Source organism: Mus caroli, unplaced genomic scaffold (genome assembly GCF_978045245.1).
Source record: "Mus caroli unplaced genomic scaffold, Mus_caroli_1 scaffold_20, whole genome shotgun sequence".
Taxonomy (NCBI): Eukaryota; Metazoa; Chordata; class Mammalia; order Rodentia; family Muridae; genus Mus; species Mus caroli.
Window position 1 is genome coordinate 13,589,835 of NW_028227275.1, and position 139,740 is coordinate 13,729,574.

Consider the following 139,740-nt stretch of genomic DNA (forward strand, 5'->3'; position numbering starts at 1 on the left):
CAAGAGACTTTTCCTTTCACAGTGGAGTAAGAGTTTGGCTGTTGTGCCTGTGTCTGCTTGTAAATCTCCGGGACTAGTCCATTATGAGGAATACACTTCATACTTTGTAAACTGTAACGATCTAGGCAAGTGTGCCTGTGATTTTTTTTTTAAAAGAGCAAACACTCTTCTCAAACTCTAGCACAGCTTGGAGGTCATAGACTCACAGAGTTCCACCTAGAACACAGGATGCTCAAACGTGTGTGTGTGTGTGTGTGTGTGTGTGTGTGTGTGTGTGTGTGTAAGCCTAAAGTTGACAACAGGTGTTGTTCTCCACAACTCTCCACTGTATTTATGCAGGCAGGGTCCCTTGCTGAACTTGGGCTTTCTAACGAGCCGTCTTGTCCTGGGGAGCCTCTGTCCTCTGTCGGTACCTCTCAAGTGCTGGAATTACAAGCAGCTGCCACACCCGCCTGGGTTTTAGGAGGCTTCTGGGTGATCCATGTTTGTCTCACATGCATTTAATCCACAGAGCAGTCTCCCAGCACTAGAACGTAGAACGGTGCGAAGCACACAAAAACACACTCGGCAAAACCCCCATTCCCTCACAACACACCCTCCAGTCATTCATCATCCTGGCAAAGGCATAGACATTACAGGTAGACAGAGGGCACAGTATCTGGGCTGCTGAAGCCTTTGGATGCTCAGTGGAGGGCAGGCTTGTCCCACTCAATTCTAAAAGGGGTAGACTCTAGAAGGGAACTATTAGGCGTTATCTATTGCAATCAATGGGCAGAGTAGGGGCTGGTGCCTGTACAAGATTATATGCGTACGACTTAGCCTCTGAATGCTAGGAAACAGGTTTTTTATTAGCTTGGCTGTGTGTGTGTGTGTGTGTGTGTGTGTGTGTGTGTGTGTGTGTGTGAGAGAGAGAGAGAGAGAGAGAGAGAGAGAGAGAGAGGTGGGGGCTAGACTTACTAAAAGCAACGGCTTCTGTCCCTGCAGGTGGCTATGGGATGGATGTGACCAAGAAAAGCAAGCGAGATGGCGCTGAAGTCACGGAGAGAAGTAAGAGTGTCCGAATTTCTTTTACTCGAAACAGTGTCCCTCATCCTAAACCCACCACCAGCATCACCGCTGTGTCTCCGCGTAGCGTCACAGAGAGACTCCACGCCCTCTCCTCAAAAGCACTCCCTTCAGTCTTTACTTCCACGCGCTTATAATCAAATAGGTTCTACATTTTGTTCTGGGATGAAAATTGCCATTTCTGGGCCCAGGGGTGTGGCTCAGAGGACAACCTGCCTAGCACACTCCTGCCTAGGCTCAGGGCACTATCCTTAGGACCACAGAAAATGAACGAGAAATAAATACAGGAAAGGAGGGAGGGAGGGGGGAGGAGGGGAGGAGAGAAGAGGAGAGAGAGAAAAGGATTGTTTTTTCCTGTGCAGGGCTACTATGAGCAGAATTTTTATACATGCCTAATCTTCTGTAGTTTAATGACTGCCTAATTCTCTGTGGTTTATTTAGCTCTTTCTCTCCCTAGGGATATAGGACAATAGAAATCTAAAAGTATAAGATCTTACTTATGTTGGGGACTGGGACGGACATAACTCTGGTCTCACCGTCCAAACGTACACTAAACCTGGAAAACGGACACACTTGCTTTGTGGAACTGTCCACGTGATAAACTGAGAGGAGTTTAAACTTTCTCTCCAGCAACTCTAAATTAGGAAACTTTTTCACTTATTGTGTGACTCCCATTTATTTCCAATAGCAACAAAAAAATTCTGGCTCCACAGACTTGGAAAATAAGTTTTGTTTTGTTTGGGGTTTTTTTGGGGGGGTTGTTTTTGGGTTTTTTTTTTTTTTTGAGACAGGGTTTCTCTGTATAGCCCTGGCTGTCCTAGAACTCACTTTGTAGACCAGGCTGGCCTTGAACTCAGAAATCCGCCTGCCTCTGCTTCCCAAGTGCTGGAATTAAAGGCGTGCGCCACCACCACTCGGCTAATAAGTTATTTTTATGTGTCAAAATAAAAAAATCCCAAAGGCCTGTACAATGAGAGGCTACTGGGAGCTCAAGGGCCATTATTCAAATGGAGCTGCCACCTTCCAGTGAAGAGCCACCTCCTTATATCCCTTGACTGCCATTTCCACTGTGTTCATAATCCTGTGTTGCCGGGACAAGAGAGAACTGACTGGAAACACGTCATGTGGAGGACAGGGATAGATGGACAGTGTGGCCAGAGCAGGTGCCAACACGTGGCACACAGTGGCCTGAACCATCTCCTTCCGTCCCTTCTTCCACACACATGTGTGCATGCACGCCACACAAACACATCTGGACACATGTTCTACACGGGGGAAAAAAATCTCCTCCAAAAACCAGTGAGGGTCAGTGAGATGGCTCAGCGTGTAAAGGCGCTAACCTGCTGGCTACATTTGATATCCAGGCCCAGGAGGTAGAAGGAAAGACCTGACTCTTACCAATAGTTCTTTGATTTGCCCATGCATGCTGTGGTACACGCATGCCCACACACACAGTAGCCGCAGCCAGGTGAGGCCCCAAGTGTGAGAGAGGTAGTATTGATGGCCACAGTCAGACCAAAGTTGGCCCTGGTATGGCTTTGGGAATCCACCCCAACCTCATGTTACTTCAGAGGAATTGGGTCCTGCTTCTGAGTGGTGTTTCCTCGGACACCTGAAGCTGTCAGCATTTCTGTATAGTTGCCACCACTTGACACTAGGGAAATGTCCTGAAAAGTCTGCCTCTGGGATACATGCATGGCTCATTTCACTGACCTCAAAAGTGATCTACTGAGGCTGCTCTTCCTGTCCATCCTCATGGATGCCCTTGAGGGTTGCAGAATGAATCATGGCACCCTAGAGATACCTCCAACTTTATCGGGACACACAGAGTGAGATCAGCCAGGTCTTGGCTCCAGCTGGCCTAGGCATCTTTGGGAAGGAAGAGAGCAGAGATAGTGTGTGTGGCTTTAAGAAAAGGAAGGCTTGCGCTCTTCCAGACTCAAAGCTAGGCCTGGACTGGTGTGATCAGTGGGAGGCCTTGATGCCAAGACAACTCATTCTTCCAGTCAACGGATAACTTCCTTTGGCACCAAGAAGAAATTTTATATTCTACATACATTGAGCTTCGTTGTTGTTGTTGCTGCTGCTGCTGCTGCTGTTCATATATGCAGATTCCTCGTCATAAGACACAGCTTTCCAAAACCTTTGTTGAGCCTAATGCTTAATCTATGGCAGAGACCAGGCCCTGCCAGAGCCCAGCAATGCCAACCACAGCATCTCCTCTTCCCTTTTTCTTTTCCAGTTGTCACGGAAACAGTAACGACAAGACTCACATCCCTACCACCAAGTAAGTGGCTCCCATTCATAGGTCCCGTGTGAAGGCCCCAATCTGTGACCTTAAACATGAGAGTTTACTTTCCCTCTGAGAAAATCTAAACTCTCTGAAATTTGTCCTTTTGCTAGCATCTGTACTCATGTTGACTTATACACAACAGCTAGCGAGCAGCTGGCGCTGTGTGGTTCACGGTTGGAGTGTACCGCAACTGCTTGCCAGTCCCGTTTATGGACACTCCCATCATTCCCTCTAGTGAGCCCTCTTGCTTATTCACAGCCATGCCCATTCTAAGAGCAGAGATCCAGGCCCAACACTACCCCTGGCCCTGATGGGCCTTGGAATAGGGAGGAATCACCCATTTGTGGCCAGAGCAGGGTGGAAGAAACAAGTCAAGAGGAGCCCAGAGTCACCTCCGGTCCTTCCAGAACTTCTAGTGGCTGTTGTGTCTAGGTCCTGATTGGACATTTGCAAGAGGCAAAGCCCAAACTTCATCTGAGATGGAGGAGCTGTCTTGGCTAATTTTCCTACCGGATAACTTTCTATGCTCCACCAGAAAGCTCTCATTCACACCAAGCCGGACATTCATTTTAGATATCTGTACTGAAAGTAAATGGGGAGGGAGGGCAGCGTAGAAGTATGAAGTATGGTAAAAGAGAGACCCCAGCCAGCAGGGTTCTGGTGAGGAGGAGGGAAGAGAAGAACAGAGGGTGAGAAGCCCCTGTGACCCTGCTCCACCCTGAGACTGTCACCTACTTTTGCAGAAGGGAGCACCAGCAATGGATATGCTAAGACAGGCTCTCTGGGTGGAGGAAGTCGGTTGGAGAAGCAGAGCTTGACCCATGGCAGCAGCGGCTACATCAACTCAAGTAGGTGCCTACTGGTCTGTGGGGCAGGGCGGCAGACAGAGGTGAGAAACAGTGAAAACTCGCTGTCTGCAGTCAGCGCATGAGTGGGACCGTTACCTTGACTGCCACACACCCCTAAGAGTTACCCAAAGGACAAGGGAAGATGGGGCTGCCTCTGGAATCAGCAGCATTAGACACCTGCATAAAATGGGCTCCGTTTTCATTAAGATTCCAGGACAGGTAGCATTCAAGAAGCAGAGTCCCTCTACTTAGGCCACACCTTTTAGGAAGGGCTGTGCGTGTTTAAGGTTTACAGGCAGATTACCAGCAACGAAGGGTGAAGGCTGAGTTGCTCTGCTGAGAGACTCTAATGATGCTGCGTAGTCCTCCTGTGCTACCGTATTCCGCTGGGCAAGCACCCAACGTGAGCCTATTGTTCCCCGAGAGTTGAGCTCACGTGAAAGCAAAAGAAAGAAGTATGACAAAAAACACGCACGCACACAGCAGCAGCCCTGGAAGCCACTAAGATGTTGGAGAGAAAATAAAAAGGAAATGCAACATTCCGAAGGGCCCGCCCAGCGGGTTAGAGTCCAGTCCCTCTGAGCAGGGGTCAGTGGTCCAGCATTAAGTCACCCCTATGGCATCCTTACCACATCCATGAAACCTGTGTGCGTGTGAGGACACCCTACCACTCAGTGTCTGCCCCAAAAGGCAGTAGCAGTCATCCTTCCTTCCATTTCTTTCACAGTGTCCCCGCAGTCCCCTACTTCTCTCCCAGGGCCCTCCCTTAGCACCCAGGGGGTTGTGTGGTTAATAATACCACTGTGTCTCTGTGTAGTGGGATCATCTCTGGTGAGGTGGTGCCATGAGGATTTACACTCTTTCCCACTTGCAGGTGGAAGCATCCGAGGCAATGCTTCCACCTCCAGTTACAGGAGAGCGCACTCACCCGCCTCTACCCTGCCCAACTCTCCCGGCTCCACCTTTGAAAGGAAAGCTCACATGACCCGCCATGGAACTTATGAAGGTACCTGATCGCTTCGTGGTGTAACTTTGCTTGTCCTGCGCATGTTGACTTCTTAGCTTCTCGTGTGCATCCTGCCCAATCTTGCGTCCACACTATTGGAAGATTCATTCATTCATTCATTCATTCATCTCTCTCATTCATTTTTTTATCCACTTACTCACTTCTCAAATAACATGTTATCATGTTTTCCACTGTACTAAATGCCTTCAAGGCATTTAGTCTTGTCTTCAAGGACCCTATGGTCTATAGACAGCTGAAGACCACGGAAAGAGCAGTAAGGCCAAGTTGATGGAGGTTTCTGTTTTCCACTAAGGAAATCAAAGATGGCTATGGAGGTGGTGCTACTTAAGCCTTGGTCTCCTAGTGACAGTCACAGACGAAAGGACAGGACAGTTCAGGGTGGGGAAGCCGTGGCATACAGGACAGTCCAGTGCTAAAACCGGGATAGGAGACCTAGACTCTGTGCTAGGTTTAGACTTTAGTCTCCACATAAGAAGACACAGAGGGGGGCTGGTGAGATGGCTCAGTGGGTAAGGGCACCCGATTGCTCTTCCAAAGGTCCAGAGTTCAAATCCCAGCAACCACATGGTGGCTCACAACCATCTGTAACGAGATCTGGCACCCTCTTCTGGAGTGTCTGAAGACAGCTACAGTGTACTTACATATAATAAATAAATAAATAAATAAATAAATAAATAAATAAAAAAGAAGACACAGAGGTTTCTGAGCCAAACCGTGGGTCATATTTGAGCCCCAGAGAGCTTGACTTTATGGATAGGTGACAAGTTAAAAAGAAGTCCTCAAGAGTGGAGAAGGAAGAAATCTGGGCTGGGACCCAGCGGCGGCGGAGGACTGGGAGGGGTAAGATAAAAGAAACCCAGTTGGCAGGCTTTGCCATGGATGAAATGGGAGGAAAATCTGGAAATAGCCATCCTTAGGGTTTCAAAGGCAGAGTGGGCTCATGGTGGTGTCCACAGTTGAAACAGGAAAGTCAGGAGGAAGGCCCCGCTTGGGTGAATTCTGCTAAGAGAATTCTCCTGAAACACTTGCAGCTCCAGGGTTCACACTGCTGTAGCTGGGACCCCTACCCGCTAGGAAGCTATATGGATAAGTAGCCATTTGTAATAAATGGTCTGTCTCCTCTCCAGGGAGCTCCAGCGGCAACTCCTCCCCTGAGTACCCACGAAAGGAACTTGGTAAGTCCTCTCCTTATTTTCCAGCGGAATGCTTTAATGATGCGCGCACGTGCACACACACGCACATGCACACTGAGATATCACGAGCCAATTGGCTTCTTCTAAGGAGTTTGGCTCCTGCTGTCTTGCCTTCCCCTTCACTCTGAAGCATCATAAGAGTGGCTGCCAGTCACATTAGCTTGCTGTCACCAGCCTTTGCTCGTGACACCATTAAAATGATAAGCCATTTGCACAAGGTTCATGCTAGGACACACAAGCCCCTAAGGCCAAGCAGTAACTGTAGGATCCTTCCTTCTGTGGCCTTCACAGAGGCCTGGCACCAAGGAGGAGCAGCAGTCTCAGAGCTCAAGTGAAGACACCCCAGCTCCTCCTCCATAACTCCCTTTCAGAGGCCAAGTCATTCGCCTGGGCCACCCTCAGCTGTGCCTTCATTTGACCATTTGTACCATATGTCTTTGATCATGTTCTTAGAATCTCAATGTATAGTTGAACTGGGGTTACCTAAGGATTATAATTTTCTCTATTTGCTTGCCTTTGGAAAACCAAGGCAGGCTTTAATAAACAAATTAAAGATTTAGCAGTCTTTGGGTCCATTTGACAATGTTTTCAGCTGGTCCTAATGTATCACACACGCACTCGCGCGTGCACACACACACACACACACACACACATGCACGCACACACACATGCACACACGCACTCTCACACACACATGCACGCGCGCGCACGCGCGCGCACACACACCTATCTCGCAGACACCGTGCTCTAAGCTAACTCAACATTTGCTCAACTAAATTGCATTGAGTGTTGCAAAAATCATTATTTACCCTTCAACATCTGGGAAACATTTCTTCAGCATCTGCTATACAGAACCCCCCTACACCCACACCCACCCCGTCTAGATTTTAGACACTTTGAAAATATCTCCCAGTGTCAAAAATATTCAGCATGCCAGAAATACGCCTAAGACCATATTTCTCTCTTTCTCAGCCTCTTCTTCAACCAGAGGACGAAGCCAAACACGAGGTGAGTACCACCATTGAATTCATTCCAACTCACTCTGAGCAGCTAGTACGTGCCAGCCCAGAGCCAGGAAGCCACGTGTAGGAGAAAAAGTAACAAATAGCATCCTCCCTGAGGAGCCTTGAGAACTGACAGAGCCTTGGTCAACTCCAAGAGCCTGGGAAGGGGGTATCTGATAACGGCCTAATGGGTTCCAGTGACAGTGATACAGATGTCACATCTGTCTTCATAGCTACCCTTCCAGATGTGTGTTGATCGCCCTTATACAGCAAGATAAGCAAAAGTCCCTCTTTTTCAAATGACTGCAAGGGATAATTTTGTAAAGTCATCATCTAGAGATGATAGAAGAGAGAAAAAGTCTCTAGGAGAAGCCACCCCAGCAGAGCCCAGAGTGACCACAGGAGCCTGTGTCAGGCTGTGCTGACGGCAGAGTCCTTTGCGGGCTCCGCGTGTTCGCCATGTCCAGGTTCTGCTCTCACAGTGTCTCACTCTCATCGGGAGCTTAAGTCCTGCCTACCCCAGCCACCCACGGCTCTAGAATGATTGTTAAAAGACGCCCACTCTCGCCGAAGCTAATCCTGTAAAGCTGGCTGCTGCTTCCTGTTCTGATGACTAACTGAATGTTGGAGAGTTTAGATTCTTTTGCCTGTACCTTAAGTGAGCTGGGAGGCAGAAAGATGCTGGATGCTGACAACTGTGAAGAGGGTGGTGATAAAGTGTCTCGGGGTCTCCTTGCTCAACCTAGGCTCTCGTTAAGTCTCAGGTGCCTAGGGGTGTGCAGTTGGCAAGTGGAGTGGGGAAGGGACACCCCCTTTGTAGTGACACCCAGGTCTCCTGGTGAAGAACTGAAAGATCACAAAGTAGCCCAGTGAATCATCCTGTGCTGACCTTAGGGTCTAGGGCAGTGATGCAGACAGACTCCCTCATCCACAACATCCCTGTCTCTTCTCTCCCCTCATACAGAGAGCGAAATTCGAGTTCGGTTGCAGAGCGCGTCGCCATCCACCAGATGTAAGTGGTCACGGTCCTACCACCATGAGAGTGTCTGGGAAACAGAGTAAATCAGATGCAGGCGCAGCACAGTGCTGAGGGGTTAGGGACTATTGTGTGCGTTCACTCTCCCCACCCCACCGCCCCTACCACCACCATGCACGCATGCACAGGTGCATGTGTGCGCATGTGTGCACGCGCGCGAGAGTGCCCATTTATACTCAGTCATCAAACATCCTTGATGGCTTCCTGGATGTGGACCCCTAGTCTAAGGTCTGGAGCCAGGTTGCTGAGTAAGCCATGGTCCCTGGCTAGTAATTCAGAGTCTAATGGGGAAATGGAAAAACACTCAACCAACACCCATAGCTCAGAATGAGGGAGCACAGCATAGGGAGATGGAGACAGAGACAGAGAAGCCTTCTACGCTAGGGGTTGGCTAAGGAGAAACTGAACAGCAGGTCAGGGTTAGGGCCGGAAGATATAGGTAGCTAGAGACCTCCCAAAGGCAGTTCTCTATGGAGTCCCAAAGGGAGGGTTCAGGTGAGAGAAGCGTTGGGAGTTGAAAATGGGGTTTTTAACTTCATCTCAAAAGTCAGAGATCCAGCATCCTCAGCACACTGGATCCCTCTTGCCCTTGTTAGAGGCTCCATTTTGATATGATCCCGACTTTTAGGGTGGGATTCAGGGGCAGGGCATAAAAGAAGGAAGAGAGCTGGTATGTGACCTGGACCCCGAGCGAGGCTGGCCCCAGAGCTTGACACCTGGTCATAGGATCTGACCCCGTGTCTAACCCTTTCTCACCAGAGTCCTTCCAGGCTTAGAAATGTCGATCCCAATGGATGGAGCTTTTGGGGGAGAGAGAGGCAGGGCAGTTCCCAGCACCTGCTGTCTGTCCATTTACTTGTTCCCTGCTCACTGTCCTTGCCTGATACTCCCCCTTCCTTCCTGTGGGTCACTCCGAAGGGACACAAGGACCTGGTTCTCCTCGCTCACCTTGTTACACTAGAACCATCCAGATGGGTCTGAAACTAAAGCAGATATGAATGCAGAGGCAGTGAGATGTCTAGGAGCTGTAAACCTCATGTCCCTTTGACCCTGGCAGGCACACACCAGGGCGTCCAAGGCACCACATTCAGGAAAAAGACAACTAACTGTTAAGCTAGTGTCTTAAAGAGCCTAGCTCTCTAACAGTCCAAACCCGGACAGCAGTGTCTTCCAGGCCGGCAGTCACCTCTGCAGTGCCTAATGAGGTCGAATCAGGAAATATCTTCCAAGGACTCGGAGCTCCCGTATTCATGACTCTGCTAAGGTTACAAACTGTCAGGTTTATAACAGTTATAAATTGGCAAAATTTAAGATTATAAAGCTAATGGAGCGTGTCCCCCTATATGAGGCGGATGGTAGCCTCTCTGATATAAGAGGGCCATCAATATCCATTCTCTGATCTTTGGACTTAGGAAAGGGTCCCTCCCGGGGCCTGATGGGAAAATCTGGGGTTCTCTGCAGGGACAGAGCTGGATGAGGTGAAGCGTTTGCTTAAGGGGAGCCGATCTGCAAGTGCAAGTCCCACCAGGAACACCTCCAACACACTCCCCATCCCCAAGAAAGGCACCGTAGAGACCAAAACAGTGACAGCGAGCTCCCACTCAGGTAAGCTTGGCGGCTCCAGTCAGCCATGGGGTCATGGGGACAATGTGGCAGGTGTGCCCTCAAGACCTTTTAGCTCTACCAGAATTGTAAAAGTACAGAGCATCTGCTCTTCCACGCTGTGAAGGTCTGGGTGGGGCTTTCTCATCCACATGGTTGGCTGTCCTCTGAGGATGTGGTACTCGACTCTAAATCCTTAAGATCCCCACCCCAATCAGGTTCTGAGAGTGTAGATGTGTTGGTCAGGTCTCCCAAAAGAAGACTGAGAGGAAATTTGTAGTGTTTTCATCATCAGGAGTGAAGTATTTATCCTGTGCCTACTGTGTGTCAAGCCTTGAGAGAAGGCTCTGAACAAAAGAGGCACAGTCGATGTCATGGAGGAGAGGAGGGTCGCTGGGAAGTTGGACAAGATCCTAAGAGGCTAGGGTCACCCGGGTTAGGAGTTCTCAGCACCCTTATGGAGCATTGTGTCTTCTATGAGAGACGTACTTCTTCAGAGGACAGAAAGAGAAGTTAGCAGAGCCATGGACAGAGATGAGGAAAGAGTTGTCATCTTCTGTCCATGATGATGTCCTTCTGTTCCTGGGGAAGTCTTGATACCATGACCTCCCTTGTATGACTTCCCTATAAAGCCAAGTCTCCAAGCATATTAGCAACAGTCTGGCCAGCTCCCTCTCCCATGTAATAGGCAGAAATGGCATATTTGAAGATCTGTGAAAAGCCCTGTCAGGGACAGAGTGCCTTTAGGTCTGGTTGATGCACAGAGATGCTTTAATTAATAAGTGTCTAAGCAAGAAGGTTACTATGATCAAGGAGTTATTATACCTGGACACTCCTTGGTTTGGTACACACCCCATATTTGCTAAGGATGACTAAATGTAGCTCCTGAGTGAACAACCCCATGACATCTTTGAAGATGGCAGTAAGGGAGTTGTCCCCATTGGAGGAGGCAGGTCACCAAGATGTAGGAAAAGAAATCTTACAAGACATAATGAGTAGATTCTAAAGAAAACTAATATCAAATTTCACCAAGAATGGGCAAGAATTTTGTAATCTAAGAGATCAAATCTTGACTTCAGTCAAAAGTAGAATGGCTCGGTGCCTCAGGCTGTCCTGAACTGAGGGAGATCCCGAGATATGGGACCTTCAGTGCTGAAGTGCTGGGAAGGCCCAGCAGGAAAGAGTTCAAATCTCCCCCAGTGACAAATGTTTGTGCTTTGTTCCTAGTGTCCGGGACCTATGATTCAGCAATACTGGACACCAACTTTCCACCCCACATGTGGTCCTCCACCTTGCCTGCAGGGTCCTCCCTCGGGACCTATCACAACAACGTAACAGCCCAGAGCACATCCCTCCTCAACACCAATGCCTACTCAACGGGATCGGGTAGGTGTGACTGCACACGGTGTGTCACTCCTAAGTAGGGACAGCCACAGCTCCTCTCTGTCATTGAAGATATCCCTTGTACTGTGCCATCCCCAGGACCTCCTAGGAGGGGTTTTTCCTGGCCTAATGGCCAAAGCCTATTCATTTCAACTTAATCAACTAGGTTCTAGCAGGTACTTTTTATAGAATGAACATTCCAGATGGGGTATCAGGAGAAATATAATCAGAAAAGGATCAGAAAAACCATGTATCAAGGAGTGTGAACTGATTGTGGGAATCTTGAACAACTCAATTTTCTGAGACACCCCCCCCACTCTATAAAATGCAGCCGCTAACAAGAGAGCCATTAACTGGATCCACTTGTCTACTCCAGGTCTGGACTTCCAAAGTCATCTTTGGCTAGGACCTAAGGTACCACAGGCTCATGTCTGGTTCTCTGCATCTAAGGGAGAGAACTGAATATTAAGGTTTTTTTTTTTCTTCTTCTAACAACAAAAGTGCAACAGGACAGATGAGCCAGATCCCAGCTTTTCTTCTGAGACTCCCACAGAGTCTGAGCTTGTGGCTTGCCCTGAGCCTTACCGTTGCCTGCTTTCTCTTTCCTACTGTAGTCTTTGGAGTGCCAAATAACATGGCGTCCTGCTCTCCCACCCTGCACCCTGGACTCAGCAGCTGCTCCTCAGGTCAGAGCCTGCCACCTTGTCACCTTGGTTGTCCCCTTATGCTATGTTGAAAAGAATATATTCGTGTTTATTTCATGTGGACGAATGTTTTGCCTGTATGTATATTTGCTCTCCGTTACCGTGAAGTGCCTGCGGGGGGCAGTAGAGAGCACTGGATCACCAGGAACTGGAGCCTCCATGTAGAGGCACTGAGAGCCACACCAGTTAGGACAATGGAGACAATCCCCTCAGCTATGTCCACAGGTCGACTCAAACAGACAGTCCCTCACTGAGAATCCCAGTGATTCCCACTGAGAATTCCTAGGCTAGGTCAAGTAGTTAAGTGGACAACCACAAGCCAGGGAGTCGCAACTGGGGCAAGGATTTAGCAGGGTGTGGTGATGCCCGCTTTTAATCCCAGAACTCCAGAGGAGAGGCAGGTAAATACTTGAGTTCAAGACCACACTGATGTGCACAGTGAGTTCCAGGGCTATATAGAGCTATGCTGTCTCAAGAGGGGATCCTCTTTAAATAAAGCTCAGTGGTTGTTTTTACAGTGTGTCACCTGGGCCATTGCCCCTGTGCAGACCTGGGGTTAGGACAGGGGAAGGGACGCGGTGGCATTCAGCACCTACATTGAACTTAGCTACTCCTTAGTTGGAGTAGAAAATACATAACCTGCGGGAAACAATAAGAGAATCCTGTAAAGCAACAGGGGTTAAGTGAGTTCGTAAAGAGTAAGGTCTAAGAGGACTTCCTGGTGGAAGTGGGCTTGAGAACTAGGAAAAGAAACAGGAAACTAAGCCCCACACTGCTGAAGAGAGCTGGTTTCATGTTTCCTCTGGGCGGATCAGACGGCCCCTGAGCCACCTTCTCAGGCTGGCCAGCTCATTGGTGCTATCTCTCAGCTCATGGTGTGAAGAAGATATGCTGTCTCCAAAGTGGGTGGGGGTGGGGGTTTGGGTGCTTGAGTCAGAAGAGTTGAAAGGAGAGGTAGAGACCCGCCATGTTAGTGCTTCTCCGTCTGTATGTCTGCACTCAGTTCCCACGCTGTGTACCAACCAGCCATAGGGAGCTACAGGGATGGAATATTTTAGGGTTTTGAGGGAGGCTAATATTTGGCAGGCCCTATGTGAACCGCTGCTATGAAGACACATGGCTCTTTCTCTGGGACAGTCATTAATAATGTTTACTATGAGAGAGAGCTGACCACGTTGCTCAGAGCAATGAAAACCAGGAAAGGTTTACAGTCTGCCACTGGCAAAAAGAGTTTTCATGAAAATGATCTGGGGGTCTCCAGGGGGGCTCACAGCATCCAGAGAGCATCCTTACCTACTCTCCGTCTCTCTCACAGTGTTTGGCATGCAGAACAATCTGGCCCCCAGCTCTTCTGTCCTCTCCCATGGCACAACCACCACTTCCACAGGTTGGTAGGGCAAGTTTGGAGCTCAGAAGTGGGAATTGACAGCCCTTAGATCCTACAACCTACAACATACCTTTTTACAAACAGTTAAAAGGACCAAGCGGCCTTTTCCCATCAATTAGACAGCCCTCTCTCCGAGCCTAGAGAGGCCAACCTTTATCCCTCACCATCTCCAATGTGAGTTAAACACACAGGGAGCTTGTAAACCCAGCGCCTCTACCCTGTGACTTCTACCCAGCTGATCAGGGCAGTGGTCTCCTGAGCTCACAATGCACTTTTCTGCAGACCACTTCCACTCAAATAAATCTTAGTGGTTGTTTCTACGGTGGGCCACCAGGGCCATTGGCTCTGTGCAGACCTGGTGTTAGAGCAGAAGGGGCGTGGTGGTGTTTAGCTCCTGCATCCAACTTGTCTGCTCCTTAGTTGGAAGAGAAAACACTTAACCCAATAAGAAGCAATAAGAGAATCCTGTAAAGCAACAGGGGTTAAGTGAGTTTGTAAAGAGCAAAGTCTAAAAGGACTTCCTGGTGGAAGTGGGCTTGAGAACTAGGAAAAGAAACAGGAAATTAAGCCCCACACTGCTGGAGAGTTGATTTCATTTACTTCCTCTGGGCTGATCAGACGGCTGCTGAGCCACCTTCCCAGGCTGGCCAGCTCAGGGTGCTTTCTCTCTCGCAGCATACGGAGCGAAGAAAAATGTGCCCCAGCCTCCCACTGTCACCAGCACCGGCGTGTCCACCTCTGCCAGTGAGTACTAGTGCCAGCTTCTAGGGCCCAGGTTGGCACACAGAAAGAAGTACTTGAAATAACACGTGGTATCCTGGAAGACAGGCGAGAACCCTTGGGTGGCCTGGGACCCACAAACACAACTCAGCCCAAAGGCCTCATGGGTGTTTCCAAAGAAATGAGCATCCTCTTGGTGCTCCTCCCAGGAGCAGGAATCACACACACATACACACACACACACCTACTGTCTGTTACACTCCAGCCACCACACTCATCTGGGAACTGCTGCTGGCCTTCTCCTGTTATGTGTAACCTATCAGAGGCAGGGAGCCCAGAGAAGCTGTCAACACCTCACTGCTTTCTATAGAATCTTTATCAACTTGAGTTCACCCCATGCAGTGAGCTATTTCTCCCAGTGTTTAGATCCTGGTGGGTCTCCTCCTAATCAGAAATTCATTCATTCAACATAAAAGTATCCTGAGCACCCATGGTTTAGTATCAGACAGTTTGGGTTTCCAGGTGTCACCGTGGCACATGGACCAGACTCGTGGGGAGAACAAAACAATGCCAGGGGGACAAGCAGATGAGAAATACACAGTCCTCCAGACAATTCCAGAGAATAATGTGATTGATTCCTAAGCAAGCAAGTGATGGGGTCGACATGTGGTCCGTGTACGAGTGAGCAGAGCTTTAGCAAAAGTTTGCCCAGGATGGTAACAAGTCTATCAGGTTAGTTTAAGAAGGGCCTGGCTGGTGAAGGGAACCTGTACAAAATCAAGGACGATCCTGTGTCTACATGTAGGGAGACAGCCCCATAGACCAGTCATACAGCACTGACCTAACCTCATGATGGCCAGACATAGCCGGCAAGATGCTTCATAGCATCACTGTCTAAGAGACCAAGAGCACCCCCATACACACTGGTGAACCTCCTTTCCTCCCCTCCCCCCCATCCACTTCTGTCCTCTCCAGCCTGTACCACCAGTGTCCAGAGTGACGACCTCTTGCATAAAGACTGCAAGTTCCTGATTCTGGAGAAAGACAACACACCAGCTAAGAAAGAGATGGAGCTCTTGATCATGACCAAGGACAGTGGGAAGGTCTTCACCGCCTCCCCCGCCACCATCTCTTCAAGTAAGCACAGGTGGAGCGGGTAGCATGGGCTTCAGATGAAGGGCTTCATAAGTACAGGAGGCCCAAGGCTTCTCCAAGGTGTGGTTTGAACCGATTTAGTCATCAAATCATGGGGATCCCTCTTCGATGGAAAAATATCTGCCTGGACCTGCCTTGAGTACAGAGAAGCCAGGAAAATGTGGGAGCACCCACGGGGAGTCTGCGGGCAAACAGGAGCCTAACCACAGCCCCCCAGTGAGGGAGATTAGCTCAGGAAAATTGGACTAACTTCCAACCAGGCTAACCTTGGTCTTCCCAGGGAGTGGGGATATGAGCAGGCAGGGTGAGTGGGGAGAGAATAGAGCAGATAGATGATCACTGGCTCTGTGCACAGCTTCTTTTTCAGAAGACACCTTGAAAAAGGAGAAGCAGGCTGCATATGCCGCTGACACCTGCCTGAAGGCAGACGTGAATGGTAAGGCACAACTGACCCTGCCCACCCAACTTCAACCAAGCCGCATCTCATTTGTCTTCTGGGGCGATGACACTCAACATGGGGTCCACTGGTGACACCCAAGAGTGTTAGGAACATAGAATCCAGTCTTCCTCAGACCTGCTGGGTGGGAAGCTGCAGTTTTAATGTGGGAATGGGTATGTGTATGTGTTCATGTGTTACATGTTCGTGTGTGTGTGTGTGTGTGTGTGTGTGTGTGTTCGCATGTGTGCACGCATGCATGAGGCATGTGGAGGTGCACTGTGTGGGGTGTATGTGTGTAGGGGTGCATGTGTGGGTGTACAGATAGGAGGTCCCATGTGGGGATTCATTACATAGGGTTTCATATGTGTAGGATACACATACATGTGCTTATGTGATCTTCCTCTACTCATGTTCAGCTCCAAACTTATGTATGTGCTTTTAGGAGACCTAAATACCGTGTCCACAAAGAGCAAGATGACCTCGGCAGGTGAGTAAGAATGGGGGTAGGGGTGGGGCTGCCGTGAAAGGATCTGGCCATGGTTAGTGGGACAGATGATGTCACACATGAGCTGTTCAGATCTGGCCTCCTAAAGGCCTGAAAGGAAGAAGGATAGAAGATGGGAGTGGACAGCTGAGGCAGTGGGTAACCACTGAGTCACAAAGATGACGTTTCACGGGTTCCACAACTCCTACCCGTCAGCCTGTATGATCCCTGAGGCTGAGTCTTCCACTAGGGAAGGCATAGCAGGACAGGCCCAAGATGGCACTGTCCCACGCTTGTTCCAGTCCCCTGCAGTTTCTTTGCCTCCTCCCTTGCCTTGGGAGAGAAATACAGTTCATGAAGTTCCCGCCTCCCTAAGAGAACTGCCAGCCTTACCTTTTTAAACGCGTTTTTTAAGTTCATGGTACTAAATGTAACTCCAGGGTGCTGTGGGAACCACAAAGGCGGAGGCATAGTGACCAGGGAGTGTAGGTTTAGACTTAATCAGATGAAGGAGTTGTGACAGATCCATATGACACTCTTAACAATGAAGATGTTTTAAATCCTGTGCTGTGGGCTGCATCCTCCGATGATTTCATAACATAATCGTTTTTATGAAGCAGGTCATCTGCGAACCTCATTTTATAAAGTGTCAGGGTCACACAGCCTGGGGATTTCAGACTTACTCTCCAGCTGTAACCCTGTGTTCAGGAAAAGTCCCATGTAAATTCAAATCCTCTCCCTCTTCCTCCTCCTCCTCTCCACATGATGACACTAATTTTAAAGGGAGATGTGCAAGAGCCTCCTGGATTCAATTCACCCTTCCTGTTTCTTCCACAGAAAACCATGGCTACGACCGAGGTGTCGGTGGTGGCAGAGGCAAAGGCGGAGGCGCCGGTGGTGGCGGTGGTGGCGGTGGTGCCAGTGGTGGTGGAGGAGCATGGGGCGCTGCACCAGCCTGGTGCCCCTGCGGCTCCTGCTGCAGCTGGTGGAAGTGGCTTCTGGGCCTGCTGCTCACCTGGCTGCTGCTGCTGGGTCTGCTCTTCGGCCTCATTGCTCTGGGTAGGTATCAAGGCCACAAAGCCTAAAGTCCCGCCCCTCCAGACCTTCCTAGGGATGGGAGTGCGCACTTGTGGTCCTGAGGGTTGGAGCCATGTAAACCCAATAAGATAGGAAACAGCTGGTGGAGGCACCTGGCTCAAGCATTGAGATCACTACGCAGAACACCGGAAGTCTAAGGTCCTAGCTGCACCCCAGGCTCCTGCACTGATGGCCTTAATAAGGCCACACTGCCCCCGCGGTCTTTCTCCCTGAGCATTTAATCTCTTTCCTTGCTACCACCCTCTCCACCTCCCAGAGGAAGGAGAACAATTTTGTTTGTATTCGGCTCCGGTGGTGGCAGAGCCGGCGTTCCTTGAGGTTCGGGACGATGTTGGCTGTTACTGCCCATAAGGGTTGTCTCTGCATACATACTGCTGAAATAAGTACCCAGGGGTGTGAAGAAGTCCCCCTGCCCCCAGACCCAGAGCCCCAGGGCAAGTGCCAGACTCAGTCCTCACTGACTGTCCACATTTGTCCCTCACAGCGGAGGAGGTAAGAAAGCTGAAGGCCCGCGTGGAGGAGCTGGAAAAGACCAAGGTGCTATATCATGACGTCCAGATGGACAAAAGCAACAGGGACCGCCTCCAGGCCGAGGCACCCAGCCTGGGACCTGGATTAGGCAAGGCTGCGCTGGATGGCTACAGCCAGGAGGCCATCTGGCTGTTTGTAAGGAACAAGCTGATGACCGAGCAGGAGAACGGTGAGAGTGGGCTAGGAGCAAGGCCAGTGAGCCCAGAACACTGGGCCTGGGTGGCCTTATGCCTGTCCTGGGGACATTACTCACTCAGCCTCTCTCTCCCTCCCATCCTATCCCTCCATTACTCTACGAGACAAGAGGGAGCTGGGCTGGGATCCCATTTCACTGGTGGGAAACTGAGTCTAGGAGAGAATTGCTCAAGATCATTGGAACAACAAGGGGCTTATTTTTAATGGCTAGCTCTTGCCTCTTCCCAACACCCATCATATGTGTGTGTGTGTGTGAGAGAGAGAGAGAGAGAGAGAGAGAGAGAGAGAGAGACTCACAATTCGCTCTTTCTTGTAGGAAATCTCAGAGGAAGTCCTGGTCCAAAAGGTATTGGAGTGGCCCCACCTTTCCCCTGTTCTCATTTCTGGAAGGGAGGCATGGTCCCCTGGGATTGGACTCTTTTTTCCTTTGTGCAAATGGGAGAGTGTGGATAGCACCTAACTGTCTGTCTGTCGGAAGGCTGGGAGTTGACTCTGCAGTCCATCAGACCTCACAGCAGGGTCAGAAGCCTGGGCTCAACACAGGAGAAGCGTAGTGCTCTATGCCTAGGTGTCTCTGGCAGGGCTGCAGGGACCCGGCCCCCTCACCTTGACATGTGGCTCACGTGTGGCCAAACAGCTGTGAAACACGGGTGTGAACATGGTTCTTGGTTATTGCACAATCTCACAGTGTCATCTTTCCTGTTTTAGGTGACACGGGGAGTCAAGGACCTAAAGGCAAGTATCCCAAAGATACCTTAAACTCTGGGGAGGTGGGCAGGGGGGGTTAAAGCAAGCAGAAAACCCCTCAGGCTGAGAAAAGCGATTTAACCAACTATTATCCTTGCATGGTGAAAGAGGAGGTTCCCAATCCCATCATCCTTTGCTGACACAAAGTAGCTTCTCTTGGCTAATTTCACTGGGAGTCTTATCTACTCTGATGTTGGAAGGAACTACCCAGAGGTTCTGGGCCCTTCGCAGAGTCTCTGATGAAGTGAAGGTGAATGGGCCCAGGAACCTTCTGTCTGCATCACCCCAAGGGATTCTGCACCCAGGGGTGCCTTCCCTAGGAAGCACCATTCCAGGAGGAAGGTCCGCCTCCGTCCTTGACTCTTGTAACTCTCACTTCCCGAGAGACCCCAGGCAAGAACTGCATTCCTCCTTTGTCAGCCTTCCCTCCTGTTTGTCTCCTTCATGGCTCCCACACACCTCCAACTTCAGCACACACCCTGGCTCCCTACCCAAGTCTGCCTCCCAAGACCTATAAGCCTACACTCCTCCTGACCCTGCTTAGGATGGGAGCTTGGTGGTCCTGGAGTCCCTAGCCTGATGTGTCAGGTGACGTACAGGACTCCTGAAAGCATTTGAACTTCAGAAAACCATCCAATTTTCACTATAATTATGTCCCAGACAACTTACAGGGCCTAATGATGCAAAAAGGTATTTGTGGTTTTAGCATTTTTCTTTTTTAGTTTTTTTGAGACACGGTTTCTCTGTGTAGCCCTGGCTGTCCTGGAACTCACTCTGTAGACCAGGCTGGTCTCGAACTCAGAAATTAGCCTGCCTCTGCCTCCCAAGTGCTGGGATTAAAGGCGTGCGCCACCATGCCCAGTTGGTTTTAGCAATTTGAATGGAACTGGGGGTAACCACTCTTGAGAACTTCATATAAATCCTGCTAGTGGTTTCTCACGGGACCAGACCAGGTTCTCCATCTGACATCTCCTTTTGTTTTCTCCCCACAGGAGACCGAGGCCTTCCTGGGACCCCAGGTATGTAACCTGCAGTGATCTCTGGTGCTGTTGGCTTAGGGATGCTCAGTCCTAGCTGCCAGCCTCAGGAGGAAGCACAGGCTAAGATCTTCTTTTACACCCTCAGGTATCCCTGGGCCCCTGGGCCACCCTGGCCCTGAAGGACCAAAGGGACAAAAAGGCAGCATTGGTAAGAACCCCTCTTTTTCTAGTTGTTCATTTCCTCCTCCATTTCCTCCTACGCATTTATTCAGTATTTCCTGTTTTAGAAGACAGCAGTAACTACAACAGAGAAAGACGGAGCGTTAAATAGGGGATTTGAAAAAAGGAGAGGGTGTGGTAGGCACATTCAGAGTAGAGGGGGCCGCCGAAGCCAAAGCCCCAAAAGGTGGATAAAGAGGGGCGGGAAACTTGAAGAGGCAGACGGAGTGGCCAAGGGCAGCAAGCCACCTGTGGCATCAAGGCAAACCCAGCACGAAAATGGTGAACTGAGAAGGAACTCACAGATTTGGGGCAGAGGCAGGATGCCAGGTACCCACAGGGTCACTCAGGTCCTGGGTTGAGCAAGGCTGCAGAGAAAGAGAAACAACAGAGACCTAGAAGAGGCTCTGGGCCATCCATCATTCTGCTGAGGAGAAGCTGTCTGTGGTATGGCACGGGACCCTAACTTTGTGGTTGCCCATTCCTACCTTTAGGAGATCCTGGCATGGAAGGACCCGTAGGCCAGAGAGGACTAGCAGGCCCCATGGGACTTCGTGGTGAACCGGGGCCTCCTGGGTCTGGAGAGAAAGGAGACAGAGGTAAGAGGTGACACCTACACCAAGAGGATTACCTGCATCCATCCATCCATCCTCCCTTCTCTGGCAGCACTGGCTGAGCACTTACAGAGATAGATACCAGGGGAGGTTTGTGCTACACCCTGTAAGGCCAGTTACTAGTGATGAAGTGTGGCCAGGCTGCCAGGATCTGATCCAGTGCTGAGAAACAGGCTGTGATTTGGGGGCTCACCCAGAGAGAGAGGTCTCAGGGAAGTGATCTTCCCAGAGCAGGTGAGGGGCAGAGCCAGGTCAAGGTAGAGAGCAAAGAGCCACAGAGTGGGGAGCACAGCCAGGTGTGGGCGGGGAGCACAGCCAGGTGTGGGCGGGGAGCACAGCCAGGTGTGGGCGGGGAGCACAGCCAGGTGTGGGCGGGGAGCACAGCCAGGTGTGAGGTGAAACTGGGGCCTTGCAGCCTCTGGCTCTGGGACTCAGTAGAGTAAAAGGCAGAATGCCTGAGTCCCTGAAGCTGGGGAGGTTTGAACTCAGCTCCTTAGCCATAAGACTGATGCTATGAGAAACTAAGAAGTACAGTAGGAATCTCTCAGTGCTCCCCACCCCCAACCCAGAGGGTTGCTCAGGAAAAGTTACTGAGGACTGTGGATCCTCTCACATATTTGTTGAGCTCCGTCTGGGTGCCCGAGTTCATGGAGGGTGTTGCGCGTGGGTGGCCTCACCGTGAGAGGCACCAAGTGGTCACTGGAACCCTGGCAGGGTGGGAAGCCTCCCTTCCAAACATGACTGCCAGGGCAGGAGTTCCTCAGCATGTTTCTTCCGTTTCTCCTCAGGGATTGCCGGTGAACAAGGTCCTCAGGGCCTTCCTGGTGTCCCAGGTTCTCCAGGTCTCAGAGGTATGTCACGAAGACCAACCCAGGTCTTCAGGGAGGGGCCACATTCAGAGAAGCAGCTCCTGGACTCCCCAGGAGTGCGGGTTGGTAGCCCCACATCTGTACAAGATGGTCACAAGTATCCCTCCACAAAGGAGTTCAGGTTGACAAGACTGGGCTACAATTTTGGCCTTATAGCCGGGCGTGAGACAGATGGCTATTTCTGTTTAGCGACACACTGTGTGGTGTCTAACAAGAAAGCAGGTGATTTCTGCCTCAACTCAGACCCAAATACACACACAGTGTCCTTGGATGCTCAGTGGCAGACTCTCCTCTCTGCCTCTGATCTAGACACAATGTCTTAAGAAGAAGCAAAGGTCTGTGGACCCTGCCAAGTTGTGGCTCCCCACAAGGGTCACGCCTGGACCCTCTGGTGTACTGTCCTAGCGAGGACCCATACGGCCCTTAGAATGAGTGCCTTGAACGTCACCTGCCCTTCACTCTGGGGTCAGTTGTCCCGACCTGTACCTGGCCTTCTGATGATTGTCTCCTATTCCTCAGGTCACAGCGGCTCTCCTGGTCCCCAAGGCCCCCCAGGTCAGTGTGCTGCTGCTTGTAAATACATGCTGCCTCCATGGTAAAGGAAGGGATGTTAAAGGGAAAATGAAACATTTTGAAAGCCAAAGAAGTGATTGTATGAAAACTTCCTGGACATACAAAATGGAAGTCAACAATGTAGCCTGTGGCTCAGTTTATGCGTCTTAGTGGGTCCTGTCCAAATCACTGCGGGACTCGGGTCAGGTCCAAGACCTCCCAACAGCTTCACCAACAGGGAGCTCCCATCCTGCCTCTGTCTTGTCCCATACGGGCCAAGAGCCTGTTACCCTGAGAGCTTGAGCTATAGCCAATGTCTCTGTCAGCATCCTTTGGGGTATTCTAATGCCTGAGCCTGGTGACAGGCAGGGACCAGTGTGGGCCAGCAGGAGCCTGTGGAGATGAGGGAGTGATTAGGGGGAGCAATCCCTGACTTCCGCTTCAAGGTGTATGTGCATCTATGTGTACATGTGCTGCCTGGTTCCAATGATGGGACACTCACCTAAATATGTCTTCTTTTGTTGGTCAGGTGCTGTGGGTCCCCAAGGGCTCCGAGGTGAAGTGGGACTTCCTGGTGTCAAAGGTAAGCAAGGGGAGGTGTAGGAAATAGAAGGCATTCTGTGGAGACCTCTCATTCAAGAAGGATCAAGGACTCAGGGTTCAGAGAGGGTCCGACGGACAAGACCACAAGCCACCAAGTGCAAGGCAGGGAAGTGAAACCAGTATGGGGTGGGAAGTTGTCTTCAGAGACAGACACTGGCTCTTCTTGGCCATCCCCTACAGGGCTTTCTGCACTACGGTGCCTGTCTCTCTTTCAGGTGACAAAGGACTCATGGGACCACCAGGACCCAAAGGTATACAGTTCCCATGGCTGCTTAGCCTTCGTTATGGTCTGTTCTGCTGCTAGGTGCCCAAACACAACCTGTGTGCAGGGTCCAAGAACACATATGGCTGGCTCCTGTGCCCTGGGGCTGAGAGGGGGCTGAGGGTTCACTCTTCCACAGCTTCTCAGAGAGGGAAACTGAGGCACTAAGAAGGGAAACAAAGTACCCAGCTCACATATGCATTGCTGAGTGGTCCTCACAGTGCTGAGAGGCACATTCTGAGATGTCTGCCCTCTGGTCTGCCTCACCACAGCAGAGGTTGTAGGGGAATCAGGTTGTGGGCGGATCATGATGGCTCCTCCGGCATTATCAATGAACTAACACTCCAGCATCCTGTTGCAGCGAAGCTGTCATGAAGGGATGACTCTCTTCAGCACCCTGTTGCATGGCTCTGTGTCATGAAGGGAGATTGCTTTCCTTACCCATAATTGATGGTTTTTTTCCTGCACCCCATACCCCATGTTTCTTTTAGGTGACCAGGGTGAGAAGGGACCCAGAGGCCTCACAGGTCAGTGCTACCCAGGAATTTAACCCATTCATGACCTTCTAGGACTTAGCAATCACCAGAAGTGGGACTGATACCAAAGGATGAGGTGGAATTTCTGTCTCAGAACCCTCAAAGTACTTCCAATCTAAGAAAACCTCCGACAAAATTAAATATATCAGGGATGGAGGTTAAGCACGCATCTAAATGCACACTTAGCTGCAGACCGTGTCTGTTTGGTGCAGAGGCTAGAGTGTCTTTGATCCTTTGGGGGAATCTGGCTGGGAAAACTTAGAGTCCATTCCCAAAGCAGCATAAAGTACATACCACCCACCCGGCCTCTCTGCTGCTCACACCCTGCCGACTGCATGGGTTAAAGGGGGTTGGAAGTAATGGTGCTTTGAGTAGCATGCTGCTTCCAAAGAAACCAGACTCATACATGCCACCCTCAGATCAGCTGTGGCTGCTGGGGCAGTCTGAACCTGCTGCCTATGGGGCCCGAGCTGATAGGTGTTTCTGACCTTGGTGGCAAAGCAGAGGGAAGTTGTCCCTCTCAGCTCCTCTGGGGGAAGAGGAAGCAGGAGGAAGTAGGCACATTCACACTACCAGTGTGGAGGCACACTTACCTTGTTAGCCTCCGGCAACAGGTCCTTTGTTCTTTGCAGGGGAGCCTGGCATTCGAGGTTTGCCTGGAGCTGTGGGTGAACCGGGAGCCAAAGGTGCAATGGGTAAGTGTCCCACAGTCTGAGCTGAGTATCCCCCCCCCCCCCCTCCAGAGGCTCTCTAGCTGCAGGTTTCTGGGAATGTCTCATTGTTCTGGAGCAGGCATTGTCCTTCTTCCCTGGCTACTTCCTGCTCACAGAGAACTTGCAAGGTTTGAGGTTCCATGGAATCCCCAGTAGTCCACCTCAGGGACAGCTTCAAAGCCAGATTTAGGCCACCACCCTTGACTAGCCATCACTGAGGTGCCTATATCCAGACAGGGAAGCTCCAGGGAACCTGGCCTCAGTTTAGAGTCCCATAGACGCTCAAGCCACCACCATGGGGATGTGACTCTTCCACTACTACTCACTGACTAAGCATTAGTGAGCGCATACTGTATGCAGGACCGTAAGCTACTAGGTTGTGCGTTGCTTCATCCCTGCAAGTTACAACAAAGCTTGTGAGTGGTGACAGGGGCCACGGGAGTCACAGAGAGTAAGGATACAACCTAAGAAGAGATTGTTTTCAGCCTGGAAGACAGAAAAAAGAAAGGGCATTTCAGGTGTTCCTTAAAACTCAGAAAGTGCTGGGCATGGTGGCTCATGCCTTTAATTCCAGCACTCGGGAGGCAGAGGCAGGCGGATTTCTGAGTTCAATTCGAGGCCAGCCTGGTCTACAGAGTGAGTTCCAGGACAGCCAAAGCTATACAGAGAAACCCTGTCTTGAAAAAAACCAAAACAAACAAACAAAAAAAACCTCAGAAAGTGTTTAATCATGCAGAGGTACCACTGGTGTGGCTAATGAAGCAAGACCTAGGGGGTCCCAAGTTGGAAGGAGGTTAGGAATATGCTTAGGGGAGAGGTGACAGGGACCTGAAGGACCTTCACCTCCAGGTCCTCAGGCGAATGAGGCAGACACTGTTCTCATAGTGCATTGGGGACAGGGTGTCCTGGACCATTCCCAGGAGGGAAATGCATGCGCCTTAGGAGAAGCTGCGAGGAGCCTGTGTTGAGGCATATCACAAAGGCAAGGCTCCTGAGGTTGGCGGCCATGGGGATTGCTGCAGAGCTCCTGCCTGGGAGACCACGTGCTCCAAGCCTACTGGGGCAGGAGGGGGCACTGAACAGACTTCATTTGTCTTCTTTCCCAGGTCCTGCTGGCGCTGATGGACAGCAAGGTTCCAGAGGTTAGTCACCACGCTGTGGTCTTCATGGTCACCGGCTGCCCTTGCCTGCCCCTCTCTGGCCTTCCTCTGCCCCCACATGCATGCCTGGGCCCTCCATCCTAATGATAAAGGGGCATGCAGCAATCTTGGTCACAGTGCTTCCTCCTGCCTGCCTATCTGCCAGCAAGCCGCTGAGAAAAACCCAGGGGTTCAGCAGCACTTTCCCAGGGGAGAGCCATTCCCATATTTCATGCTCTCCGCAGGTGAGCAAGGCCTGACAGGGATGCCTGGAACCCGGGGCCCCCCAGGACCCGCTGGAGACCCAGGAAAGCCAGGTAATGAGACAGGAAAGGGACGCCACTGTCCTCTGTGTGCGTGCAACTCTGGGATGTTCCCGTGTGTATGCACACTGGGGGTGTGGTGGGTAGGTGCTCGGATGCTGCAATGTGTGTGTATGAGCCTTATCCTGTTACCCTCAGCAAGCAGCTCAAGGCAGAACTCTAACCACAAGTTGACATTTTGAAAAGAAGGATTAGCAGATGAAAGTGAGCAAGGAGTTGAAGAGCATGAGTGCTCTTAATACTGTAGACTTGAACTCAAGTTCAGTGTCTTGCCTGTCTCCTCTCCCGGGGCTGTACCCAGGCCTTCACCAGTACCTACCGACCAGAGAGGAGAGGCCTTGCTAGCATCTCCACCGAGGGCCAAACAAGAGCAGGATTCTTAGGTCTGTGGGAAGAGTAAGTCAAAACCAGATACGGTGTCCGTTAACCCAGGAATCCTGACTCCTCAGCTAGAGCTAAGTGCAGTGTAATGGAGGGGCGATGGCAGCATTTGGCATCATGTGTGTATATGGGTGTGCATGTGCAATGGAACATCTGTTCATTTCACAACAAAGCTCACAGAATGGCTCTCTGCCCAGAGATGGAGGACTCTGGGCCCTAGCCTCTGAGCCCTTCACTGCCACGCCCACCGGCTCTGCGGGCAAGGTTGTGTTGTGTTGTGTTATGTTGTGTTGTGGGTCCTTGGAGCAGTCCTTAACCCTTCAACTCTTGGTCCTATGTCTTCTTTTCTGCAGGTCTCACAGGACCCCAGGGACCTCAGGGTAAGTCATGCAGTCCCCGGCTGCCATCTCCTGCCAGGACAGGATAGGCGCTATAGCCAGTGTCTCTTTAGTTACATGAGCCTGTCCTTCCCTTTCCCATCTCCAGTAAAACAGACTCGGGTTCTGTCACAGTGAGTGCTAATAAGCACCATAAGGGTGGTGGGGGGTGAACCCTGCACAGAACCATGTAGGTGACATTCTGATATCAGTGATGTCAGATCCGGTTTGCACCGTGCTCGGTCTCTGGTGCAGGAACACTCAGGAAGGACGCTGCTGGCTAGGAAATCTCTTAAGAAATCTCTACCATGCACGCACGTCCAGCCCCTCACTCTCTCTAGTCAGACAAAGAGAGTCATACCAAGCTCTACAAAGGCCAACATGTGCTGCTAACTCTGGACACAGCAGTCAACAGGGAGAGGGACAGTGACAGCCTTGTAACCCAGAGTGACAGGGATCCTCCAGAACCTCTGTCTGCCTCAACCCAACCCTGTTGGACTTCCATGTCTCACAGCCAGCCAGACAGCCAGACAGGCAGGCAGGCTTCTAGGGGAGAGCTCTGTGCCCACTCCAGGTGACTTCAGGCAGGGCCTGAGTGGATCCTGCTGCTTCTGTCAGGCAGCCCATGTGGCCACACTGAGTGGCAGAGTGCTGGCTGGTTACTGCCAGAGGGGAGAGAGGGAGGGCAGACATCCAGAGCTGCGGGGCCTTAATCATCCTGACTGACTTGTGTTTAATCCCATCAGGACTTCCTGGTAGCCCTGGCCGACCAGGGACTAAAGGTATGTGATTTCTCCCAAGGAGCTTTTTTTCTTTTTTCTTTTTCTTCTCACCAGCCATTTTTACAGCCGGGAGGGGTTGACAGGCAGGAGGTCTGCTCTGACCAGAGCCTGGACCAACAGTGGCATCTAGTGGTTCCAAAGGAAGGCTGAGAGGAGGGAGTGCTGAGGCCTGAGTCCTCAGGCCCACTTGTTCCAGGCTCAACCCTGAGGCTTATTTTCATGTCCCCAGGTCCTTGTGGCAGGAAGATAAGAAAGGAAGCTTGCTTGCTCCCAAGCTTTCCAAGCCTATTTGACTTTAAAATGCCTCTATAATACTCCTGATGCCAAGGCCTACTGAGACCAGAGCCACCCTTGGCCTGATTCCCCGACCCTGTCCTAGGTGTGACTGAGGACAGCAGAGATGCAGAAAAAGCTGTCTATAGGAAGGGAGGGGTGCTTTAACCCCACTAGGGGACAAGTCAAAGGACTACAGGGTGTCTGGCTGGGGCAATGCAATGTCACACAGGCTCAGAGTAACACTCTAGTTCAGTCCTGCCCATCAGACCCCAGCCCTGAGCAAACCTAGGAGTGCAGGGCGCTCAGGGTCACACACACTCTTTTCCTTCCCGTGCCCTCACTTTCCTGAGCCTTGGCACTCTGTCCATCACAAACATCCCCAAGTCGGACCCTAGAAAGGAAAGGTTTGAAAAACTATTATTTCTAATGAGTGGCTGAGCCACAAAGATCTTTGAGGATAAATGAGCACAGCTGTAAAATACGGCAGCCGAGTTCCTACTTCCCAGGCCAGTGGACTTCTGGTGGCTTCCGTAAGGCCTCATAGGGTTAGGGGAGACCACAGAGTATTTCTTGGGGGCTTCAGGCTCTCCTGAAGGAGCTGCACTACAGAGGCAGGTTATCCATTGTTAGAGTGTACTCTCTCTGAGCCGTCTCCTGCCTTGGCCTTGAGCCCTGGCTGGGGGAACGTGAGCAAAGCGCACCCTTCCCCTCTGGGGCTTACCATCATTGTTCACATACCTTAGAGTCCAGGGAAGGACTTTGGTCAATGGAACTTCTCTGGTTAGTTCTGGGAGTAAAGCTGAAGTGTGCCAGCCAGGCTCTCTCAGCGAGCCTGGCTCCCAGCTCCAGAATTCATGCCCTCTACTCCTTTGCCGGCCCCAATCCCATCCAGCCATGGATTGAGTCAAGAGGTGCTGGAGTGGTGGATATGTGCAGAGACCCATGAGTCCTGCATCCTCTTGCTGGAAGCCCTCCACTCACACATCCTTTTTTGTCCCTCAAGACCAACGGTACACAGGGAATTCACCCATGGGATAGTGACTTTTATTTATCCTTTGATCTTCAGATAATTTCTTCGACTATGGCCATTACAGGAAGAAAAGATGGGGCGGGGCTGAGAATGAGACTCAGGTTGGCCCCCATTCTAGCCTGGTGGAAGGGTAAATTCCTCCACAGCTTCCCAGGAGACCCCTTCTCTGAGAGATGACCAATGCTCTGGCCCTGGGTCTAAATTGAGAGATAAACGCTCAGTGTAGCTCAGTGTAGCGTAGGCTCCCTTCATTGCTACAATCCCATTAGCTTGAGGGCAAGAGGACCACAGGTGGCCCTCGGTGCAACCAGAAGCTCTGAAAATGATTCATCAAGCCACTGGTTAATCCTCTTGCCCACTCCCTTTGTCCTCCCCAGGCGAACCCGGCGCTCCCGGCAGAGTCATGACTTCAGGTAGGCAGCCCAGGAGGGTGCGTCCCTGAGTTCTATTTGCCTGTCCCATATGGGCCATCTGCCTCAATGTCAGCGGGTGGCGGGTGCTTAGGGAGGGACGCAGGTGAGCACAGACCACCATGTTGTGGCTCCTTGGCCTGTAGTCAGCCCAGGGAAGTTAGGATGTTGGAGAGATGAGAAGCAGAGGTTCCTGTCTTGCTGACCTACAGCCTACCGGGGTCCTGGCATGGCCTGCAGCCTACTGGGGTCCTGGCACCTCTGAAGGTGACATGTGTCCCATGTTTCTTCTGTTTCCAGAGGGATCATCAGCAATCACTGTGCCCGGACCTCCCGGACCTCCTGGTGCCATGGGTCCCCCAGGACCTCCAGGGACCCCAGGTTAGTCTGTTCTCTTGCTCTGCCCCCAATCAGCAGCAGCAGGCTGTGGAGACAATGGATTCTAGGCACATCTGTTCAAATCCTGACACTGAGGGCAGGGACTATGGAGAGGAAGCAAAGGGAGGAGTCTGATGCTACGCTCAGCATTTGCTGAGACACCGAGACCCAGAGTGGGTAAATTACTCCCCTAAGGTCACACAGTCAACAAAGGGCAGGGGAGGGTTTCCATCCAGACCGTTCTGCCTCCAGAACCAGAGCAGTTGATGAAGGTTCCTGAGCTCTTTGTTTCTTAAAGAAACAGTACGGCAGATTTATCTGAGGCAACCCGAATGCCAGTGCTCAGTGAGGCAGATGTACCGCCATGGTTGCAGAACTGTGTAGCAAAGCTCTGGAGAGGCTAGAGCGCCACCATCAGGGGTGTGTGTGTGTGAGTTCTGTGGGTAAAGCTGCCTTCTCACAAATGTAAGCAAACCCCCAAAACACTGCTGAACTAAAATAAAGCAAAATGTTAAAGAATTGTGATTCCCACCCCTCACTCCCGTTTTTCTAAGATGCCTGTTATCTTGCTTTATGTTTTAATTATTTAAAATATTTGTATTCAAGTTAAGAACATGACTTATACCCAAGGCAAGTGTGCCCTGTCCCTACGCAGGCAGGCTCCAGTGAGTAGTGGATATTTAAGTGACCTAGATGTCCCCAAGCAGTAAAGATGTGCCCACCTCAGGCTCCCCTTCCTGTCAGCTTTACAGGACTGGCCTCTGGTTGCTAATCTGCTCTGGGAGAATTCCTGTGTCACCCAGGTACCTGCCCTTTTCTCAGTTTTGGGGGAGGGGCTGTGATTTAAGCTTTTTCTATAACTGTTTGCAGGTCCAGCTGGCCCTGCTGGTCTCCCAGGACAACAAGGTATGTCTCACCCTGTATAACCACCGGCTGTGGGCTGGGGGAGGCTGGGGTGGGATGGGGGTGCAGTGGGAGTGGGGTTTAAGTCCCTGAATTACAGATAAAGGGGGTGGGGTGGGACAGCAGGGCCTCTTGGTCTCTCCACAACAGGCCTCTCTTCACCACAGGCCCTGTAGAGCCTTTACCTTTTCTCTTCTCTCCCATATTTCTGAGAGGGTCAGGGCTCCTCAGGACAGGAAGACTGAGGCTCTGTAGTGTTCTGGTTAAGGTTAAGCAGACCATTTTCATAGATCTCGGGCTTCAGATGACCAGACTCTGATAATAACATTACTGTCCAGTGATTTGTCCAAGTATCAAGATAACAGTGGAAGGCAGTAGAAGCCATTGTTGCCCTGACTTTCTTCCCCCTTATTTGTCTGTCTTTCCTCCTTCAGCTGGAATGCAGCCTCTCTCCTCTAGGTCTCTTCCCTTCCTTGCCACACCCTCCCTCAATTGGGCCCCGCCCTGAATCTGATCCTGCCCCACAGAACTCCCCTGAAGCAGTGTCCATGCTAACCCTGTGTCCTCCCCACAGGCCCACGAGGGGAGCCAGGACTTGCTGGTGACTCATTCCTAAGCAGTGGCAGCTCCATCTCCGAGGTCCTCTCTGCCCGTGAGTGCAGGCACAGTCCAGGGCAGGTGTCACTGGGGAGGGAATGGCAGGTGTTGCTGGGGATGACACTGTTGGCAGGGCCCCAGGCAGCTGTACTAGTGAGTCATTGCAAAGTGTCATGTCAGAATGGCCATGTTCTCTGCTCTGCAATGGGAGCTGGTAAGAACAGCAGAGAATGTCTGGTTTGAGAGGCACAGTCACATGAATATGACAGCTGACAGGCTGTGGCCTTCCAGTAGGACCTGGGTCAGATCAGGTCTGGGAGTGAGTGTGACTGGCAGGAGTCAAACAAACCTAACTGGGGAAGCAAGGATGGGTGTCCTTGGACTCTCCGTCACAGGAAGTCTGACTCTTGTGACCTCCTGTCTACCAAGGGTCCAAGGGGGACCACAGCTGGGCCTCCCACCTGGGCTGTCAAGCAGCAAAGATGCAGCGAACCCCAGTGGTTTGAAGCCAGCACATTAGGGGTTCATCATTTGGTGGCATCTTGCTGGGTCTGAGCCATCTCAGCATCCCTAGGGTGTGGGTCTCAGTGACCCTGGTGTATGGTGGAAGAAACAGATTGAGAGAGGGTGAAAAAGTTGCTTAAAGTTGCCGCTATATATACAGAAGTAGGGATTGAACTCTGGCCTACTGGCACAGAAGTCTAAATTCTTACCTATCACTCCACACACCCAGCCCTTGTCAGCCCTTCTGTGCTTCAGAATGGGGGCAGATGGGGAGATCAGCAGATGGGGACCTACAGGGTGTTGTGCAAACGGGACGTGGGCTGCAGCCCAGAGACTAGCCATCCTGGTCAAAGGCTCGAAACATGGTGAAGAGCGTGGCCTCAGCCTTCTCTGTTTCTATTTGCTTCTCTCTACAGAAGGTGTTGACTTACGAGGTCCCCCTGGCCCACCTGGCCCACGAGGGCCACCAGGTAAGAACTCACTGATCTTTGGAAGTTGGGGAGACACGAGGTATGCCATGAGGAAGCTCAGCCCTCGGGTGTCAATCAGCCCCTTAAGGCCGGCATTTCCTCTTCCTTCTGCAGGGCCTTCCATCCCAGGCCCACCAGGACCCAGAGGCCCACCAGGTGAGGGCCAAACTCCTTGCCCATAGAAGGGGATAAGGACAGGGGAGGTGGGAGGCAAGGATGCCCAGAGCCCAGGGTCTTCTGGGCTGGCTCTCAGGAAGAGCATTCCTGACTCGTCCCCTGGTGAGGCTCTTGTCTCACCTGCTGGCATGACTGAATCCTGGCTTCTTTTCCCTAGGGGAAGGCGTACCAGGCCCACCCGGGCCACCAGGATCCTTCCTGACTGACTCAGGTAACATTGGGGGCATCCAATTCCTACTTCAACCTGACCAACCTGGCTGGAAGAAAGAGAGCCAGCTCTGCCCTCTGGAAGTAACCTCTGGAAGAGCAAGCACCTCGGGGGCCAGAGCTGGTCCCCTGTGGAAGATCCATCCACCCATTCACACACCCACCCATCCATCATCTGCATAGTCACCTACCTTTCCATTCATTTACACACCCAGCCCTCTGACCATGCAGACACCTGCTCACACATCCTTACAGATCCATGCATAGCGGATATCCGGCTGAGCATCTGCCATGTGCCAGGTTCTGTGCTAGCTGCCGTTTCCTCAGAAACAGCCCGTCATCCACACCCCCACCATTTCCTTCCTTGCAGAAACCTTCTTCACTGGCCCTCCAGGTCCACCCGGCCCCCCAGGTCCCAAGGGAGACCAAGGTAAGAGCAGTGACTTGGGGTGCCCAAAGCCAGTGTGTTGTGTCCTCTGCTCATCTGCCTAGTAGCCAAAGAATGTGGAGGAGGCAGGTCAGGCAGGAGCACTTCTTGATCCTCCTACCATGGCCCACAAGCAGCTCAGCATGGGGTAGGAGCAGGAGAGAGGCAAGGTGGTCAGGGACTGTCAACAGTATCCACCTGATTGACTGTGTGGAATGAGAGGCCCTGGGTTCTGGAGCCCCCATGTCCTCTCTCAGTGGCCAGTGGAAATCACAGTACCTCCTGGCGCCGAGGACATCAGGATACATCAAACATAACCTGGGGTAGGGGGTGAGGTAGCGAGAGCTGATCCCCCCCACCCCCCCACCCCCCGCCGCAAGAACCCTGAGCTCATACATTTGGTTCACACAAGTAGACTATGGATAGCTAAGTACATGTAAGCCTCAGTGCAGTGTGTGTGTGTGTGTGTGTGTGTGTGTGCTCAAAGAGGGATGCAGGCCCAGCAATTCTGGATCTTAAGAAGCCTCCCCAAAGAAAGATAGGTATCTTTGCAAGCAAGACTGTGTAGGCATGGAATGACTGCACCCACTAAGGGTGCTGAACTTCACTAGGGAGCTGCCCGGAGAAGGAAGCACCCACAACACAGGGTTTCTCAATTTGGATTGCAGGTGATCCTGGTGTCCCAGGTACTCCTGGCATCTCTGGTGGTCTTTCTCATGGTAAGAATTGAGGAAGAACAAAGTTCCTCTCCCATCCTCGGAGGGAGCTTGATGGCAAATCCAATGTCAGCGGATTGTGCTTGGGGACCAAAGAAGGGAATGGAGCAGGCCTGGGAGCTCCCGGGACCCTGAGAGGAGGGCGGCTGAGGTGGGGAGCAGAGTGCTGAAGGAAAGGAGGGGCAGGAAGACAGCTGGCCTGGGCCAGCACCCAGCTCCGCCCCCTTGCAGATCCTTCTGCTAGACACTGAGGTGGGGAGCAAAGTGCTGAAGGAAAGGAGGGGCAGGAAGACAGCTGGCCTGGGCCAGCACCCAGCTCCGCCCCCTTGCAGATCCTTCTGCTAGCCACTGTCCTAGTTCCTCTGAGCAGGCGGGGACACAAAGCCCTGGGCTTCACTCTTCTGAAGAGTGAAGGAGCCGAGTCAGGATACCTTCTCTTCCCTCAGGGGCATCATCAAGCACTCTGTACATGCAGGGGCCCCCTGGCCCTCCAGGGCCCCCTGGGCCTCCAGGCTCCCTCAGCAGCTCCGGCCAGGATATCCAGCACTACATCGCCGAATACATGCAAAGTGAGTGCTTCACCACCCCACACCATGGACAGGAGCTGGAAAAGGAGGGTTGGTGTGGTCATCTATGTGAAGGCTTCCACCCATGAAGCCTGGCCTGCAGTCCTCATGGACAGCACAGGCCTTAGGCTCAGGTGCTGTGGGGATCAGAGCAGGCGCTCTCTCCTCCTGCTGTGGTCATAGGGAAGTCAGATGTTCTCGGCAGCAGGCTTGACCGTGTCATCCCTTCTTGGCAGGTGACAACATCAGGACTTATCTCTCAGGGGTTCAGGGTCCCCCAGGCCCACCAGGTCCCCCAGGGCCTGTCATCACCATCACAGGAGAGACTTTCGACTACTCCCAGCTGGCAAGCCAGGTCGTAAGCTACTTGCGGTGTAAGTCTGTGACACTCCTTGTGCTGTTACCCTCAACGAGTCCCCCTTGCTCCCCAAAGCTCAACTCTTTATTCACTGGTTGTTCCACCTTTCTCCTGAATTGATTCTACACTCATCGTGGCTGGGCCACAGTGCCCAGCCTCACCAAACCTTAGGTCGGACTGGGAACAGAGGCATGATAGGGGCAGGCATGCAAAGCATTTGGCCACCATGTGCCCAAGGGTGGACCCATCTCTGTTCACAAAAAGGGACCCTCAGCTTGGCAGTGTCTAGTAGGAGTCAGGCTAAAACTCATTCTAGAACACGGCTCTCCCTATGAAAAGCCAACATCTATTTCTGGCCTCTTCTGACCTTCTGACTAGCCTGAAATGCTCCATTAGTTCATTTCGCCCAAAGACAGTGACTAGCTGACTTGACCTTTCAGAGTCTGGATGCAGAGGGTCTGCTCCAAGACCAAGGAGGTCAGCCAAGGTCTTCTTCCCACAGCATCAGGCTACGGTGCTGGCTTGTCCTCTGCGTCCTCCTCAGAAGATATCTTGGCCATGCTGCGACGTAAGTCTCCCACAGTGGGCAAAGAGTAGGGCCTCTTAGCTCCTTCCTGTCATCACTTGGAGGGCATGTGTCCCTGGGTGAGCTTTGTTAGGGTGGCAAGCAAGAGGACGTCCTCTGCGACCAGGAGTTGCTCACTCGCTGTTCTGCCTTGTGTGCTGAGTCACAAATGCATCGAAAGTGGGAGAGGGAATCCCCCAGCCTCCTCCACTACAGATCCCCTAGAGGCAGGCTGACTTCCCCTGACCGGTGCATGCACACCAAGAACCAGGAACTCCCAGCAGTTACTGGGAACCAGTCTGGGCAGGTAGACACAACTGGGCTTCTAGGTTGATTCAGAAGGCATCTTCTCCTTTCCAGGGAACGATGTGTGGCAGTACCTACGTCAGAATCTGGTGGGTCCTCCCGGTCCCCCAGGGCCACCAGGCGTCAGTGGAGATGGGTCCCTCCTGTCTTTGGACTATGGAGAGCTGAGCAGACACATTCTCAACTATATGTCAAGTGAGTGATCAGGAGTAAAGACCAGGGCATCCAACCCTGCTGAGATGGTCCCAGTGGCCACCCCCACCCCTGCCCACCAGCTGCCCTGACCCCTGCAGAGGCAGCAAGAGCAAGCCTCAAAGCACAGCAAAAGAAGCCCAGAGGAGCACACGGGTATACACACAAATGGGCACTCTGCACCCAGCAGCTGGCTGTGGACCTGTGCTCTGCTCAGTGCCCTCCATTGGGCGCCACTCCCCACACTGTGTCTATATCGCACTCCTTTCTATCTTCCTCCCTACCACCATTCTTTCCCTTTTCCCTCAGACCCCACTTTTTTCCATTTGTATCCATCCTCCCCATCCCACTTGAGTCTCCAACTACTTGGGACCTTGTTCCCCAGGTTCTGGGATCAGCTTTGGGCATCCTGGCCCACCGGGTCCCCCTGGCCTGCCAGGAACATCCTACGAGGAGCTACTGACCATGCTCCGAGGTAAGGCCAAGCAGGAATATCCGAAAAATAGTTTGGGATGGAAACTGAAACCTTGGCTCAGGCTGTGACTGACAACTTACTGCCCACTGATGTCACAGGGTCTGACTACAGAGACATCATTGGACCTCCAGGGCCCCCAGGGCCACCCGGGATGCCAGGCAATGCATGGTCCAGCATCAGTGTGGAGGACCTCTCATCATACTTGCACAGTAGGACACTAGAGAGCATTAAGAGACAGGCTGAGGGCTGCAGCCTGACTTTGAGGGCATCCCCAGTCCTCTCTAGGGCTGCCATGGAGAACTGAATCAATGTGCCGTTCCCCAGTGGAGCATGCACCAGGAGGGCCCTGGGGCCCTGGACAGGGTCACACGGCTGTGAGGAGCCATGAGCCTTGGTAGGGGAAGAAATGGGAAGAAACTAAGCTCCTAACTGTAGCCTTGGCAGAGCTCATGAGCCATGTGATCAGTCACTTAACAAAGACATAATGTAATACCTTGTATTACATTCTAATGCCTGGTGATGAAGGTCTAGAAGGACATAGGATATGTATGGGGTGAGGGGGAGAAGGGTCCCTTGGAAGCAGCCATTCCCAGATATCACCTGAAAGGGACCACCTAGGCCTTGCCCACTCTCCTCTACTCCACACACACACACATACCCATCTCTTGCACCCAATCCATGGGGGGGTGAGGGGGCCCACAGTAGATCAAGGCCAGGCTGAGAATCTAGCCTTTTCTGTCCAGGATTCTGACCTTCCTCTTTCCCTCCCCTCTCACACAGCCGCTGGTTTGTCCTCCATCCCAGGCCCTCCAGGCCCACCAGGGCCCCCAGGTCCTCGAGGGCCCCCAGGTGTCTCAGCAGCTCTGTCCACCTATGCAGCTGAAAACAGTGACAACTTCCGCAGCGAGCTGATTAGCTACCTCACAAGTAGGTTCCTTGATGTTGGTCTCCTGTGCCCTCCCCTCCCCCTAGACCTTCACAACTCCTCTGCAGGAGGCACAGGATGGTCAGCAGTCTAGATAAAGCACTCTCTGCTCACCAGCATCCTGTACAAGGGCCTCAAAGGTCACTCTAAGGGGTGTTAAAACTCCAGAGACCCCCTAGCTCCCAACTCTTGTCCACCACAGTCTGCGGTAACGCACCTTCCTACCCTACAGGTCCTGATGTTCGCAGCTTCATCGTTGGCCCTCCAGGCCCTCCGGGGCCACAGGGACCACCTGGAGATGGTCACTTAAGGGAGAACTACAACTGGGGCAGCAGCTCCTCAGCCAGAAGGGGCACTTCCTACAGCTCTTCCATGGGCATAGGGGGAACCAACGGAGGCTCCCTGGGTGAAGGTGGAGCCTTTGGTGCAGGAGATGGGGGCCCCTATGGTACTGACATTGGCCCAGGCGGAGGCTATGGGGCAGCTGCAGGTGGTGGTATATATGGCACCAATGGTGACTCGTTCCGGGATGGCTTCACTGGAGACCTAGATTACAACAAGCTGGCAGTGCGGGTGTCGGAGAGCATGCAGCGTAAGTTGGAACCTGTGGACCTCAGAGGGGGAAGGCACATGTGTGGACCTCAGCATTTAGGCTTTGCAGGCCTAAAACTGGTCCATGTTTTTTTTTTTTTTTTTTTTTTTTATGTACTTGTACTGTGTAGATAGCAGCTCTGGAATCAGATGGGTGGGGATTGAAAGAGAGAAGACCCCACTCTCTCAGTGCAAGGGACCCCAGTGCTGACAACTGAGCTGTACAGAACAGGGCACACAGCAAACGGCTTGGTACTCTGCTCAGAACAAGTCTGACAGGGGCGGCTTTCTGACAGGGCTTCGTGGCAGTTGTTAGCCAGGAGGTCCTTTCTCACTTTAGCTACCAGCACATCCTGTAGTCCTAATGTCCCCGAGGACTGTCACAACAGGTCAGCCCAGTCTGACGGACAGCAAAGGAAGCTGCAGGGCTTTTCCCTCAGGCTGGTTTCGTCTAGTTTAGCTGCTCTGAGTGAGGCAGTCTGAGGATACTGCAGCAGTGAAGTGGGATGCTGCTTCCTACACCAGCACCCTGGTATTCTGCAGGTCAGGGTCTGCTACAAGGGATGGCCTATACTGTCCAGGGCCCACCAGGGCCCCAAGGCCCTCCTGGCATCAGCAGGGTCTTCTCAGCCTACAGCAACGTGACACAAGACCTCATGGACTTCTTCCGAAGTAAGCATATCTCCATGGCTTGCCCAGCACTGGTCTGCTGCTTAGTCTTTCGTGGGGCCTGGCATACAAATACCAACGTGATAATCTCCTCCCCGTAGCTGAGATGCCAAAACTCAAGCCTAATTCTGGTTCCTTGTATAAGTCCAGATGCCACCACTCTCCGTATGGCTTTGAGCAAACGCTTGACCTCCCAAGCCTCAGGCAAGCTCTAGTCTAAGGCTAGACTCTTTCCTTCCTTGCAGCCTACGGCACTATCCCAGGACCACCTGGGCAGAAGGGAGATGTGGGAACCCCAGGCCCCAAAGGTAAGTGACAGCAGGGACCCCAGGGTCAGCTGTTTATGCCTTAGTGCCACACCATGCCACGCCTTTGGCCCTGTACTCATGTGCTGGTGTCAATACCCTCTCTGTCCTTCTAGGTGACAGGGGCCCTGCTGGACCACGAGGTCCTCCAGGGCCACCCGGCCCCAGAGGGAACAAAGGAGAGAAAGGAGACAAAGGTAAGCACTGGTGTGTGACTGCTGAGGTTCTGGGATTCAGCAGAGAAGAGGGCATTTGATTCTGGGCTAGCCTGAGAAAAATCGAGCAAAAACCAATGCAGAAAATGGTGTTGCACAGCTGGGGAAAAGGGAAGACCAGAGCTGCCGCAGGGTAAGGAAGAACCTGGTAAAAAAAAAAGTAGGGCGATAACTTGAAAGGGAAAAAATAGCTTTACAAAGGATTAATCTTCCAGGCCATCTTTTAGCACTCACTGTTGGTATTGCTGGTCCTCCCTAAGGTCATAGGCCACAAGGCATTTAACCCCTGCTCATCTTTGGACTTTCAGGTGACCAAGTCTATACTGGGAGAAGGAAGAGAAGTATTGCCACCAAGCCGTAAGCTGCACTTGGCAGAGCCACCAAGTATCTGGACCGGTTCTTGGGCGCCTATGTCCAAGGGTCCCCGTCCTCCTGAGACCGAATCACCCAGCGGCACTTGTTTTAGTCTGAACCAAATATACACATACAGAAAACTCAAAGACACACAATCTGAAACAGCTCCATTGGTTGGGTGGGCCTTTCGGAATAGCTGCAATGTTTAATATGAGACTTGACCTCTCTGCTACATAGATCTGAGCTCCCCGGCTTCTTTAGCATTTAGCCCAGGCCTCTGCCAGGCCTCAGAAGCCAGTTACATAACTTGTTGGCTGGGGATCTTGGAGCTTTGCTTAAAAAGTGAGCCCAGAAAATGGAAAATGGGAACAGGGGCCTTTGTAGATGACGTGTGATGGGTTATGTTACGAAGGCTGCTGTCAGCCCCTTCCTCCTCTCTTCACTCTGCATTCTCCAGTCACAGAGGCGACTCTTGCAACTGAACACACTCAGAAGCTCACCTCCTCAGAGGGGGTGGCATTTCAGTTACCATGGTGACATTTCAGTTACCATGGTGCAGATGCCAATCACCTTCCCACTGGCTTACAAAGCTTGACTGGCCGTAGTTATCTATGGCCTGGGTCCACAGGTACAGGCCAGAAGTAACAATCATGACACCACACTAGACCCAGACAGGACAAGAGGGGCAGTGGGCAAGGAAGGGAAGAAAGAGAGGTCACAGAACTCCTGAAGCTGAGGAAGCATGGCTTCCACGCTCCATCCTGCACTTAGGAAATGGCATAAAAGACTGGGCACAGTTGGTTTTTATTTAAGCACTTTCCACTGTCTAAAAAAACATTTGTATGTAACCTGTAAGATGAAAAAATCATTTCAACTGTAAAATTTTCAATTAAAGGTTTTTTTTTTCTTTTTTAATGTGTGTTTAATCATGTGAGAAAGTTAGTTTTAAAAAGGCTCCGGGTTACACAGGTCTGATTGTGACACTGTTTGTCACAAATGGAAGAGGTGACTGGTGGTAGTTTAGACCCGGCCTTCAGCATTGGATCACCGAGATCTCTAAAGGCAGACTTTTAAAAGCTACCACCTCAATCTGGACACACCAGACAAAGCACTTTGTTTTCTCTAAGTTCCCTGAAAGCTAAACACATAGACAACAAATTAGAAGCTTCTTTGCAATTAATTTATGACTGGAAGCCAAGTATAGAGATGAAGATGTCTTATCTTGATTATTATTAATGATTAGTCAGGCCTAGGAAATGTTCCCTCGTTACTAGACTTTACGAAGACATCATCTAAAAGTCTTCATAGAGTCGTACACCCAGAAGAAATGGGAGGAAAGTCTAACTGTGCTACCTTCTCCAGGAAAAAAAAACACACACACACACACACACACAAAAAGAAGGATAGCAGCCATGAGCCATGTCTCCGGCTGGAGACCAGTGGATGTGAGCTGCTTTGTTTCACTCGGAGAGCGAAAGAGATCAGGATGAGCTCAACAGCACACAATGCTCTGAGATTAGAAAATGACATCAGCAGCTCCCTCCAACCAAGCTGCACCCAGGCCGAGCAAGGCAGCCGCCAGCACCTACTGAGTGGAGGGGGTTTTATCATATGATTTTTCATCAATTTGAAACAAATAATCTATCCCAGGGAGAAAAGAAGGAAATAAAAGTACACACACCCAACATGGCCACATAGACACTTTAAACATCTCCAAAGGAGGAAGGTACATATTGGAAGGTACTTACCTGCCAGGTAAAAGTTACATTTGTCAGTAATGAGAGGGAGCGGGGAGGGGCTGGAGGAGGGGGAGGGGAAGGAGAGGGAGGGAGGGAGGGAGGGAGGGAGGGAGGGAGGGAGGGAGGGAGGGGGAGGGGGGGGAAATCAATGATAAACATAGAAGGTCAGAAGACTGGGAAGATGAAAAGTTTAAAATATAACTAGAACCAAAAGCTACAAAGTGTCTCAGGCAGGATAACCTCATTTTTAAGATTTTAAATTAAAAAGAAAATTCCCCAAAATAGATTAAGAAATAGCTTTATTGTTTGACAATCCCATGATTGAAAAGGCATGTTTCTGATCCCAAATAGACAAGAAGCGTAATGTGAAACAAAATTCTCCTTGAAAACTTAGCTGGTGAACTTATTACACTGCAAACAATCACGTTTTTAAGCTGCAGCCAACATTTGAAGAAACTGGTAACACTCTACTCCAAGCTCTGTAGCAGAAATTTTAAAGCGTTATTAAAACCATGTCAGCCAAAGAAGGGTACGGCAGAGACATCAACTGTTGCCTCTGACTGAAGAGAAACATCAAAATCACCACCCCGCATCCTACACAATCACCGCGCAGAGAGGACCAGAAGGCTCTCAGAGAGCTGATGCTCTCGTCTTCCACTGCAGTTCTAGGTGTTTCATTCTGCAATGTTTCTAGCTATTAATTTGGCCGAATTTGGCTTCTTAGAAGAGTCTTTGTCATTTAATAAGCACAGTGTAGAATGGGGGAAAGTATGAGGGTAGGAGGGACCTGGAAGAGTACAAAAGACAATCGCTTCTGAGACTTGCTGATGCTCGAGAGATCAGAGAGCCCCCATGGGCCTCGTGTGCCTGAGAAAACACTGTGGAGAGGTAGCTCTGGTTCTGCTCCCTGCTTAGGTACAACTTGCCATGTCCTGTCAGGTGAGACGCTTCCAAGATTCTCAGCAACCTAAAAACACTCCAAATGTCCTCCTCACACACAGGAAAGGTAAGAAAGAGCTTAATATGACTCCACCCAAAACAGCTAATTCAGCGACCCACAGCCTGAGCCTCAACAGGGTTAGGGAGGAAGCCCTGTTACTAGGGCTCTAGGAGCTGGACCTGCAGAGGCGAGGAGGAGGAGACATGTCCACAGCATGCAGGGAATGGGGAGGTGACTGCTGACAAATTCCTTTATGCGCTGCATGGCACATTCTGCCACAGCAACTGAGCGACCTAATCAGGAATGGGCTGACTGTATGAATGGATGCCTTTGCCCCTCAGCCCCTCCCCACCTATACTTCATGCAGGGAAGAACAGTCACTATCATCTACCTGGTTTAAGGCCTGAGGAGTAGAAACAGCGCGTTCTGTTACAAAACACTTCCTATCATAACCTGAAGTGCTGAGATGGGTGTGCTCCCGTGACAGTCCCTGCACACACAGGAAGGCAGCCATGCTCGGAAGAAAACTCCAAGCAGGAGCAGGGAATCTAGAGGGCAGGCTTCAGGGAGACACCCTTTTCCTCCCTCCCAGACACAATGCTCTAAATGTCAAGGAACAGGAAGGGCAGATATTCAGATCAAATCATGTCTAAATTACCTGAATGAAACTGAAAAGAAAACCCACTGACTGAAGAATTAATTTGTAAAAATTCAAAGGAGAAAGTGGTATGAGAGCCTTCCTCCCCTCTCCCTCTTCAAATAAATCATTAAATACACTAGGTAACATAATACCATCTTTTATCATAACAATATAAACGATTTCCATCATCATCCTGAATATTACTTTATAAAGATATATATTTAAAGGCTTTCAAACAGTTTTCAACCCAGCATCTGAAAATAAAGCATTATGAATTCTGTATATAGTAACACATTCATGTGCTAAGTGTATGAATTTACAACCATACATTATATATGTATATATTTATATATTTATATAAAAAACAAAGTTGGCTAAAAGTTAAGGCTACCTACAAGGTTGTCCAGAAAAATTATGCTTGTCAAAATAATTATAAAATTAAAATTACACATGCATTTTTAAACCATCTAACCAGCTAGAGCTCAGCATGTGAAGTTTCAAACGAACGGCCAGAAAGCTCTACAGACATCTACGGTTCTTACATGAACTGCTGCTCCCACATTACACTGAGACTTCTACTTTTCACCAACCTCAAAATGTAACTAAATACTGGTAACAATTTGGTACCCAGCACTCTTAGGAGAGAACAGGTTGCCAATGGCAGGCAGTGAGCATCGTTTACAAATGTGCTGTTTATAACACTGTTGACCTGACATGTGGCTGAGATTCTGAACTTCAAAAGGAATTAAGAGTGAACATTTCATCAACAATCACATGTACCAGCAACCACATAATAGAGATTTCAGGCTTTTCCTACCCAAAATAATTAATTTAAACATGGAATAAAATCAAACCAAAATGCACTTGAATAACCTCATTGGAAACAACCCAGTGTCACTTTGGGTGTGTGCCTGATATGAAAGAAAATCCGTTGTGGACAAACACTGCTGAGACTAGCTTCAGAACTGTAGCTGTGACTGCAGCTCAGGCTGAGCTCTTGGTGATGGCAGAACTCCCTGAGCTGTGGTATCTCTCAGAGAGTAAAGAGGCTCAACAACTCACATGTTAAAGCCAGTTCTCCCATCTTCCCAGGCTTTGTACACCATCTGTTTTAGGATGTAATTTTCTACGGAATGGTAATATAAGCAAGTTTTTAAAACAGTGATGTCAGTGAGAAGGGGACTTTGTTCCTCTTGACCAAATGGAAAGCCCCATTTTACATATGTTTAAAATTTAGTGTTTTAGGCACTATCTTAATAAAATTAGCACCTTAATAATTAGGTCCTACCCACACAGGCTAATGTTTGCAACAAATTATTGAAATAACTTTTCTCTTTTAAAAGATTTTGATCCTGTTTAGTGATAAAAATATATCTATGTACTGAATCAATAATGTATTCTCTAACTCATGGCTTTTTAAAAATAAGAGTTGGTTTACCAAAAGAAAATTATTCCAATTCTATAGCAGAGTCCTTTCTATAGAATTTAGCATCATTGAGAAATCAGGTAAAACAATATTTATTAATACTTAGTGATGTAACAGATATATTTTCCAAATAACTTTAAACATTATGTCTCTGGCAGTTTTCAATAACAGTGTCTAAAGAATACAATATTTAAGGTCAATATACAAAATCACCTTAGGGAATTACCGCGAGATGCTACGTCGCCAACATGGCCGAGCATCTGTCTTAGTTCGTCTGCCCTTCATCTTTGTTTAACAATAAAATTCAAGAAAGAAATTTTAAAAACCACCAAGAAGATGAAGCAGGTGATTGTCTTTGTAGTCATACATACTGTGGAAGATGAAGAGAATAAATGATGTACTTAGAAGCCAAATCCAGATGAGGACACTTGCTGTTGCTATGACCCAGTGGAATGTAAGGTGGGAATAGGGTAGAATTTAGAGATCCGGCTCTGTGCTGATGGATTAAGACATTCGGACTCCCCAGTCATTTTAAAGAACACTTCCTGTTCCTGCAGTTTCCTGGCAAACTCTTCTTCCAGTGTCTTAAGAGGGGAAGAGAGACAATTATGCACCGTTTTACATCGTACATAGAATTTATTCTGACAACCGAGAGATGGACCAGTTCAGTTCCTAGTACCTATACTGGGTGGCTCACAACTGCCTGTAACTCCAGCTCCCGAGATCTGATAGTCTCCACAGGCATCTGCACTCACACCCAGATGCAAATGCATATGCATAACTTTTTAATCTTAAAATAACCAAAAATAAAAACAAAGAATTTCTAGCCCCAAACATTTTATTCAATACTTAAGACCACATACTTTGCAATAGCCCCAGGTTCAAGATTAAGATCAGTTCTTTCCAACAGAAGAGGGTCCCTACCTAACTTATCTTGTTGGCAAGGCATGTGAGCATCACATGTAAGCATGCAGACTGTGACACCTTTTAGTAGGTGCTATCTGCTTTTTGTGTCAGCTACTGACATGCATGTCTTTCTTCCACACTGAACGACAAGCTGCATAAACCTAAGATCTAAACTATATCCCCCCCCCCCCCAGAGTTTTGAGTGGGATTAGGTCACAAGAGCAGAGCCCTCCAAACAGGATTACTATTCTTTTAAGGGGCAAGCAGAGAGTTCTTCTCACCAAAACATGGCCATGCAGAATTCCAGACATGGACTTCTGAAGCCTTCATCTTATAATATTTTGTTATAGTGAACTGAATGGATGGTATCAGGGACTGGAATAAGTCATTTAAAGAAAAGTGCTCTTATTCAGGTTGAAACAAAGCACAAGAAGGTTCCCCTGAAGAGGCAGAGCATGAGCGTGGCCATGAAGCAACGGTTAACTCACAGGCAGGACAGAGAATGTATGCCAGACAAGACAAGCCGGAACAGTGACACTGGCACAGAAGTTGTAGGAAGAACACAGTCTATGCACACTGCAGCATACTAAGTGAGAAAGCTTACAGCGCACTGTGTCACTGTGAACACTTCAAAGTCACACCGATGGAACTCACGATTTATCAACATCTCTTCAGATGTTCAGGATAAATACTCTGGTGAGAGCAGGCAAATGAGAATAAGGAGAGGAACTAAAGACAGAACCCATGAGGACATGGTGAGCAAGTGCAGCAACAGGAGAGAGAGTGGAAAGGAGTCACAGTTAACACCTTGCTGAATGCTAAGTGCTGCAGATTTCTAACCTGTGTGAGACAGGATGTCACTTAGGAGAGAGGCTGTGGAAAGCACATTTCCTGTTGGTAAGGTCACAGGAGGGAGGGAAGGGGAGATGACCACTGAACTCAATCTGATGGCGGCTGAGTTGACATTCTTCTATCAGCTTCAACAGGGGTACATTAATCACTTAGACTGTGCCAAGAATTCTAATAGCAAGCGTCAGATCAGTGAACAGAGATAAACTCCCTGTTTCAATGGGGCTTATATTCTCATGGAATACAACAGAAGAGAAACAGATCTGGTGGCAAAGAATGGGAAAGAATATAACACAGAAAACCAAATAAATAAGCCAGGACACAGAAAGCTGAGGTGGGAATCAAAGATAAGGACCTCACACACAGGGGGAATTAGACAGGGAAGTCAGGGCACCCAGAAGACAATGAATTAAATGAGAGGGCAAAGTTCACACTGGTAACAAAAACCAGTGGGCTGGGTGCAGTGGGCACGCCTGCATCTCAGTACTGCTAAGCCCAAGGCAGGAGAATTGAAAGTTTGAGGCCAGCATGAGACACAAGCAAACCCTGGCTCAAAACAGTAATAATAATAGCTCCAGTGAACAGTCCTAGCAATATAAGCACCTGTGGCCTCAAGCCCTGAGACACTGCTACACACTCACTCACTCCTTCAACTGGTTTCCCATCTTCTTTTTGAGACTGGGTTTCATGAAGCACAGGCTAACCTTGAATTCATCGTGTAACCTTGAACTTCTGATCCTCTTGCCTCTATCTACCAAGTGGTACACACCTGAACACTGAACACCATGACAAGCAAGCCCCCAACTGAGTCATATCCCCAGCCCTTAACTTTCTTAATAACCTTGATTAGAAGACAGTATCAGGGAAAATTGAGCCTACAAATAAATATTAAATGTCAAAATTATTCAGAACAAGCAGCGAGAAGCCTTACCTTTATGGCCTTTGTGACTTTATGCCCTCAATCAATACACACTAGCTTTTAAAAGTTTAAATTGTCTGCTATACAACCTATGTCAGTTTTGAACTGTGGTTAAAACAAAGCCTGACACCTCTAGAAAACCTCTGGCACATAGTAAAAGCTAAGTACACATTTGCATGGGTGAAGAGTCACTGAGATGTACTCCAGGCTGGAAACCCATGAAAAGCAAGGCTGATGTCACAGAGATGTGAACTGTAGAGTGACAGCCAGACACAATGGTTAGCCAGTGCAATCAGGCCAGCAGGGGAGGCCGTTACAAACAAGGGAAATGGAGGGAAAGCGGAACCAAGCCATTCTTCTGTCTCATATCTTAAATGTAGTTCACCTGTTACTGTGGCTCCAGCTGACGCCTGCAGACTGGTCTCCCCCCTAATGCCCTAGTCCCTGCACTGCCTGTGAGGAGAACTATTTGTAATTTTCCACATGTAATAACTCGTCCCATTCCTTTCCAGCCTACCCACCTGCCTCACAAGTTCTATCTTGTGCTCCATACCGCAGCCAGCTTCTACCTCTTCAGCCTCCTCACAGACTCACAAGCTCTGCCGCCTGCATCCTGTTCTAGCCTACCCCTCAACAATGATCCCAACCTGCACTCACTGCTCCTGAGATCCTCAACTTTGGGAGCAGTGATGCTGTCCTTTCATCTCTGCATCCATCCGTGCCACTGTGCCTGATACAAAGCAGTGAAGGACCAGTAAGAAGCAGGAGAGGCATGGCCCGCACACAGCAGTGCAGTGCAGCTTTAACGTTACCTTCTTCCTGGGCCTCAGCTTCTCTCTCCACTCCTTCAGCTCTTGGCTGTGCTCCTCATCCAACTCCTTCAGCTTCTGAGTCTCATGCTCAACCAACAGGTGGCATTTTTCATTCTGAAAATAAAGTTGGGATTACATTTTTTTCACATCAATGAAGCAATTTTTTTCTCCCTGAGAAAGGGTTTCTCTGTGTAGCCTGCCTCTGCCTCCCAAGTGCTGGGAGCATTTTTTAACAGATACAATTTCTTTCAAAGTAGCAAATTACTTGCTAAACATCATGCTGTTATGGAAATGGCTCAGTGGGTAAGAGCGCTGACTGCTCTTCCGAAGGTCCTGAGTTCAAATTCCAGCAACCACATGGTGGCTCACAACCATCCGTAACGAGATCTGGCGCCCTCTTCTGGAGTGTCTGAAGACAGCTACAGTGTACTTACATATAATCAATAAATAAATCTAAAAAAAAAAAAAAAAAAACCAACTAAGTGCCAAAAGTTGTAAAATAGTCTGTTTTATAAGTGTATAAATACCTTCATTTTCTTGAAAGTTTATTATCTTCTTGCAAAAATACTAACTATCATATAAAGGGCTAACATAACATATAAAAAGGACTTAAGGAGAAATACTTTAGGCCTTGGCAGTTCTAGTTGGCAAGATCTGGAACTGGTAAGCATTCTTCCCAGTAAAGTAACCAACACCCAGAGCATCAAAACAGCCTCTTTCTCTCTAGGAGTGCGAGCGAGCGAGCATTCCAGGCACTCTGCACGCAGCATCAACTCCAAACTGTCCTCTCTAAGTCTAAATCAGCATGGTACTACTGAACAAAATTTTCCAAAGGTTTACTTTTTCAAGAAACAAAAACAAACCAAAAAAAAAAAAAAAAAAAAACCCAGCCACATCCTTTTAAATGGAAAAAAAATAAATTCAGCATCTTAAAATTAACATGCTGTCGTCACTTAATACTAGAAGGCATATTCAACACTTTCAAAGACTAGTTCTCAGGTTGTAATTTAGCTACGTTGTTTACATTCATCTTGGTTACATGAAGTAACAACAAGGGACTATGGCACTACACAGCTCTTCTTGTGGGTCTACACGGTCAGCACAAGCTAACAATTCTAGCCTTTTCTCCTCATCAGCCATCAGCAGCAAATGTTGCCCTGCCCCTGCACATCCTTATTGCCAGCTCCTGAGCCTAACCTGCAGCTGGTGCAGTTCCCGAACATTGGCTTCACACTGCAACTGAAGATCCCGCATTTGGCTCTCATGTTTTTGATGCTGAGCCATTCTCTCATTTTTCTGTCTCTTTTCTTCTTGTGCAGCAAACTATAAATAAGAAAAACAAAGCAATAATTTAGTTAGTCTGACTGCAAAAGCTGTCCAACTTATCTCACCCCATGCTCTAAGCTCTGTCATGAGAGAACACGCTTTGCCCTCTATGGTCTCAAATAAGGACGACTAGTTGGTCTATAGCATGTACCCTGCCCCATCCCAGAAAGTTCAAGTAAATACTTTTAAAAGGTCATTCAAAAGTGTTAAACCCTGAAAAGGAAACTCATGTTTAAATACCTGTTTAATTTTTTCACGGTCCTGGTCTGGTGTGGCTGTTGAGTTGATTCTCAAACTTTTTTTAAACATGGCCATTCGTGTCTTGGCTTCACTTCTTTGAATCTTGGGCAGTCTCGCTCGTTCCTGAGTCTGTCTGTTTTTCAATTCTTCAATAAGTCGTTGATTGTAGCGCTGCATTTGCTCTGTTTCCTGAGAGGGATTGACACAGATGTAAACAGTGCAGTGATAACTTAACTCTCAGAACCCACAGCATGTTCTAAGACAGCATTCATTACTGTCATCCTCCCCCACTGCATGATGAGCAACAACATACTAGGCAAAAATAATTTATAAGAAAAGTTATTAGATGACAGCAGTGTTACAGCAAAAACTTTTTCCCAATTTCAGGACGACATGTATGGTGGTTTGAATATGCTTGGCCCGGGGAATGGCATTATTAGGAGGTTGCTGGAGTGGGTATGGCCTTGTTGGAGGAAGTGTGTCACTGTGGGCATGGGCCTCATCCGAGCTGCCTGGAAGTGTCTTCTCCTAGCTGCCTTTGGAACAGGAGGTGGAATGGAACTCTAACCTCTGACCTGCAAACCAGCCCCAATTAAAGTTGTTCTTTATAAGAGTTGCCTTGGTCATGGTGTCTGTTCACAGCAGTAAAACCCTAACTAAGACAACATGTTATTAAAATATTTGAATCACAACTGTAATCAGGGAGGAAGATAGGCAAGAAGATTATAATTTATAAGGTCTTTAAACCACTATATAATGAACAAAAATGTTATCAAAATAAAGCATAATCAATTTCTCAAAACTCAATGAAATTTAGGGTAAAAGATAGAAATAAAGCCAAGAATCCATCTCTAAGAAATTAAACTTCACAATGAAATAACTTTTGAAGTACAATGCACAAAGCAGCAAAGGACGTTCCCTTTCATTCACCTTCTCATGGCGTTTTAGCAGCTGATGTCTCTGCATGAAATACTGATCTTTAAGCTGCTGTTTAAGCAGCTGGTGCTTCTCTTGTAAATGTCGCTCTTCAAGCTCCCAAATTGCGGCTTCTCGAGCTACAAGGAAGTAGTTTTCAAAATGTCACTCAGTTCTTTTAACTAATGTCCAACGCTCTTCATTTTTAAATAAAGTATATATAAACTACTTTATATATACTAACTTATACACACAAATTGATATTCTAAGGTATAAAGAAAATATTACTGATATAAAATAGCACTTATCATCACATTTTATTTTGTTTTAATGTCCTAAACTAAGAATGTCCTACCAAGAATGCCAAAATCCTACATTAAAAAGAAAGAAAAAAACAAAACTAATCTGTTAGGAGGAATAAGGACTTAAAATTCCATCCTACCATCTCCTCATTTTATATGTGTGTGTGTATACACACACACACACACACACACACACACACACACACACACACACATATATATATATATAAAATCACATCAGTAATTATAAGGCATAGTGAGTATATAAAATTATTCAAATAGATTTCTAGCATTACCCACAAGGAAATATTTTTTGTTGGGTTGTTTGCCTTTTGTTGGCTGGCTGGTTGGTTGGTTTGGAGGGGGTTATTTTTGAAGTGCTAAGATAAGACAGGCTCTTAAATCCAGGGCACCATCTATACACAAGTCCATACACTACCACTGAGCTACATCCCAGTTCATGTTATAAGAATACCTTTATAGACACTTCTACTATATTTCATGAGAACGTCTTACGTATAACTTTATCTTTCCCTCTGCCACCCAAGCAAAGGCAAAGCATCCAAGCCTTTGCAGTATTTCTGAGGCACTGACTTGTGTGCACACACTGTGGGCTCCCACATACCTCTCATGAGCTGCTGCTTGTTATTCAGGCATTCTCTCTCAATATTGGCCAACTCTGCCTTCTGCTGCTGGATAATCTTTTTCAGAGAACCATCTAACTCTTGTTGTTGCTTCTGAACAAATTCTTGTTCCTAACAGACATGGTCAACCATCTGTTAATACAGAGCTACTGAATTAAACATCAATTATCAATATAATAGTTATGTATTCGGTTATCTATGTATTAGTGGTTAGTGGCGTTTCTTTCTTCTTCTCTTTTGAGGAATGGTAATAGAGACTGATTCAGGCCTTGTGCATGTCAGGCAAGTATTCTGGCAGTGAATATACATATATATCTCCTTACAAGATTTCTAAGTGAAGTTTATAAATCTGGTGAGATTTAAAAAAAAAAATCACTAAAATTATATTGTACAGATACAACACAAATGTATTAGTTAAACAACACTAATTTATAAAGCACTAGAACGTACAACATTCTAAATTCACTATTAAAAACGATAAACATAGCCGGGTGTGGTGGCGCACACCTTTAATCCCAGCACTTGGGAGGCAGAGGCAGGCGAATTTCTGAGTTCGAGGCCAGCCTGGTCTTCAAGTGAGCTCCAGGACAGCGAGGGCTATACAGAGAAACCCTGGCTCGAAAAACCAAAACCAAAACCAAACAACAACAAAAAAAAGATAAACATAAAAAGTATACATCCCGTTCATAATTAAAATGCTCTGTTTCACTAACAGCTTTGGGAAAATATGAAAATTCCAGCTTCTGAAGCTGAATGTCTCCTGCACTGTAGTATAACTGAGTGTCTGCTGCACTGTAGTATAACTGAGTGTCTGCTGCACTGTAGCATAACTGAATGACTGCTGCACTGTAGTATAACTGAGTGTCTCCTGCACTGTAGTATAACTGAGTGTCTGCTGCACTGTAGTATAACTGAGTGTCTGCTGCACTGTAGCATAACTGAGTGTCTGCTGCACTGTAGTATAACTGAGTGTCTGCTGCACTGTAGCATAACTGAGTGTCTGCTGCACTGTAGTATAACTGAGTGTCTGCTGCACTGTAGCATAACTGAGTGTCTGCTGCACTGTAGCATAACTGAGTGTCTGCTGCACTGTAGCATAACTGAGTGTCTGCTGCACTGTAGTATAACTGAGTGACTGCTGCACTGTAGCATAACTGAATGACTGCTGCACTGTAGCATAACTGAGTGTCTGCTGCACTGTAGCATAACTGAGTGTCTTCTGCACTGTAGCATAACTGAATGACTGCTGCACTGTAGTATAACTGCGTGTCTGCTGCACTGTAGTATAACTGAGTGTCTGCTGCACTGTAGCATAACTGAGTGTCTGCTGCACTGTAGTATAACTGAGTGTCTGCTGCACTGTAGCATAACTGAGTGTCTGCTGCACTGTAGCATAACTGAGTGCCTGCTGCACTGTAGTATAACTGAGTGTCTGCTGCACTGTAGCATAACTGAGTGTCTGCTGCACTGTAGCATAACTGAGTGTCTGCTGCACTGTAGTATAACTGAGTGTCTGCTGCACTGTAGCATAACTGAGTGTCTGCTGCACTGTAGTATAACTGAGTGTCTGCTGCACTGTAGCATAACTGAGTGTCTGCTGCACTGTAGCATAACTGAGTGTCTGCTGCACTGTAGCATAACTGAGTGTCTGCTGCACTGTAGTATAACTGAGTGACTGCTGCACTGTAGCATAACTGAATGACTGCTGCACTGTAGCATAACTGAGTGTCTGCTGCACTGTAGCATAACTGAGTGTCTTCTGCACTGTAGCATAACTGAATGACTGCTGCACTGTAGTATAACTGCGTGTCTGCTGCACTGTAGTATAACTGAGTGTCTGCTGCACTGTAGCATAACTGAGTGTCTGCTGCACTGTAGTATAACTGAGTGTCTGCTGCACTGTAGCATAACTGAGTGTCTGCTGCACTGTAGCATAACTGAGTGCCTGCTGCACTGTAGTATAACTGAGTGTCTGCTGCACTGTAGCATAACTGAGTGTCTGCTGCACTGTAGCATAACTGAGTGTCTGCTGCACTGTAGCATAACTGAGTGTCTGCTGCACTGTAGTATAACTGAGTGTCTGCTGCACTGTAGTATAACTGAGTGTCTGCTGCACTGTAGCATAACTGAGTGTCTGCTGCACTGTAGCATAACTGAGTGTCTGCTGCACTGTAGCATAACTGAGTGCCTGCTGCACTGTAGTATAACTGAGTGTCTGCTGCACTGTAGTATAACTGAGTGTCTGCTGCACTGTAGCATAACTGAGTGTCTGCTGCACTGTAGTATAACTGAGTGTCTGCTGCACTGTAGTATAACTGAGTGTCTGCTGCACTGTAGTATAACTGAGTGTCTGCTGCACTGTAGTATAACTGCGTGTCTGCTGCACTGTAGTATAACTGAGTGTCTGCTGCACTGTAGTATAACTGAGTGTCTGCTGCACTGTAGTATAACTGAGTGTCTGCTGCACTGTAGTATAACTGCGTGTCTGCTGCACTGTAGAATAACTGAGTGTCTGCTGCACTGTAGCATAACTGAATGACTGCTGCACTGTAGTATAACTGAGTGCCTGCTGCACTGTAGTATAACTGAGTGTCTGCTGCACTGTAGTATAACTGAGTGTCTGCTGCACTGTAGCATAACTGAGTGTCTGCTGCACTGTAGCATAACTGAGTGCCTGCTGCACTGTAGCATAACTGAGTGTCTGCTGCACTGTAGCATAACTGAGTGTCTGCTGCACTGTAGCATAACTGAGTGTCTGCTGCACTGTAGCATAACTGAGTGTCTGCTGCACTGTAGCATAACTGAGTGTCTGCTACACTGTAGCATAACTGAGTGTCTGCTGCACTGTAGCATAACTGAGTGTCTGCTGCACTGTAGCATAACTGAGTGTCTGCTGCACTGTAGCATAACTGAGTGTCTGCTGCACTGTAGCATAACTGAGTGTCTGCTGCACTGTAGCATAACTGAGTGTCTGCTGCACTGTAGCATAACTGAGTGTCTGCTGCACTGTAGTATAACTGAGTGTCTGCTGCACTGTAGCATAACTGAGTGTCTTCTGCACTGTAGCATAACTGAATGACTGCTGCACTGTAGCATAACTGAATGACTGCTGCACTGTAGCATAACTGAGTGTCTGCTGCACTGTAGCATAACTGAGTGTCTGCTGCACTGTAGCATAACTGAGTGTCTGCTGCACTGTAGCATAACTGAGTGTCTGCTGCACTGTAGCATAACTGAGTGCCTGCTGCACTGTAGCATAACTGAGTGTCTGCTACACTGTAGCATAACTGAGTGTCTGCTGCACTGTAGCATAACTGAGTGTCTGCTGCACTGTAGTATAACTGAGTGTCTGCTGCACTGTAGTATAACTGAGTGTCTGCTGCACTGTAGCATAACTGAATGACTGCTGCACTGTAGCATAACTGAGTGTCTGCTGCACTGTAGCATAACTGAGTGTCTGCTGCACTGTAGCATAACTGAATGACTGCTGCACTGTAGCATAACTGAGTGTCTGCTGCACTGTAGTATAACTGAGTGTCTGCTGCACTGTAGTATAACTGAGTGTCTGCTGCACTGTAGCATAACTGAGTGTCTGCTGCACTGTAGTATAACTGAGTGACTGCTGCACTGTAGTATAACTGAATGACTGCTGCACTGTAGCATAACTGAGTGTCTGCTGCACTGTAGTATAACTGAGTGCCTGCTGCACTGTAGTATAACTGAGTGTCTGCTGCACTGTAGCATAACTGAGTGACTGCTGCACTGTAGTATAACTGAGTGTCTGCTGCACTGTAGCATAACTAGAACAAGAGTAAGAAAGAAGCTCCTTTTATGAATGGAGGCAACAAAGAAACACAGGTTATCACAATCTTTGACCCTATTTTTCTAAGAAATGAAACAAGGAAGAAATCCCACAGCTGCACCAACAGAGGAGGGCAGAGCTTATCACCTATAACCTGTGTCTAAAGAGACTTAGTGAGAAACAGTGCACAGCAGCCGTAGGGGAGTAAGAGACACCTATGAACCTACACACAAAACTCTTAACAATAAAGGAATTCTACCAAAACATTTCAGACTCACTAATTCACTCAATAAATATTTATTGAATTTATGCTTTAAAAAAAAAGTAAGTATGGATCTATGCCCCTTTGGCAATAACAGAAGATGGTGTTTAATGCAAATGATACACAAATAAAAACTGGGTTTACATTTTACAATACTTAATCCATAATCCTATTCTCATGCATCCAGGAAACAATCAAGTCCCAACTCTATTTCAGAACTATTCTTTGGTACTTAGACAGAGTAGGACAAGAACTGGATCACTACCAGCCTGATCTAACGATCAGGCACACAGGCTGGCAAAGCTCCTCCAAGTGTTGGCCGATGGCACTGCCTCTGGAGTTGGTCATTTCAGGCTGTTGTGAGAGTGTCATGTGGAGTTGCAAATGTTACCGCATTTTCATCTGCGGCATCATGTATGTTTTATTATAAATCTAAACACACAATAGCAGAAAGACAGGTGAGTGAACTGTGTCTATAAAACACAGTTAGCTACTCGACCATAGCAACCTACGTAACTATCACAGCCTAAAAGCATCTATTTATGTAATCATCTAGATTAAAGTCTCTAGGTTTTATTGAAGAATTCTAAGATCTGCACGCCACCTATGAAGCAGTTAAAATAAACAACAAATCGACTCAAGCTCCCTCTTCTCCTAAAGCAATTATTTGCATTAAAATACTGTTTCTTTCATCCTCGATGCAAATGTCTACATGCAAACCTGCTCAGTAAACATTTGACCTGAAGGTACAGTGAGGAGTTTCTATTGGTTAAGATGCTATCATTGGGTTGCATAATAGATGTTTAAAAGATCTGCATCAACAGCTTAACTAGTGTATATGTCAACTTGACATTTAGACTCAGAAGTCAGATATCAAACCATAGACCCATGCAATAAACATGTGAAAGCAAAAAGGTAAGCACAGGCCATGCTACCAAGTGCATGTCAGCTGAGAGCAAAGGACATGCTCTAAGTCCATGTCAGCTTCTCTATGCAGTTCGTAGCCATGCTGCTGTACTCAAGATCTGGATTCCACAAGGTGGGAGCTCAGTTCAAAGAGACTTTCTTGAGGTACTTAGTACAGTGCTAGGTACAGGTTGACTCAGTACATGCCAGGTACAATCAATCAAAGCACACCAACCTATTGGTCCCAAGTGCCAATAATCCTGAATCATTAGTCCTTTATGGCAGTGCCACATTAAAAAGAATTTTTTTAGGTTTATTTACTTTACATATGTGTGTGTGTGTGTGTGTGTGTGTGTGTTGCCTGTAAGTACACACATGCACAGTGTGCATGCTTGATACCCATGGAGGTAGCTAGAGACATTTGGATCCTCTAGAACTGGAGCTACAGATGATTGTGAGCTGCCCTTTGGAGACTAGGCAACAGAGCCCGGAGGCTCTGAAAGAGCAGCAAGTGCTCTTAACTAGTAAGCCATCTCCCCAGCCCAAGTGGCAAACTTCTGAAGGCTCAAAACTAACCACAGGAAAACCAAAGCTGGAAACAAAGGGCTCACAAACTAAGGAAGGACTCCGAAATGAAGAGCAATGGTTAAGATGGCCATCCAGACGGGGCGGAACAGGTCCTGTGCTGCCTCAGAAGACAAAATAAGGACTAACAAGTCCAAGTCAAGGTAGGCAGGGCTAAAGTGCAGTGTGGGCGTGCTTCCTGACCGGAGGTAGCAAGCAATCAGGTTGACTCACAGCTGACTGAGCAAGCAGACAACACAGATCAGACACTAGGCAAATATTTTACATTTTTAAGAGCTAAACATTACTTGAAAAAGACCCTTAGACAGAAATTAATATACTTCTTTACTTCAAATAACTGTATTCAAATTTAGTATTATTGCCCATTCATTAAACTTATCAACTTCAAAATACATTTGTAGGGCAATTTGTAACTAGAAATTGCTCTTAGGAACAGGAACTAAGAGAAATTTCCCATTCTAAAACGTCTGCCTTTAAAACGCCTTTATGAGCTTAATCAGTGGAAGCCACAAGAACCAAAAACAAAAGAACCCAAACTTAGAAAGCCAAAGTCACTTCTAATAATGGCCTAATAAACTATAAAGTCAATGGCCTTTAAAAGTACAAGCTCAAGTTCCAATAAGTAATTTTATGTCAGTTAACCAATTGTAAGTATTAAAACTACAGCTTTGCATCTAAAAACTATCAGAAAAAGATTATGACAAATAAAACTATTTGTATGAAATTTAATCACTTACTCAACAAATTTACTCAGAAATGGTAATGATCAGAAAAGAAATTATAAATCATAATTTCTTGCTTTAAAAAGTATCTGCCAATTACTTTTTGAAATCTAATTTGAGAATGAGGAAAACAGAAACGGCTGAAATCAAGCTGTATTCTACCTGCTCCAGTTGTACATACCAAACATCGCAAACAAAAATTAACATGTTATATTAGCTAGCCTTTCCTAGGGCAACTGTGAGAAAGAATACAGTTTGGAATTTCAGACTTAATTTCAAACTACAGTAATAATAACAGTTTTACAATATTTATTATCATTGAGAATTTGAATGAATGGAGACAAGTTACACACAAGTAAAATCACTACTTTTACCATGGCTTTTCTGACCATATCCATAATTAGGACATCTAAATTATATACATAATCAAAGTGTCACTTCACACAAAGATAAAACTCTCATCACAGCATTCAATTTCTCACATGTGCAAAGTTGATAAAATTCTACCAGGAAGACACTTTCCTTTTCTTAAAAGCCACGACAATTTCTGTGGTGGGAAGGCAGAAAAACAGCCCTCCACTGCAGGTGCTCTGTGTCCAGCTCTGCTGCTGCTGTCACAGACCGTTTGTCTGCAGCAGATCACTAGTCTGTGCCCACATTCTGCATCTGGATAAAGGACACGAGGACCAGATGGGAACTCTCAGCATCACTGTTAACACAGAGTTTGTGCCAGACTACCATTACTGTTATTCCTGGCATCCACTCTTAGTGGTCTACATTTCAGTCAATGAAGTTAACAATGAAAGGCACATGTGAGTCAAAGAAAGCACAATAAGAGAAGGCACCTCCCACAGCACGCGGACTTACGTCCTGCATTTGGGCGTTGAACACTGCACAAGATGACAACTGAAAAGACTGAATCATGACCTGAGCAACACCCTGTGGATCAGAATACAATGCACCTCCCAGGTGAGAATACAGGTATCTGAATGGCTTTGTGTAAATGGACAGAATGTACAAATGTTGAGCTTTAGGCCTAGGCCAAATCAATTAACAGACCTACTACCCACCTATAGGATAAAAGATGAGAACTACATCAGTAGTTTCCAAACTCTAATGTGCTACTCATTTGTAAATCAGTAGTTTTCCTTTTTAAAAGTTCGTCCACATAGATGACTGACTGAAAGACAGAAAGATAAATGATAGAGATAGATACATAATTAATAGATAGATGATAGATAGGAGAGATAATAGATAAATGATACGTAGATGGTTGGTAGGTTGGTAGGTAGGTAGGTAGGTAGATAGGTAGATAGATAGATAGATAGATAGATAGATAGATAGATAGATAGATGCTTATAAATCAGGTTAAAAGTGGTGTTCTTAGGCTTACAAGCCACTTGAGTGGGTACAGCACCTGCTGAGGCTCCATATGACAACTCTTAACAAATGTTATCCTCTTAAAAAAAAAACACAAATTAAAGAAATAGGAAAGAAACAAAGGGAGGGAAGGAGAGAGGAAGAGAGAGAAGAAAAGGGGGAGAAGAAGGGTGTGACAAGGAACAGAAAAAATCTTTCTCTTTAGTCCACTGGGAGGCGGCCCTTGCCTTTGAGAAAACGCTCCTATGAGAAGTAAAAAACCTGTGGACTGGGTGTCAAATATGGACCAGCTCTGTGGCTGTACAGCCATGGCTTAAGAACTCTAAAAGTCTAAAACAGACTGCAAAATTACCAGGTTTTAATACATTTATCAAAGAAATAAATACATTTGAAATGCTGTATTCTAACCCCTTAAATTTACAGAAAGAATATACCAACTACTTTATCTTTCGTGGGAAAATATAAACCCGCTCCCTAAATTACATGAAGTCACTAAAATTAAAGTATAGAATTACTCAATTCACTCAACAATAAATTCTCAACTCTTACCACTGATATACTTATGGAACTAAAACCATCTGTTTTGTCCTTTTTAAGGCAAAACTATATTGCTCTTACTTATCTAGCTTGAAATCTAAACTAACCAGAAGTATATGTGTAGCCAGCATACACAAAAAACACCCAGTAATAAACACAAAAGCAGATGGTTAGCTAAGCACATGGACCAGGCAAGCCTGTGTGCTATGTGGAGATCCACTGTATAAACCTGGAGCTGAGGTTGTCTGGACAGGAATCATGGTTTTACCACTTGCCAGACATGTCAGTGCATGGGTCATCCTACCTCCCAGACATGTCAGTGCGTGGGTCATCCTACCTCCCAGACATGTCAGTGCGTGGGTCATCCTACCTCCCAGACATGTCAGTGCGTGGGTCATCCTACCTCCCAGACATGTCAGTGCGTGGGTCATCCTACCTCCCAGGGCTTCTTCCTCACCTCTAAGACAGGGTGATGCTCACGTGAGACTGCAGCATCAGAAAAGTGTTAGGTACATGGCAAACCCTATGTCTGTCACCATTTCCTTCAACTAGTCATCCTGCTCCAGGACAAGAACAAGTGCCTCAATGGCTTATAGCTAGAAAAACAGTAGTTATATTCACCTGAGTTTATTAAAATTGTAAATTCTACAATCATAGTTCCCCTTTTTCCCACAGAATTAAAATATTATCAGCTCTGAAATGACAATAGGCAAACAGTAGTTTTAAAATATCTTTACTGCAAATGCACATGCACACACACACACACACACACACACACACACGAGTCACTCATACATTAGTACCAGTCTACGACATGGTTCCTAATGGATTTTTGTTACTTATGTATTTCTTTCTAGGGTCCTACAAAGTCCAAAAGTTTAAAAATCATTTGTTATCACATAAAACCACATTAAGACAATAATATATTGAGGTAACATGGAAATTCTGTTAAAATATTCATTTATTTGGTTAATTCATCCATCTTGTAAAAAGAAAAAATATGCTGTTTACGTAACTGTTAGATTCTAAACCAAAAATAAATATACTAAAAATGTTTTTAAAGTTGATTATGTTGTTGATCTTCTAAAAAGCAGCAATGTTTGATCTACCATTTAATAATAAAATTTACCATTTTATTCTAAATGATTTTCAAATAGTCATTCTTTTTCTTTTCTTTTTATTTAAAAAAAATTTATTTATTTTATGTTTGTAAGTACACTGCAGCTGTACAGATGATTGTGAGCCTTCATGTGGTTGTTGGGAATTGAATTTTAGGACCTCTGCTCACTCTGGTAGGCCCTGCTTGCTCTGGTCAACTCTGCTCCGGCTCAAAGATTTATTATTATACATAAGTATGATGTAGCTGACTTCAGACGTCATCAGAAGAAGGCGTCAGATCTCATTACGGGTGGCTGTGAGCTACTATGTGGTTGCTGGGAATTAAACTCAGGACCTTCAGAAAACCGGTCAGTGCTCTTACCCGCTGAGGCATCTCGCCTTCCCAGTCATTCTTTTTCTAAGCACAGGGTTATATATTACCCTCCACTTCTCTCCTAAAGGTCTTCTAGCAAGCAATGCAACCACTACTTAGACCCAAGCGCTTCCATCATGATAAAATCAGCAAACAGTAGGCATTACCCTAAGGCATTCATTTCTTTTATGTAATCAACTTTTACACATTTCAGTTACTTTCATATTAGCAATTTAAAGGTCACCAAGTATAAATTCGACATACTTAAAAAAAAAAAAAAAAAGATGCTGGGTATCAACAGCCGGGGGAAAGTTCAGCACTAAATAGAAATTACAGCTAAAATCTCCTCTTTCCCCCATGGTTTGCTAAGGCAGGAAGGAGAAAGGCTGCTTTCTGGTTTAGTGGCCTGCAGCTGCTGCTGTTACCTGAGCATGCTGGCTCTGCGCAAGCTCCTCTTTCCTGCGCTTCATGAGCTCCCTCCTCAGCTCTCTGGGGGCTTTCTCCACTTCATTCATAACCTACAGTACACAAGCATGCGGGCGGTGGGGAAATGACACTTCCTCCACAGAAAGCATGTGGTGTGAGCAGAAAGCTACAGATCAAGACTAGAGCTGTTACAGAGATTCCTCTCACCATGCATTAGCAGAAGCATTAGCTGGTGGGAAAGAGCAAAACTACAGAGCATGCTTAATCTCGGTACAGAAAGAGGCAGGACAGCACACTTGCTTGACTGTGCCCTCGTGTATTCATCAGAGAAGAAGCGCTCACAGCACTATGGCTGAGAGAACAGCGATAGACTCAGAAATTACAGACGTACCTATCCAGATGTTTAGGACTAAGCACATGGAAAGCTAATGTCATTTATAAAGTGCAAACTTTACCACTGACTTGACAATACCAAAGGCAGAGTTCTAAATGATCCACTTCATGACAACGGTAGGAAAGGGAAGAAGCAAGTGGGCTTCAAATCAGTGGACATTAAGATTTTTCCTTAAGATATACCATTTCATACATGGTATGACAAAATGCATATAGCTGACTACTTTTTGTACATTCTCTTTGGTGAAAACTGAAGCCAAGCTGGTCAGCTTTAAAAGCAGTAACAAGGAATCTTAAAGTTTAGTAATCTATGATTTGTTACACTAAACGAAATATATTTTAAAATGAAGCATTTTTTTTAATTCCTTCTTTTTTTCAAAAGCCTAAATGTGAATTTCACCCACCAAAAGCTCTATAGTCCAGCTCTGAAAAACAAGCATGTATTTACAAGTCAAAGCACCAAAAGAGCCCAGATTCCAAATCACCACATGCCACTGGCACCCAAGAAAGAGACTGATTTTGATTTAACAGTGTCCATAAAGTTCCCAACAGTAATTCTTCATGAAACCAAATCACCAATCAAAGCAAAAGTCTCCCAAATTGCAAGAAGTTTAGCAATAAGGTAAAAATACACAATAAGATTATTCAGTATAAACACAACACCATCCCATAACTAGTTAACATGAAAATTCAAAATAATAACAGTAACTACAGACTTAGTCATCTAGAATTAAATCTTTTAATGTGATACAAAGATTAGCCTCTCAACAAATAACCCAGGATTTTTTTGTCAATTAACAAAGATTTTTATCAATGTATATGAAGCAACTCTGTATAAAACAGAACAACAATAAAGCCAGCCTTTTAGAAATGCTGACTACCACAAATAGAGCTGCAGGCAACCAACACCTGACCTGAGGAAGCATCGAGCCTTGCTGTGCTGTTAACGCTCAGCTCCACCTCACAGCTCAGCTCCACCTCACATATCCTTAAGAGTTAGCAACACACTGTCCAGTTTTCTTCTTAATCAAATGCTAAAGTCAGAGGCTAAAATCTTAGTAACTGCAACATGTAACAGAAGTAAAAATGCATTTCCTAGTTTGGTTATTTCCTTCCAACCCTAACAGAACTGATCATAGTCATTCTCCCCTGGGGTATTTATATCCTAAGAATGGAAATCCTTCACCTGCACTGAAGATGTAAAACAAATCATAAAATTATTTCTAAAAATTGCTTGGCTGTATTTTATTTTAATCTAGGAACAAACGGACAATACATGGAAAACCTCTTCACTAGCTTATGATAATCAGCTACACAACATGGAAGTAGCTCTGGAAAGTCAAACCTTTTGATAATTACATAACTTTTTTCCCAAAGGTATAATAAGAGATGCTATTTTGAATATCAAGCTATTCAGTTTTTGCTTGGAAAAATGTCTTTTAAAAAAAAATCAATAAACCTAATGGAGAAAAATTCAAATGTCGAGTAAATTGTACATAATTCTGGCTGCTACTAGTAAATACCAGAGGTTAAGTTCTCTTGAAAACGTATTTCTAAAGAAGGCCCTAAATATTGCATTAATAAGAGGGGATGGCAGAATGCAATACAGCTTGGACTGTATTTGAAGACTTAGTTCAAAGTTAAGTGAGACAGGCACTGAAACCTCTTTTATTCCCGTTTTCTTGGCAGCAAAATGAAGATAATATCTGACTTCACTAACTGCCAGCCTATCATTGTTTGGAAGACAGAACAAAGGAACAAATAAATGAGCACTATCCTGTCCCCCCATTATTCCTAATTCCTTAGTCTGCGATTTGCATTTTAAAAGCGGCTGTGGTGGTTACCAGCAGTGGCTCACTTACCTCCTTCTTGCGGTTTCTCAGCATATTCTGGAACTTGGACAGCTCCTTCTCCTGCTCTCCTTTGATGCGCTTGGCTTCGTCTCTCAGGCGATTAGTGTGCTCTTGTTCTAGCCGTTCAATTGTCTGTTTCTGCTGCTTCTCTAAATTCTCAATTTCTTGGTCATATTGTCGCTTCTTACTCTGTAAAACAATGCAATCTATTCAAGCATTGTACAATTTTGAATATAGAAATACTTATTATAAAGGAAGGAAGGAAGGAAGGGAGGGAGGGAGGGAGGGAGGGAGGGAGGGAGGGTGGGAGGGAGGGAGGAAGGTAGGTAGGTAGTTGAAGCCAGGCACGGTAGCACATGCCTGCAATGCTAGCACTTGAAAATTGGCGGCAGGAATGAGCACTATATACTGAGACACTATCTCACAAAATAAAGACAAAACAAAAGCCCTCAAAAATAAAAGAAACTGAAAAACAGAACATTTTTCAAAAATCTATACAGGAAAAAGACATAAATTTTAAAATTAAAAAATTAAAATTATGGAAAATGGACCACAAAAGCATTGGGTGAGAATATCTCTAATTAATTTCTCAGGACCCAGTTGTGATGATCAAACACAAAATTAACAATGCCACATACCACACGCCACAGTCCTCAACAGTTATTACAAGACTGCAAAGCATTGTAATCTAAACATCAATATTCTTCTTCTCACACACATTAGACTAGATGTTCAACCTACGGTTCCTAAGATTTCGTACCACGCTCCTAAATTCCCTTCCCAACTGAGAACTAAGAACTGACACAGTGCGTCACAGCCGTGGGGACGAGGCCACGAAGGCCTAACTGTACAAGCCAGCGAAGAAAGGAAATTTTGAAAAATCAAAACAAGTTTTGGTTTTTTAAACTCAGCTCGAGCTAGATTACCTTAAAACTTTAGAATCCAAAAAACTTGCACAGTGTCTCGATGATAAAGGTGTCAGAAAGGGTTTTCTGAGGAGAACTGCAGTTGCCCAAGAATGAAGGCCAACAACTGATACAAGGAGGACTTCACAAAACTAAAAAGCTTCTGAACAGCTGAAGAAACAGACAGTCAGCTGCCCAGGGGCGCACAGAACAGGAGGGGACACCTCTGCCAGTCTGACTCTGACAGAGGACTGATATCCAGCACACACAACTCAAAAGCAACAAGCAAAACCACCAACAACCCATTCACAACTGAGGCCTGAGGCCTAAACACAGACTTCTGTCTGTGTCAATAAATATTCACTGTCCCTAGCGATTGGAGAATTACAAATCAAAATAATCCTTGAGATTTTTACCATAGCCCAGTCAGAATGGCAAAGAACAATGGACTAAGTGACAGCAGATGCTGGAGGGGATGTGGGGAAAGGGAACGGTCACTCACTGTGGGTGGGACTGCAAACGGCTGCAGCTCCTATGGAAACTAGTGTGGAGAATCCTCAAAAAGCTAAACTCCATCTCTCAGGGGACTAAGCTAGACCACTCTTTGGCGTATGCTCAAAGGGCTTGGCAGATCCTTGCTACTACCTGACAGAGCCTACCACAGATATTAACTCAGCCATGCTCACTGCTGCTCTGCTCACGACAGCTAGGAAATGGAATCATCCCAAATGTCCTTCAACTGAGGAATGAATCCTGAAAATGTGATGCAGACACACTATGGAATATTATGCAGCAGTTAAGAAAAATGAAACCATGGAATCTGCAGGCAAATGGATAGAAATACAAAGGATTATACTGAGTGAGTTAAGCCAGTCCCGGAAAGACAAATATCATATATTCTCTTTCATGATAGCTCTTAATTCAAATCTTTATATTTGACTCTCTAACCTGGAGCAGCCACAGAAACCAGGAAAGTAGCAAAGGAGACTTGGGAGGGGGAGATGCAACAGAGAAGAGAACAGTAGGGTAGTGGGGTAAATGTAATTTGAAGAGGAAATGGGAGAAATGGGGCAGTGGTGGGAGTGGGAAGTGGGACAAAGGTCAATATGTAAGAAGGAGAGTATAGTAAGAACATCTGAAAAAGTCATAAGGAATCTTTATTACCTACTTACCTAAAATTAGACATATATCTAAGTCAGTGTGTGTGTGTGTGTGTGTGTGTGTGTGTGTGTGTGTGATCTAAATACAATTTTCCCACCTGGGCTGACAATGCCCCCCCCCCACAGACTATCTCACAAACCCCACCGCCAGGCATTAGAAGCTCTCTTATGAGCTGTTGGTCAGGGGAGTCCAAGAAACTCTGAAAATGCTACAGATGATTGCTGTTGCCTTTGGTTGCCTCCTAGAGGTTGAAGTCCCTGTTGCTGAAGACACCATGCATTTCATACACAAGACTGAGAAGACCCACACTGAATCAAACCTGAAAGGCTCCTCCCAAAGGGAGCGGCTTTCTTTCATGGCACCAGAAAACTCCATGCAAGCTTCGCGTCCTAGCCAGCTACGATACTTATGCACTACAACAACCAGCACGGCATGATAACCATATTGGCACTCATACCTTGGTGGTAACCAACATCTCTATAATTGGATTCAACAAGAAGGAAATCATGTGTCGCATGAAAGCTAGCCAACTAACTAGTCATAGATTTTGGGGGAGGACCTACAACCATCGCTTTACAAAACCAGCCTAATTCCTGATTGCATTTTAATATTTATCTTTATACCTACAGATAACGGTAGCTTTCACTCCTCAGCAGCAACAAACAAACAAAATGTCTTTGAAACAAATAGAAATCATTACAGAAAACGACAACAAACTAAAATGCAGAGAACAAGTGATCATCTGGTGCCATCCCCACCTGACCATCCACACACAACTCCTGCACTCAAGGCTCAGGGAACTCTAGGAAAAGGGGGAAAGACCGTAAGAGCCAGAGGAACAGGATATCTGCTGTGAGACTGAGTCTCCCAGAAATGTCAGGAACACTACACCCATGAACAGAGAACTACAGTCAACTGAGGAAGGCTGAGAGTGGAAGAAATGGCCTTCCCCAGGGATAAACCCTCCACCTGATTATGTGATACCAAGTGGTCAGCCTGAAATCATGTTAACATATAAGCAACATTATACAAACTGGGCATGTTGTATTTGTATATTTAGGAATAGACATAAGCTGGAATTAAAGAAAAAGAGGTCTGAGACCATGAATTTAAAAGGTGAGGAGAGTGTAAGGGAGGAGTTGGAGAGAGGAAAGGAAAAGGGGAAATTATATAATATTTAATTTCAAAATAGTTAAAAAAAAAAACAAACAAACCACAAAATCCTAAGACTCTAAGCTGAAAGATGGAGCCTGGAGTCACGCAGTAACAGGGATCTAAAAGCTGGGTAAACAAGCTGCCGGTCTCCTGGTACTAATTTGTCACGACAGATTTCACATGAAACTTGATTTACTATAAATCAGTGAGAAGGCAGGGACTGCAGATCCCTTTCAAGAAGGTTTTTTGTTTTTTTTTCCCTAAAAATAACTCAGAAAACAGAGGCCTGGGCAATGACAAAAGCAGGACAATCTCCTCCTCAGAGATGAGTGTCTGCAGCTACTCTAGGCGTGTCTCAAATACACCAGGTCTCGTTCCCTGCCATCACGGCACAGACGCCAAGGCCTCACCAGCATCTCCTGCTCAAAGCGTCTGAAGATCTGCTCCCGCTGCTGCTGCAGTTTCCCATTGAGCTGCTGCTGGGCTCGCTGCTCCTCCTTCTGAAGAAGCCTTAGCTCCCGAAGTTCCTGGCGCCTGACAAAGTGTGACGGAAAGAAGCAAGTTACACTTTGGAGTAATACTTCAAATAAAAGCTTTAACTGGAGGATTTTAAACCAAAAACAAATTTTCAAATAATCTAAAATTAACCAAGAATTTACTGGTTTGTGTATTCTTCAGTTTCCAGAAACAACACAGAGGTTAAAACTCATGTTAATGATCTCCTGTTTCTCTACTTGCCTTAGAAAGCGCAGCTCCTCCGTTTTGGAGTCGCTGTCTGTGACTATCTTCGATGTTGTCACACTCACTTCTACACCATCGACAATAAACTTGCGTGTTTTCTTCAATGTTTTCTTCTGTCTTCTTGTCTCCTGAATGAGATTTCATTTTGGGTTAGGTTTTGTGTAAATATCACCCATGAAAGATATTTTCCTCTTTAAAATGAAAATGTCTCGCCAGCTATGAGTTGCACATATAAAGCAGTAGGAATATCTGTACAACAGTTCTACCATCTTATTCCTAAATTGAGAGCTCACATTCAACTTTGCAGATGAAAGAGAAAACAACTTAAAGTCAGAGTGGGCCTTCTGGTCATTGCAGGACTGTTGGACACATTAACCTCTTCATCTTTCACTGAGTGGCTCTCACCCCTACAGGGAGACAATTACTTTGTTTACTGGGGTGGGGGTGACGAGAGCCAAGCCCAGCACTCAGGAGTTTGAGGAGAGGTTGGGAGGCTCCATACAAGACTCTGGAAAGAGACAAGAAGCATAGGGAGGGAATGAAAGAAAAAAACTGTGAAAGGAGAAGGGGAAGAGAAAGGGAAAGGGAATGGAGGGGAAAGGAGGGAACTGAAAGAGGAAAGAGAGAGAAAAGGAGTCCCAAAACAGGAAGTGGAGAAAAGGCACGAAACTGAAATTGTGTCAAAATTCAGGTTTGCCTTGGGCACCTTCCAGCCACATCTCACTTCTCCATCCTCCAGATCTAGGACCTCACTCACGTTCCCCTCCAAATCTGACTGTGGCAGCAGCAACAGCCCCGCATTCCTCTATCACAGACACGCTTTAAATGTACGTGTGCGCGCACACGCACACACACACAACCTTCCTTCACCTATAAATGTTGCATTTCTCCAGCTTCTACAGTAAGGGATATACAATTAGCATCCCTTAGTGCCCACAGAAGTAGTTCCAGCGGAAGAGAGCCGGCTCCCCTAAGTTATCCCCTGGCCTCGAGATGCTCTTTATGGCACATGTGCACACACATCCATAAACATTCAAAGTAATAAATACAATGCATTAAAAAAATACTCTCTTTTGCTACATATCCTGACCCTCTGGAGCCTTACTAAACTTGCTAAAATTGTACTCAGACATGTGCAAGAGAAACTAAATGAAAACAAGAAACTGTCTTGTCCTGTTTATGTTATTTGCAAAAATGAATAGGCTCTACCAAAAAATCTGAAGGTTATTCCCAGAATATTTCTCTCCAATTCTTTTTGATTGCCTTATGACCCCAAAAGAATTAATAGGGTTAATATTACATTGATATAATAGTGTTTTAAGGTAGCAATGAACTAGAAATTCAAATAACAAAGCCAAAATAACAAAGCAAGACTAAACAAGGCCCCAGACACACTCACCTGCAGAGACACTGAGCCGCTGTCCTTAGTTTTGCTTAGGAAGCTAGAGATGGACAAGTTCAGGTCACCGCTGCTGTTCTCCACAGTGGACCCAGTCCCTGAGTCAGTGTCATTTCCCTTTTCATTTTCAGGCTCTGGTGGCAGTATGGTTTCAGGTTTTGGCAAAGCACCCATTTCTTCTTTATTTTCTGTGGTTTCAGAGTTAATATTAATACTGGGTATTAAGACAGGGCGAGGCTCGCTGGGCTGCGATGCTGCAGGAGCTTGGGACTCTGCTTTAACCGGCACTTTCTTTGCATTTTCTTTTCTCTCCAAATCTTCTTCAGTAGCAGCTGCCTCACCTTCACTCCTGAGAGCCTGTTCCTCAGCACCAGTAACTACAAGTCTCTCTAGCTCCTCAATGCTACTGGACTCGCTGACCTGCTCAACTTCATCTGTCTCTGGTTGCTCCAGGGTTGCCCCTGTGGTCTCTGACGTGCTGGTTAACTGTCCCTCAGCTTCACACACTGCAGACTGCTGCTCTGGCTGTTTATCCTCGACTCTCTCTCCACCAGGAGGCTCTTCCTCAGCCCCACCGGCCTCAGGGCCCTCTGTGGGCTTCTCTGCTAGTGTCGGGGTAGGCGCCAGGGCTTGGTCCCCATCCCCACTCTGTGCTGCCTTACTGTGCTCAGCAGCCTTCTGAGCATCATCTAGAGCCTCGTCTGTCCCCACCTCACTGCTTCTATCACTACTTACAACCTTTTGAGTTGTATCATCTTTTCCCAATTTCTCTTGGGTCTCTTCCTTTGTAAACCCAACTTCATTGTCAACTGCCTGAAAATCTGCTTCTTTCTCTCCAGTCTCTTGAGAAACCATGCCCACTGTTTGAATATGTGTGTCATTAATCTCTTCAGATTGTGTAAGTTTACTCTCAAGTATCTCTTGGGTTTCTTTATTTCTGTCTTCCTCTGGTTTCAGACAAGCAGTGTTCGTTTCTAAAGTTACTCTATTATTCTCATTTCCTTCACTGACTGAATTAACATCCACAGTTTGCTGGTCTTGTGTATCTGGCAGATCTTCCAGCTTGGGTCTTTTCTTCTCTCTCTCATTCTCATGGATTCCTACTGTTTGGTCATTTAGTTCAGCCCCAGTTTCTAAGTTCACATCACTTGCATGCTCATTCACAGCCTTCTCAGGTCCGTCAGTCATAGGTTTCTCATTAAGAATTTTGTTGCTAAATTTATCCTCAGAAGTACTTTGTTCTGTTCTTTCTGACACAGATTCCAAAATACAAGCATTTTGTGAAAGTTTATCTTCTTCAGAGCTGGCAATGCTGAGGTCAGAGGAGGCACGTTTATTTGCAGGTATTGGCTACAAAAGATTTTATACATCATTAGTACGAAAATGTTGAGCTCAAGACAGTCATCCAAATAATGGCTTTATATATCTATACTCAGAAGATATTTTTAATAGCTATGTTCTATAAAACTTGAGGTTATAAAAATAACTTTGAAAAGTAACCATCTTCAATAATGAACATGATGAAAACAGGTGACATAGGAAACCTTGTTCCTAGCGTCACTTCTAACTGAAGGTTCTGCTCTGCACCCTCAGATCCATGTGCAACCACATCTCACTCCTAATGACACTGACCAGAGCATTCTCTGCTTCCTCCTCCTCATCTTCTTCCTTGCCATCTTCAACTTCTTCTGTTACTTCAGCCTTTGCCTCAGCAATCAACTCTCGGACTGGTTTGTTGGAATCAACGGTAACAAAGGGATGCTGTTGATTGTTTTAAAAAAAAGCATGCTCAATGATAACTGAAATGCTTATAAATTTTAAATATATAAAAAGATCCTTCTGTGTCAAAAACTATGAAATATGGATATAAAAAAACATACATAACTTCAAACATTATACCTGGAACAAAAATGAAGAAGACAGGAGTGAGCAAAAATTAAAGATTACCTGAGCTGGATTTTATTTTGTTTTGTATAATTGAGTTTTTATTTTTTAAAAACACTATTATTTATTTAGTGTGTGTGTACATGAGGGGGTCAGATTTCAAGAGTCAGTTTTCTGTACCATGTGGTCCTGGAGATCAAACTCAGTTTGCCAGGCTTGGTTGCAGGTACCTGTACTGAGTCGTCTTGCAGACCTCTGTTTTATTTTGTTTCTATAATTTGAAGGAATTTTATCAATAATTAAAACAACTTGTTATGACTGAATAGAAGATACATTTGGTTTTTCTATGTTTGAAAGTGTCATTAACAATGTTTTTAAGATTTATTTATCTTATGTATGGGAGTACACCATAGCTGTCTTCAGACACACCAGAAGAGGGCATCAGATCTCATTACAGGTGGTTTTGAGTCACCATGTGGCTGCTGGGAATTCAACTCCAGACCTCTGGAGGAGCAGTCAGTACTCCTAACCTCTGAGCCATCTCTCCAGCCCATCGTTACAATCTTTAAGACTTAAAGCCAGTGTTAAGTTTAGGCATCATTTCCTTACAAGTAACTACAAGAGGCCAGTGGGATGGCTCTGTGGGCTAACGTGCTGGCTGCCAAACTAGCAACAATGCTGAGTTCAAGCATCAGCATAAACCGGAAGGATAAGAACTCCTGAAAGTCACTCCGTGACCACCACTGTGGCGTGGAAAAGCAAACACACAGCACTCCCATGTACACTACCCAGATTTTTTACATTAGTATCTACATAAATCCTGTCAAAATATTAATAAAAATGTTACAAAACCCTTTACATTTCTGTTAAAAGTATCTACCAATGCCTGTTTGCTTCTTTAAATGATGCTAACATCACAGTCAAGGACGTTTCCCTCATCTCTGTGCTCTCAGATCCTAACCGTGTCTGTGTGGTGGCCACTCTTAGTTGTTAACGTCTGCAATTAGCTAAAATTCAAGCTGTGGGGTATACTTGTGAGGACTTTTTCTTGATCGAACCATTTGTAATGGGATCTACCCTAAATTCCACCTTCTGCAGCAGAAGATCCACCTTAAATCTGCGGCACACTTCCTACTGCCAGCCTATTTAAAGGACAGGGTAGAAGGAAGCTTTTCTTTACTCTTTGCCTGCTCCCTCTCACTCTCCTTGGCAAATCCATTCCTTCCCTGGCCTTAGAGCCTACGTCTCTGGAATTCATTCCACCACACACTGAAGAGCAGCTGAGACACCAGCCTTATAAACTGAACAACTACTGGATTCTTAAACTTTCCAAAGAGAGACGACAGCCTTTGTTGAAATAGTCATTCTATAACCTGTAACTCACTGTAGTAAAACCTGTTTGCATATATAGAGGTTAATTCTATCGAGTCTGCTCTCTATCGGTTCTGTTTCTCTAGGGAGCCCCAACTAATACAGTCTGCTATAGGTTAAGATCTTCAAATACAGGAGCAATGAAATACTGGGAAGTGTGTTTAGGGACATAGAGATATACTTTTTAAAACAGAGCAAGTCAATTTTCCCTATCCCCTATCACCATAAACAGCTCAGCTTAATACACTACCACACTGGCATTACACAACATACACCCTTACAGCAACTGCCCTAGGATTTGGTATTATCTCTAATATTATGAGATAATATAGTGACACACTTTTATTTCAAATATAAGGAACAGGCCCTACTTTAAAATAAAATCAAGTTTATCTAACCATCTTCCATTTGTGCGAGTGTGTGTGTGTGTGCATGCATGTTCACTCATGTGCAGTACACATGTGCATGCAGAGGCCAGGACAACCTCAGGTGTCATTCTTCCTCCAGTACCATTCACCGTTTTTTTTTTTTTGTTTTTTTTTTTGAGACAGATCTCTCACTGACCTGGGACTTGCCAATTTGGTTTACCCTGGATGGCCAACATACCCAGGAATGGCCCTACCTCTGCTTCCTCAGCACTGGGATCAAAAGCAGGTACTACCACACCTGGCTTTTTAACATGGATTCTGGGGACCTGTACTATTACAGGTCTCCACATCTGGTCAGCAAGCACATTACTAAATAAGCCATCTCCTCAGCCTCACATCCCTTTTTAAAGTCAACACTACTAACTGTACCCTCAACTCTTGAAATAAGAGGAAAAAGTAAAAAGATTCCTGAGCTCATAGCCTCTGCATACAAGGTACTAGCTTTCAGTCATTAGAGACAGCATACAAATAGCTATTACAATAAAAAAGAACATAATTACACAGGAGAGACAATTTATACACTAAATGCCTGCTAATGACAACACGTGCTCCTAAGCAATGTAAACAGCGACATAATGGCTTTCCACAGACACAGCAAGTGGAAAGGAGGAAGAGTGAACAGATCTGAGAGTGCATTCGTTCAAAGACACCGTTAAACAATCTGCCTGGTTATCACAATGTCCTCACTTCACCTGCAACAGCTGAGATGTGGTCCACCGCGCATCCACATTCTTTTCCAAGCATTTCCTTAGAAAGTCCTTAAAATTTGAAGACCTGCAGAATAAAATGTATCTTATTTTACTTCCTTGTTATTAATTTAAAAAAAAAATCAAACAAAATTCCTTAATAAATTATGTTTAGTTTCATTATCTTTAGTATAGATTACTATTAATTGAATAAGGTAAGAAGACTAATAAGACTTTATGAAACAGAGTCTGTACATATGTTAGGCATACATGCGACAGGGCACACAGATGATCACTGAGATGCAGCTGTATCTTCACAAGTTACCGAAATGCAACAAAAACTGTTACACTAAGTTCCAAAATACATATCAACTGTAAATGGGCTCCACTGTTTACAGAACAGAAAATGTCTTCCACACGGAACCCTGTCAGTTATTATAATGGTTCTCCTAAGCCCTAAGTCTTTCTCAGGTGTTTTAATTTAATTTGTGTATAGATGTGAGCACCTGCATTCCATATACCAAGGGCGTGCCCTAGTACTTAGAGGCCAGAAGAGGGCATCAAATCCCCTGGAATCTGAATTATAGCCAGCTGTGGCTACCAAGTGAGTGCTGAGACTGAACCCAGACCCCCTTCAAGAGTAGCCAGTGCTACTTAATGGCTGAGCAATCTCCCCAGGTCCTCAAGTCCTAGAAACAGACCCACATCAGTTTCCTCACTGACAGTCTTTGCGCCACATCCCCAAACTTAAAGACCCTTAGCAAACTAGAAGAAAAGAACATCATGTTTTGGTTCTTTAAAAACTTTCTTTAAGGGCTAGAGAGATGGCTCAGTGGTTAAGAGCACTGACTGCTCTTCTGAAGGTCTGGAATTCAAATCCCAGCAACCACATGGTGGCTCACAGCTATCTGTAATGAGATCTGATGCCCTCTTCTGGTGTGTCTGAAGACAGCTACAGTGAACTTACATATAATAAATAAATCGTTAAAAAAACAAAACTTCTTTTAAATTAGCTCACCATTTTGATGGCTGTGCTAATGTTGGGGGCTCAGATTTTGCGATTTTCAGCAGCACGCGCATTGGATTTAACTCATGATGAGGTGGCTCTATCTCAGCCATTTCTATTAAAGTAATACCCAGGGACCAAACATCAGCTTTGTAGTCATAAGGTCTGTCCTTTGATGTCTCACACATGACTACTTCAGGAGCCATCCTATAAGGAAAGGAAAATGAAAGTTAAGATGTTTAAATAATAGTCATGAAACTATAGTCAGGATAATGACTATGTGTGGACAAAGTAATTACTGCAGACACAACTAACAGTATAAATTCATAAAAATGAGTACCTACCAATATGGTGTGCCAATAAATGAATCCCTCCTTTGAATTGTCCTGGTATTTTTAGCTGATACTCCAAAATCCGCTTGAAATAAATAATCATACAATAATGTTAATGACATCTTAAGTATGATGAACTGTATTCAATGGGGTAAAGGGGAGCAGGTCAAGTCAGTTTTATGCTTACTGAAAGGTAAGCATAAAACAAAGATCTTCTCTGCCAGTCTCAATCTTTTTTTAATTTTGGTGTGTATTGTGCAGAGCACATATGTGTTCGTTTATGCATGTAGGGTGTGTACATACATGCTCATGGAGGCCAGAGGTCAATGTCAGGTGTCTCCCCTAGTCCTCCTCATCCTACTGTTGAAACCATTCCTTCTTAATGAGCTTGGAGCTCACCATTTTAGCAAACCCAGCCTGGCCAGGGAGCACTAGGATTCCTCCTGTCTCCAGCACCCAGCACAAGCATCCATCACCACGCCCAGCTTTTCCATGGGTTCTTGGGGTCCAACATCAGGACCTCATATACCACAACAGACACTTTACCCACTGAGCCATCTCAACCACTCTAATCCTAACCATCTTCTTTCTCGCATCTTTCAAAAAAATTGCTAAATTTCCCTTCACAGATATTCTGAAAACCATCTACACACACTCAAATAACAAATAACAGAGATGATAAATTTTTCAGAATTGAATACAAAAAACTGTCACTCTAAATTAAAACAATTATGTACTTCAAAACAAATGCCAAATGTTGCAGCAACAATTAAATCAGTGAAGATACTTTCCTGTAGTGTGAAAAAAAACAGAAATTATACCAAAGCAGCCTTTCTGACAGCAAAGGCATCATAAAACCACACTACAGAAGGTGAGCGTAGCGGTGCACACCTGTGATCACAGTGTGCCAGAGGCTCAGGCAACAAGACCAGGAGTTTAGAGTTACTCTAGGCTATAGAGTAAGATTATCTAAAAATAAGTAAATAAACAAACAAAACTAAAAAATAAAAACCCTTAATGATATTACAAAGAACACATGGGGAGCTTTACTGTTTCTGATTTAAGTTATAAAGAACAGTGCCATGGTAATTTCATCAGAGGTTCAGCCAACTTTTTTAGCTTAGAACTCAGAACCAACTAATTATCTTTAAAACTAAATAAAACATTTTTCTGCTTTTGTCCCAAGTACACAACTAAAGAGAACCTCTTCTCATAAAATTGTTAACTTACAGTAATGAAGAATGAATTAACTAATTATAAATTTATCAAAAATAACAGACGAGCCGGGCGTGGTGGCGCACACCTTTAATCCCAGCACTTGGGAGGCAGAGGCAGGCGGATTTTTGAGTTCGAGGCCAGCCTGGTCTACAGAGTGAGTTCCAGGACAGCCAGGACTACACAGAGAAACCCTGTCTCGAAAAACCAAAAAAAAAAATAACAGACGAAAAATGATATAATTCATTTTGAAGCCTCTTTTAAAGAAAAAAATCTGGGTGTTGAGGACAAATAAGCTTGGGGTGCCCGTCTTGGTAGGTGCTTTCCTGGCACTCAGGACCCAGTAGTGAGAAAAGAGTCCTAGCCAAAGCAGAAATGTACTGACACCTGCTTATAATGCAGCACAAAACAACTTGTTCTATCAAACTCGAGACAAATCAAGCCCCTCAAAAGCCTTTGCCTTATCCACGAACTCACTACCTGAAGGAAACACAGACAGGAACTGAAATCACCACCGCAGGATCAGCAAATGTGGCTGAAGGGGAACCTCCATCTAGTGGCCAGACCCAGGGTTTAGATTTCACCCCTGCCTCCTCAAGGAGTCTGTCTTTTAAGAAACATGTTCCTAACCATCCAGTCACTGGGAATTTAAACCCACGTGTACACAGTGTATCTGTTTACATGCGTGGGCTTTGGAGAAGTCACAAACCACTGTGATGATCTTTCTTTGTTTTCTTTTTTGTCCTTCAAACAATCAAATATCCCTCTCTTAGTTGGAACAATGCTAATTCGATGAGAATGCATGCTACTATGTAAAGAGAGGAATAGAGAAGAAATACGTAATTTACAGAGATGTCAAAAGAAAGTCAAAATTTATATGAGCAAATTCAAACTCTTGGGGATAAAAAAGGGATAACTGAGCCCATAAAGAAACAAATGAGTCGTGACAGGAGTCATCACAAATGTGGAAAGGGAGGGGTGGTGGCTGAGGTCAGATGAGCGCGTGAAAGACCCGGGGTGTGGGTGGGGATGGGGACTGGCCAGGTCTAATGTCTGCACCTAAGTCATGACTCAAGCTTCACCGAGGCTCCTGTCTAAAACCTTACATAGCTTTCCTCGTGGATTTCCGTATCCCTTTCTGGCACAATAAGGATAAAATTTAGCACCTCCCATGGAATGTCCCACTCCATGCTGTGACAATGTAGAATGATGGGTAGAATCACTGGGACCAATATCAACGTGGCTTCTGAATAATTTTACTTTTTCCAAAAAAAAAAAAAAATTTGGACAGCACTGCTTGAAATTGTCCAGTTTAGAAAAACGTCTTCAAAGGCTGTATCTTCTCCTTGCATGTACACGTGTGAACTTAACTACCCTGACTAAAAATTTACATCTAATTCTGTATCTAATCTATAACTAATAAATGACATACACCATTTATTCCTTTGATATAAAAGACAAAATTAAATGCTAATCCTTACACTTATTTTACTTTCAAACCTAAGGTTCTGTGTTGGTTTAATGTGTATACCAGTAAAATAAAGTAAGACCGGCATGAGGTGTTAGTGATAGAGCAATTGCTTAAGAAATACAAGGCTTGGGGGCTGGAGAGATAGCTCAGCAGTTAAGAGCACCGACTGCTCTTCCAAAGGTCCTACAATTCCCACCAACCACATGGTGGGTCACAACCAATTGCAATGGGGGTCTAACGCCCTTTTCTGGTGTGTCTGAAGAGAGCAATGGTGTACTCATATACATAAAATAAATACATAAATCATTTTTTAGAAAAAGAAATTAAAAAAGCCACTTTATTTTTAAAAAAAGAACTACAAGGCTCTGGGTAGAACAAGTGGAACAAAAACATTAGATATGTTGTCATAAAGATAATTTTAGTCTAGCATTATATTATGTTCCAAATATAAAGCATTTACAAGTGTTCGATCTATATTCAAAAACGTACAGGAGGAAATCTTGACTAGTGTTTTACAAATCCATGCCTCTGAAAAGAACACACTCTCTTTTACTTTCTTTCTAGGTGTCATTAGATGCATAGACTTAGGGACGCTAAGGACTGGCAAATGCTTAACCACTGCACTGCTTACAGGACAGCTGGGAGTCCTTCTCCCTGGTTTACATGTCTGGGTAGGCCAAACAGCAGCAAGTCATCCATTCCACTGTCAATCTCAGAGCACAAATTCAAATGTTGAAATAACTTACCTAATTTAATGTCTCCATCTAAGGTAAAAAGAATATTGCCAGCTTTTAGATCTCGGTGGATGATTTTATTGTCATGTAAGTAATTCAATGCCTCTAATGTCTGCTTGCAGACTACTTGGATTTGGGATTCAGTTAATGGTCTCTCAAGTTCTATAAGGAGAAAGTAAAATAAATGTTTTTATTTTTATACAATGAAAATACATAGCTAATTAAGTATTTCTTAGTGCACCTCTCCACTGTGATCTTTCAAAGATGATTTGAAGTCTTTTTTTTTTTTTTTTTTTTTTTTTTTTTGAGACAGGGTTTCTCTGTGTAGCTCTGGCTGTCCTGGCACTCACTCTGTAGACCAGGCTGGCCTCGAACTCAGAAATCCGCCTGCCTCTGCCTCCCAAGTGCTGGGATTAAAGGCGTGCGCCACCACGCCCGGCTGATTTGAAGTCATTTATTGTAAAGAGCTAAATATCTATAAAAATTACTTTCCCGTCACAGACTTTCAACATCACATAATTACATTTATCTAAAATATAATTAAGTTGATTTCTTAATGTACTGAATTCCAAAATTACATTTATGTACACATAGTTGAAATTCGAGAACAATTTAAGAATCAAACAGAAAACCGAGATATTTACCAAGCATCACAGCATCCACTGCTCCCCCTGCACAGAATTCAATGAGGATCTGCACACAAAGGAAAAGTGTTGGTGATGACACCAGCTTTCAGCTTTAGCAAGAACACACAAATGGAAAGCTGGTTAATCTAGGCTAGAGAAACAGTACCATGCCAAACATGAAGGACTCCTTGTCGTCAGCTACTGGTCATAAGAGACGCTCTTCTCAGAATTCACAGGAGAACATGGTATAGAAGTACGCCCCCCCACCACCTTTCCTTTTTTTCTTCTTTTCTGTTTTTGAGTCAGGTTTCCCTATAGTCTGGGCTAGACTCAGTTCTGAGTCCAGACTAGACTCAAATCTGCAATGCCCCTGTATCTACCTCCAAAAGCTGGTAGGCATGTTTTACTACACCCAGTTATACCCACTTTTTATAAATAACAATTTTTAATATCCTTTCTTTTTTAAAATTAGCTAGTATACATTGTGTAATCACTGTAATATTATCTATACATTTTAAAGATCTTATTACTGAAATATCTCATTACCTTCATCTTTCAATTAACTGCTACAATGTTAAGTAACCAAATATATTGTCTATCATTCAATAAATAAATTCTGAAAAAAGCAGGCTTATTTTAAATTATTTTTAATTATCCATATGTGTATGTACCTATGCCAGAATATGTGAACATATATTCTCTTGAAGGCCAGAAGGGTGTTGGGTTCCCAGGAAGCAGTTACAAGCAGCTAGAAACTACGCAGGACAGGTGCTGAGAACCAAACTTGGGTCCTCTGCAAGAGCAGAACATGCTCTTAAGCACGAAGCCATCCCCCAAGTCCTTTTCTTTAGGTTAAAAAAAGAAAGACACACAGATTCAAACTCAATTATCACTGTCACATACCCACAATTATAATCCTATAATGATTATCTTATTTATATTTATTTATTTATTTATATTAATTTATATTAATGGCGCCTATTATATTGTCCCTCATAGTAAACTAAATTTTTATTTTGCAATAGTATCAAGGCCTATTTCTTTCTTTCTTTTTTTTAAGATTTATTTGTTTATATTATGTAGGCAAGTACACTGTCACTCTCTTCAGACACACCAGAAGATGGCATCAGATCCCATTACAGATGGTTGTGAGCCACCATGTGGTTGCTGGGAATTGAACCCAGGACCTCTAAAAGAGCAGCCAGTGCTCTTAACCACTGAGCCACCTCTCCAGCCCCCAGTCTATTTCTTAAAATGCTTAGGAGTTTTCATTTTGCAATATTTAGAAATATTCTGATAGAACCCTGAACAAGTATTTTAGAAGACATGACACCAATAATAACTATACTCTTTTAAAATAATATTTTAGCAAACTGTATAATTCCCTGTTTTCCCTCTCACTTAAAATTTTTTCTTTTGTTTTCATCTTTTGAGACAGGATCTTTCTATATAGCTTTGGCTGTCCTGGAACTAACTGTGAAGACCAAGCTGGCCTCCAACTCACTGAAATCCAGTTGCCTCTGCCTCCTGAGTGCTGGGATTAAGGTGTACACCAGGCTGCTACAGTAATTTTAATAAATGCTTACCAATAACAATGTATTTTAAAAATCATTACATGATCGGAAAAATAATTTGAAAGCTAACTTTATCCTCTGAGAAATAAGCTCAAGAGTGAGCTAACCCAGCTAAGCTCCGAACTAGCAGCAGCCAGATCCAAGAGGAAAGTCTCCTGATTTCAAGCCAGATTCTAAAAAATGCATCTAAAACTCTGTTTTATAGAAAAAAACCTTCTTGATAGGCCGGAATGATGGCACGACAGTTAAGAGCACTCACTGGCTGCTCCTCCAGAGGACCCAGGCCTGGTTCTAGCACCTCCATGCAAGTTCACTACTATCTGTAACTCTAGTCCCAGGAAATCTGATGTCCTCTTCTGACCACCACAGGAACCAGGCATGCACATGGTGAACAAACATTCATGCAGACTATACACCCACATACACAAATCAATATTTTAAAAAAATTTTTAAAAAGCCTGTTGATAAAAGTAGGTTGGTATAAGTAAATTGTTATTATATTAAATATTAAGATATTACTGCTTAGTCTACTTGTGTCTATTTTCTTAAAAATGAGCAAAATGTATGTAATTAATAACTACTTCATCAAGAGGTGAAGTTGAGCCTAATATTTAGCATTACTCATAGCTTACAGTATTGTATGATTCATAAAACTTTATGATAAAAATTATAAATAACACAAAGAAAAATAAATTTTCACTGAGCAGTGGTGGTACACACCTTTAATCCCAGCACTTAGGAGACAGAGGCAAGTGGATCTCTGAGTTTGAGACCAGCCTGATCTATAGAGGGAGCTCCAAGATGGCCAGGATACAGAGAAACCCTGTCTCAAAAAACCAAGAAGGAAAAACTCTCCAAAAATATTTAAAATACCTAAATTGAAATGACAAACATATTTTAGAAATGTTAATATCCTTGACCAACCTCTCCCACCTAGATTCAGTGTCAAATACTTATGATAAAATGTCATAATCTGAAATCTAATGCTGAACATCCACTGAAACTTGCTAATGACCCTCACTGGCAGATGAACCCTCAATCAAGTACTACATGTAACTAAATACAAGAGGTAACACACAAAATGGGCTTCCACAACCTCGTTAGGACATTAAATCACTTTGGCTTCTCTTTTCAGGAATGAAAATTACATACCCAAAGGTTGTTCTCGTAATAGAAGGCATCTAGAAGCTTGACGATGTTTGGGTGATCACAAGATGCTAATATGTCAATCTCAACCATATAATCTTCAAGCTCTTCTTCAGATTTGGTGTCAATCACCTTTGCAGCAGCTAAAACATTGGTCTCTTTATTCTGGGCCTAAAAATGAAGATATCAGAAATGTCTGTCACACTTTAAATGCTTGATTTACATTTTAATGTTTAAAAAAGAAAGAAAAGAAAACGTTAGATTCTCATCAACACCAAGAAGCAGCTGAGGTTCCTGTGTATCCACCCACCCCACCTCAGTCTGCACCAGGCTGGGACATTTGCCAATGAGCCTACGTTAACACACCACTACCATTTCTGTGCACAGCTCACATTAGTGTTCAGTCTTGGTGCTACACACTGAGAACTACCAAATGTGTAACAAAATGTAGCCATTTGGCTAGTCACCTCACTCGTCTTTCCACCTCCTCCTTGGTTTTACCTTTTCCAGAATGGCACATAGTTGGAATCACAGACTTCTTAGATTGGCTTTCATTTAACTCTAGGTATTTAAAGTTCCTGTAGGTCTTTTCATGGTTTCTTCTTAGTGCTGAATAGTCTCCCACTGTCTAGATGTACCACAGTTTGTTTACCCTTTCACCTAACTAATAATATATGCTGACAGTTTCCAACTTTGGGAATTATGAAGTATCATGTGGATAATACAGATACATTTTCAATTTACTGAGTTAATAGCAAACAACATAGCTGCTGGAGTATACAGAGGGCTTAGTTTTGAAGGAAACAGGAAACTGCCACACTGAATTCCACGGTGGCTGTGTCATTTTGCATCCCTACTACTGATGATACTGCTCCACATCCCAATGCTGGTCATGTAATTTCTAAAAGTCTCAAATTATAATTCACAACAGACATATGATGGGACATCCTTTTGGTACTTACTTGCTCTCTGTATATTCTCTTTGATGAGGTAACTGTTCATGTTTTATTGTTTTGTTTAGTTTCTAATTATTGAGTTTTAGAGTTTTCAAACTTTCAGCTCATGTTTTCTGCAAACAGTTTCTCCCAGCCTATGGTTTCTCATTCTCCTATACGCTATTTTTAAAAGATAACTTAAACATTAAGTATTAACTATGCAGACTGAGTGAAATAGTTCTCACCTCGAATTCTAGCATTTGGGAGGCAGAGCTAGGAGAATCAACACTAGCCTGAGGCCAGTTTGGTCTACAGAGAATTCCATGCCAGCCAGAGCTACAAAGCAAGATCCTGCCTCAAAAAAATAAATAAGTCCCACTTGCTATGCAGAAGGCTAAGTGCTTCCAAGCTTTACAAGGAATAGGACGGCACCCACTGTCTCAGTGGCTCATAGGGGCTCAGAGTCTGCAGCTGCCACTTCTAAGCTATGTTGCTTATAGCAAATGTTTTTAAATTCCTGCTTTAGTTTCCTCATCAGTGAATTTTACCTACACTTCACAAGTTTTCAGAACTAAGATAATGCATACTAATTATATGCATTATCTAAATTAAGCATTTAATATAATGTCTTACATATATATTAAGAATTCAAAAGTATTAGCCATTATTAGTAGTATGATTTAATCCTTAAAATAACACCATGATATTGTATTACCCCTACTTCAAAGGAAAATAAACAAACAGGTGTGGTGGTATGAGTGAGAATGTCCTCCACAGACTCATAGGGAGTGGCATTATTAGAGGTGTGGCCTTGTTGGAATAGGTGCAGCCTTGTTGGAGGAAGTGTGTCGCTGGGGGTGAGCTTTGATGCTCAAGCCAGGTCCAGTGTTGCTCTCTCTTCTTTTTCAGCAACCCATCTGCCTGCATGCTGCCATGCTTCCCGCCATGACGATAATGGACTAAACCTCTGCACTGTAAGCCAGCTCCAGTTAAATGTTTTTCTTATTAAGAGCTGTCATGGTCATGGTGTCCCTTCACAGAAAACCCAAACTAAGACAGTAGGTAACAGGCTTCCTCCAGTCTTACAGCTTAGCAAGAGGCAGAATCAGGATTTAAATCCAGATGTTTCCAAGCCCATTTTCACATTAATCATTATTGTCTAAGAATATTCCAACTACACCACACTGACACAAGGGTTACTCTCAACTAAAGGCCTTGAAAAACAACACATAAAAAAATTCTCACCATCCCCATTCCTGAAAACAGAGTTTTCAGTATTTTTTAAGAAAAGCAAGAAAGATACCTTTTCTTTGTACACCAAAGGAAACATATTTTTCTTTGTTTTCTTTTCTTAAAAGATGTATTGTTTCTAGGTGTGTGCCTGTACGAGTTTGTATGCGCTCGTGTGTAGGAATCCATGGAAGCCAGAAGAGAACACTGGATTCCCTGGAGCTGAAGTTACAGGTCAAGAGCCATTATATGGATGCTGGGAACTGAACCTGGATCATCTAATAAGAGCAGTAAGCAATCTTAACCACTAAAGCCATCTCTCTAGCCCTATTTTATTCTTAGTAGAATATTCTTAATAGAAGCCATAGCCCAGAGAATCCCATACAGGTAGACCTTGTTTTTAAAAACAAAACAAAACTGTCTTTGTAATCTTTGTCCATCATTGTGTAGCTTTCCACAATTGGCTCTGATCAACTTAAAATCTGAACCATGTGTATGTTACCATTTCATTGAGTCCTGGTTCCCTTATGTATGGAAAACTTTGTGAAGTTTGTATGCTTTTCTCCTAATAATCCATCTTAGATCAGTTTGCCTCTCAGACCCAGTCAGTACAGGTTCAGTGCCAACTCCTTAATCCTTTAGGCTTTCAGCACTTCCTTTCCAGCTGTTTGGTTATCTTTTCCTTGCTCCGTTTGCTGTTTTCCATTTTCCTCCCCTCTAGCTGAATAATTTCTCATTTCCAATGTTTACAAATTAAAGATCTGAATAAGTAGTAGAAGCCAAGATCTGGGTTTGCTGTTGCTGTTATTGTTTTACTTTTTAATTACATCTTATTTATTTTGTTGTGTATTAACAGTGAATACTACCTATGTGTACATATGGAATGCAAAGGACAATTTTTGGAAGTCAGGTCTCTCCTAGCATGTAGGTCTCAGGATTCAAACTTGAGTACCAGGCTTTGTAGAAAGTGTCTAATCTTGGGGGGAGGAGGTTCACCCACCTCAAGATTACTTTTTTAAAAGTTAGGAATCAGACCTTAAAATATGAATTAGGTTGTTTTTATAAGATGTTTTAATATTATGTGTCATTATTTTATCAAAACTGTATTATTACCTTTAAAAAGATAAAATGCACGTTTTAAAAACTACTAACAGTCACTTCTTGGTCTTTCAGCTAAAATCAAGTATAAAAACTACTAACAAGTAACAATGAGCGGATATATGCATGTTCAAATCCCACTGGCTACAAGCTGGCCATGGTGGTGTATGCCCTTAATCCTAGCACCCTGAAAGAAGAGGCAGGAGCATCTCTGATTTCAAGGCGAGCCTGGTCTACATACACTTCCAGAATAGCCAGAGCTACATAGTGAGATGTCATCTCAAAAAAACAAACTAACAAAAACAAACAAACAAACAAAAAAACCCAAAACCCACTTTTTACGTGCATGTCTGTTTAGAAAATTCAACTACTGTGGAAAATACCAGAAGTCAGAAGTCAGATCCATCTACCGTCTTCATTGCTCCATCATCGACATGCAAGCCTGTTATCTGTCTAAAGGTGTGCATAGCTTCAATATGGGAATATCATATACTTACGTCCCACATTGTATCATAAGAATATAATTTCATAAAATAAATAATTCATACATAAAAATGTTATCAAAGCACTGTCTACAATGCTAGAAAAACAATGTTCGTTAATAAGAACCCTTTTAAATCACATAGTACAGTTCCAAAATGGAAACTCAGCCACTAAGATTGACCAATTAACATTTCTTAAATGAAATGGTAGCCATAACATCTGGCTGGGGGGTGGAGACTTGTAAAAATACAATGTTTCCTATTACTATTCTGACACTCTAGAATATCCTAATCTATCAAATTTTATCAAATCTAGGATTCCTTTTAAGATACACTATTACTGAAAAAAACAAAAGTTGGGTCCAGCACTTGGGGGCTGAGGCAGGAGGATTTTTCCAAGTTGGAGACCAGCATGAGCTACATAGTATCAACCCAAACTATACCCTATTTCAAAAAATATTATTTTCAAGACCAAAGGAAAAGAACTAATTAAAATTTTCCAATCCATCCAAATTGCTATTTTATATCTATTATCCCTGTGAATATATGAAACTTTAAATTTGATTCCTGTGAATAACATTAACCTAACCATTATCAGATATTTCTGTTTTCCCTCTGATCATTAGATGCTTTAGCAATGAGACACTTTGGTCAGTTGGAGGACTGGCTGGCTGGGTGACTGGCTTTGTGATGGGATCCTGTGGCAGTGTGTAGGCTAGCCTTAACCTAGGGTTCCTCCTGCTTCCCACTGTGGAGTGTTGAGAAGAACACGTGTTCACACTGAGGCTCAGCATTTGTTAAATGAGCACTCCTCTCCAAGATCTTCTTGGGAGATAATGACTCCCATTTTGTAGGCAATACTGCTGATGCTCTCTTGAACTTTCCACAGAAGAGAAATTTTAAGTAGTACTCACTTTGCCTCTTCCTAAGGACCTTACGATCGTTTAGACGCTGAAATCCTGAGGAGTTGTTATAGCACTAAGCACACATGTGAATTAACGATGCAGGAATGGCTACATGATGACTGAGACCTGGTCAACAGCAATTCTAAAATGGCATTGACAAAAACAGCTCCCACTTTACTACTTTTCAGTTATTGAAAAAAAAAAAAGACATAGAGATAGAGAAGTTTATCACCACTATTAAAACAAGGCATTCAGTTTGTCCCTTAGAAAAGTCCTACAGTTGAGTCAGTAATTAAAAAATACATTCCTCTGAGGCATACAAAATCACCCAGACATTAATTAGCCCTTCTCCTTCCATTTTACTCTAACACTGTAGAAAGAACTGACCCAAAGCAATCAGACCTGACAGAGTTGAGCACAGTGAAGTATTTGCCCTAGTGAACAGAATGGAGCAAAGGAAAAAAAGTAACTAGCATTAGGTAATCTCTAAAATTCCTTACTGTAACAAATTCTTATATCTCACTGCCCTAGACATAATATTAAACCAACATTGGTATCTTTCTGCCTAATATAACAAACAAAGTTACATTAGTGTATCAAAAAGCTGGAAGTATAGCTCTACACACTGGCATGCTTATCAGCATCTGAGAGGCCCTAATTCCAATTCCTGGCACAAAAAGAAAAAAAATACAAAAAAAGACTTATTACTTTTTTGCCTGAAAATAATCACTCATTGGAATCTGGTTCCAAAGAACTCTAGAACAGCCAAGCCAAAACACGCACGGTTAATACCATGACCCTAAAAAGTCACCTACACAATAACCAAATGTATGAAAACTCCTAATCTGAATCTTAAGGTATTTTTAGTTAGCTTTATCTTGTCTTGTTTGATGCTAAATACATGTTCTATCAGCCCCACATAAAGACTTCATGAAATAGTTAAACAAGTATTAATAACAAGAATAGGATAACAAGTAGTAAACATTAATTTAAAATATAACTTTTCTTGATAAAAGGTTTCAAGAATCAGCCACGGACATTCAAAGTCATTATATTTATATGTGCAAAACTTAACAATATAGTATGGCTACTTTACATAAATAGAGAGCTGTGGGAAAACATAATTTACCTGAGTTCTCTATACTGGTTTTATGTTTAAATGAAGGAGAGTAAAAACTAGGCTCTCACACACTACTTTTTTAACAGTGGTTACACTTCTTGGGTGGTGAGGAATTTTTAAATCCTCTTTTATTTCCATAGCTCCACATTTTCTGAGACTACATGATATTTTATAACAAGCAAATTTTAATAAGAATCTCAGCAGGAAATTAAAACACCTAAAAAAAGAGAGAGAAAGAAATGTAAATGCTCTACAAAGAAAATCAAGTTGATTCCAGCCTCACAAAGGTGTCGATCTAAAGAGAAAGGTTAAACCCCATGCAGGATAAATATCAAATAAATTGTAAAAAAAATTTTTAAATTAAAAATATTGAAAGACAAAGATGAAATCCAATCCCTAATACTGATCTAATATTGATTCTGTTAATTTGGCCGTTTCTGATTCTGAGGGGATCAAAGGCAAAGGGTGTAATTTCTACCCACCAACAAGTGGTAAGACCCCAACTGTCCAGAGCATAAGGACGCTTAAAATGTCTACAACTCTCAGATTACATCACTGTCCCACTTACTTCAGAGTGCTGCCTCTGAGTGGCCTGAACATACTAAGAGCAACACTGAGAGATAAAATATGGAAAACTGAGATAACAGAGGGTTTCAAGATATATATTTTAAAAATAAGACAAAGGTATTCTACCTTCTAGAATTAATTTAAGAAAACTAAATCCTTTCAACATTTAAGACTCTTAGTTGCACTCACAACTGCACTGTAAAAAAATGAAACATTTCAAAATTAATCAAGACAGAAAAGCTGTCTTCTTGAAAACAACAAAACACTACTGAAAAAGACATTAAAAAATGGAAACATGCTGTATGCTCACAGATTAGAGACAATAATGTTAATATTGCCAACAGATTGATATACATTCAGTGTAAACTCTTTCAAAATCTCAAGGTTTTTCCAGAAATAAAAAAGGCCACCCTAAAAAATGGGATTTCAAATAACCCTAAATAGCCAAAACAATCTTATAAAAGAACAAACCTCAAAGACTCATAATTCCTTATTTCAAAACTTACTACAAAGCTACAGTAATCAAAATAAGCATGGGTATGAAGACAGACAGATTAATGGAGTCTCAGAGAAAAGCTCCGCACGTGTGGCCATGATCTTCAACAGGGTGTTAAAGATGGGAACAGGACAGACAGTTGTTTCTATAAATCATGCTGGGAAAATTAGTATCTATATGCAAAGAACTAGGTTAGTACCTTATCCAGTATCACACACAAAAATTCAAACCTTTAGAAAATCTAAATGTAACACCTAAAACTATAAAACTCTGAGAATACATTTAGGGGGCCAAGGAGATGGTTCAGCTTCTAAAGGCACCTGCTGCCAAGACTAACTACCTGAGTCTGATCCCTTGGGCAAACAAATTAGAAAAAGACTATTCCCGACCTCCACATGTGTCTCATAGCACACACGTGCTTGCACACACACACACACACACATACAGAATAAATAAAATTTAAGAATACATGAGGTGAAATGCTTAATATTTGAAAATGACTCCTTGGCTGTGACACCACCTGCTCAGCAGTTAGATCACATACTGTTCTTACAAAGGATACAAGTTCAGTCCCCACAGTTCAAGGGATTTGACGTCTGTACTTTTGTGCACATACCCACAAACATGATTAAAATAAATTGTTTAAAATAAAAATGTAATTCAAACTGAGCGAAGGAGAAGCAGGGAATGGTTCAGTCAGTAAAGTGCTCGCCATGCAAACACCAGAACCTGAATTCAGGCCCCCAGTACCCGTATAAAAGCAGTACTGGGGAGGCAGACACAGGGATCCCAGGGGCTTGCAGGACAGACAGTCTAGACCAGAGGTTCACAGCCTTCCTAATGCCTTGACCTGTGAATACAGTTCTTCATGTTATCTCCAACCCAACCATAAAATTCTTTTTTTTTTTTTTTTGCTACTTTGTAACTGTAACTTTGCTCCACTTGAATTGTACTTACAATAGCTAAAATGTAGAAATGACCCAAAATCCCACCCACAAAGGCATGGCTAAGTAAAATATACGAATATATGCAGAGGAGTACTATTTAGATCTTTAAAAAAGTGGAAATTTATTTCTTCTTGTTGGTGTTACATTTGGATTTTTTGGGGTTTTTTGGTTGGTTGGTTTGGGAGATTTGTTTTTTGTTTGTTTTCAAAATAACATTTCTCTGTGTAGCCTTGGCTGTCCTGGAATTATCGATTGGTAGATCAGGCAAGCTTTGAATTCAGAGATCTGTCTGCCTCTCCCTCCCTAGTGCTTAGATTAAAGGCATGCACATCACTGCTGGGAAAAAATAGAAATTCTGATGAGCTAGAAATGGCTGAAGCTAAAAACAAGGCAACTGAAAGATGCCAATCACAAAATGATAGATACTATATGGTGTAATTAAAACAATCAAAATCATAAAGTGAAATAATGGCTGCCGAGGGTTGGAGAAAGAATAGACATTATTGTCTTTTTGTTTTTTGTTTTTTGTTTTTTGTTTTGTTTTGGCTTTTTCGAGACAGGGTTTCTCTGTATATCCCTGGCTGTCCTGGAACTCACTCTGTAGACCAGGCTGGCCTCGAACTCAGAAATCCGCCTGCCTCTGCCTCCTGGGCTGGGACTAAAGGCGTGCGCCACCACAATGGGAAGAGTTCTGGTTTTACAGATTGAAGAGTTATGTAGCCAGGTAGGAGTGGTGGTGAACATTTTTGTCATACTTAAGCCCACTTAACAGTACATACAAAGAACAATCAAGGTGTGCCAGGCATAGTCATGCGTGCTGGTAATCCCAGCATTAGGAAGGGTAAGCAAGGAGAACTTGAGGGGTCAAGAACAGCCTGTTAGACACAGTAAGAGCCATGCCAGACTGGGCTATGGAGCAAGATCCTGTTTCAAAGTCCATCACTCCACCACCACCCCACACACACAAAGAAATATTCAGGTCCAATACTGAAAAAATAGAGGGATAAAGATGATATATATATATATCCTACTGCAATGAAAAAAAATTAGAAAAAAGTTGGGCATTCTAGCACATAACTGTAACCACAGAACTTAGGAAGCTAAAACACATGGGCTCCAAGCTCAAGACCAGTCTGCATTACTTCACAAGAGCCTGTCTCAAAGAAAAAAAAAAAAATCTTAAAAATGTGAATAATTTGTACAGCCATTCTACAATATTTTCACGATAAGCTTTTGTATAAGTTAGGTTCCTGTTCTTCCTCCCAGACCCATGCTCCCAGAAATAAGACTCAGACTCAATATATACTTAACAAATACCTTGGCCATATAGGTAGGCTCTTTCTGACTAGATCATAAGCAAAGATAACCTACTTATTTTAACCTACAGTCTGCCATGTACCTGGTTACCTGTGCTCCAGTACTATGCATCCATCTCATTACATCTTCCCAACCCAATCGGCCACCTGGCTCATTCTCAAAATTCTTTTTCCTCCCAGATGTCCCATCTCTATTTTCTGCCTAAGCCATAGGCCATAGGCTTTATACTCTGTAGGTGATACACCCATACAATATACAAGATATTCTTTCTATACACAGGTTGAATACAACTGATACAGAAGCAGACGGGAAACCCATGGAGACTTCATGGAGACCACAGCTGCAGGATAAGGCACTACAGGTTCTCCCAAGATTCATCATGCCACTCTTTTCATATGGCATAAATGAAGATTTATATTACAGTTTGTTATATGATCAAACTAACTCATAAAAAAAGTTGTCTTTTACCTGTTCAAATAAGAAACAAAAATTCATCTTTGGGGCTGGAGAGATGACTCAGCGGTTAAGAGCACTGACTGCTCTTCCGAAAGTCCCAAGTTCAAATCCCAGAAACCACATAGTGGCTCACAACCATCTGTAATGAGATCTGATGCCCCCTTCTGGTGTGTCTGAAGACAGCTACAGTGAACTTACATATAATAAATAAATCTTTGGGCTGGAGCAGAGTGTGGGCCCAAGTGAGCAGAGGTCCTGAGTTCAATTCCACATGAAGGCTCACAACCATCTGTATGGCTATAGTGTACTCATATACATAAAGTAAATAAATAAATCTTTTTAAAAAGTTTTTTAAAAATTCATCTTTAACTAATCTGTACACATTGCACATTCCATACATTATGCTAATATAGAAATACATATTACCTCTAAAAGTCCACAATTTTCAAGCATATGGGGGGGGGGAGGGAGACAGGTGAGATGAGACAAAGGAAGAAAGAATGGGAAGGGAGAGAAGAAAACAGATGGGGGGGAAGAAGGAAGAATGAGAGAGAAGGAGTACTAATTCAAATAATTTTCCATAGAAAGTACTCCTAATATTCTAGCACTAATTTATAGGAAAACATGTGAGGAAATATGCTGATAAACTGGCAAAGCTGACTCACTATCTTATAGATTAAAAGAAGAAAGGCTAAATATTGTTTTACTCCTTGTATGTGACCTAAGTAATTATAGCCACACAGAAAGCAAAAAGCTAACAAGAAAATGGAGGGGTAGAAAGTAAGTTGTCTTGCTTTTGACACTTTTCTTTTCATAATCTTAAGATTATTGACTTAAAACCTTCTAAGATCATGTTTTTGGAATAAAAATAAATTCAGCAGTTTGGGTTAGTATCATCCATTAGAAGCTCTTCTGAAATTTAAAACCCTTCTGTTCCCATTTCAGTATATAACAAATTTTTTTTATAATTTTTATAATGAAGAAGCAACATTTATACAGTAGCAGCAGCATCGTACATCTAAGCAGCTGTGGACCTTACCAAAAGAACTGTTTCTCTTACTGACTTAGAAAATAGCTGGATAAAACACTCTGCGTGTGTTTGTGTGTGTACACAAGTTCATTTAAGTGTATACTGGCGTGTGCAAACACACACACACACGCTAAAGCAGACAAGGGAAAGAATGTTTTCCTGAAGCAGACACAGGTGAAAGGATGTTTGGATATAGCAAACACATGAAAGAATCTTTAATGAAAGAGTATAAATATGACCCTACAGACAGTGGGAGATGAGCACTGAGCCTTGGTTTGGTCTGCTCCCCTCCCTATTCTTCACTGACAACACACATGTATTGGTTCACCTTACATAGCGTTGTTGATCTTCACTAGTAGACAGAGAAACTTGTCCAAGAACTGCTCATGGGGCTCCTGCGGCAGCTTGCCACTTCCACAGCCTCACCTCAGGCCGGCTGGTGTTCCTACCTGGTGTCTGCCTGCAGAAAGGCCTGGACTGTAGCTGCCAGTTCATGTGTGTAGTCTGTATGCCTAGAGGACTGGTCTGCAGCTGCTGAGTTGTATTTGGTGTTTGCTACAGGACTGAACTACTGACAAAGAAGATGGAGCTAGACCCCAAAGAACTATTGCTGAACAGGTCCACTTCCCCCATATCCTAATAACTTTTCTCTTCCACTACCTCAGCTGGATCGTGAGCTAGAGGAGAGGCTAAACCCTTATTAAAAGTAAGTTGCAAAAATTATGCCTACACAGGTACTCAAGAGATTGAACTCTGGTCCTTACCAGCACTATACTGTCTGAGTTAAACTTCATATGCAGGAAATTTAATTCCCAAACTCACACATAAATGATATCTAGAGATGGGACTTAAGGAAGCACCAGGATCCTAAGGGCTCTGCCATAGTCAAGCTTCAAATGAGTTTGTCATGATCAAGAAGTTTCCTTGCACACACTCTGTAGTCAGAAACTGCTTCAGTAAACAGAGTCCACTGATGGGTTAATAGATTACTGGAAAAATAGTTCGGCTATTAGGCAAGTCTTGACATTTACTGTCTCCATATGATGTTTCTTACCATAAAAGCTCTCACCAGATGTTAAGCAGATGTTGTGGCAAGCTCTTAGATGAGCCTAACTCCAGGATCATAAACCAAATAATACTCTATTCTTTATACTCAATAGGTTATAGTAATCAAAAATTTACCAGAATACTTCTAGAATCCTCCTAGTGGGGGTGCAAATTCACAAAAATACTTCTAAGCAAGAAAATCCATTCCCAGGTATATATCCAACACAGATGAATAAAGGTGCACACACACACACACACACACACACACACAATACTTATGCTGCCAGGCAAGGTGGCATAAGCCTGCAATCTCAACACTTGAGAATCAGAAGCAGGAAGACTACAAATTTAAGGGCAGCCTGGGCTACAAATTCTATTCTAGTCTGGACTACAGAAGCATCTTCTATCTGGGGAGATAGCTCAGTCCTTAAAGGGCTTACAGAGAAGCATTAGGATCTGAATTCAGATTTCCAAAACAATACGCAAATTCTATGTAGTCGTGGTAGCCTGCCTGTATTCCAGCACTAGGGTTCCTGGAGCAAGCTGGCTAGCCAGACTAGTTCAACCAGCAAGCTGTGTTCAACTGACAGACTCTCACTTTGCCTAAATGAATCAAGTAGAGAGCAAGTGAACCTTGAGCCTCTGTACACTTGTGCACTGACACCTCAACACACACGTGCTGCAGAAGAAAGAACTGTATATACACACATATACTTGAGAAAACCCACCTATGTACATAGATTAATCTTACTGTTAATATACAAAAGTAAGAGTAATGTAAATGCTACCAAGAATCAACTATAAACTGTAGCATTTCAAAAATGTTAACACTGTAGAAAAAACATCAGGTGGTCTCAGTCTATATACCAAAAATATAACCTTACTCAAAAGAATAAATTGATATCAAGCCCAAAACACAGCAATAACCACCACAGTAGTACATGTAAGACAGAGCACTTGACAAAAAAAAAAAAAAAAAAAAAAAAAAAAACCTAGATGGGGGTGGGGGGGAAAAGCAAGATAGAGAAAGACAGACAGGGGTGGGGAGGAATGGAGGAAGGGAGGGGAGGGAGGGGATGGGAATCAAGATCTGTGTATCAGGTATAGTTTACTTGGACCAGCCAAATGTCCCAGAAGGTAGAGGCACATCGGGCAGAACTGACAACTAGAGTTCCATCCCAGGGAGAATTAACTCCTGAAGGTCGTTATTTGACCACCACAGGTCTTATGGCACGAGGACCTACACACACACACAAATTAATTAATCAAAAATATACATGTATACACACTTTGGCGTCAGGTAAATAAGCTGCTGAAGTGAAAGGGGAAACAGGAATAGGAGGGGAGCACGAAGGGGGGAGGAGGTGCAGGGAGGGTCAACCAACACTCAGCATGTGTGACATGCCACTGGGAAACCTACTTTGAAAGCTAATTGAAAAATGAAATTAAATAATACCCTCTAGAAAGCCAGGAATGGCCCGTTATGTCAGTAATCCCAACATAAGCAGGAAGAAGCACAGTTCAAAGCATAAATATAGGAGATTCCCCCATCTTAACAGAAACCGTGTAGGCCTAAGCAAACAGTAGCTCCAGATGGTAAGTATATACTAAACAGACCACAGGAATAAACTAGGGGCTAACAATATGGAATTCGTGTTCTGGACTTGTTCAAGGTAAATGTCAACTCAATTCTAAATTACTGACAGCCACAAAAAATTACATCACCAAGCCTGTAATCCCAGCACTTAGGAAGCTAAGGAGCCTAGGCTACATTGCCAGTTCAAGGCTAACCAGAGATAAACAGCAACTCCTGCTTTTTTTTTTTTTTCTTTTTCAAAAAAAAAAAAAAAAAAAAGGCCAAGACACTGCTAATGGACAGCTGGATGTGTGATTCAAAATTTAAGAACAGTATTTGAGCACAGACATAAAGTACATTTAAGTGGTCATTAAAGCATAGGACAAAACAGGTTCTCCTAAGCCAAGGAGAAAAGGAAACTAAGGGTGGTAGCATGTCTGTAATCCTAGCACTCAGGAGGCAGAAGCAGAGGAGTTGCTGTAAATTCAAAGCCAGCCTCATCAGCATAGGGAGTTCCAGAGCAGGGCGGGGTGTGTGTGTGTGTGTGTGTGTGTGTGTGTGTGTGTGTTACATCCAAATCCTAAGAAACTCAACACTTTAATGTGAGCTAGAAAAAGGAGCCTGGAAAATAAACACAGAAGAAACAGGAAAATAAAATCCAACAGAAGGCTTTAAACAGGAAAGAGTGGCCATGTGTGTCACAGGAACCTGAGAACTAAGGAAGGATAGTAAGTAGCCACTGAATTTAGAGACAGGATCTTTTTTTTTTCTTTCTTTCTTTCTTTTTTTTAAATCTTCCTCCTATACATTGCCTTGGTCATGGTGTTTTGTTTTGTTTTTATTTACTATATGTAAGTACACTGTAGCTGTCTTCAGACATACCAGAAGAGGGAGTCAGATCTCGTTGCGGATGGTTGTGAGCCACCATGTGGTTGCTGGGATTTGAACTCAGGACCTTCGGAAGAGCAGTCGGTGCTCTTACCTGCTGAGCCATCTCACCAGCCCCGAGACAGGATCTTAAAACTCTGACAGGAGCTACTGGGGCAGGGGCAGAAATTGCCAAATAAATAATATCAGGAAAATGCCACAGAAGGGAAGGACATGAGCCCTGCACTGGAAGGACAGGCAAGGAGGGGTATATATCTGTTTCACATTCCCGAAAAAGAAAATAAATCCTAGAAGCTGGGAAGAGAAAAAGATCACAGGAATCGGGAAACAAACTGACATCAGATTTTCAACATCAACACTTGAAGCCAAAAGAAATGAATGGAACAAAATCATAAAAAATTCTCATTCTTAAAAATTTTAGGAAAACCTTTGTTTTGAAGTAGAATTCTACATGAGACTCACAGTATTATAAAAAGAAGCTATTCCAAGGCAGGGTCTAAAATAACTTCCTGTGGATTCTTTCTCAGAAGGCTACTAAAGGTTTGACACAAAACCAAGAAAGAAATCCTAAACACAAGGATCTTGGAAGTAGTTTGTGCTCCCAAGACTTCCAGGAAAAACTAAAACCCATTACTGAGGAAAGATATAAACAGAGGTTAAACTACACACAGCAAGACATCGTGATTTTTTTTCAACATTAACGCATAAATTCAATAACATCAATAACAGCACAATGGTTTGTGGGATTTTTGTTGGCTTTTTCTTTTGTTGTTGATGTTTGTTTGTTTTGAACTTCAATCAAGGTATTTCTAAAACAAACATGGACGTGTAAGGGGCCAGGAATATACTAGAGACTTGAAAAAAATGAGGGGCTGTCTTACTCTAATAGAAACTTACTTTAATGCTTTTCTAATTATGATAGTGTGGTAGGGAGATAGGAATAGACTGATAAATTGAAAACTGCAGAAAGCAGTGGATATATATAGTAGAGAAAACACTCCAGAGCAGCAACAGTCCTTAAGGGAGAGATCCTGATTGGTGGGAGGACAGGAATGCAACAACAGGACTGGATCCCTACCTCATGCCACACACAAAAACTTAGTCTATGCAAACTTTGGACTTGTTACAGGTAAAATTCTAAAGCTTTTGGAAGATAAAGTAGAATACCTTCATGATACTGGTTTAGGAAAGAATGCCTTAAAAATAAGCATTAGCAGCCGAGCGTGGTGGCGCATGCCTTTAATCCCAGCACTCGGGAGGCAGAGGCAGACGGATTTCTGAGTTCGAGGCCAGCCTGGTCTACAAAGTGAGTTCCAGGACAGCCAGGGCTACACAGAGAAACCCTGTCTCGGGGGGAAAAAAAAACACCATTAGCTTGAAAAGAAAAAAACTGAAAAATTATACTCTTCTGACTTGGAAAAGTCTCTCAGCAAAGACTCTGTAATGAGAATAGAAAGACAAAGTACAGAATGAGAAGGTATTTATGATACCAAAACGGAAAACAGTTAAAATTATATATATGTACACGTTTGGAATATACTACTACAAATGTGTATACTACATATAGATGCAAAATGGTATTAACAAGGAAATGAACAAAAGAATGGAATACAAAAAAAAATTTTAAACTACAACAAACATAAAAAGCATTTACTAATAATCAGATGGTCAAAAATTCTAAAAGTACCAAATGTTGGCAAGAATGAAAATCAAAGACATCTTTACACAGCCAGCAGGAATGTAGTATAGTTACTGAGTTTACTAGTAAAATTAAAGTCATACTTCTCCAGAAACACAGCCATGCCATTCCCAAATTAAGTCTTTGTGAAGTATCCTAGCGATTTATGTCAGCATCAAAACTTAGAAACAGAGCTGGAGAGATGGCTCAGCGGTTAAGAGCACCAACTGCTCTTCCGAAGGTCCTGAGTTCAAATCCCAGCAACCACATGGTGGCTCACACCCATCCGTAATGAGATCTGACGCCCTCTTCTGGTGTGTCTGAGGACAGCTACGATGTACTTACACATAATAAATCTTTTAAAAAAAAAGAAACTTTAGAAACAACCAACATGCCTACTAGCAGTAAAACGTCAAATGACTGCAATATAACCCTATAACGGATGCTGCACAACAATGAAAATGAACTAACCACAGCGACAGATAATAACCAAGGTCACGTAACAAACAATGATTCTGAAAGGGAAGACAGCATACTCTTAATGTGATTCTATTTTTATAATGCTCAAACACTTGTAAAACTAAACTGAGAGTCTGAGGTGCAACAGAACTCCTTGACCCTGATGTTGTCAATGTAAATTTATTTTATTATCAGCTAAACACATACACACTTACAAGAATTACATATTTCACTACTTTATAAAAGGTATAGGCCTGTCAGTTGCAACACAGCACAGAGCCAGGACTTTCAACGACTTTAATAGGTAAAACAGTTTCTAGACTTGCTACTCAATACATATTTTTATATCATCTTTTTGTTTCTGATTAAATGAAGGATATTATATATCCTCATTTACATCTAACCACACTACATTAAAAAGAAAACAAATTTAAAACAGTGGTGATTTTCCAAGCATGCCAGTAAATGTGAGAGCCATACAGGAGTGAGACTATATGATGGGAAGTCGATTTTAAAACTAAGAACATAACATGACTGCCCAGTTATGATTTAACCTTTTAACAGTCACCAATTTCTATAAGCAAATGGTAGCTGGAATCAAGTTTCAAAATAGTTGTCTACTGCACACTACCAAAAATATTACGGTCTGATAGCATCCACCCTACAAAAAGAAGTCTAGTTTCCCTCACATAAGTTCACAACTTCCAGAGAATTCTGAAAAATAAACAACTTTTGGAAAAATGAAAAAGAAAGTCGATTTCTGAGTTCAAGGCCAGCCTACTCTACAGAGTGAGTTCCAGGACAGTCAGGGCTACACAGAGAATCCCCGTCTCGGAAAAAAAATAATAATAATAATGATAATGATAATAAATAAAAGAAAAAGAAGGCCAAAGTTAGATAAGCTTAAAATGTAATTTTTTAAAACAAATAACAAAACAAAAATTCCTACATAACTCCTCAAAAACAGACACAAAGAATTTATGTTAGTCAATATCATTTTAAAGCAATCGTTAAGCCCCCAGGAATTATGCTAGGCACTTGGTAATGTTGAACTACACAATGTCTCAAATTTTTTAGGAAATTTCAACTAACGTTGCGATGGGATTATACATCATCTTCTGCAGAGTAAAACTGCACAGCTGCCCTAGAAACCAAGTCAATAGCTACTGGGTCCCTTTCCTCTATCCCATCCCATATTTTGCTTCTATAACCTCTACAGACAATAACAGAAATTTGTACCATTTATTGAACTCCTTCTGGCTGCCTTATACTTTCTATGTATTTATACTACAGATACTGAGTAGGCCACTGAATAAATAAGTACCTTGCCCAAGGTCAGTCACAGACTACAGTTGCGGAGAGCAAGAAATACTCTAGTATAGAAGGCCATGCTCTTGATGCTATGCCGTTTATAGTGGATGAAATGTCTTCCCACCATGAAAACTTCGCAACCACCAACCACCTTCTCACTACAAGATTCCAGGTCCCTTGTGAGTTCATCGTCGCCTTTCCTCAGTAACTGCATATTCAGAGGACATTAATAAGTGGAAAGATCTGAAGAAATGTTTAAGGAAACCTATGGTTTTAGAACTAAGAAAATCGAAGTTGGAAGAGGTGGTTATTTTGGTCATGACCACCAAGCTGGCTCTGACGGCCAGTACTTAAAGGAGTCTCCCCAGGATGACTTCCTACCACCCTTACATGCCCTTCTGCCGTGCATCATCTTCAACAGTAAGCTCTTGCTGAAACCATACTATATGCTGACTTTCAATAGCATTCATCTAAAGGTAACATACATTGTTTCATTTCAACAAATGCTGAGGCATAGATTCAAATGTGAAACTTTGGGCCTTAATTTTATTATATAAACATGAAAATGTCAATTATAATATGTGACAAGTGCTACAGTAGCCATGTGAACAAGATGTTCTGAAAACACATAGAGCAAGCAATCAAAGTGTGTCTTTCAGACTGGATTAAAAAAAAAAAAAAAGACCGGAATTTTGACAGAATGCATTCAAGGCACGAATTACAAGACAAAGTGTGCTGTGCTTAGAAAGTAGAGGACATGCTTTCGACTGAATGGAGTTAAAAGTAAAAAAACACTACTACATACGGGCACAGAGGCCTGAGTTCAAGGCTAGACTGAATCAAGGTGGCCATGAACTGTCTGTGAGCTTCAGTGTCTCCGTCCATGAGCAGGTGGACACTGCCACTTCTCAGGGCTTTTATAAGATACAATTTGTGTGAGAATGGAAAGTCTTGCATCTATGTTTTCACTTCTAGGCAGCCTGTGGGTCCTACCCCTAAACTATGGCTCATAAAAACCTCGCCCTTCAGGAAGTAAATATTCCAATGACATCATTCATATACTTCCTAGGACAGGGTAAACAGTTAACATTCACACCTTTGTGTAGAAACATCAGACCTCTATTGAAATACATAAATACTCGTGTAGTTTTCTGATTCCTCAAGCACTGGTATTGCCTTCTAGCCAATGCTTATCGAATTTCAAAACTAGGATGAAATGAAGATCTTCTGGAAATGTTGTCAGAAATTCCATCCCATGTGGCCAAGCAACCAACTCAAGAACAGACTCCAAGCTGGCCAAGCACCTTTTGCTCGTTTTATCTGAATTATAGTCCCCATCTCCAAAAAGTTACCTGCTTCATGCACACATGCAAACGCCACTAGTAAACAAACATCAGCACAGGGAGAAGCTAATGAGTTTCCGATTTTAAAAGACTCTCGAGGGCCGCAACCGCCGGATCCTCCCATTAAATTCGGAAGTTTGACAGGGTTTAGACTGCAGACCCATCACTCCTGAAACTGCATCCGGCCCCAAGGTATTCCGTAAGCCCTACCCTCCGAGCCACGGCTTGGATGCTGAGCTGAAGTTTCAACCTACAAAGCCAAGGAGCGGGCAAGTCACGGGAAGGGCTGCTGGGGTGAAGTCCTCGTGCCACTCCGGACAGGCGGGCGTTTCATCTCCTCCTAAGCCAACTTCCCGTTTTCTCCCTCTTACCTTATAGACTTTCCCGAAGGCTCCGTCGCCCAGTTCTCCAATAATCTCCCAAAACTCTTCGGGGTTCAGGTCTCTCTTCACGTGTTCGTACTGTTTCTTCTTCTTCTCGCTCCCCAACTTGAAGATCTTACGGAAATTGAAGAAGGACATTTTTCCAAGCCCAGCAGAGCCCCTTGCCCTTAAAGGGCTAGGAACAATAAAAGGCAAAGTTTGTGGCGCGTCGTCTCCCGCGCGAGCCCGGGGTCCGGGCCGCTCCCGCCCGGCGCTCCCCGGAGAAGGCGGGGCGCCGACCGGGCTCCGGCCCCGGAGTGGGGCGCGCGGCCGCCGCGAGCCGGGACGGGCCGAGCGGCACGGTGGGCACCTCGCTCGCGGGCCCCGGGGGCTGCACCTGCCCCGGCGCTCGTCCCCGGGCCGCACCGGGCCGCACGGGTCCGAGCGGCGCGGACGCCCGCGGCCCGCGGCGCCTTAGGCCCGTGTCACCGCGCGTCTCCCGGGGCGGCGGCCGCTCCGGACCCGGGAAGCGGCCGGCGCCCGGCAGGCGCGCAGCGGCGAAGCCAAGCTCTCCCGCCGGGGCCCCGCGTCTGCTCCGAAGCGTCCGCTCCCACTGCGCGACACCCGCGCGTCCCCTCGGCTCTGGGGCGCCGCCGCCTCGTTCGTCGCCTCAGCCCACACAGCCTCGGCCCGCAGCGCGCACGGACGCCGACGCCGACTCGCAGCGCGCCCGAGCTCCTCGGCCGCGCGCGCGCTCGCCCGCGCGGTGACGCGCCCCTCTCCCCGCTCCCCGCGCGCTCGCGAGGGCGTACCCTCTGGCCCCGCGCACGCGCGCTGGCTCCGCCGGGCTGGCGGCGCGGCGGCTCGGTGGCGCCTGCGGCGGGAGGTGTGGTGGAGGCTTGAGCGCTTCCATCCGCCTCGAGGGTTTTGCGTTGACCTCTGCGAGCCCGAGCCGGGTGGCTCCACGACGTCGTTGGCGAGGTCTCGCGACCCTGTTGATTGCGCTGGCGGATGTTGCCTCATTCTGCACAAGGGGGACGCGGGAAAGCAGGCTATGCTTGTCGGTGCCTGAAAGTGGACTGTTTCCGCTTCGGAACTCATACAAGAGTCCAGGGAGAGGGAGAGCCGAGAGCCTGGGCTTTGAGCCATAGTTCAGTGACTTTGAATACAGCATCCGAGTCCCCATTCCTATGATCCCCATAGTCCTTACTGAAACGTTGCGGCATAGATCAAAAGAGACAATAAATGGAAACCCTTTGCACAGGGCTTGCACCAGCAAGTGCACAATATTTACTCAATATGAAGGTAGTGCAAACATAGGTTGTAAAAAAAAATGTTTAAAAGGTAGGTGTGGTGGAGCCCTGGGGAAGCTGACAAAGAAAGATAACGAGTTCGAGACTAGCCTGGGCTACAGAAAGAAGCCCTGTCTCAAAAAATAAAAAGGAAATTATGTTTAAGGTCGGCTTCTGGAGTGGTGACACTCCCTTAAGGATAACCTCTGGGTCACTTCCACAGCCAGAAAACTGGTGCGGCCCTTCCTGAGTCTCACCTGAGCTAATCCAGCTGGGGATTCCAGATTTGCTGGGGCTATGTGGGTGTCGCCTGGAGTCTGTCAAATGACTTACTGTCCCCTCCTCCACCTGACAGAGCCCTTTGGGGGGCGGGGTGGGGGGGAGGCAGAGGCGAGGTCACCCAGCAAGGTGACCAGGAGCAGGGCCACATTCCAGGCAGGGTAGGAGTAGAAAGCAGACCAGGAAATGAGTGAATACCACAAGAAAACGTTTTAAAATTAAAATAGTAGACTTTAACAAAAGATGAGGCCTAGTGGTACAAAGGGGACAATAGCAAGCGCTTAAATTTGAGGCCAGAGAGAGTGTGCAGCAGTTAAGTGCATTTGCTCTTAACCACGTTTTATTCTTGTTTTGTTTTGCTCTAGCCCCCAAATGTAGCCGTTTTCCAGTAAAAGGCTCAAGATTGTTTTCTCAAGACCCTTCTGACTGTTTCAAGATATTTTATGTATAATTGATACACACTGAACTGCATACATTAAAAATATACACTTCCATGTATTTTCATGTTACACACACCATGAAAATGACCTAGTCAGTTTTAATATTATTCATGGAGAAAATGTGTAAAGAATAAAATTTAAAAGTACTATAATTCCACCAGCCAACATAACCACTAGTAGATTACACTCTGTATAAAGATGTATGTCTAGCCCTTGTAAGGTTCTAGTATTCTCTGTATTGTTCTGCTCCATGATGACATATCTGGACTGTTTACAGTACTTCTGCCACACTGACAGATGCCTTCGCATACGAATCCTTTCTCACAGTCCCCGTATTTGATATCTCCTCAGCGTAAAGCAACCGAAGTAGACCTGGGTGAAAGAATAGGGCTCTGTGTCGTTCATCTCAGAACAGGAGAGGCTTTCTTGTCTTCCCAAAAGGTCACATACGTACATATAAAATCTTTTTGTTGTTGTTGTTTTTTGTTTTTTGTTGGTTTTTTGTTTGTTTGTTTTTCGAGACAGGGTTTCTCTTTATAGCCCTGGCTGTCCTGGAACTCACTTTGTAGACCAGGCTGGCCTTGAACTCAGAAATCCACCTGCCTCTGCCTCCCAAGTGCTGGGATTATACATATTAAATCTTAAGAAATAAAAGTTAGACATGGCCACTGATACCTGTGATCCCAGCATTCCTGAGGCTGAGACAGGAGGCTTACAATGAACTCCAGGCCGTCTACAACATAAAAGTGGGTTCTAGTTCCAGCCTGACCCACAGGGTGAGATTCCACCTCAAAAATGAAATACAGAAATCATAATCTAGGGAGCGTCTCACCTTTTGAATTCCTCCTCACTCAGGTTCATTCCTGTTAAAAAGCTCAGGCTGGGCTAGGAAGACAGCACAGTGGGGCAAGTACTGTTGTACATGTCTGAGGACCTGCTTTCAATCCTAAGCATCCAGTAAAAGCCAGGCAGAGCACAGTTATAACCCCAGTGCTGGGGGGACGGCGAGGGAAGGACAGACAGATCCCAGGGGCTCTCTGGCCAGCCAGCATGGCCTAGACCTCAAACTCCAGGTTCAGTGAGATAATCTATCACAAAAAATTAAGGTAGGGAGTAAGAGAAGAAGGCATCTGACATTGGTCCCTGGCCTCCACGTACACACACACACACACACACACACACGTGCACACGTGTACACACACATAGCTAAGACTATAATGGTAGCTATATTCAATGTATTCCTGACATAGAATATGACTACGGCTTCGTGAATATGTACCTATTTCCAAACTCTTCCTTAGCTATGAGCAGATTTATGTGTCAATGATACGTCAATAGAGTGTTTTCTCTTTTTTTTAATATTTATTTATTATATGTAAGTACACTGTAGCTGTCTTCAGACACTCCAGAAGAGAGCATCAGATTTCATTACGGATGGTTGTGAGCCACCATGTGGTTGCTGGGATTTGAACTCAGGACCTTTGGAAGAGCAGTCGGCACTCTTAACCACTGAGCCATCTCTCCAGCCCCAGTGTTTTCTTAAAAAAAAAAAAAAATATATATATATATATATATATATATAAATGAAAAACAGCAGTGTAGTAGAGAAGATGGCTAGAGGACAAGGAGGAAGCTCAAAGCCCAGGGAGCTGAATAAATCCCCTCTGAGGCTCCTCTAATAAAGGTGTCTGGTGCTCTGTGTTTACAATAGTAAGAACACTAAGCAAAGGAAAAATTCAGATATCTTTACAACTGTAAACATTCTTGTAGGGTTTTTTCCAATATATGATGGGAAAAAAAAAGTGGACTCTTAAGAAAATGTTTTAACATTAAAGTAATAGGCGTGGCCTATGACTAGAAAGTAACTTGAAGCAGCGATAATAAAAAGCTCTAAAATTTGGGACTGTAGAGACGGCTCGGCAGCTAAGAGCATTTGGTTTTTGGAGAAGACCCAGGTTCAGTTCCCAGCAGTCACCTAGTAATTCACAATGTTCCATAGCCCCAGTTCCAGGAGATTCGACTCCTCTTCCGACTTCCATCAGCACAAAGCATGCACAGGGTATGCTTTGCAGTCAGAGGACCCTTCACATAAAAATAAAATAAACCTAATGTTTAAGAAGTTCTGCAAGGCCATGGCAAAGCCAAAAGTGATAAAACACCACACATACAATCTTAGATTCAGGAGGATGAAGCAGGATGACTAAGAATCCAAGAGCAGCCAGGCTTACATAGTGGAACTCTGACACCACCACCACCACCAAAGCCTTTAGAACATAACAGGGCTGGCACACGTTTGAACTCAGAGACTGAGGCAGCATGCACAGAAAGATGTCTCTGCACCAGTTGGGGTCCTAGAGCTGAAAGGAAAGGTGGACCTCTGCCCCATCGGTACCCCAAAACCTATCTCCAACTGACCCACTAGCAAATGAAAGTGTAGTTTCCTCCAAGGGAGTCTCAGAAGAGGAACAAAGTACTCTTAGGGGTAGGCCTCATGCCCGGCAATAGATGACCAATAGAAAACGAAATCAACGGTATCTTCAGAGGTTCCCTGGCTCACGTCCGCCGCCTTGGGGTTCTTTGTGTTTTAGTTTGGGGGTAATGTTTTCTTATTATTTTTACTCTATTTTATTTATGTTTTTCTTCTCTCTTTTTACCCTACAAGTCCTCTGTGTATATATTATGGCTTCCAGTTTAGTGTTTTTTATGGGGTACTAAGTGTTTAAATGAGTGGGTCTCTGTTTCTTCTGTCTTTTTCTGGGCCCCTTCCTTCTGTTTGTTTGTTCTGTCCAATTGCCATGTGTTAGTTTTGGTTTATCATAGTATATTTTATTTTCTCTTATTGTTATCCCATAGAAGCCTGTCTGTTTTCTGATGACAGACAGGAAGGGGTCGATCCAGATGGGAGGGGAGACGGGAGGAGCTGGGAGCAGTAGAGGGCAGAAAAACTGTAATGGGGTATATTATGTTAGGAAAAAAAATCAGTTTCCCATAAAAGGAAAAATAGGAGAAGTTTAGATAGACACTTAACATACAGTAAGTGCTCACTAGATAGCAGGCCCTAAGGGGTTTGTATACATCATCTTTCAATGCTGTCATTAATCAGTCTCTCTGTTTTCAGTGGCTGGCTAGAGTCCCATGTCTTCTTAGGTCATAATTTATTGAACACCTTCCTCTTGGTGGCATTCAGGTGGCTTCCAGTGTTTTGTCATCATAAACACTCCTACAGTGGCAGGCAGATACAAGCATCTCTGTGTGTTTGTCTGATTGCTTTTCCTTAAGATACAATCCAGGAAGCAGAATTGATAAGACCAAAACTGAACTGAAATGATTTGCCTATACTGCCTGTACTGGCTAGTTTTGTGTCAACTTGACACAGCTGGAGTTATCACAAAGAAAGGAGCTTCAGTTGAGGAAATGCCTCCACGAGATCCAACTATAAGGCATTTCCTCAATTAGTGATCAAGGGTGAAAGGCCCCTTGTGGGTGGGACCATCTCTGGGCTGGTAGTCTTGGGTTCTATAAAAGAGCAGGCTGAGCAAGCCAGGAGAAGCAAGCCAGTAAGGAGCATCCCTCCATGGCCTCTGCATCAGCTCCTGCTTCTTGACCTGCTTGAGTTCCAGTCCTGACTTCCTTGGTGATGAACAGCAGTGTGGAAGTGTAAGCTGAATAAACCCTTTCCTCCCCATCTTGCTTCTTGGTCATGATGTTTGTGCAGGAATAGAAACCCTGACTAAGACAAATTGGTACCAGCAGAGTGGGGTATTCCTGTGACAACCTGGCCATGTTTTGGGGAGGACTGTGAAAGGACTTTGGAACTTTGGGCTAGAAGATCCATTCGGTGTTAAGAGCTCTGTCAGATGTTGTGTAGGAACTTGGAAGATAATGTTGAAAACAGTGCAGAAGATGGAGGCCTGGCTTGTGAAATTTCAGAGGGAAAATTAAAGACTCTTTTCAGGGCCACTCTTACTTTGGTTGTGAAGATTCTGTGGTTCTGGTTAGCTGGGGCTGAAGAATCAGCTGTGATTAACAAGATACCAGAACTACTAAAGCAAAAACTGTGCATTACTGGGACTATTGATGCTGGTTAGCTGGAGCTAAGAAATTAGCGGTGATTAAGAAGATACCAGCATCATTGAGGTGACATCTTCTGGGAAGTGTTTTCTGAAAGCACAGAGGCTGTGTTCTAGAGATAGCCAAGGTTGTACCTTGTGCTGTGGCTGGACTTGGTAATGTGTAAGAGTCACCCAGGTGGTACTGGTTTTGAAGGCATGAAGGGGTCATGCAGAGCAGCTGAGGCTCGGCACTGTGAGAGGCCATGGAAGGCCATTGGTGAAGGTGCAGCCTCAGTTGCAATTGACAGCCGAGGACTGAAGGGGTCATGCAGTGTTTTGGAAATGCCAGTACCATGAGATGACCACCAAGAGCAGCAGCAGTGGAGTACAGGCATCTGGAGCCTAGAGGATGATGCGTGTACTACAAAGGGCATGGCTGGAGAAGTGACCCAAGCCCTTGGAGGAACCCAGAAGATCATGAGCTGGATCCCAGACATTGGACGGTTGGAGATTGATTTTTGCTTTTGATTGTGACTGTGCCCTGATATTTTCCCTCTTGAAGGAAGAAAGTATTTTAATGGAGCCCACAGTTAAGAGACTTTTAATTGTAAAAAGACTTTGGATTTTAAAAGAGATAGATATTTTAAAGAGATTGAAATTTTAAGAATATGTAAAAACTGTGGGCGTTTAAAGTTATTTAGACCTTGGGGATGAATAAGAATGTAAGGGTTGAGGCTTACTAGTGATGTGTTTGTGTGTCAAGTTGACAAGGGGTCAATTGTACTGGCTAGTTTTGTGTCAACTTGACACAGCTGGAGTTATCACAGAGAAAGGAGCTTCAGTTGAGGAAATGCCTCCATGAGATCCAACTGTAAGGCATTTTCTCAATTAGTGATCAAGGGGAAAAGGCCCCTTGTGGGTGGGACCATCTCTGGGCTGGCAGTCTTGGGTTCTATAAGAGAGCAGGCTGAGCAAGCCAGGGGAAGCAAGCCAGTAAGGAGCATCCCTCCATGGCCTCTGCATCAGCTCCTGCTTCCTGACCTGCTTGAGTTCCAGTCCTGACTTCCTTTGGTGATGAACAGCAGTGTGGAAGTGTAAGCTGAATAAACCCTTTCCTCCACAACTGCTTCTTGGTCATGATGTTTGTGCAGGAATAGAAACCCTGACTAAGACACTGCCAAACTAGCTTTGAAAGTATGGCTTACTCCAGTCTATACTTCCATCAACACTGTACGAGTGTGCCGATTACACTACACCCTCAATGGAACACTGTTGCCCTTTGCATCTGTGCTTTAATCTTTTTGCCAAGCTGACAGCCCCCAAATCGTCCCTCATTAATGGACAACTGTCAGACTATTGGTGAGATTCTGTCTTTTCAGATGGGTTTTAGCCACTTTTATTTCCTACTTTATAAATTATCTCACACCCATGAAGGCTACCAGATGATTTTGTTGGTACCCTATCATGGGATGATCCAGTCTGACCTACTTTGGAGATGTGTTCATAGAGGTAAATGATAGTTTAGACAATTCCACCGTGAAGTTACAGGCCTCCGGGATGGTTTGATGATGCTGGGTGAGATATCATTCAGGCTGATACAGATTTTCTGTTAATAAACTATTCTACCTACATGTTTGTGTTGTTTATAGTCAAGTTTGACTTTCCATACATTTTTTGGAACTTAAGTAAATTTTAACCAGTCATCATATGTTCAATTTTGGCTCCACTTTAACCTCACTGAGGAGACTAGTAATTTACCTGGAAACTCTGATAATAAGGATGTCATTAAAAATAGACACTTAGCGTACACTGAGTGCTTCCTACACAGCTGGCCCTTGCTAAGTGGCTTCTGTGTGTCACCTCATTTTACCCCGTACCAAAGCTGATAGGCTGTTACTATAATAATCTCTGTGTTAAAGGCAGGGAAACTGAAACAAGCGCTCACTTCTCGTGGATAGTAATGGCAACTGCGTTTGAATGCAGATCTCAAAAAACCTAACTCTCTAATATTTAGCAACTCCACAAAGCTGCTCGCCCTGGCCTCACTACACTCTGTAATAACTTTCTCAGACTATTGTCACAGCTTGCTTTCTCCTCCCTTCCTTAACTTACAAAACCGTGCTCTGCTCACAACCTCAGCTTTGTCAGCTCTCAAGCATGTAAGCTTGTGAGTGTGTATACGTGGTCACCTAATGTGTGTATGTGCTTATATGCTCAGTATAAGTATGTAAAAGTATGTATTACAGCAGTGTGTATGTGTGTATCGTATGAGCATGTGCAGATGTGCGATTAGTTGTGTGTGGGCATTGGCATGGGAACATAGTACATCAGTGCACATGTGTGAGGGTGCATATATGTTTCTGTGTTCAGAGTAGAAGCTCTTTGAGAGTAGGGACTGGGCCAACACTCCCATCCTTGGTCTCCTAAGTCTAGCCCAGTATCTTTCTATTGCATAAACTTTTCTTGAATGACTATATTAAAGTGAAGAAGATATATGTAATATATTATATATTAATAATGCATATTAAATAATATAATATATTTATTCATATATTATTTATATGTAATATATTATGTGTAATATATAAATGTATTATTTATATAATATATATGAAAACAAAGTACACATCTATTCCTTTCCACTTCTACAATTCTAATTTAGACAGTAAGTTTACCAGTCATGTCTTCAAATGCTACTGTGGATACTACAGGGGTAGCAAAGTCCTCTGATGTACTCAGTGGTATAAACACATTTTTCTATCTTCAGGTATTGTATTTCTGGAAAGGAATTTTGCAAGTGTTTTTTTTTAAGGCTACCTGCAGTTACAGCAATTAATCTTCTGAAATAGATGTGTGTGTGTCATTCAGAGTATTCCAAGTGGGAAATAATGTGGTCATTTTCTCTGCTTTAAATGTGAAAGAGAAGTAGGCAGTCACCTGTTTTAAGATGTCTTCTGTTAAAAAAAAAAGGGGGGGCGGGTTCTAAAAATATCCCCAGTCCCAATTCATCTCTTTGCATCACAGGGAATCGTTACCCACCCACTTCTCATTCCTAGTCACTACTGATGAAATGAATCATGAACGTGTGGCAATGTAATGAGAAAGAGTAACACATGACAGCCTTGGGAAAATAGAAAATGAAAGAAATATGGACACAATTGGTTTATAAGCCACATTCAAATTCTGCTTAAAAACCTAGACCCACCCCATCCCGAACACCTCCTGAACACTGAGTACCTGTATGCTTGTGATGGTTTGTACATGCTTGGCCAAGGGAGTGGCACTATTTAGAGGTGTGGCCTTGATTGGAGTAGGTGTGTCACTGTGGGCGTGGGCTTAAGACACTACTCCTAGCTGCCTGGAAGTCAGTCTTCCACTAGCAGCCTTCAGATGAAGATGTAAAACTCTCAGCTCCTCCTACGCCATGCCTGCCTGGATGCTGCCTTACTCCTCCTGCCTTGATGATAATGGACTGAACCTCTGAACCTGTAAGCCAGTCCCAAGTAAATGTTGTCCTTGTAAAAGTTACCTAGGTCATGGTGATTCTTCCCATCAGAAAAACCCTAACTAAGACAATGCTCAACATTGAATTTTCTTTATTCTGACATTGGCCAAGTGAGAGTAAACCAGGAGTAGAAGTCACTGAGTATGTAGCTCAGTGGTAGAGCATTCGCCTAGCACGGTAAGGCTCAGGATCAAACCAGTCAACATCAATAAAAGGAGAAGAATGGGAAAGGAAAAGGAGGGGGGGGTTGTGTTTGTTGTTTCGTTTTGTTTTTAAGATTTATTTTACTTTATTTTATTTTAGATGTGCACTTGTTTTAGCTGCATGTATATGTGTGCACCACATGTGTGCTTGGCCTCCTCTCTGTAGAGGTCAGAAGAGGGCATCTGATCCCCTAAAACAGGATTTACGGATGGTTGGGAGCCACCATGGGGGTCCTGAGAACTGAGTCTTTGCAAGAACAAGTGCCCTTAATTGCCAAGACATCTCTGCAGCCCCTCTCTCTCTCTCCTTTGTATGGACTATATTTGTTCTGTGCTGTGTCAGATGTGACAGTTCAGTCATCCTCTCAAAATTATTTGTCCTCAAAGTCATACAAAGGTCAAGAGGAGGGAGTATACTTGGGAAGAGTTGTGGGGGACAGCTTTGGATGAAAATGATCAGAATACATTGCATGAAACTCTGCAAGAATTAATTTTAAAATTTATTTTGGAGGCAAGGCCTTACAACATAGCCCTGGATAGCATGGTCATGATGTAGACCAGACCACACACTCACAGAGATCCTCCTGCCTCTACCTCCCAAGTGCTGGGACTAAAGGAATGCAGCAAAACAAAGCAAAATATCACGGCATGCACGACCATGATTGCCTAATTTTAAAATGCTAGTCCTATCGCTTAGCTGCTCTGAGCCACCAGGCAAGGTCGCACCCTCCTCTCTTAGGGCTTGCATGGATTTCACCTTTAGCACACATGGCTTCCAGGAACTGAAGCAGTTCAGAATGGCAAGATAGGATCATTGCTAAGGTCAGAGCTTTTGTAGCATCACCACATTAAATGACGACATGATCTCCAAGGGCTTTTGTGGGCATACAATTCTATTTCCATCCTGCCCGGATGTTTTAATTGCCTCATGTGTTAGTAAGGTGACCGTGTTCATTTTTCTGACATAATTACGACTGGCCAGTGAATAAATGCAGTGATAAGTTTCAGAAAGAAAGACAGCTGGTAGGACTCACAAAAAAAAAAAAAAAAAAAAAAAAAATCCCATCCTCCCACCGAAAAGTATTTTGGAAGGTAACCCTTAAGTAATTTACGTAGAGATGGGCAAATTTTTTTGAGATGGGAAATTTACATAGTGAGATTGGACCCTGAGGGAAGATGGGGAGATCTTTAACATAGTATCAATTTCTATCTTCCTAAAGAGGTACTCAAGTTTCTACATGTTGTCATAACAGTTTCATCCTAGACTGAATCGGTCCATCCTTCAGGGATGCTCCTTAAGTCAAAAGGTAAACGACTCAAAATAGCTCCAAGTCCCTGAAAATCTCCAGATTCACTAGGCCCCACCCTGCATTTTATTGTTAACAATAAAATCTGAGAGTCCCACTTCAGAAGCAGTAAAGCTACAGCTGCCTACAAGAGGTTTAGACCAACCCACAGGCCACACAGCGTTCCAGGTTACCACCTTTGTGAGCTGTCGCCCTTGCTGGGGTGGGCTTTGGTGATGCAGCTGTCTTTGAGTCATCTCTTCTCCTGTAAGGAAGCCCTCACCCATATTCCTGTAAGTAACCCCAATGAAGGTCATTAGTTCACTAAGTTAGACCTGGTGGTGTCTGTGGTGAATAGACTTGTGCTGTCTCCCTAGGGGAAATTTTGTCACACAACACTACTGTTGAGCAAGAGGTTCCTAAGCCTTCCCTGTTACAGTCCATTCTTCCCCTATCTTGTTCTAGTTACCCAGAACCCAGCGCCTCCTGTACCATGCTGATTCACAAAACTACAACAGCAATTACAACCACAGTTTGGGCCTTGATTATTGGCACTCTAAATTATTGGCACAGTCACAGGTCAGAGCCTCTGTGTCTGGCCAGTCACAATCTTTTCTATCTCCATGGTACATATTTCACGCTGGAACATGAAACAGTTAACCAAGATGGCTTCCTGTCAGAGGCAAATGTATTTCATATCAATGCCACCTCCGTACATAGGACGTCTCTAACTATAACCAGTCAAATGACTTGTGATTAAAAAAATCCAGTTGGCTTAAAAACTATTCAAACTATTTCATCTTGCAGTGACTGCAAGATGGCCAAAGAAGGTTTCTGGCTGCCAACTGAACAACATAGGTTTAATCAGTAAAAACTCACAGAACCTACATTTGTATTTTCTGCTTATTTTAGTGTTGACTAAAGTTGACTATTTCCAAATTGCCATTTAATTAATTCAACCAACAGGTAATCCAGACAGGATTACCCAGGAGTCATTCAAAACCAAATAAACCAAAAAGATCCTACGTTCACATGAAACTTACATTCCAGTGATTACATGGGATTTTTCTCCTCTAGGTAGGGGGATGGTTCCCCATGTTATCATCATCCCTTTGAACATCTGATAATTTCTGGAGCTGGTTTTGGTTGTCACAGCTAAGAGACAGGGAGCTAGCAGCATCTGCTGGGAACAGGCTAGGGATGCTGCCTCCCCATCTACTAGCACAGAATAAACAGCTCAAAAGACTTCCTTGTGATAGTGTTTGAAGATGGTAGTTACTCCTGAGCAGTGACTGCAAGATGGCCAAAGAAGGTTTCTGGCTGCCAACTGAATAACATAAGTTTAATCAGTAAAAACTCACAGAACCTACATTTGTACTTTCTGCATATTTTAGTGTATAGTCCCCACGTTCTTCGCAAGTCCTCCTAGAAAAAAAAAGTAAGGTCTATGCGCCCCCCTCTTGCAGCTTGGATCTATGACAACTTAACTAACAGGATGCAGCAGACAGTTGCATGGGTTTCCAGAGCCAGGACTTACCAAGTTATCAGTTCTTGAACCAGTAAAATGACTCAGGGAATAAAGGTGCTTGCTGCCAAGCCTGACGACCTGAGTTCAATCCCCAGAACCCACATAGTAGAAGGAGAGAACCAATTCCCGCAAATTATCCTCTGACCTCCACATGCGTGCTAAGGCACACGTGAGTGAACACATACGCGTTCACACGCAGGAAATCAATGTTAAAAGAGAGATGAGCAGTTCCCACTCCTGGTACTGAAGTGGGACACTCACTTTTGGAACCCACCACCATACCTGGTGAACCCCAAACAGTCCTTAGAGAGATCTACATAGAGACCTGTGCCCTGGGTCATGACTGAGCTCCCACACACAGCTCCCAGCACCTTGTAGGTGAAGCCAGTAGGTCTTCAGGGAGTTGGGTAGGCAACAGTCTGCAACTGGGAGCACGCTAAATTTAAAACATTTTTTGTTGTTTCTTTTTCTATTTTTTTTTATTCCTATTTTATTTGGCTGACCTCAAACTTGAATCCTCCTGTCTCTGCCTCTTTCAGCAAATCCTACCAGAATGTGCTCCCACCACCACCATTAAGAACATTTCTTCAAAGGAACACTAGGTGCTGGAGAGATGACTCAGCAGTTAAAAGCACTTGCTGCTCTTCTAGAAGACCCGAGTTCAGTTCCCATAAGCCACACCAAGTGGCTCAAAACTCCCTAAATATACACGAACGTAAAGTTCTGTGTCTCTCTGGGTTAAATCCTCAGACTTTGGGTTGTAGGGAAAGAATACATATTTGTGCAGGTTTGGTTTGGTTTTGTGTTGTTTAAGTTATATCCCTACTCAAGGAACTTTTAGAACTTCCACTTATTTTAATGGATAAATGTTACCCTTCTTCTCCAGACACATAATATAACGTTAGATATAATTTACAAATAATCACAGATTCCTTTAACATATGGCTGCCGTTTAGAATTACTTATCAAATTCCTCTTCCTTAAGAACTCAGCAAAAAGAAGCTGAGGAGATGGCTCACTCTTCCATAAAGCAGAGAGAGAGAGAGAGAGAGAGAGAGAGAGAGAGAGAATATACTAATAAGGAATAAGGTAGAGTGTCAGAGTGATTGTTTTAGGCTGTCTATTCTTGTTATCATCCAAAACCAGGCTTGAATTTTCCTACCAAAGCCCAATTTCTAGCCCCTGATACACCTATAATTCCCCTATACTTCTCTTCAAGTATATCCATTCCCCATACCTATGAGTATTTGGGGCAGCACAAATTGGAACAGTGAGCTATAAAGAGAGAACATGAAGTTGGGAGGAGGCAGAGATAGGGATTAGATCGGGGAGGAATTAGAGGGATGGAAACCACCGGGTCCAAGCCTAGCTTTGTAAAGGCTGAGGCGCGCATATCCACCTCTGGGTGCGTTATCCTCCCTTGTCAGCCTCTCAGACCCTCTTGCTAGAATATGCCTTCAGAATGTCCCTCTCTGTTCAGTTTTACGTTTGTTTTGTTTGTGAGCCGGTCTCCTGTAGCACAGGTTGGTCTCAAACTTGCTGCGTAGCCAGGATTACACAGAACTCCTGCTCTTCTTCATTCACCGTTGGAGAGAGCTGAGGCTACAGATGAATGGCGCTCCCCTCTCACTCACTCTTCTCTCACCCACTTTTCCTGGTGCCTGGGACACTGTGACCTACCCCCAGGTCTAACCTGCGGTGGTGACCTGGACCTGATACCTGGACCAGGCTTTTTTCTCTTTGAACCTTTGTGTCCAAAGTATGCTGATTCTAATCTCCCCAACTAACCAGCTGTGGTAGGAATTCTGGTTTCTAGATTTCTCTTCAGCTTGTGGAATAAGCATTTGTTTGGCTTCTGTGTGCCTTGAAAAAAAAAACCACACCACAAAGAGGATCCAAGTGGGACTGAAATTCATTTTGTCTGTCAGGCTGAATGCCCAGAGTCCCACGTAGTCGACCCAGGCAGTCCCCTTTTTACTGGCTCTAACAAGGTTAAAGTCTTGCCCTGGGCATCACAGAACATCCAGGAGGCCTTATTTATCTGCTCAGTAGGTATTGTCCTGTTCCACCTACCAGAGTGACAGAGTTTTAAAATGCTCTCCCCAGTAGGTGTTAGCGAGGAAGCAGAACAAGCGAGGCAGCTCTCCTGCACTCCTGGGGGAAAGATAACTCCGAAGTGGCTGCTCTGAAAGCAGCTTGGCAGTTTCATAGAAAAGGAACTATCTATCCACCATATGACCCTGTGACTCCACTCCTGCACGTACTGAAGAGGAGAGGAGATGTACGGCCATGAGAAGGTTTGCCTATGAATGTTCATATTAGCTGGAAAGAAGTCACCAATGAAGAAATGGATAAAGAAATAGCCAGATAGTAGTGGTACACGCCCTTAAACCCCCCGAATTCAGGAAGACGAGGTCTCTGAGTTTAAGGCCACTCTGGTCTACATAGAGATCCAAGACAGCTAGAGCTACATAGTGAGACCCTGTCTTGAAAAGCAAAAAAAAAGAAAGAAAGAAAGAAAGAAAAGAAAGAATTTTTTAAAAAAATGATGGTATGCTCATAAAAAGGAGCACTTTTACTTGGCAATACAAAAGAATGAGTGATAGATACACACAAGAGTACAGATGAACCTCAAAAGAATGCGTGAAAAAGGCAGACCCTTCTCCCTAAGCGTCCAGCCTCTTCATACAGCAGATGGAGATTAAAATACAAAGCACAGTGAGAAAGAGCAGAGACTGGATTTGACTAGAGAGGGTGGGAAAGCAAAGGGAGGCTTTCCAGAGGAGCATGGGGACCTTGGGTGACAAGCAGGTTCCTTGATGGTGGCGATAGATTCACAGAGGCCAAGGCGAACGCTACATCTCAAATCTGTGTAACTTCTGGGTCAATTATGCCTCAACGGAACTGAAAAGTACTTCTTAACAGTGTCTCCTCAGCCAATAAATGCACTCAGTATAAGCTTGTATCTGGTTGACAGGCAACTGTCAGGTTTGACCTGGATGGTTTCTACCACCCTAGCATGGCCATTAGCCACCCCCCAGTCTTTCTGTTGCGGCTGGGATTTGTTTGCTCTATTTTGAAACATGTTCTGGCTCTGAAGCTCAGGATGGCCTTGCCTTCCTAATACTCCTTACCTCAGCTTCCTAAATTCTGGCCACACACTTACAAATGCATCACCATAGTCCACTCAGCCATCACTGATCTTTGAAATGGACAAATAGAATAGACGCCTTCTTTTTTCTTGGTATGAGATTAGACGGTATGAAACCTGCTTGAAGAGAAGTCCCCTGTTTCTGACTGAGTCTAGCCAACACCAGCAAATCTTCTACCACCCCACGAGGCCTTCCTCCTACTGAAGTCCTCCCTGCAGAACAAAACCACTTTATTAGTTCTTAGAACTTTAACCGCACTGATGTTTCACTGATTTGTAGGCATTTCTCTTCTGATCAGAACTCACTGAGTTTTGCACAATGTGAGGGGTGACTCTCTTCCACGTCTGTCCCGTGCTTCCGCTGAGCGCCTCTGCTTTACTCAAGAGACCATCCTGATTCTAATCTTGGCGTGTGCATTTCAAATGTGCCCTAGTTCACATAACAACAAGGATTAGGGAATTATTAGGGGATAAAGGTTGCTTTGAAACCAAGTATTGCTGCCGCCCAGCACCAGAACCAATCCTGCTGAACCCGCGGCCTCAGAAGTCCTTGTTCCCTTCCTTTATCCACCTCTCAAGCTGTGTGATTTGTTTCCCTAAGGGAGGCTGTGTTCCATTCTGTTTTGATAGTATCCTGATCCTCCAGATCAACTCATTCACAACGTGGTCTGCTCCTGCAAAGCCACCCAGCTGCGTTATTTCTAAATCACTCAGCCCTGGATTGAGCTAGCACAGCGAACCAGCTCAATTATTGATATTAAAGCACTGTAAGATGGTGTGCTTCCTTGCTTCAGGGAGACAGCAGTTTTTATTAACGAATGAGGTTTCTGTAAGGAACAATTCAATAGCCCCTTAATTCCCAAAAGCTTGAGGCAAATTAACCAGAGGATTTTAAACCCCTTTACCAAGAATTTTTAACAATGGATGGAGGCAGGGTTTAAAAAACAGAACACACACACACATAGAGAGAGAACAAAACAAAACACAGTGAAATTTCTGGTACAGGTGATATTGCTGTCTTTTTAAATTGTCTTAGCACAAATTAAGCTCATGAGAAAGACCTGCAGATTGTTCTGTGGTAGGGGTGGTTTTCTATCAGTATAGGCGATTGAACTCAGGACCTTGCCTATACTAGGCAAGTGCTCTATCTACTACCAAGCTACACTCCTAGTCCAAGGTCAGCAATTAAATGACATTGGTTAGGACTTTAGTATGGACAACCATGACCAAGTAAAAGCAAGGTCAAATCCCAGAGCTGTTCTTAGCTGTATTCAGTGATCCTGAAGGCTCTAAGAAGATTTATGATGAATTTAAATTGTCATGGACCTAAGGGGGGGGGGGGAGCTTGTTACAGACATGGACTCAGTGTGGCAGGCTGCTGCACTTAGAACTCCTCAAAATTGTGCCAAGTGAGGATTTACTTTCTAGGCTATACCCACTTTCTTGGACAAGCTCACCCATTGGCTGAATGATGCCAGGATCTATCAAGGACCTCTTAATATGAAACAACTCCCAAGGGCCCTCCCAGACCTGGAACTCTCTATGGGGTTTGCTGAGGGCTTCCTGTGTTGAGACTATTCCACAGTCCCTGTCCAATCCGGTTTTCCTCCTTCTTCTACAGATATGGAACCCAGGAACACTAACCAATACCCTACAGCCCACTCCCCTGCCGCAGAGTTGTCTTCTCCAAACCTTTAGTGAGTGGTCAGAATCCCGCTCCCCTGAGGATGCTTCCTCGAGCAAATCATTACTGTCTCCTAGATAGCTTCCAGAAACATCCCATAAATCTGCATCGACAGAAACATGCATACATCCTTTTGTCTCCCCTCGTCCCTCCCACACACCTCCCCCCACCGCCCTCCCGTGATCGCCTTCTCTGCCTGGGCATTACTTTTTTTTTTTTTTTTTTTTTTTTTTTTGTGGTTTTTCGAGACAGGGTTTCTCTGTGTAGCTCTGACTGTCCTGGAACTCACTTTGTAGACCAGGCTGGCCTCGAACTCAGAAATCCGCCTGCCTCTGCCTCCCGAGTGCTGGGATTAAAGGCGTGCGCCACCACGCCCGGCTGGGCATTACTTTTTATATAAACAAGACTTGTATTACTAATCACTGTGACCAAACACGTGACGCTGGAGGAGGAAGGGTCATTTCACTTGTGACTTGGGGAGAGACAATCTGCAGTGGTTTGGAAGGCGCAGCCATGTGAAGCTTCTCGCTCTCCTCTCAGCAGACCAGGCACTGTGAATGGGGGAATAGTCCCCCAAATTGAACTCTCCCCTTTTCTTCACAACAGGAACTCAGTCTATGGAATGGCGCCTCCCACATCCAGGGTAGGGTGTTCCCACGCCCACTGGAAACACCTTCATTGATGCCCTAGGAGTTTCTTAAACCAATCAAGTTAACCCAAATTAACTCTCACAGGAGCATACTAGATAAGCTGCCCTACTATGGGACTGGTTTCATCTTGATATATTCTGCATACATTGTTTTTCCTCTTAGCATATGCAGATACTCAGTGTAGCTCCAAATTACTCCACTATACCACAGTTCTAGTGTACTCTTAACTAGTCTGCCCTACATGAGGACATCAGTGTAACTTGGATGTTTCCCTTTCATAAATACTAATTTCAAAGAACTGACCCTCCAATACTCTTTGCCTAATGGTATAGAATTATAGATATAAGACAAATTTCATAAACTAGAATCTAGAATTCTTGGAACAAAAGCTAAGGGGGATTTAATCTTTTAAAAAAATTGCCAAATAACTTCTCCCTGCCCCCCCTCCCACCCCAACAAAAGGCAGTGCAGGTTTAAACTCCAAAGACTGTCAAAGCCAATGAGAGAGACCGCCTCTGTCTTTGTAGCAACAAAACCTTTTCATCTTTGCCAGCAGCAGATAGAAAACATTACTTTTTAGGGTTTCCATACACCCATGGTGTCTTTGGATGTAAAATGTCTACGTGAAAGAATTTTAAATCTTCCCCTTATCCTGGACTGCTGCAACTGTCTAGACAGATAGTCATGTCAGAACATGAGATCTGCCATTCAGAAGGGTGTGTCTACCCAAGTTGCCCCTTTGGCCAAACAGCATTGTTCAGCTTTCAGGCCAAGCCGCAGGCAGTAGAGAGCCAGGGTCTTACATTGGGTTTCTCTAATAACAGGTAAATGTGTGTGTTCTAGTTCTCTCTCTCTCTCTCTCTCTCTCTCTCTCTCTCTCTCTCTCTTGATTTTTTTTTTTTTTTTGAGATACGGTCTCATTATGCAGAACAAGCTGGCCTTAAACTCACAGAGATCTGCCTACCTCAGCCTCCCAAGTAGCTGGGGCTTCAGGCACATGCCACCATACCTGGCCACCTTGTCTTTCACATTGTTGCTTCAAGTAACATTTCATACAAAAAAGGAGATGTTGGGGCTGGAGAGATGGCTCAGCGGGTAAGAGCACTGACTGCTCTTCCAAAGGTCATAAATTCAAATCCCAGCAACCACATGGTGGCTCACAACCACCCTTAATAAGATCTGATGCCCTCCTCTGGTGTGTCTGAAGACAGCTACAGTGTACTTACATATAATAATAAAATAAATCTTAAAAAAAAAAAAAAAGGAGATGTCACTGTTTCTCCAAACAGGGACCCGTTGTCTGCATCACAGTGCAAAATCTCCACTTTCAAGGCTGACACATCTTGGTCTTCCCCTATTTTTCTAGACTTTGTTCTCAGCCCCAAACTCTGATCATCTTATGTTCTGCACTGACTGTTTGCTGCCTGCACATAAGGTTATTTATTCCTTACATGGTCTCATTGCCATTGGTATAACAGTATTTTCAGGGCTGGCAGAGCTTCTGACACCTGCAGGCACTCGGCAGATAGCTGGTGAATCCACAAAGAAGCCAAGGCTTCCATTAAACCTCCTGAACACTTCGCTCCCTTCCTGCCCTTTGCTACCAAGATTTCCTGGACAGACCTTGAACACTCTCACCTTCATGTGACTCCTAATTCTATCTTTAACACCAATTCAAGTCACATGTTTCCTATTAAGGCAGTGCTGCTCGTCCTGGCTGGAAGTCTTCTCAGTTAAACTCACATGACTTGTGAGAAGCCTGTACAGTCCACTCGAGCTGCACAAACCTCTGTGTCCTTAGCTATGGTTTATTTCCTGCTGTAAAGAGCAGTAACCATATCTTAAGGTCTTTTACGCTTTTACTACGTGATCCAGTCCCATAGCCACTGTGTAGTCAGTAAGTATTTGAGACCTGGATCCACAAGTCAATAAGTCACTGTTTGCTTTTTTTGCTATCTTAACCACCATCCACAGAAAAAGCGGGAGGGAGGGGTGTCAAACGATGGGAAAGGGGACTGGAGAGATGGCTCAGTGGTTAAGAGCACTGACTGTTCTTCTGAAGGCCCTGAGTTCAAATCCCAGCAACCACATGGTGGCTCACAACCATCTGTAATGAGATCTGACGCCCTCTTCTGGTGCATCTGAAGACAGCTACAATGTACTTACATATAATAATAAATAAATCTTAAAAAAAAAACGGGAAAGGGAGATGAGGTGCTAGTTTTAAAAAGTGTCAAACATTGGACTCCTGGTACCGTGGGGTGGGGTATATGGGGGGGGGGCACTTGCTTCATTGATGAGTGGACCCTCAAATCTACAGTTACCAAGTGACAACCATAAACAATTACAGCAGTCAAAGTTCAGGTTGTAAAGCAAAAATAAAAGAAAGAACTTTTTTTTCCCTTTCCACTTTTTTTTTTTTGGCTTTTCGAGACAGGGTCTCTCTGTGTAGCCCTGGCTGTCCTGGCACTCACTTTGTAGACCAGGCTGGCCTCGAACTCAGAAATCCGCCTGCCTCTGCCTCCCGAGTGCTGGGATTAAAGGCGTGCGCCACCACGCCCGGTGTCCCTTTCCACTTTTAATTTAATAAATTAATAAAACGTTTGGAGAGTAGTTCCCCTTTGCAGCCTCTATAAAGTGGCATGGGCACCTCTGGAATACAGTGGAACAATCCCCATCTCTGAACCTTAAAATACTGATGTTATATGACTATGTCCTATTTGCTGGCCATCTGAGAGCTCCTCCTTTTCAGTCACTTCTGGAGTCACTCAGGAGCCTCTGGTCATCTGACCACCTGCCCAGAGCTAGAGAGACCAAGATGGCGTCTTCGTATGTGTGGTAGCTAGAGTTGGGTGCCCATGGGGTTCGTGCTATCTATACTATAGATTGGCCTTCTCCACTGCATGAAGCGTCTCAGGGGTTTAAGATGCTGAAAACATTAGCTGCAACGTATTTTCTTTTTTTTTTTTAAGATTTATTTATTTATTATATGTAAGTACACGGTAGCTGTCTTCAGACACTCCAGAAGAGGGAGTAGGATCTCGTTACCGATGATTGTGAACCACCATGTGGTTGCTGGGATTTGAACTCAGGACCTTCGGAAGAACAGTTGGGTGCTCTTACCCACTGAGCCATCTCACCAGCCCGCAACGTATTTTCAATTCCACGATCCACACAGCATCACTTCTCCCTTGTGAGTCAAAAAGACTGTCACATGGACAACCCAGAGTCCACAGATGGGAAATGAGACTCTGTTTATTATCATCAGAACGGCAAAGTCACATTGAAGACCAGAGAGATGGCATTCACTGTGGCTGACACAGGACAGCACAGGCAGTTCTATTTGTTCCGCTAATACTGATCCTCCTGCTAACCCTTCTACAGTCCAGTGAGTGGGGGCTGACTGCTGCGCTGAAGGAGATGAATGCCTGCATCTTCTTACAAAGGGAAGGAAATGTAGAAGTACTGTCAAAGCAAAGGAAAGAAAGTAGCACTCACTATAAAGCACTCGAAAATGACTAGTGTGGGTTAGGTGTGTCTAGTCCGCCTTTGCCCTAGAATACTGATAACAGTATGCATCTGCAAGACTGTGCACATGTTCTTGCCCAGCACTGGCCTGTATGCTTTACATACATTATCTCACTTCCTGTCATAATGCTATGAGATATATGTATTACTGTATGCTTATACTGTTTTCAATTTAGAGAAGGGGAAGTTGAAGCTTACACACCCTAACTAACCTAGTTAGTGTTCTATATAGACCTGCACGTCTTTAAATGCCTGTTTCTTATGTAATCTTATATCACGAACATTTCCTTATTTGATTGCTTCTGAGCAGGCTGAATCGATACAGAAAATCAACAATGACTTTACAGTATTTGGGATTCTGGGTCCTAGCTGTGCTTGCTTCTTAGGCCTGTCAGGTGGTTGCAGCTTAGAACAAAATAATGACGTATGCCCTTCACTGCAAAGTACTGGCTTTGACATTTTAATCTTTTATAAGAGCCTCAAAGCTCGATTTTGGCAGTGCTAGTTGGTGGAGAATATAGCATCTGATCTTTTTTTAATTTTTTTTTTTAATGCTATGACACATTCCCTAAGAGCTCAGCAGCGTGAAAGCAAAGTTGGAGCGTATCCATCTCCCAGTGTGGGAATGGCAGGCATCAGTCCATAGAAAGACCTCGAGTCTTTCTGGGCAGAAGGCGTCTGTGGCTTGTTGCACAACTCTAAGTGTACTTGATCACTTGGTTTTCGACAAATGAACACATCTTTGCATTGACACTGGCCTTACACTTCCATCCTTTAATCTCTCAATGTTGTGTATTCTAGGGCAAGAATTGGCAGAGTTTGTGTCATGTGGGAGGGAGAGAGGGAGGTGGCAGCCTGGAGCATTTGAGAAGAGGAATGCAGCAAAGTCCTTCTGGGCGTGAAACCTTAGACTGATAACAGGGAAAGACAGGGAAATGGCATGTATCCTATAAAAAGCAACATAGTGTTCAAAATCGCACGATGTGATTTTTTTCCCATTGCTTTGCAAATTTGGTGCCCATCTATTCCTGTTTATGACTCACCTTAGTCTCTAGCTGTCAGGAATAAAAGATTCAGCAGCGTTCCCTGGAAGAGTTTTTAGAAAATTTAAAGCCCTTTAATCCATGTATTGAAATCGGGCTGGGAGTTCTCATTTGCAGCCAGTCGCATAATAAGAAAGATAAACTCAGGAACAAAGCACTTCACTAATAAAGACAAGACACTCCTGGAGGCCTGCTGCTGGGCTCTGCTCAAATATCCCTGTGTTTTCTACTTCCGAAGAAACCCAAAGAGCAGGCAGTGAGAGTGAGCTGACCTGCAGATACCCTGTGACTATACCTTTGCAAGTACGAAGCCCTTGATCCCTAAAGTTCTTCCTCATAACAATGCCAAATGCCAAATCGTCTAAGAGGTTAAATGCCATTAAATTTTAACCAAGCCTACGGTAGCTTGGTGAATAAGTCATTGCTCCTATGCCAGTTGCAGTAGATTGGAAAATAGCTGTCTAGGACCCCGAGGTTGAGGATTGAGCTCAGAAGTAGAGTTCTGAGATAATACAGTGGATTTTCCACTAACGGACAATGCGAGGAATGTCAATGTGCATACCTCAGTGTTCTTACTCCTGTTAGAATGTGAGAAAACATTATACTACATGAAGCACCTCTTTGATATTAATTCTTCCTTCACAACCATCTAACATTTCTTTGTTGCATACCAGCTGTCTTTTGAAAAATATTCTAGGGGCTGGGCACACAACAGAAAACGAATGCACAAATATGTATGCCCACTTACCAACTAACATTCGAATCGAGAAAGGTATCTATCTCCTGTATGGCATTTCATTTAAACTTCATGATGGTCACTGGGTGATGGTGGTGTGTGCCTTTAATCCCTAGCACTCAGGAAGAAGACTCAGGCGAATCTCTGAGTTAGAAGCCAGCATGGTCTACAGGGCAAGTTCTAGGACAGCCAGGGCTACACAAAGAAAACCCTGTCAAAAAATAAAAATAAATAAATATTAAAAAAAAACGACAAACAAAAACGTTCATTGTGGTCTAGCAAAATAAGTGAGATGGGTGGCAATATGTATATCATACTATATACTGATGAGGGTTTTCTTTGCCTAAATATAGCTATTAACAACGTGGAGAAAAATCAGATGGCCAATAACCATAGAACAGAAAATGATACTGAAAAACACTTTTAAAGTCAAGCCTAAGAGTCACCATGGTCATGCAGCGTAGTACAGAATGACCAAGGGAAAATACAAAGACTAATTACTCTCACTAAGAATTCAGATGATCTACAAACTCAAAGCTTTCCGCAAACACAATCAATAAGGGTACAACAATTTTTCCAGGCGTAAAATCAATATCCATGCACATCATTGGCATAAACATGGACTAGCAGAAAGCCCTCATCTGGGACCACAGTAACAAGAGATGCAAATGCAATTTCAACTGAAGAGCTAGCTCTCTCTCTCTCTCTCTCTCTCTCTCTCTCTCTCTCTCTCTCTCTCGTAGAACGTACCAAGCACAACATCAAGTTCTGTTGACGTACGAAGAGTCCGGGCTAATACATGACAGTAATGACTACCAAGATGAGAAATGCATCCAGATATCAAGACTTGCAGCCAACAAGGCAGGGCGGTGGGACAGGCAACTAACCCAATGCAACAGATGGGAAAGAACATTAAGTAGCAGTTCTCAACCTGTAGGTCACAAGGGTCACAGCCCCCTTGAGAGGGTCAAACAACCCTTTCACGGGTCGCATCTCAGATATCGTATATTACAAATATTTACATTATAATTTATAACTAGCAAAATAACAGGTATGGAGTAGCAGCAAAAAAAGTAATTTTATAGGTGAGGATCACTCCGACATTAGGAACTGTATTAAAGGGTCTCAGCTGTGGGAAGGTTGGGAGCCACTGCTGTAAAGAAACCCCATCAGGCATGAATCATTGATATTGACCAAGTTGTTTTACTATGACTAGAACAGGTGAACTAGTAACAGGTTTATCTTGGGAAATTGGCGAGTTCGTGGGGCAGTCTTTTTACCCACCCCCATGCTAGGACTGTGGAAATATAAAAAGCAGAGAAGGTCTTGAAAGCGTTCAAAAGATAATACAAGAGAGGACCTTCAGGATCTGGAAATAAGAAAGAATTCTTACCCAGATGCTAAGAACAAAACTGGTCGGCTTAAACTTCCGTTAAACAGAGACAATCAAACAAAGCAGAAACATAGCCAGTGTTTGAAGGAAGTCTCTACAGCAGATGTAACTGATAAAAACCCTGGTTTCCAGGCTGGTGAGATGGCTCAGTGGGTAAGAGCACCCGCCTGCTCTTCCGAAGGTCCGGAGTTCAAATCCCAGCAACCACATGGTGGCTCACAACCATCCGTAATGAGATCTGACTCCCTCTTCTGGAGTGTCTGAAGACAGGTACAGTGTACCTACATATAATAAAGAAATAAATAATAAAAAAAAATTCCTGGTTTCCACAAAATGAAAACTATTCCCTCCAAACACCAGGATGAGACCGGGAGTATAACTCAGTGCACACCAGGATGAGACCGGGAGTGTAACTCAGTGCACACCAGGATGAGACCGGGAGTGTAACTCAGTGCACACCAGGATGAGACCGGGAGTGTAACTCAGTGCACACCAGGATGAGACCGGGAGTGTAACTCAGTGCACACCAGGATGAGACCGGGAGTATAACTCAGTGCACACCAGGATGAGACCGGGAGTATAACTCAGTGCACACCAGGATGAGACCGGGAGTATAACTCAGTGCTTAGCAAACACCATTCCCTTTGCTTGTCTTTTGGGGGTGAGGGTCTCATGTAGCCCAGGCTGACCTTGAATTTACTTCTTCACATAGCTGTAGATGGTCTGGAACTCCCATCCCCTCTCTCTGCCTCTCAAGTGCTGGACTTACAGATGTGCACACTATGACAATCAAACAAAGTCCCAAACGCAATATGACCCATGTGTCCTTTTGCCTGCCTCCCTTTGACCTTCTGTGTAAATCTTTTTTTTTAATTATATAATTTATTTTATGTATATGAGTAGGCTGTAGCTGTACAGATGATTGTGAGCCACCACGTGGTTGCTGGGATTTGAACTCAGGACCTCTGGAAGAGCAGTCAGTGCTCTTAACCGCGGAGCCATCTCGCCAGTCCTTCCATGTAAATCTTATACTTACATTATAGGCTAGTGTCCGCATATGAAGGAGAGCATGAGAGTTCATTATGAGTTCGGTTAATATTATACTTACTTAATATCCTACTTTCCATCTCCATAAATTTTCTTGCGAATTTCAAGGTTTTATTTTTATTTATAGCCGAAGAATATTCCCTTTGGGACACACACTGCATATTCATCCATCCATTGGTTGAGGAACGCCTGTGTTCCTCCTGGGTTGGTTCCTGCTCTAGAAAGTGTTTGATGTCCTTAGTTATCAGGGAAGTGGAAATTAAAGCTCCCCTGAGACAACATATCAACCTGTCAGAGACTATCAGCAAGAAATCTGCCAATCTTCCTGCAAATTTCCTGCAGACAAATGTTGGTTCCATTTTCTTGCTATGATACATTGCACAATAGCAACAAAAATGGATGTGCAAATAAAAGCTCTAGGATCGGATGTGGAGTTTGGGGGGTGTGCCCAGGAGTGGAGTAGCTAGATTATATGGTAGTACTATTTTTAACTTTTTTGAGGAACTTCTGAACTGATTTCCATAAAAACATTATTAAATTACTCTCTCATCAACGATAAATAAGGATTCCTCTTTCTCCACATTTGTTGCCAGATTTTTTTTTTTGATGGGTGAGATGACAGGGTGAGCTGTTGCCTCAAGGTAGCTTTAATTTTCATTTCCCTGATAACTAAGGACATTGAACACTTTCTCGAACAGTTAATTGGCTATTTGTGTTCTTTTTTAAACATTTTTTTTCTGTTTACTTCAGCAAGATAAAATGGTTTAGAGGTTTTAATCCACAGTCTTAGGTGCCACTGGTTTTGGACCTGATGAGATAAACTACCCTGGCCGGAAACACATGGTGGGATGTAGCTACTTTCTTCATAGCTAAAGGGAAGAAGAAAGAAACTAGGCTCTTGCTTTTATAGCAAAGCTCCTCCAAGAAAAAACAAAGCTCTATGAATCCATGACTGGATAGGTTTGTTCACTAGGTCAGAACGCTGAAAACCTCTCGTCTTCCCAAGGACCCACTTCTAAACCTCACTCTTCAAGGTTTCACTCCTCAAGGCTTCAGCCCTGCAGCTGGGGAGGGGAGGCACATTTCAGACGAAACTGCAACGCGAGCACTTGCAGATAAAGCACACACATCACAAACAAGCATTCGAAAAGCCAAAGCTTTGCAACGCTGAGGGTCAACCACACACAAGCTCAAACGGTGGTTTACAGACAGTTACGCTCACTGAGAAATGTTTCAAAGAAGGCAAAACCCAATGCTCGTAAAGATAAACACCACGGGAGATTCCCAAATATCCGTAAAACCATCAGTCGCTCAAGGATACAGGCTGCTAATGGGGGAGCCAGGGTCTCTGGGCTTATTTCAGAACATGGTTTCCAGGATCCAGGCATCAGGGAAAGGTAATAAAAATGATTCAGCCATTCTTCTAGGCTTACCCTGCAAATAACGCATACCACACTGTTGATGGCCCGTTGGTGGAACTTGTGCCATGGTAGCAGTATCACCACATGGGAGGCTGGGAAGTTCAGTCTTTTAGTGTTCCCAGGAAAGGAAAAGGAAGTAGGCGATAATGAACACAGCACTTTTTCAGCCATACTTGGTAAAATATTAAAATATCTTAAATATAGGTGAAAGATGGGTACTAATTTTGTTAATCTTTATATTAGCTTGTATGTTCAAATTTCTCATACTATTTTTTTTTTTTTTTTTGGAGACAGGATCTCATGCAGCTAAGGAAAGCCTTGAACTGACTTGACTATACAGCAGAGAATGACCTTGGTCTCTTGATCTTCCAGCCTCCACCTGCCAAGGCCTGAAATCACAAACTGGGACCACCATACATGCCTGAATCCCTTACACTTTCCAAAAAGGGAAGGAAACAAAAAGAGATTAAATGCCCTCTCCTAGGCTGTGATCTGAGAAACCAAACTGTTGCTAATAAACTCTCTTCCTAGAAGATTTAAATCTACCACAAAGGAATTAGATGGTAAAATGACCCTTGTAAGGAAAACCCTTCACTTGTTAATCCTGATAATTTACGATTTTGGTTTCCATCATCAAAATATGATCATTCTTGAGGCTAAAGGATATTCTTCCTCTCTCCCTCCCTCCCTTCCTTCCTTCCTCCCCCACCCTCTCTCTGAGTCAGAGTTCTCTGTGGAGCCCTGGCTGTCTTGGAACTCACTCTGTAGACCAGGCTGTCCTCAAACTCAGAGATCCATCTGCCTCTGCCTCCTGAATGCTGGGACTAGAGATGTGCACCCCCAACACCAGTCCAGACCGAAGGATGTCTTAAAGGAGTCTTCTCTGTTTCCAAATGTGAAGCTATTTGCTTTCCTTGAACTTTTTGCAGAACACATGCACGTGGTGGTTTGTATCATAAATATCCCCCTTAAACTCATGTATTTGAATGCTTGGTCCCCGGCTGGTGGCACCATTTGGGAGAGATCGTGGAATGTTTAGGTCCTGAAGCCTTGCTTCAGGAAATATGTCTCAGGGTACATGCTATGAGAGCTTATGGCCTCAACCCACAGCAGACGATTCTCTCTTCTTTCCTGTCTGTGGATGGACCTGAGATCTCTCAGCTTCCTGCTCCTGCTACCCTGCCTTGCCTCCCACCATGATGGGCTCATCTGTCTAGAACTGTTAAGGCAACAGAAATTCCTTTGTCTATAAGTGGCTTTGTTCATGGTATTTTATCACAGCAACAGAAAAATAAGTAACATAATATATGGGGAAAATAAATTTTACTTTGAAAATAAAAATGGAAACAGGCAGGAGAAAATGGCCCAGTGAGCAAAGGCTCTTGCCACCCACCCTAATGAGCTTTTATTTTGAACCCACATGGTTGTCATGGTTTGAATAATGCTTGGCCCAGAGATGGCGCTATTAGGAGGTGTGGTCTTGTTGGAGTAGGTGTGCCACTGTGGGTGTAGGCTTTAAGACCCTCATCCTAGCTGCCTGGTAGTCAGTATTCTAGTAGCAGCCTTCAGAGGAAGATTAGACCTCTCAGATTCTCCTGCACCATGTCTGCCTGGATGCTGCCATGTTGCCAAGGTGGATTGATGATAATGGACTGAACCTCTGAACCTGTAAGCCGGACCCCAGTAAATGTTGTCCTTTATAAAAGTTGCCTTGGTCACGGTGTCTGTTCACAGCAGTAAAACCCTAACTAAAACAATGGTAGAAGGGAAGAACTGACTTTATAGTGTATTCCTGACAATGACAATGGCAGTCAAATAGTAAAAGAGACAGATGCATAAGTAGGTTATCCTAATGCCGAACAGATAGTGAACAGAGTGTGCCTGACCGTTATAGCCAGGCAACACAAATCACTGAACATTTCTGCATGAGGAAGCCGTGTGATCCTGGTTCCCAGAGAGCTGTAAAATGTGCACTGGGAGCCTACAACATCAACGTCAGCTTCCATCGAGAGAGCGGAACTTGTGTGAACTTATTTCAAGAAATGCCTGATGCTAAACTTTGCCATGAACTCCACCTGAGTCAGCCTTAGCTCGCTCTAGGGAGGAGTTTCTAAAATAGCAGTCTTCTTGGACCTCCTGACTTTAAATAGAAGTTCTTTGCTCTTCTACACAAAGCAAGAGAGAGATAGAGAGACAGAGAGACCGAGAGAGAGAGAGAACGAGTTCCCTATGGAGAGGAGAATTGGTCAGCTTGTTAATAGCAGAGTCTTGTGATTCATCAACAGAGCAGATAATAATGTTGGCAGATAATTCTCAATATATGTCAAATTTATGGAGGCCAATAGCCAAAAATACCTACCATATTTCCTAGACTCTTTGACCAAGAGCACAGTTGTTTCTAATAGTTTCCCTACCATAATCCCCTTAGTATAAATGTAAAACTCAGGTATACCTTATCAATGAGCTCCATAATTTGGTCATTCACATATTCAAGAAAAAATTTCTGAATTGGAAGGAATGGTATGAGGAAATGTGGGAGGGAGGACTGTAAAAAAATAAAAGTAATAAAAAAATACTCTGAGTTGAGGACACGGTGATCATCGGAACAGACTTGTTCTCTGGCCTGGGAGGAGCTAATAGCCCTGTTTGTGAAGCACGCATTAATGAAGTGAGAATATCAATGAATAGCTGGCATACGTGTAAACATCAAAGAATGAAATGTGTTTTGAAAGCAAATAGAAGCTATTACAGATTCTAGTTGGGTAGATTAGGGAATGCCAGTCTGGGCTGGTGCGAACAGACCAGGAGACGGGGAGAAAGGGAACTATTGGTGACTAAAGCAAGAGGACTCAGGCTGAGAATGAAGCTCAGTGGTAGAGGGTTTGCTAGCAAGATTCTGGGGTTGGTCCCTAGCACTGGTATAAAAGGGGGAAAGAAAGGAAGGGAAGAGGAGGGGAAGGGAGGGGAAGGAGGAGGGGAGGGGAGTGGAGTGGAGGGAAGAACAAAAAGAAAAGAGAAAGTATGTGCATGTTAGCTAGTCATACATACATGCATGTATGCACACATGCCATTCATGCATGCATACATGCCTCATGCATTTCTTAGACCTGTCCACTGAGAGCCCCAGAGGCTTCAATACCCCAGTAGCAGCAGATATACCTGTGCCCAAATCTTGATTCCCACGACCATTTTTCCAATGAAAGAAACCAAGGACTTCCTGAAGAACTGGGTGGCAAACTTGAAGATTTCTTGCAATGTCAGAAGGTAAAGGCAAGGTAAAATAAATAAATAAATAAATAAAACAAGGAGTATAATAACAAAGGAACCTGGGGAAATGCTTCTAGGGAAGAGATAGAAGGATAACTCTGGTAGAGCATTTGCCTAGACTGTGCAAGGTCCTAAGTCCAACAGCCAGCACTACACATGCAAACAGCTCCCGACAGTCAGAAGTGGAAAAACCGAATATCCATGAGTCTGTGCCGATACAAATAACAATTAAGTCAATAAATTAGTGGAGGAGAGATGAACCTCATATAGAGAAGAACTCGCAGGGAGGACAACTGCGTGGGATGAAGCATGCTTGGTATCTCCAAGCACACTCCAGAGGTAGAGTCAGGGGATCAGGATGTCAAGGCCAGCCTCAGCTACACAGTGACTTTGAGGCCAGTCTGAGTTAGGCATAATTAAGAGTAAAGTAATACTTTAAAAGGTATATTTCCTGTGCACCAATCACTAGATATACCCCCACTAACTCTGACTATGCATTCCCCAGGTTATGTCCCATGTAATCCCTTTACAAGGGACAGGCTAAGAAGGCCATTCCTTTGAGCTCTTTAGGGGTCCTGAGAGCCCAAAGGCCAGCAGCCACAGCCTGGGCAGCAGCTTTACCCCTCTTGGGGCAAGAGGAGCATGCTCTTAGCATGGGCATAGGAATCTGTAGAAGAATCAGGCCCTTTGAGCCCAAGCCTTGGGAGCCTTAGCAGCAGACAGATTCCCAGGATGCTGGAGCAGGGCAGAGGAAGCCCATGGTGACGTCACCTGGTCACTGATGGGAGAGTCAATGAAACATGATTTCATAGGAGTGGCCCGGCTGTGTCCCCATCGAACTAGTAAGGAACCATGCAGTCACTTGATATTGTTCAAGTTTCTTGAGGACAACTGCCAGGAACATAGTGTTGTTTTGCCTTTTAAATGATGCGATTTCCATTTTTAACGACTCCCTGTCTTCCTCATTTGTATAATGATCAATTAGATGTGCACACAGTTATCAGCTGGGGCCTCTGCTCTTTTTCATCCTTGGCTCATTTTCCCTGAGTTGTTTGAACATTTCCTGACATACTCAAGCTCTCCACAGCCTCTCCGGTTATATCCCCACATTAACGTCTCTCTTCACAGCATGTGTATCTGGAGGCGAAACTCTCATATCTTCCCGTAGGAGGATATGGGGGAGCGGTAGACGAATTTATGTGGCAAGGCAAATGGCTTCCAGGGCTTAGGGCTGCTGGTTATAAAGACCCATGACGCAGGGCTGTTCTCACATCCTGGATTTTCTGTGAAGCACCAGTCACAGCTGTAACATCTGTTATCAGGAAAAAGGCCTGGGGGGTAGATCTAGCTTCCAAGACCTCGCAAGCATTTTACTTCAGTCTGAGTAGTGGAAGAATTGTGAAATGCGTCCTTTACTTTGAAGAGGATGTCCCAGGAAAGTCAGGTCTTTACCCTGACACAGCATGTGTAACCTGACATTTTCACTGAGGGAGAGCAGAACCCCACAATGGTCTTGCCAATGCCCACTAAAACTTTTACATCTTATGTGGCTCTCAGGTGCTGATCAGTGTAGCTGCTGATATGGTGGGCTGATTCTGGTGATGTTTGGTCGAGGTTCTAGGAACTCTCCTGGCCGTGTGATGGCACACATGTTCTGGGATCCTGGCCAAGCTGAATATGTAGTATCAGAAGAATGTTTTCTGTCACTAAATTATTACTCGGTCAATTTTATATTCTACTTCCTTCAACGTGTGTTTTTAGTATTCACATGTAGAAATACTCCTCAGTTTACTGTGGGGTTACTCCAGAGAAACACACTTGTGGTGGTTTGAACAAAAATGGCCGCCATAGACTCACAGAAAGTGGCGCTATTAGGAGATATGGCCTTGGTCGGGTAGGTGTGGCCTTAGTGAAGAAGTGTGTCACTGGGGGTGGGGTCAAGCCAGACCTGGTATCACACTCTATCTGCTGCCTGCAGACCAAGATGTAGAACTCTCTGCTACCTCTCCAGCACCATGTCTGCCTGCATGCTACCATGTTTCCTGCCATGATGATAATGGACTAAACCTCTGAACTGTAAGCCAGCCCCAATAAAATGTTTTTGGTTTTTGTTTTTAAATAAAAGTTGGGGTGGTCATGGTGTCTCTTCCCAGCAATAAAGTCCTGAGACACCTCTATAAGTTGAACTGACCTAAGTTGAAATATATGCACTGCACTTAATGTACAGAGCATCACTGCTTAGCAGCATTGAATACTGTATGGTTGCTCATCGTAATGATTGCACAGCTACCTGGGAACTGCAGCTCCTTGCAGCTGCTGCCCGCATGTGAGGCACCAACACTGAGACACCAACATGCCACCTATCATTAGCCTTGGGGAAAAAGATCAAAATTCAAAGTATAGGCCAGGAGTGATGGTAAACCTCTGTAACCCTAGCTTCCGGAAGGGGAAGGCAGAATCAGGGCAACTGGAGATCAAGGCCAGCCTCTGCTACTTAGTGAGTTTGAGGCCAGCCTTGGATACATAAGACCTTATCTCAAAAAGAAAAAATAGTTTCTGGTGAATCATATCCTTTTTGTACCACCATAAAGCTTTCTTTTTAAAAAAAAATCATTAAATTATCCTAAGTCGAGAATCATATTTACCCTTCTATCTTATACTAGTATATGTTGTCCAGGCCCCGCCCCTTCCTTTTCCCTTTAGCAAGCCCTCATATTTCAAGGCAAACGTCCCCACGTGGTGACTCCCAAAGTAAAGAACACTAACCTTGAATGCACTGGTGGAGTGGGCCCCTTTTCCTGACCTAGAGAGGCTAGAGGAAATCTGGGGAGTCAAGATTCATAAGGTGCTTGTCTTGTGTCCCAGGATCTCATTCCTTCTCTGAGACTGTAGATAAGAATCCTGTCTCCACTGCCTTTTGGTACTTTGTCATCCTGGCTCAGGGTCCTCCTCAGAAATCCGAATTTTGCAGAAGAGTCTTTTTTTGTGATCAAAGGGAACTTTGATTCTATACTCAGCCATAAATGGGTGACTCACCACCCTGAACCCTGTCTGTCTCTCTCCCACGCACTGCCGTTCCAATGCACCATCCTAGAGTCGATGCTCGATGCTCGCCTGCACCTCGGCATGCCCAAGGGGCTGCCCTCATCCCTGCAAAGCCCACTTCCTCCAGCATCCTGTCTGCCAGCTTTAGGCACTTCCTTCGGATTCTCAGACGCTGAGACTTGCCCAGAAGGAAACATTGGGGTTCGTTTTCAGGAGCTCCTCCTGCAAGGGAGTGCAAGAAGCCCAAAGAGGCAGAAGGAGTGGCTAAATTGGAGCCTAACACAGGGTGCTCTGGTGACATCACAAATTGGGACTACAGCAACTAGTTACTGCCATCAAACTCAGGACATAGCTATGGGTGAAGCAATTCCCTGGAGAAGGTCTCAAATATTATCTATGTCTCTGAATGGAGATGTGGATTACCTACCAGGGTATCTACCACAGCTAAGGTGGCTAGCAGCATCCCGGATTGAGAACTGGCTTTGGACACGGAAATACCAAACTAACACCGAAAATGTCCTTAGTACAGTGGGCTGTTCAGTCACTCCAGGAGTCCAGCCTTAAAATATTAATATGTGCTATGAGTTTCCCAATTGTTAAGTCCCTGGTAACAGTGAATATATACTAGTAAATTCTATATTAATAGCTATGATACTGGGGCATCTGGTGAAGAGTAAGGAGTAACTTCACTACAAAAGGATATTAGATATCTGAGTATATCTGGCATGTCATCCTCCGTGAATCATCCAACAGAAATATTAACATCTCTTCTCTCTCTTTCTTCTCTCTTTCTTCGAGACAGGGTTTCTCTGTATAGCCCTGGCTGTCCTGGAACTCACTTTGTAGACCAGGCTGGCCTCCAACTCAGAAATCTGCCCGCCTCTGCCTCCCAAGTGCTGGGATTAAAGGCGTGTGTCACTACGCCCGGCTATATTAACATCTCTTAAGTCAGCACAGCACAAAAATAGTAGATGTGGTTCAAATAAAACTAGGATATGCACATAAAAGACCAAATTAGATAAACTTGGTGCGGTGGTGCATGCCTTTAATCCCAGCATTTTGGGGAGAATCAGGCAGATCTCTATGAGTTCCAGTCTCTGTCTACATAGTGAGTTCCAGGTCAGCCAGGGCTACACAGTGAGACTCTGTCTCAAGAAAGAAAGGAAGAAAAAAGAAGAAAGGATGGAAAAAGGACAAAAGAGTATATCACCCAATGACGTCATAGCTACCTGCCAAACAAGGGAATTCTCAAAACATTGAAAAGCAGAAAGGACAGTAGATTAGACTCCCACGTAATTCCACTGCTCCTTGAACAATTATTAAAATACTTATTTGTTATCTTGTGTGTCTTGTGTCCCTGTTCAAATTTGTGTGTACCTGCGTGTGCAGACGCTTGTGGAGGCCAGAGTACATTGGATCCCCTGGAACTGGAACAACAGGAGGTTGTGAACCACCTGATGTGGATTCTGGATCCAAACCTGGCTCCTTTACAAGAGCAGTAAGCACACTTAACCACTGAACCGTCTCTCCAGCCCCTGAACAATTATTTTTTTTTAAGTTAAAATTTGTTCTGTCATCCCTCATGCTGTCAGAATATAGAAAAAAATTATGTCATTAGATAGCTTGTGATGGAGTTAGGGGCCCAGGTCCACACCACAGCAGAACCAGCAAAGCACTGGAATGTGAGAGGCTGGCAGCAGTAGGGATGCTCAGGATGAGTGTCAGCCAGAGGAATGGATGCTCAGGGGTGAGTGTCAGCCAGAGGGATGGATGCTCAGGAGTGAGTACCAGCCAGCATAGCTGGAATGGTCTCACTGGGAGACTGGCTTGGTTTGGGCCTGGTAAAATCTGTATATAGAAAAATATAGACAAGAGAGTGTGGTTCCTAGGTAGGGGCCAGCCTGACTAGGTGTGTTCCCTCTGGTTCTGTAAAGTCTCCTTTTAAAGGTTCTCTCTCTCTCTCTCTCTCTCTCTCTCTCTCTCTCTCTCTCTCTCTCTCACACACACACACACACACACACACACACACACACACACACACACACTTACATGTTTAATCATCAGGGACAGAGCAGATGTTCACCATCAGGCTAATATCACACTAAACACTACTGCAAATAATATCACCCCAGTCAATCTGCTCTTAAAGGTGTCAGCGTAATAGCAGTTCATTCCTCCGCAAGTGCTTTGTTAATTAAGCTCTGGAATGTGCTGTCTTTAGCACCATTGGGGAGTTAATTTTTTTCTTTGATTGAAAGAGTCCTTGGGAGAAACAAAATTTTATTCTGTTACCCAACTTGATGTTAAGGATTGTGACATCACAGCTATTTGAGCCTGTGGGCACCTGTTAATCAGTAAAGAAAGAGGCCAAATGGTGCTGCCTCTCTTCTCTTGAATTACGCTACTATGAAAACTATCTATTCCTTTAAGTGATAGTAGCACAAAATGTGGGGTCTTTTCTTTTTTTTTTTTAAATCATTACTACTGATGGTTAGTGACCACATTGAAATCACTTTCCAGTGGGTTTTTAAAAAAAGATCTACTTATTTATTATATATAAGTACACTGTAGCTGTCTTCAGACACACCAGAAGGAGACATCAGATCTTATTACAGATGGTCGTTAGCCACCATGTAGTTGCTGAGATTTGAACTCATGACCTCTGGAAGAGCAGTCAGTGCTCTTAACTGCTGAGCCATCTCTCCAGGCCCCTAGCACAGGGCAGTTCTGTGTGGCTTTGTACTTTATATAAATAGAATCATGGGCTGTGCGTGCCCTCTGTTACTTACCATAGCGTTTGTGAGATCTGGGAAATGGTCATTTTAAAAATGCTTGGTATTAAGCAATATATCAAAAAGTCCCCCTGTCTCAAAAAACCAAAAAAAAAAAAAAAAAAAAAAAAAGGCCCATCAGTTAGGATTACCTTAAAATAGGACATGTGCCCATGAACAATTCATTTGCCTGACATTATAAGCTTTTTGTCAATGCTTTACCTATAGAGAGAAATTCTGATTTCTTCTTTGGCACTTTTCTTAATCACTTTATTCTGGCCTGCTTATAATTATTAACCTAAGTTCTGCAGTGCTTAGTGTTTATCCAGCCTCAGATTCTTTCTAGTGTGTGCAGCAACATTATCATAAGATAAATATAAGAGTTAGGTGTTTCTCAGCTGGTGACTTCATTATAGGTGGTAACCTTTAGTGACGTAGGGGTGTGGCCAGCTCTGGCCCTGTAGGGGCATCTGTCAGAGAAACCCTGTCTGACTTCATCACAAAAGGGTGTGTACATGTAACCCATCTATCTCATAAACTACTATAATAACGGAAACCTCTGCCTTTGGCAAGATGCAGCTAGAGTCTGTGGTTTAAATGCTCAGGCATAGTGTAAAACCCAGGTGACAGTCATGGAAGTTTACCTGCCACCATAGCCAAGCCATGCTCAGCATCGCTGTGGGAGAACTGTTTAAAAATCTCTTTTTGTTAAAATTGTACAGGTTTTTAGTCCTCACCTTAGGTCACCACCGGTCAAGTCGCTGCAGAATCTTCACTCCCTCTGCTATCACCAATTTCAGGTCACTTCTGCCAGCCTCACCCTGGGCCTTTACACACATCCCATTCCCCACTCACCTTCCACCCCTCATCACCCATCACCACTCCCATTCCTCACTGACCCGCAGCCCAACCCCCACCCCTCTACTCCCTCCCCCCACCTCTCCCCACTAACCCCATCTTCACCTCCCACTGACCGACCATTACCCTCGCCTTTCTTCATCCTGCTCTTGCCTCCTCTGCACTGGTTTCTAAACTCTCTCTTTTTATAGAGCTGTGTCTGGCAAGTCTGTGTTTGGGCTTCTTTTTCTTGGCATAATTCAAGGAATCCTAAACCCTGCCAAAGCCGCCACCTAAGTGGGTTCCAAATCCACACACAGAGATGACAGCCAGTGTGATGGCGACGTTTTAGCTAGTTTTGTTTTTCCAGGTTTCTGTCTTAGGGAACTTTTGCTGCCCCAGGTTAAAGGACATCAATAACTATTTGTTTCTCTGACGTAGGCATCAGGTTCCTAGTCCAGACAATTACTGCATCATTCATGACGAAGGTGAATCCTCGAACAGCTGAGGAGTTAGAACCTAAACCAAAAAGTTCCACTGTGGTTTTTCATCCTTGATGTTCTTTTCAACATTTAAAATTGTGACCTATCACGTATAACATAAAACATTGCAGGCACGTGCAGTTGTGCCCAGCTTTTATGTAGGTGCCGGTGTTTTGAACTTGGGTCCTCGTGCTTGTGCAGCTAACATTCTTACCCATTAAAGCCTTGGTCCGTCCCCCAAAATAGACTTTAAGACAAGTCCCCTCATTTGAGGTGAAGCAGGGGACTTTTCATACCACAAAGAGTTAATATATCAGGAAGATATAACCGGTGAGTGTGCACTGAAGAACTAAGCTCAACATAGGAGAGGTGAAACTGAGGCCGGGTGAAGAAGTGAGAGCGAGTTACCGTCCTCTGATCCTTTAACTCAGGTCCCCACCCTGCGCTGCCAAGATACCCTCTTCATTCTTCATATTGTGATCATGTGCTCGTCCTCTGATCCCTTAACTCAGGTCCCCACCCTGCGCTGCCAAGATACCCTCTTCATTCTTCATATTGTGATCATGTGTTTATGTGTTTAGCTCCCCAGAGCCTTTATTCTTGCTATATGCCAAGCGTTTAACACTTTTTTTGTTCTGTGTCCCTGCACATACAAAACAGTTATTTTTGTAGCTCCTAAGGGATTGGTACCCCAATCACTCAGGCAGAAGGGGGGGGGGGAGAAAAGGACAGCTTGATACATCCCAGAAACCGTAAGCTCCAGATGCCGGAGTGTGTTCTACCTTCCGAATTCACTGAAGTGCTGCTTTGAGAGTTAAGCTCTGCCCACTCGGCCCCTCTCTCAGCTCTTCTCGGTGGCACTGAGTTTGACTCTCCTTACTGGATTTAAATCCAAACTTATTTAGCCAGGCTTCCCTCAATACTGTGAGCAAAGTCTCCTCAGATCAGCACTGGGAGATGCCAGCTGCAGTGTGGCTCGGTCATGGGCACCGTGGGAGATGAATCTAGAGGAGTCATGGCCAGGCTGGGAATGGACTGACGTGAAATGCAGAAGAGAAAGCCAGGCTTTATTCTGCCATCCACATAGAGCCACTGGGAGATTTGCATTTTATGAAGAGCATCTGTGTTGTCGTGTAAAGGATGACACAGAGGGAGGTGGGAAGGGCTGGAGGCAAAGGAGCTGGTTAGAAGGTGACTTCAGCAATCCAGGCATTCACTGTGAAAGCTCGGATTCATCCAGGCCATGACAATAAGAACAGAGAGAGAGCTAAATTAGAGAACACACCTTAAAAAGCGGGATTGATGGGTTCGTGACTAATTGCATCTCAAAGTGATTGAGGGTGAGGTGCCTTTGAAGTCTCCCAGTCTTCTGACTTAGAAAATAGGCAGATGGGGTTGACATTCACCTTGGTAGGGAGGAGAGATAGAATGGGGGTGAGGAGCAGTCACGGGAAGACTGTGGTGCCAGGAGAGTCCATCGGAAATTGACATGTGGGGCTCAGGCAGAGCTCTTGGCTAAATGTAAGGTGTTGAGAGTCACTGGAATTTTGACTTGGTTGAGTCCTAGGCTTGAATGAGGCTCCCCAGTGTGCCTAGGATGAGACAGGCTGGATCCTGTAAGAGATAAGCAGTATACAAGAATAATGCAGAGACAAGGAGGTCTGAGGGAACCCAGAAAGGATGCAGTCAGGAGTCAAGGTCAGGAGAGAACTCAATGTCCAACGCTAGAAAAAAAAGGCAACTACAGTGGGGTTGTGCTGACAGGGAGAGCAGCCTTCGCCCTTGAGAATTTGAATACAACTGCAGACATTAGGAGAGCAACTGCAGTGAAGTGGGAGGCTGGGGTGGGGCCACCTGAAGCTTAAAGTGTGTGCCATTGTGTTGAGATGAACTGGACAGCCACCATCAGGAAGTGTCCATGGAGAGCATCCAGGACTCCTTCAAGGAACTCAGCTCTGAAAGGAGGCTGTGAGCTCCCAGGTAGAGATGAAAGGGTGGAGGTCTTCAGAGAAGCCATTTTTCCAAAGAGGACAAATGCTGGAAAGAGGGAAAAAGGAGGGAGAGAAAGAGGGAAGGAGGAAGGGAGGGAGGGAGGGAGGGAAGGAGGAAGGGAGAGAGGGAGGGAGGGAGGGAGGGAGGGAGGGAGG

At 44.6% G+C, this 139,740-nt stretch overlaps 3 protein-coding genes across 4 annotated transcripts; 2 read left to right on the forward strand and 1 right to left on the reverse strand.

The window, feature by feature from the left end:
• Positions 1-992: 992 nt before the first annotated feature.
• Col17a1 (collagen type XVII alpha 1 chain) lies at positions 993-39,720 on the forward strand. The gene is made up of 53 exons (XM_021151707.2): positions 993-1,047; positions 3,308-3,352; positions 4,102-4,206; positions 5,081-5,212; positions 6,361-6,408; positions 7,399-7,434; positions 8,395-8,442; positions 9,928-10,071; positions 11,296-11,454; positions 12,066-12,137; positions 13,471-13,542; positions 14,218-14,286; positions 15,238-15,399; positions 15,773-15,853; positions 16,299-16,343; positions 17,178-17,399; positions 17,923-18,138; positions 18,481-18,510; positions 18,873-18,899; positions 19,904-19,930; positions 20,037-20,099; positions 20,605-20,709; positions 21,513-21,575; positions 22,113-22,148; positions 22,675-22,728; positions 22,964-22,999; positions 23,502-23,537; positions 24,179-24,241; positions 25,366-25,401; positions 25,644-25,715; positions 26,456-26,482; positions 27,226-27,261; positions 28,945-28,980; positions 29,278-29,358; positions 30,226-30,261; positions 30,833-30,910; positions 31,776-31,829; positions 31,944-31,985; positions 32,164-32,217; positions 32,584-32,643; positions 33,309-33,359; positions 33,803-33,925; positions 34,159-34,296; positions 34,783-34,848; positions 35,206-35,346; positions 35,729-35,818; positions 35,917-36,027; positions 36,599-36,745; positions 36,976-37,335; positions 37,878-38,006; positions 38,249-38,311; positions 38,425-38,505; positions 38,832-39,720. The coding sequence occupies exons 1-53, from the start codon at positions 996-998 to the stop codon at positions 38,882-38,884; spliced, it is 4,413 nt and encodes a 1,470-aa protein (XP_021007366.1). The 5' UTR covers positions 993-995; the 3' UTR covers positions 38,885-39,720.
• A 1,178-nt stretch (positions 39,721-40,898) lies between these two features.
• Slk (STE20 like kinase) lies at positions 40,899-100,285 on the reverse strand. 2 transcript variants are annotated; one of them, XM_021151431.2, is made up of 19 exons: positions 99,963-100,285; positions 80,713-80,877; positions 78,005-78,053; positions 77,373-77,522; positions 73,953-74,025; positions 73,621-73,815; positions 72,609-72,690; positions 69,866-69,994; positions 68,234-69,583; positions 66,832-66,962; positions 66,504-66,627; positions 62,882-63,061; positions 60,626-60,718; positions 50,517-50,646; positions 49,605-49,729; positions 48,675-48,863; positions 48,306-48,431; positions 47,109-47,222; positions 40,899-44,206 (listed from the first exon to the last, which is right to left on the reverse strand). In XM_021151431.2, the coding sequence occupies exons 1-19, from the start codon at positions 100,110-100,112 to the stop codon at positions 44,060-44,062; spliced, it is 3,702 nt and encodes a 1,233-aa protein (XP_021007090.1). In that variant the 5' UTR covers positions 100,113-100,285; the 3' UTR covers positions 40,899-44,059. The 2 variants fall into 2 exon arrangements, with proteins under 2 accessions (XP_021007090.1, XP_021007091.1); XM_021151432.3 differs by lacking the exon at positions 60,626-60,718.
• Positions 100,152-100,856, forward strand: LOC115029982 (uncharacterized; the record flags this gene model as incomplete). Its single annotated transcript, XM_029472480.2, has 1 exon — positions 100,152-100,856. A coding segment is annotated over one exon (705 nt), but the record flags the coding sequence as incomplete, so codon positions are not given.
• Between the last annotated feature and the right edge of the window lie 38,884 nt (positions 100,857-139,740).

What these genes read in the sequence shown, in the direction of transcription:
- Col17a1 (XM_021151707.2), top strand. Translation starts at nt 996, where the DNA reads ATGGATGTGACCAAGAAAAGCAAGCGAGATGGCGCTGAAGTCACGGAG. An exon ending in AGGAAGTCCTGGTCCAAAAG is followed by an intron (nt 18,511 to 18,872) that starts GTATTGGAGTGG and finishes TTCCTGTTTTAG; the next exon opens with GTGACACGGGGAGTCAAGGA. An exon ending in TATCTTGGCCATGCTGCGAC is followed by an intron (nt 34,849 to 35,205) that starts GTAAGTCTCCCA and finishes TCTCCTTTCCAG; the next exon opens with GGAACGATGTGTGGCAGTAC.
- Slk (XM_021151431.2), bottom strand. Translation starts at nt 100,112, where the DNA reads ATGTCCTTCTTCAATTTCCGTAAGATCTTCAAGTTGGGGAGCGAGAAG. An exon ending in TTTATTGGCACACCATATTG is followed by an intron (nt 73,816 to 73,952) that starts GTAGGTACTCAT and finishes CTTTCCTTATAG; the next exon opens with GATGGCTCCTGAAGTAGTCA. An exon ending in TTAGCACAGCCATCAAAATG is followed by an intron (nt 72,691 to 73,620) that starts GTGAGCTAATTT and finishes TTTATTCTGCAG; the next exon opens with GTCTTCAAATTTTAAGGACT.